This window comes from Arctopsyche grandis, chromosome 9 (genome assembly GCF_051622035.1).
Source record: "Arctopsyche grandis isolate Sample6627 chromosome 9, ASM5162203v2, whole genome shotgun sequence".
NCBI classification, from domain to species: Eukaryota; Metazoa; Arthropoda; class Insecta; order Trichoptera; family Hydropsychidae; genus Arctopsyche; species Arctopsyche grandis.
Window position 1 is genome coordinate 13,387,535 of NC_135363.1, and position 142,053 is coordinate 13,529,587.

Here is a 142,053-nt window from a genome sequence, read left to right on the forward strand (position 1 = left end):
CGTTATATGACACAGCGTCTAGAGAAAAAAATGGTAGGGAAACATCGAAACTAGTTCTATATGTCCACGAATTAAATCCTGCTCCGGCGATCAGAGCACGTCCTGTGTGTAAATCTATCACTGTGTTGTAATCAGGATTAGTACCAGGTACCATATTGAATATGATGTGATTTTCACCGTTCTCCCAACTGTAATAAAAATCAGTGATAATTATTGTGCAATAGATTTCAAATATGTAATATAAAAAATATATAATATAAAAATCTATTTTTATGACATTATAGTATGTATCTACCTATATATACTGACATTTTAAACAAATTGTGAAATTACGGGTGAAAGAGGAAAATAAGGCAAATAATAGAATACAAAAAAATATTTGGAATAGTGGATATTTATGTATTTTACTCACTGTGATAAGCTTTGTAGCGCTTGTTCCGTCAATTTGAGATTAATAGTTTCTTGATTGAGTGTGTCAATCCCAGGTACGAAGAGACAGGCCTCTGTAGGATCTGGCGTGTAGTACTCGCTTTGGATAATAGTTTTGAGTAACGTGTAGTATTGCAGGGAGAGAGGTGGTGCAGCTTCGTCGCCTTTTTCATTGGTGTATCGTTGCGGAGGGTAAACGTAGACAGAGAGACGATCTCGGCCACGACCTCCACACCGGTATACATTCAGACAGTCCCAGTGGGTACAATCTCCAACTCGAGCAGGTATTTGCTCATCGGCACTTGAAGCTTGCAGTTGGTGGTGTTTAGGCTCAAGTAGGTCGTGTGGTGCAAGAGGAGTGGGCGGGCTGGGAATGTGCCATCGCCAAGCCCAACTTCCCCAGGATCCCCACGCGTGGACGATGACGAGTAGGAGCCAAGAAGCCACCACCAAGAGTAGCAATGCGTAGAAGAAGGCGCGGAAGGAGCTTTTGAAGGGTCGCGTACCGTTCAGCTCCGGTAACATCCATCGCCACCGCATCGCAACGGGCACCACCGCGACCACAACACTCGCTATTGACAACTGACTGACAGCAGCCCTAATACGCGTAAATACGACCATTATTACAAATTCGCACATATGTTATCAAATTGCGTGAAAATAATCGCCGATTTTATCACTTTGAGTGGCCCATAAGACCGCCCACTCAATGTTCATTTCTCTCAACTCTTGGAACGTGAGGTATTGAAAACGATCACATCTGGCAGTTTGGAGTCCAGTAAATCAGTGCTTCCCAAATTGGGGGTCGCGACCCCCTGGGGGGCCGTAAGATTTCTCGCGGGGGCCGCGAAAATATTCCATAGAAAGTACAAATATTCATTTATGAATATTTTTCCACATTACATATTTAAGGAATGTATATATTTAAGGAAATATTTCCCTAACTTGAATGAGGATGAAAGGAACAATTGGATGTAACGCGACGTTCTCCCGAGTGTCCCTTCAGTTGGTAGCGGTAGTAATCTTTAGGGTGGCACCAGTGATTATACCGCGCCAACCCCATACTCCTCTCGAGCAGTATCGAAAGCGAGTCTCTCTACCACCAGCCGTTATCCGGGAAGGACCTCCCTATCCAGCATCTCCGCCGAGCGTCTTCAGAGACGCCTAGAGATCGCCATCTTGTGTCCACACGAGACAGTACGGAGTTTGTCTCCTGCCTCCCCCTCCCGCTGCTGTGACCCGACCAGCGGTATATATATATATATATATATATATATATATATATATATATATATATATATATATATATATATATATAACCTAAGGTTAGTCCACGTTTCCATATAACCCGACCCTTGGAAGAACGGAGTAAACGCCCTATGGACCTCCCACAGCGAGATTAGATAAGCGCGCGTAAATCCGTTCGTTACAAACACCATTTGCCAAGTCCTTAAAATATGATCATATTACGAGGACAGCCCAAGAAGAGTTGATCGATATCAGATCAGATAATTTGCTTGAAGTGGAATTTAATGAAAAAAGTATTTCAGAATTTTGGTTAAGGTGACAGCAAGAATATCCTGGTATTGAAAAAGAAGCCCTGGTAAATCTTATTCCTTTCGCGACTACGTACCTATGCGAAACAGCATTTTCGTCATTATTTATTTTAAAAAATAAGCAAAGGTCATGTCTTTCCATGGAGACTTTGAAAGATGATTTGCAAGTTAGCATTTCTGACATTGAACCCGATATCGATTTGTTGTGTAAAAATATGCGACCTCATCTATCGCATTAAATTGTTTCGTGTGTGTATAGTTTTTATTTAAAAAAATGTTTTTAAGCAAGTTCCTATAATTTTGTGCTGAATATAAATATGTGTATCATAATTGTCATAATTACTGCCAAATAAACCTTTTAACCAAAAAAATTTTTTTAGGGGCCGGGAATTAATTCTTTCAGATTTAGGGGGTCGTGACATGAAAGTAATTGGGAAGCACTGCAGTAAATCATCGCTGTACAGACTCCAGGGATGTTCAACTCGAGAGCACCCCCGAAGTCAGTTTTGTGAGATAGCTAGTGGTAAGCTTGGGGGGGGGGGGGGCTGGTTTCCTCAAGGTGCCTTCCTTCGTCGTCGGTGGTCTGGTCTCTGCTGATGTCGGCTCGGCTCGATGTTTATCTCGCTCTCTCTCGTACAGTGTGCGTAAGTGAGTGTAATACAGGACAAAGGCGGGAAATTGTATAATAATGAAAACAGGTTGTAATTCTGTTTGTATGGTGACTGTATTTTATATATATATACAGAGATCAAGCAGGGGGGACAGGGGGGGGGGAGTAAACAAAGTAACCACGCGTGCCTTTTGAGGTTAGCCACGCGTAGCTCAGTTGTCTGCCTTCTGTACGAAGACAGACCAAGCTTCCTCTGGTGCACACCGGACGGATACTGGAGCTGGTCTCCAAGTATCGTCACAACCCTCACCAGCCTTTAGCTGGTGATTTCGGTGGCGAGGTGGGCCCCGTAAACACCGGGGTGTTTACGCGCCAAACCGCTATCGACAACTGTCAGTTTGTGTGCCAACCGCTGTCTCAGGGTGGCCAGCACAAAAATATATCGGCCAAATCGTGGGTCGTAAGGCCACGAAAGCCGATCATCAGACATAGTCTGAACATACTCCCCCCGTTGGAATCCAGAGGATCGGATTCCAAAACAAATGAATTAATCAAGAGACTAATGAAGCATGACAAATGAGATAACAAAAGAACACAACAAAAAAGACATAAACAATACACAATCAGTAATCAAAACAAAGGTTCGTCCACCGTCAATTGTCCCGCTGTACATTAACAGCTGACTAAGCCCGCAAGAAACAACCAACAAGGTAAACAAACAAACAAACAACCAACACCAGTGCTAGGTAACAATATTGTTAAGCCGTTACATGTCCCATATGCATTGATAGCTCCATTACCAACACCAATCAACAAACAAGAGACAACAAAAAAACTAAATGGAAACACATTTAACTAAATCACAACACAAATTAAAGACGCCAACTTTAATGTGGGACGTTTTGAACGTTCGCCACACCGTTGCACAAATTCACTGAGTGCTGCTCGACTGGCAGTCGAGCTACTCGCCGGACTGCTCGCTTGGTGTTGCTGATGGAGGAGTAATAGGACCTACTCCTGTGCCCCTGTCTGCCAGGGGCCGCTGCTGCATGTGCTGGTGTGGTAGCACCCTCGCTCCGGGCTGATCGACCAGATCCTCCTGCTCTTGCGCAACTAGTGGTGCGCCAACTAGGAACTGGCCAGGAGTTATGGGAGCTGGGTTGGGAAGGTCGAAAGATGTGAGGGTTAAAGGGCGCGGGTACATTGCGCTTCGGCAAGCGGAATCTTCGTTCCGCGGAAATACGCGATTCGTCCAGGGGACGCGTAACTGTCTTGACTGGACGTCTCGCGCCAAAACAAGATAACGGATCACGACCCGTTGTGTGATGGCAATTCCGAGAATCGCTTGAAACTGTGGGCGCTTCTAGAGAGCCGCCCAATATCCAGCCGAAAGCTGTATTCATCATCGCGATGCGTCCTTCTCTGTCACCGCGTGACTTGGAGGGAACTAAAATGGTACGTTTTCCATTGCGTAATATCGTATGATAGGCGTCGCTGCCTATCACCATATCCACTGTACCGGGAATATCGAACGACGGATCGGCAAGTGGGAGATGAAGCGGCAAATGGCTCCGAATCTCGGACACGTTGCGCGATGGAAGTTGATTCGCGATCTCGGGCATGATTGCGCAGTCGAGATCAACACTGGAGCCCTGATTGGGGATGCGCGGTAGAATTCGAATTACCGCGCCACTAGTAATGGACGTCCTATTTGAACCTATTCCTACCAGGTTGACGTCCATCCTTTTCGACTTTAAGGCGAGTCGCCTTCTTAAGTCTTCAGAGATGAGGTTGAGTTCGGAGCCGTTATCTAACAATGCTCGAACCTTGTGCGAACGCCCATCTCCGCCGCGAACTTGTACTTCCACGGTGGATAACAGGGCAGTTCGGGCGTGAGAAGGCGATACGCGTCTCACCGAGTGTAAAACCAACGATGATTTTACGGGTTTGGCGTTCTCTGATTTCTTGGGGCTCCGACAATGTTTGGCCTTATTTGAAGGCGAAGTTTGGTATGGAGTTGAGTCATGCAACATGGTGTGGTGGGCATGACCGCATTTGAAGCATCTCTGCTTTGTTTGGCACGCGTGAACTATGTGCCCTGGTCTCAAGCAGTTGAGACATAGTCGACGTTTTATGGCGTTCGACCTACGCTCATCACCGCTCATTTGGCGGAATGATGGACAGGCTAGCAGAGAATGACTTCCGCTGCAACTGATGCAGGAGGGGCGTTCCCTCCTCACATGCAGAACTGCTGCCTTCGGATTCGTAATGGTTCTTGGTCGAGGATTCGACTCGCCTTTTAAGACGAAGTCGGCATTTGCCATCGATTGGCACTGAAGCGTCAGAAATTCGATGAGTTTGCGGAATGTACACTCCTCATGTTTTGGCGCTTGAAGCTCCCATTGTCGAACCGTGTGTCGATCGAGCTTCCTAGTGATGCACATGACCAAAATGTCGTCCCAAGTGTCGACCGGAACGAGTGCCTAAGTTGGCCAGTGCACGGACGTGCATATTAAAGTCGTCTATGCAACGATGCAAACTTGCGTAACTATTGGACGCAATTTGTTCCGCGTCCAATATTGCGCGAATGTGGGACTGAACAACAATTTTTTTATTGTTGTAGCGCTGCTCCAGAATGGACCAAGCGCGGGAGAAGGAATCATCAGCTAACTCTAAGCCACTGACTACGCGATTGTGTTCTCCTTTTAGGACTGCCAACAAGTATTGGAAACGGGCGGTTTGCGAATTCTCGCCGGCCATAGCGGCCAAGAAGCGTTGTGAAAAAAGGGGCCAATTTTGGACTTTGCCTTCGAAGGTGCATCGAAGGGCAATTTTATTGCCGAATTTGATTGCGATACAGCGGAAATCGTGACGGCAGCGCCACCTACCGGCGACGCGCTCAGTTGCAGCTCCCGCAACCTGAGCATTTCCATACATCGTTCGAGGGCGATTAAGTATTCCGTCTCGAACTCGTCAATGACGGACTCGGAGGCCCGAGCCTCCGCTTCGTCCAGCTCGTCAATCTGAGCTTGGACCGATTCGAAATCAGACAACAGAGGTTTAATTATCTCGAGTCTGATTTTGAGCATGGAAATACTCAGATCCCCCTCCAAATGGTTCGCATTTCTCGTTAACCGAATGCTTTTCCGCGTATTCCGAAGTGCTTCCATTTTGGACACGACAAAAATAAACAATGGACACGGGAAAAGAAACAAAATGGCGACCAAAAATCACAACAACAACAGAAAAATGCTAATTACGACCAACCTAGATTAGACGACGTTGGAAGACCAGCTCTGAAGAAATCCGGCTCTTTCGAAGGACCAAATGTACAGACTCCAGGGATGTTCAACTCGAGAGCACCCCCGAAGTCGGTTTTGTGAGATAGCTAGTGGTAAGCTTGGGGGGGGGGGCTGGTTTCCTCAAGGTGCCTTCCTTCGTCGTCGGTGGTCTGGTCTCTGCTGATGTCGGCTCGGCTCGATGTTTATCTCGCTCTCTCTCGTACAGTGTGCGTAAGTGAGTGTAATACAGGACAAAGGCGGGAAATTGTATAATAATGAAAACAGGTTGTAATTCTGTTTGTATGGTGACTGTATTTTATATATATATACAGAGATCAAGCAGGGGGGACAGGGGGGGGGGGAGTAAACAAAGTAACCACGCGTGCCTTTTGAGGTTAGCCACGCGTAGCTCAGTTGTCTGCCTTCTGTACGAAGACAGACCAAGCTTCCTCTGGTGCACACCGGACGGATACTGGAGCTGGTCTCCAAGTATCGTCACAACCCTCACCAGCCTTTAGCTGGTGATTTCGGTGGCGAGGTGGGCCCCGTAAACACCGGGGTGTTTACGCGCCAAACCGCTATCGACAACTGTCAGTTTGTGTGCCAACCGCTGTCTCAGGGTGGCCAGCACAAAAATATATCGGCCAAATCGTGGGTCGTAAGGCCACGAAAGCCGATCATCAGACATAGTCTGAACAATCGCAATAGGGTAAAATTTAAAATCTCAGGTGGGTGAAAGGCTTAATATACACTTGTGTAGGTAAATATAATTCCACAAAAACTTATTTACGACACGGAGGAAACTACATATTGGTGCCATTAAAAAGACCTAGTCTTTGCGACCTATTCTCCATTTACTTGATCTTAAAAAACAGTACAGAATTCGGTATGATGGGTGGTCATGTTTTGACTGTTTCCCGGCCTATATAAACTCGGTTGAGTTTTTAAGAGCATCTTTTATTTATGTTCAGTATACAAGTTTATTACAAATACAGTGTATTTGCGCCGAAGTGGGCTAATTGCCCACTTCAGCGGAAGGGCCGGCTGAACTGCCGTTTGAATCTGCTGCGTTGGTTATTATACTGGTTGAGTGATGTCATCATGCTTTCAGGAGTTCCTACGGGGCCGAGGCTATTCTTTGTCTCCGGGTGACGAGATCATGCTTCTGGAAGTTTCTACGGGCTCGCGATATTATAAATAAAGCAAGTCGAATTCAGTCGTTGCCCTTGTATGTATGAGCAAAGATAATTTCAAGTGAGTTCAGCTCTGCATGCTCGTACAGAAACTCGATGATGATATTGTTGAGATCATCGGTTAATGCTTATGGGGTTCCTATGGGTTTACGACCGTTACTATGGAGCGAGTTGATTGTGTCTTTGTTCTTGTGAAAGAAGATAATTTCAGGCGAGGTTGGCTTTACATGTTCGTACAAGAGCGCGATGATGCCATCGTTCGACTTGTCCTTTGTGTTGAAAAAAATGAGATCACTGAACCTGATTCTAGATCATAAAAGCTGTACTGCATTCCTGGATTGAAAATTTTTCTGATTTGAAAAACTTCCAATTATGATGTATCAAAAACGAAACAGCGTCGTTTCATGATATCCGTCAAATTTTATATACTATATACTTTTCATGTTGTACACACCATACAAATATGTATGGAGATTGAAGAGACTATTATGAATTTAAATGGACTTGAATTTGAAGGCAAAAATTTGCCTTTAAAATTATAGTTTTAATAGTTGTATTACCCGGCTTCGCTCGGTATTTGTAATATCAACCGCTTAAACATGACTAATTTAATAGTTAACATTTTATTTAAAAAATATATCGGCGCCTATGAATCGAAAAAAAAAAATCGAATCATACGAACGAACGAACAACCAAGGATACATACATACAAAGTCTCTTTCCAAATTATATATTAGATATTCAGCTTAAAGTAAATTTATACCATTACCGTATTCGATAAATTTTGATTGTGTGTTTCTATTGCCAATAAATATAAGGATAATATCTAAAAAGAGGAAAGTCTTAAGTATAATTAAAAGTTTTTATTTCTTTTAAACACAATCATAGGGACATTATTACTTCAATCAATAAACAACTCTGATAAATAGTTTTTAAGCACACTATATGTATATTTTAATATATATAATATATATACATACATTCGTACATAAAAAGGCAAATATTTTGAAATGCATTTCACTCACAGAAGCATGAGTAGTATAACTTACAGTTAAATTTTGAAATCGTCAATTCTACTTTCCTAGTTAAGACTAAAAGAATAAAAAAAGTCTTATTATCATCAGGTACAGTAAGTAAATTAAAGATTAAAAAATAGGAATAAACGAAAACAGCATGCAAAAATTAAAATGAACGATATGCTATGGCACAATAAAAAATTTACATAAGATTTAGCTGTTAAATATTTAAATTATTATCTATAGACTTTACCGTTAGGTCGATACGAAATTAATTTCATTTATTAATATTATCTATTACAAAATAAATGCATTTGGCGTCTTAAATAATACAAATTTGTACAATTTCTAGTATAAAAATTAGAATTTTTAAATGTAGAGATAAATACTTGATCAGAATTGATCTTGTGCGTTTGACACTATGTAAAACAAAGAAAAACTTAAGAAAACAAGCTCATAAGTTATCAAATAAAATGACTAAAGAGGAATATGTTTGGAAAAATTTTGCTCCAATTCTTAAAATATGTTTTATGAGAATTGAGATCAAAATAAAAAAATCACCACTATAAAAATTAATTCAATTTGTTGTACTATGTAGAAAATTACAATTGATTTCTACCATTACTCATACTTCATATTGATTAGTTCTACTTTATTTTCATCATAAATCAGTCGTATCATCGCAATATTATTTTTCATTTTTTTTGGATCATTTTTATTTTGATGGTGAAAAAGCTTTTATGGTAGAAAAGTTATATTTCATTGTAATTACAAAAAAGAAAATTGTGCAATAAATATCTAAAACTGTGAAACTCTCAATATAGAATATAGTATTTATTTTACGCATTTCAAAACACCATTTAATGAGATCAAAATTATTGCATATCAACACTTACCCAAAATGGCAACTTTCAAGATTCATTATCAATGATATCATATCATACATACCTAAAGAAAATTAATGCTGACGATATTTATTTTAATTTTTTTCTAAAATAAGCAGTGATTAATCGCACGCAATGTCGATAAATCGATAAATTTCAATTCAGCGACAAACATTCTGCTGATAATAATTTAAGGCTGAGTATAAAAGCACATCGAAGTTTCATAGCTCTTAACGATTACACTTACATAAACACGTCTGATATGTAAGCTTAAAATAAATAAAAAATTATCAATAAGTACAGCAAAATTTATCTAACACGTATTTATAATAAATGCAAATTATTACAGCCTAAATATACTATACTATTCACATAAAAAATGCAGTTTTCATATTACAAAGTATAAAAATTCGTTGTGATTTTGGTACTACGATATATTCTCTGAAACATCTTTATCAATCATCATTATGAAAAGCAACATTTATTTTTTTCACAAACCCCAAAACTAACAAGCTTGTATAATATTATGGGGAACCATTTGCTTCTAGTAAGTTATTTTACCCAACCAACGACGAATCTGTAAAATTCATAAAGAATTCAAATTGGTAATATAAAATGATAACATACAAATAATTCCACACTATATTCACTAACTTTTTATAACGTCTTCTGAATTTCGCCAATATATAAAAATTACAAACATGTCAAATATCATCTTATAACCTTATAATAATCTATTCAGTAGGCAAGCCCTCTTAATTACTATACATACATACAAAAGATGATTTTTCCTACTTAATATTAAACGATTGACATTTGATATACGTATGATATAATTAAGATATATGTAAAGATGTTCTAAAAAATTGACATATCTTAATAGGAAACTTCGCTAATAACTTAAACAAAATATAAAATTGAAATTTGTTTTGTATCAATATACAATTTATAACTAACGTCAATGACGATTTGGCAATAAAAAACTTTACACTCTTGTTTCAGCCTTTTGATCAGACTCTAAAATATCCGAATGTGATTCACTGATACAGCTATCACTTTCGCAATGTCTGATCGCACGATCATTGTGATGACGACTGCCATGTGCCGAATGAGAATACTTTTTGGAACGTCTGTCTTTGATGGTGATCTGTTTGTAAAGTTCGTCAATCTCGCTCACCAAAGACGTGGGACTGTCGTTATCAAAGTGATTCACGTCTGGACAGCTAACGGCCGGACTACGATAAAATCTGGTGTCATAATTGGATTTCTTCCACGCTGGATTATAGTTGACATATTGATTTTCATAACAATCGTCATCCTGTTGATTCTGAGACAATTCTCCATTGCTTAAATCAAGACCTATGTCGTTTACGCACAACTTAGACGGAGGTGCATACAGTCCATGACTTCTGATGCTGACTTCGGACATTTGATAATTGGGGAAATAAATATCACTCTCATTGTCAAACAGTTGTTCAGACCCACCCATATTATTGATTTCACAATCACTTTTATTCGATTGATGACAACTAGATTGACACTCGCCACTCTGTTTTGAACTTTTGAATTTTTTATTCGGCTTTTCTTTGAAGAACAAATGATCAGACTCGGATGCACCGATATTGTCATTAATATGTAATCTACTGTTGTTCACTTCAGTCTGACTTTTAGAATTGATGTCTTGCAAAGATCTATTTATACTTTTTCGATCATACTTTGAATTGTCACATTCTTGTTGCAATTTGGAACAGCTCGTATGTTGTTTAGAATTTTCGATACCCTTATTCGATTTGCTGAAATCGATGTATTTAGCAAAGCTTGGTGCATCGTCGGTGTCGCTAGCTATTTCGTGTGCAGAACACAAAGCACTATGCGTTTCCTGTAAAGAGGTTAATTCGGAGTGTGTGTTGAGAGTTTTATCTGAACCGAGTTGATTTAGAGGTGTTGCTACTTCCGACGTAGAACTATATTCCAAACTACACTGTTGAGAAACTGTTCTCATAGTAGGTAGATTTTCAACACTTCCTTTGCAGTTGAATTCTTCAGCCGAAATGCTTGAACCTATTTTATTGTCGTGCTCAGCATTTTCTTGACGAATTTTTAACTGGGCTGATGAGACTACTTGATGTTGAGGTACTTTAGTTTCGGGTATATTAGTGTAAATATTCACTATAACCGGATTTTGATTAGATACTTTCTTGTCATTGATCTTATCCCGTTTGTTTTGTTGCTTCAAAGGTTCTTTTTCAATAATATACCTTTTCAATTGAGGTTTGTCAGAATTATCTTCGTTGTCCGATAGAATGTTGGGGTTTGATTGATTTCTGGATTCTTTCAACCCGTTGTCTGATAATTGACCTTTTTCAACATGAATATTGGTGTTGTTTACTTTAGAACTGGATGTAAATATATTTGATACGCCATCCATATTTTCAATGGAGGGCAAAGGTACACTTGAAACTTGGGAATCTGTGTCAAAATTATGTCGTCTTGGAATATCCAAACAATTTCGACGAACATTCTTTCGTTGTTTCTTGAAAAATTTACGAGCAACATTGCTTTGATTCGGATTATAGAATATTTCAGCACAATTCGCACCTGACTCGGGAAAAGTGACGACAGAGTTGTTCGATCTGTATTGTTGTCGATGAAGAACGACCAAATTCATATTTGATACTTTATTCCCATTAGACAACGAATCAGGAAGAGTGTGACTGTTGAATTCAGCTGCTGCTTTGAGGATATTACTATTATTAGATTTACTATTGGTTCTGTTCGAATTTTGGCTACTGGATCTAGAACGAGTTTGCGCTGCCACTGCATTTGATATGGGAGCCAAAGCATGAGTACTAGCTACGTTTTGAGCATTCGCATCGAAAACGCTCCGCGTTCGACAACACTTCTTTCGTTTTTTCAAATAGCACTGCATCAACAGCCATTGGGATCTCACATCGCTTCTTGCTATACCATAAAAAAATAATATAAATATTCCCAAGATTATGGCAAAAACAGCATACAGAACACTGAATATATCCTCTTTATATGGTGTATAAAATGAAAATGGACAATAAACAGCAACGATTCCACAAAACCAAGTCAGCAAATAAATGAATAGCACAATAACAAGAGCTCTCAATTGCACAATTGGTGTATGTTCCGTATCTTCGACTTCACTTTCCACAGTGCTGTGTTCGCTTTGTCTATCGATCTGATTATTAACCAATAAACTAGGCTCCCACATTTCTAAATCGACATTTTCCGTAGCTTGAGTGCCCTCTGACAACTGTCCATTCACATTTCTTATGGTACATCTGATCAATAAAAACAAAATTGATATAAATAGTACAATGATAACCGCAGGTACAAACACTGCACTCAATGCTGGTGCATTGCTGAGAAAACAATGCGAATGTGATGCATAGTCTTTCATATTAACTGCGCCAGATATACCACATACGATTAAAGCTATTCCCCATCCGACTAAATATATTCCTAGAATTGGTTTCTGTATCGGGACTTCGGGTGGAAGTTCATCATCTGGAGATTGTAAAGGTTGGTTTTGACTTTTAGACAGATTTTTGTAAAGCTGACTGACGGTGACCGTAATCCAAAGCAAACATGACAGTGTCAAATAATGAATGAGAAGACCAATAGCTTGGCAAAGTTGAATGTCTTCAGTTTGGTAAATACCCAGAGTGTATAAGAAACACAACAGACTTAAAGCCAGCCAGGTATTAATTAAAGAATGCTTTGCTCTAGCAGTCATGTGAATTTCCGAATAGCATAATGTATATGTGAGAATTGATGCCAATAAACAAACTAACAAAATTGAGCTTCCTACGTAGACTGCTGGATGAGAAAATCGAAACCGAGCACCACCACTCCTGCAATAATTAAATTTAACAATGCATATAATATGTAATAAAAAAATACTTAAACTTTATAGGTTTTAATAAAATTAATATTTACCTTCCTTCATACATACTAGTTTCCACACTTTGCATCAATCCAACGTAGCCTAGTTTACGACACTGAATAACGACCGTATTTGTTACTGAATAACGAAGTATACTACAACCTGACAAAAAAATTATATTTAAAATTAAATCTAGTTTTTATAAAATATAATCATGTATTATACATGTACTAAATACCTTCTGATGAATCAGACCACATTTTCGTTTCTTCGTCCCAAAGAACTGCTCTGTCACCAACACCTAGTGAAATAGCCAAATCAGGCACGAAAATGTAAATAGGTTCCACAAGTGGATTTAACAGTGTAATATTAGCTGAAACAAAAAAAAATATTAATAAAAACCTATAATTAATGGGTATATTTTCCAGTTTTATAATCTCACCTAGTTTGATACCAACTATAGGAGTAGTTATAGCTAATTTACTGAATTTATTTTTAGGATTGCCTCCATATAAATCCCCATTTACTTCATTGACACCACTATTAGAAGTATTTTCTGTTTTAATAGCAGGTAATCTTGGGAAGAATGATGATTTTTCATACATCGTCACCACTAAGTTATATGAATGTTGACTTCCCGCACCATAGAAAGACTGTTCTATTCTATGTAATAATGTTTTAGGTATCTAAAAATAATAAAAAAATACGAAATAGATCAATTAAGTCAATAATAATGAATAGATTTTAAAATATATGGAAAACAAATGTACCTGAATACTAGCTTCTATAATTTTGTCTCTATCTGCCAATAATGGAATAGTTACATTACTCGTTGAACAAAGAAGCATTCTGTTAGGTTCATTTTCCGTTTGACTAGATAAGGCAGGCTTTGAATACCATGTACATGTCATTCCATTGAAGGTTTCTCGTTTTATAGAAAAACGTTCTATAGCTAGATTGTTCTGTAAAATATCAAACTTAAGCATGTCTTACGCTAGTATATTGATATATTGTATGGCAAATGCAGGGTTTACTTGCCTTTTGCCCTTCAATATTGGATATGTGCGGAGAAAGTTGTTCGACTATATTAGTGATAGAAGAACAAGAATTATACATGTTTTCAGCCGCCATCAAAATCGACTGAGGTAAGCTCATCATTATGTTGACTACATCTAAAAGAGTAGAACCTAAAAAAATCCAATTAATAGAAAAGAACTATAAAAAAATTCAAGTTCATTCAAATTTGCGATCCACTAACCCAATCCTTCCTCTATGTTAGCATATTGAAGATAATTACTAAGGGCACCAACAATAAAGTTAATATCATCCGGATCATCTAAAATACCCATTGGAGGAGTACTGTTCAATAATAAATTATATATGCTTTGACTTGCACTAAGCACATTTCCCTTGACTACGGCAAACTTTAGCAGAGCAAATTGTTCAAGCATCTAAAATAAATTCAAATTTGTTTATAACGATTTAATTTTATTTTTAATGTGTAGTTAAAACGGTTGATTGTTTACTTTCGTTCTTTGACTTGCATAAGAGCAAGCCGATGTATTCAATTGAGACCAATAACCATCTTCGGAACAGTTGTAGTATGCTAATGCTCCTTCTTTGTTATAGCAAGGCTGTGATACAAGATTACCCGAAATACTTCCAGGCCAAGTATATAATCCTTTATTATTAGATGTTACTGTAATTAATATTAAAAATTATATAAAAAAAAGAATATTATAAACTAAAAATATTATTACAAAAAAAATCAATATAAACCTGTCATCGGACAATATTTAGTAATATTCGATATGACTACAATGCTGATATTTTCAAACAATTTTGTAAAATTGTGTTCATAATATGTGCAGGTATATACGCCCGAATGATTGCCCAATAATTTTGCGATTGTCAAAATTGATTCAGCTAAACCTTCTTCTAATATGTTCACATCGGAAATACTGCAAAAGGGTAAAATTATTTTATTTTGTTCTTTTCGGATTATACTTTTCGACTATATAAAAAATAATGAATCAAACCTAATATAGGATATCTCGTCAATGTTATTCGGCAGTGACCAAGTTAAGTTATAAATTGTTTTAATCGTAGAAAAAGGTGCCTTACATTTTAATATTAAAGAATCGCCTTCAAACACCACCTAATTTACAAAACATATGAGTGAAACAATTTAATACGTAACAAAATATTCATTCGTGACATTTATATTTACATACCTGGCTGTTTTGAGGCTGCAGTATCAGAGCATTTGGTAAAACATTTATCGATTCACATTTAAAAGTATCAGTCTTTAGCTTTTTTATACTGTGCTCGTTCAAAGATTCGGGAAACACACACCTTGGATTTCCAATTAGTTTTAATTTCTTATTTTGAGACCAATTTACCATCCATAAAATGTCGCAATCACACTTCAGCAGGTTATTGGAAATATCTCTGCAATTTTAAGTTTTAATTATAATCCAACAATCAAATATCGCTATACATTTAGTATAATAAAAAAAATGCACCAACAATTGAGTTAAAGCTGGTAATCTATCGAACGTGTCGTTACTTATCGTGGATATTTTATTATGACTCAATATAAGACGGTAGAGGCTGTCAAGACCGGTGAATACATCTTTAAATATATGTTTTATTAAATTGTTGGACAGATCAAGCTTTTGCAAGGATTTCAACTCGGAAAAGGTATCCGGTTCAATCATTGATATATTGTTACGACTTAAATCCCTAAAAATAATATAAACACATTAGATTTTAATAAAACAACATATTACAAACAATCATCACCATTAAGAGGGCTGGACACCAGCGCCTTGTCCACACAAACGTATTACACTTCTCCCTTTCTCAATTATGGCAATAGAGAAATTATTTTTTAATATGCTATGGATATCCACCATTGGCATGCATCTGTGTTTTTATTTTTTTGATAAGTTATTTTTTATAGGAGCTAGGAGCCGCCAAACATCTATAAAATCGCATCTTTTTTACACCCACGAAAAGAGTCCAGCGTGCTTATTTAACGGTCGATTTAAAAAAAAATACGCACACAGTTGCATAGAAAATATCTTTCTCATACCGATGATGAAATCGTTTCATCGAACCAGTTTCGGAAGAGAAAATTGAAGAATACGAAAACTCGATTTTGTCGACTTAAAATACGTATTATCTGGTCGAAGCGCAACTGTCGCATTCACTCAATATATATATTGATGTATATTGTTGCATTCACTCAATATTTATATCGAAGAAAGGAACGGCAACAAAATTAAGGTTTCGGGTGGACAGCCCTCTTAAGTGTATTTTAAACATTTTCCTTTTATCTTATTGATCATATTATAGTTTTTATTCTGTAGAAATTCACAATCATTACGTTTTAAAAAGTTTTATCAAAATAGTCTACAAAACAGATTTTATACATTTTTTTAACAATTTATATCAAAATTGTATATAAACAGAATTGAGAATATATGACATGTGAAAATTCATATAAGCCTTCATTGCAAATGGCAAATAATACTCACAACTTTTGTAGAAATGGAAAACTCAGATTAGTCGATAAACTTGTTATAATATTTCCAGATAAATTTCTGTGAACAAAATTAAAATTATGGTTGTACAAAAACAAGTCAGCTTGGGGAAAATAATGAATGTAAACATTAGTTACAGATTGATGAGAAGAGGAACGAGTTGAGAAAAGTCAATCTCTTGCAGGCTGTTTATGGGCTCGTTTGGGGTCCCACACGTCGCCTTGAGGGATTCAGTCGAGTCCGTAGAGGGGACGCTGCGACAGACACATTTGTGCGGACACATCGAGTCCACGTTGAAGAGTGATGATGCTGCTGCTGCTGTCAAACACCACACCAGCAGCCACGGGCACGTCAGCTTCGGCATTGTCCGGCTTTTCTCTCTACGCTTCACCAGCGCAACATGTTTCGAACATCATAGCGACATCATGAAGTGGACAGCGTCGAGTGACAGCTTCTGGTGAGGGTCACTGCGCGAGAGTGTAGACGAGAACGTGTCATGTCCCGACTCTTCTCGACTCTTCTCGACTCTTCCCGACTCTTCCCGACCCCTCACTTCCCGCACTGTCCCGATCCGAAGAACGACTCCAAGAACCGCACCCGCGATCAATCGCACTGACAGCACACATAAATAACACACAGTGCCTACAACACACCACTCGCTAAAACGAAACCACTCGCTGCAGTTTCGCCAACATCTCACAACGCTCTTAGTTTTTCAATGCATAGGCACTCCGACTCGTAAATAGAGATGGGCAAAAATGGGAATTTTGAACGAACGGGAAAAAACCCGGGAAATTTGGGAAAAAACCGGAAACTTTGGAATAATTGGAGTTTTTTTTATATAAAACTGTATTTTTTTAATTGAGATTGACCAAAATAATACAACATATTTTAGAACATAGGTAATAATTAAAGAAAGATCACATTCATTTAAACATAAGAGTTTTTAAAAAATTATTTGAATGTCAAATATGTAGGCGGGGTACTGTGTGTTGACCGTATCCCAGCCTAACGAAACACTGTTGTGCTTGTTTTAATAAAGTTTTATTGTTTGTCTATGGTTGTACAAAGGTATTATATTTGGGCAAAAGTATGTCGTTCAGCGGTCTCTGGATATGGTAGAGTGTCGCTGGCTCGGCATTCAGCTATGTTCAGAAGGTCTCTGGATGCGGCAGTGTGTTGCTGGCTCGTCGTTCGGCTATGTTCGGAAGGTCTCTGGATACGGCAGTGTGTTGCTGGCTCGTTCGGCAGGTTGATCTTCCAAGTCCGCGTAGTGTAGTGGTGGCAGGTCAGGAGCTGGATGTCGACTGGTCTGCTGCTGTGTGTCGACGCTTGCTGCTGTGGGTCGACTGGCGTTGTTTGGGTTGTACCTCCTTTTATAGTGTGTTCCGACCAAGTCTTCATGGTCAGCTTTCGTGGTGTTACGACCAAAGGAGCCGTTTTGGAGGGAGATCGGCGCAGAGCGCGCGTCCACGCCTCCTATTCGTTTTCCGCTTCGGTCGAGTGAACATCTCTGTTCGCTACCGAGTTTGTTCCCACCACCGAGTCCCGATCAGCTCAGCCTGGATCGGCAGACGATACTGGAAGTACAGCTTCAGTATACGTCCGGTGAGAAGTGAGGAAATCCTGGTCTTTCTTCGTCGAAGTCAGATCACGTAGTCACGTGAGGAGTGAGGTTATCATAACCTCTCGAACACGTGCGCGCTAATTTCACGACGGTCTCCCTCCCCCCTGTCCCCTCTGCTTGATCTCTGTATATACATATATATATATAAAATACAGTCACCATACAAACAGAATTACAACCTGTTTTCATTATTACAATTCCCCCCTTTTTCCACATCACGCATCCCACGCACATTACGAAGGAGAAAGGGACATAGCAGAGCAGCCGACATCAGCAGAGACCAGACCACCGACGACGAAGGAAGGCACCTTGAGGAAACCAGCCCCGCCCACGCTTACCACGAGCTTCTACAAAACCGACTTCCGGGGTGCTCTCGAGTTGAACATCCCTGGAGTCTGTACATTTGGTCCTTCGAACCGGATGTCTTCAGAGCTGGTCTTCCAACGTCGTCGAATCCAGGTTGGTCGTAATTAGAATTTTTCTGTTGTTGTTGCTATTTTTTTTTGGTCGTCAACGTCCATTTTGTTTTTTCCCGCGTCCATTTTTTCCTTTGTTTGATTTCGTCGCATTTCAATAATGGCGTCTTTGAGTACGCTTAAAAATACGCGGAAAAGAATTCGCGCTCGGTTAACGAGAAACGCGAATCAATTGGGGGACGATCTGAGCATCTTCGAGCTCAGAATCAGGCTCGAAACAATCAGACCATTACTGTCTGAATTCGAAGCGATCCAAGCTCAGATAAACGAGCTGGACCAAGAAGAGGCGCAGGCCTCCGAATCCGTCGTGGACCTATTTGATAGGGAGCATATGGCCGCCTTCGTGCGATGCACCGAAGCAATCAATTTGCGTGAGCCGCAATTGAGCGCTTCACCGTTAGATGGCGCTAACCTCACAATGTCACCTGTACCGCAATCAAATTCGGCAATAAAATTGCCCCGTTTGGAGTTGCCCACCTTCGAAGGCAACGTCCAAAATTGGCCGCTTTTTTCACAACGCTTCTTGGCCGCTATGGCCGGCGAGAGTTCGCAAATCGCCCGGTTCCAATACTTACTAGGAAGCCTAAAAGGAGAGCCCCAACGTTTAGTTGACGGCTTGGAATTAGCTTCAGATTCATTTACGAGCGCGTGGTCCATTTTGGATCAACGCTATAACAACAAAAAAATTGTTGTTCAGTATCACCTTCAGGCATTGCTTGAAGCCGAGCCAGTCGTGAGCAACAATCACGTCAGTCTGCGTCGTCTCATAGATGATGCCAACATGCATGTACGTGCGCTCGTTAACTTGGGCGTCCGGGTCGAGACCTGGAACGAGATTCTGGTGATGTTTATCACCAGAAAACTCGACCGGAGTACACTTCTGCAATGGGAGCTTCAGACTCCCAAGTATGAAGACTGCACGTTTAGCAAAATAATGCATTTTCTAACGTGCCAGTGCCAATCGATGGCAAATGCCGACTTCGTCTTAAAAGGCGAGTCGAAGCCTCGACCAAGAACCATTACGAATCCGAAGGCAGCAGTTCTGCATGTGAGGAGGGAACGCCCCTCCTGCATCAGTTGCAGCGGAAGTCATTCTCTGCTAGCCTGTCCATCATTCCGCCAAATGAGCGGTGATGAGCGTAGGTCGAACGCCATAAAACGTCGACTATGTCTCAACTGCTTGAGGCCAGGGCACATAGTTCACGCGTGCCAAACAAAGCAGAGATGCTTCAAATGCGGTCATGCCCATCACACCATGTTACATGACTCAACTCCATACCAAACTTCGCCTTCAAATAAGGCCAAACATTATCGGAGCCCCAAGAAATCAGAGAACGCCAAACCCGTAAAATCATCGTTGGTTTTACACTCGGTGAGACGCGTATCGCCTTCTCACGCCCGAATTGTCCTGTTATCCACCGTGGAAGTACAAGTTCGCGGCGGAGATGGGCGTTCGCACAAGGTTCGAGCATTGTTAGATAACGGCTCTGAACTCAACCTCATCTCTGAAGACTTAAGAAGGCGACTCGCCTTAAAGTCGAAAAGGATGGACGTCAACCTGGTAGGAATAGGTTCAAATAGGACGTCCATTACTAGTGGCGCGGTAATTCGAATTCTACCGCGCATCCCCAATCAGGGCTCCAGTGTTGATCTCGATTGCGCAATCATGCCCGAGATCGCGAATCAACTTCCATCGCGCAACGTGTCCGAGATTCGGAGCCATTTGCCGCTTCATCTCCCCCTTGCCGATCCATCATTCGATATTCCCGGTACAGTGGATATGGTGATAGGCAGCGACGCCTATCATGCGATGTTACGCAATGGCAAACGTACCATTTTAGTTCCCTCCAAGTCACGCGGTGACAGAGGAGGACGCATCGCGATGATGAATACAGCTTTCGGCTGGATATTGGGCGGCTCTCTAGAAGCGCCCACAGTTTCAAGCGATTCTCGGAATTGCCATCACACAACGGGTCGTGATCCGTTATCTTGTTTTGGCGCGAGACGTCCAGTCAAGACAGTTACGCGTCCCCTGGACGAATCGCGTATTTCCGCGGTACGAAGATTCCGCTTGCCGAAGCGCAATGTACCCGCGCCCTTTAACCCTCACATCTTTCGACCTTCCCAACCCAGCTCCCATAACTCCTGGCCAGTTCCTAGTTGGCGCACCACTAGTTGCGCAACAGCAGGAGGATCTGGTCGATCAGCCCGGAGCGAGGGTGCTACCACACCAGCACATGCAGCAGCGGCCCCTGGCAGACAGGGGCACAGGAGTAGGTCCTACTACTCCTCCATCAGCAACACCAAGCGAGCAGTCCGGCGAGTAGCTCGACTGCCAGTCGAGCAGCACTCAGTGAATTTGTGCAACGGTGTGGCGAACGTTCATAACGTCCCACATTAAAGTTGGCGCGTTGTTTGTATCTGTGTTGTGGATTCAGTTTATGTGTTTTAACTTAAGTTTTTGAGTTGCTTTTCTTTTATGCTTCTCTTGTTGGTTTGATTGGTGCTTTGTAATAGAGCTATCAGGATAGATTGGGACATATAACGATTGAACAATATTGTTACCTAGCATTGGTGTTGGTTATTTGTTGGTGTTTTGGTTGTTTGTTTGTCTATTTTTTGTTTGTTTCTTGCCGGCTTAGTCAGCTGCTTATGTAGGATGGGAAATTGACGATGGACTAATGTTATTTTGTTTGCTGACTGGGTTATGTGTTGTGTTGTTTTTTATTTTGTTGTTATTTTTTTGCTTATTTGCTTGATTTTTGTGTATTTCATTAGTCGCTTGTGCACCATTAATTCTTGTTTGTTTTGGAATTCGATCCTCTGACTTCCAACGGGGGGAGTATGTTCCGACCAAGTCTTCATGGTCAGCTTTCGTGGTGTTACGACCAAAGGAGCCGTTTTGGAGGGAGATCGGCGCAGAGCGCGCGTCCACGCCTCCTATTCGTTTTCCGCTTCGGTCGAGTGAACATCTCTGTTCGCTACCGAGTTTGTTCCCACCACCGAGTCCCGATCAGCTCAGCCTGGATCGGCAGACGATACTGGAAGTACAGCTTCAGTATACGTCCGGTGAGAAGTGAGGAAATCCTGGTCTTTCTTCGTCGAAGTCAGATCACGTAGTCACGTGAGGAGTGAGGTTATCATAACCTCTCGAACACGTGCGCGCTAATTTCACGACGGTCTCCCTCCCCCCTGTCCCCTCTGCTTGATCTCTGTATATACATATATATATATATAAAATACAGTCACCATACAAACAGAATTACAACCTGTTTTCATTATTACAATTCCCCCCTTTTTCCACATCACGCATCCCACGCACATTACGAAGGAGAAAGGGACATAGCAGAGCAGCCGACATCAGCAGAGACCAGACCACCGACGACGAAGGAAGGCACCTTGAGGAAACCAGCCCCGCCCACGCTTACCACGAGCTTCTACAAAACCGACTTCCGGGGTGCTCTCGAGTTGAACATCCCTGGAGTCTGTACATAGTGTTTCTGGAATCACCTGACCCATGGTGGTGGTTGTTGATGCGTAAGCGAGGAATGTGCTTTTGTCGAGGGGTAGAATTTTCTGGAATGATTGGCGCCGTTCCGCTCGATGTAGTTTAATGGCTGCGGTGTGCTTCGACCGTTTTGGTTCCGCTCAACTGGTAGGGGCGTTCCGCTTGAGTTTAGTTTAATGGCTGCAGGTGTGCTTCGACTGGTTTTGTTCCGCTCGAGTGTGAGGGGTGGAACTTTCTCGAAGGTTTTGGCACCGTTCCGCTTGAGTTTAGTATAATGGCTGCAGGTGTGCTTCGACTGGTTTTGGGAATGTATTCTGCGTCGCAGTAAATGTTTTGATGAATGTAACGAGATTCCCACAAATATAATATTTATTCATACAATACATTTAATATAATACAAAATCCTCATTAACATTGAATATTTTATGCATTTATAACAACAACATCAATAGATAAAGGACAGTTTGATGCATATATTGCTTTAGCAAATGCTCTATCAAGTTGATGACATTCAGAACCAGTAATATTGTATAGAACAGTGGCGGCTCGTCTATATGGGCTGCGGGTTACAGCTATTTTTGCCGTCCATATTGGCTGCAGGGCTGCAGACCTCCCAGTATAGTACATATGCATGCTATTTTTGTCTGCATTTGATCACCGGTATGGTCAACGAGCTATTACATCCCGATTAATCTCTGCAGCCCCCCCTCTATGAATTCTCACGAGCCACCACTGGTATGGAACCAAAAATAGGTCAAGGTTCAAACCGTTAAAATGAAGTTTAGTTGTTGATGTCTCGATTTGTTTCGGTATGAAAACTCTTTTCTCAGTTTGTCATATCATTTCAAGGATTGTTACGTTGCATTTTACACGTGTTTAATAAACATAAATTAAAATGACTGAATATTGAATTTAGTATAATACTAGCTGTATAGCTGTTACCCGGCTTCGCTCGGTATTTGTAATATAAACCGCTTAAACATGACTAATCTAATAGTAAACATTTTATTAAATTTATTTGAATAGTATTATTTTATATAAATTTATTTGAATACTAATTTGTTTTTTTTATTAAATTGACTGTCACGAACAAACAAACATATATAGTAAGTCTCTTATAAAAAATTATATGTATACGAAATTATATGTTTATCAGAATCCGGCAACTGCGTCCCCTAGGGCTTCGCTCCCGGCGTCTGAGCTCCCTAGGGCTCCACTCCTAGTCTCGGTGCCTTTGGCCACCGGGGACTTCGAATCCTTTGAATCGAAAAAAAATCGATTAATTTATTCGATAACGTCACGGATTTACGACATACCCAGCGAACGTAGGTTACATACATACAAAGTTTCTTTCCAAATTATATATTAGATCAGCGTTTCCCAACTTTTTTTGACTCGCGTACCACTTGGTAGTACATAGCAGTAAATTGTACCACCATATAAAAATTATTGTATTTCATGAAATTTGTTTTTGCAAGTGTAATTAGTATATATAGTATTTGCATGGTAAGGAATGTGAAGACAGGTTACTCGCAATATGTAAATCTATTTTGGTAAGAAATTTTGTGGAAAAAAAGTTATTTGTGGAGTCACAATTATAATATGCTTAAAGTTTAATATATTTATCTACTATCTTGTCACACTTCTATTATTGATAATAAAATTACAATGTACATATAATATGTTTTCTTTTCATTAAATCTCGTTACAAAATAAATTTAATGAGATTTTTTTTTAATTTTTATTATGTTTGTTATATTAAATTTGGTTCAAATGATGCGAGATTTACCCTTAAGTTTGGAGCTGGATTCAATCAATTTCTATATTTGTCTTATTAAAATATATGAAGAGAAAGCTTTCTCAACCAGTTCAGTGCTAGTAAATGGCGACAGAAATTTAAGCGCTATATCATAAAGCTGTTCATATTCTAGCCAAAAATTAATAACCTTATTTATTTCGAATTCAGTTTTTAAATGCTATAATTTGAAAGTTCAATCAAGTTCTCCTTTTCCTTGGTAGCTGTCCGAAAATTTACATTATCAAAGGGTTTTGAAATCACATTGTTTGCTTCTTAAGGTTTGGGGAAGCACTGCATAAAAGACGATTTCAGCCCTATTAAATATTTAATAATTTTTTCACGTATATCCCGAGACATACGACTCATGTTTTCAGATAAGAAATTATGTAAAGTTTCAAATACTTCAGTTTGATCATTTTCGATACATAAATTCCAAAAATCTAATTTTCTAACCATATGTACTTTCAATTTTATCTGCAACATTAAAAATTATTATCGAACTGTTCTCAAGTGTCAAATTCAAGTTATTTATTTATTGGAGCGTGAACGCGGTAAATTTAAAAATGCATTCCAAAAACCATGCCGGATCTGAGGAAAACGTATCGATTGTCAGATTTTCGATCATCGACTGTACATATTGACGTCGACGATGACTAATTAAGATAATGCTTATGAATCACTAGTTTTTTTACCCGGCTTCACTCAATATTTTTAATATAAACAACTTAAACATGGCGAATCTAATAGTAAATGTTCATTTGTTTTTTTATTAAATTTATTTCAAGCGAAAAAAATATAACATTTAACCAATTGAATTGTCGTCATGGAAATTTTATTTTGTTTTCGATGTTCCCAAACAAAGATACAAACTTACAAAGTCTCTTTCGAAATTATATATTAGATATAAAAAATATTTCTATTTTTATGATTGTAAATCATTCATTCCTGCATGTCCGCCATTACTGATTTTTTTCGCGTACAACCAAGTGGTACGCGTACCTTAAGTTGGGAAACGCTGTATTAGATTATACATAGATAGAGTTGAAATCAGTATCAACAATTCTGCTTTTATTTTCAATAGTCGGTTGTTTTTTGTGCGGTTTTTCCACTGTCATTTTAATTATCTTATATTTTTGCGTTTAACCGCGAAAATACATTTTTGCGGTTATTAATCAGTTCTCATTAATCACTAACTTTAAATTATGGTTAATTCGGAAGTATTCCTTTTTATGACGATTATTTTAATATCGGATGAGTGGATGGTTGTTTTCATGCGGTTTTTCATTATTATTGTAAACATAATATTGTAAAAACATATTTTTCTGTGGTATAATGTCCAGTGGCGTAATTTGAATTGAATATTTTGAAAATATGTACATTTTTTCTCGTCCAAGGCACTATTACATGAAAGTTCATTCAATTTTCAAGATTTTGTATATTTTTTAACAAAAATTATATGAATTTTTAGATTAAATAACGGGTTACCGGAAACTTTTGATTTTTAATAACGGGTTTCCGGAAACCCATGGAGACCATTAGGGTGACACCACTGCTTATAGCCTTTGGAACTATCAGTTATCGCGAACTGACTGTTGATCTTGGCATACTGTTTAGTAGTTACTTCAAATTTTCGATTTATATTTTAGATATGTGCTGTAGGGCAACCAAAATGCTTGGATTTGTTTTGCGCAATGCTCACTACTTCCAAGATCCAAGTATTGTATAATGATGTTGCTTTATTGTTCGCTTGTCCGGAAGATATTAGAGTTTGGGTCTGTAATTTGGAGTCCCACTGAAATTAAATTCTCTGCCTTGATAGAAAGAGTTCAAAAAAAGTTTTTTAGGTGCCTTTATATGAGGAAATATAAATATTATCCCTATTTATTTCCCACTGCCTTTTTACAAGGTATGCTAGGCTTTGACTCACTATCTTCGAGAAGGATTATTGGCATTTCTAAATACATATTTCTTTGGAGTATTAAAGTATTGGCAATTTTTATTGTTCTTTTCTTTTTTTGTTAGACTGGTGTGACGCATTGGGGCAACCTGTCGGGTCACATTGGTCATAATATTGTTATTATTATTATAAAAAAAAAAATATATATATATATATATATATATATATATATATATATATATATATATATATATATATATATATATATATATATATATATATATATATATATATATATATATATATTATATATATATATATATATATATATATATATATATATATATATATATATATATATATATATATTTTATTTGATATTTTTACTTTATCTGTTATTATAAATGCTATTTTTTATGTATGTATGGATGTATTTATGTTTATGTTTAATTGTTATTTTGTTTTTTTTCTTTTTTGTGTTATATTTTTTGACCATTGTGGCGCTTTAGGAATTCCTGTTATGCCACAATGGTCTGTTTAAAATAAATAAATAAATATATATATGTTGGTCATAGTGTCGATTTAGGGTCTCCTGTCATGGTACTATGGCATTTATGAAAAATTTATTTTGTTTAAAATAAAGTTTATTTTGAATGTTTGGTTTCAGTAAATAATTAATATACGTTTCAATGCAACAACAGGATTGAGATATCCTTATCTATCGTGATAAAACCGCAGAATGAGAGTGCTTCAAATCATTCGCTGCTGTTCCGTCTAATTGGTAAGTATAACTTTATTGTGCTTATAGTTTTACCGTATTTACAATGTCTAATTTTCAATTTATATTTCAGGAGGAAACTAAGAGAAGAAGATGTTCGTATTGAAGCCGAAGTCCGATTTTGCTGCAAAACGGGTGGAGTATTTGTATGATGCCATGAAACGGGATAAGAAATGCGACGCCGGTTTTACTGTTCGAGGCCGAAAGTAGCTTAATTCAAATCCAAAAATCTTTAATATCCAAATGGTTTTGTCAGTTTAAATTATCATTTTTCATAATTGCAGCTTCCCCGCGCACTTGATCGTCCTAATGGCGTGCAGTGAATTCTTTGGGACAAACGAAGGTCGAGTGGAGGAGATATTTTCAGATTTTGAATTCGAAGTCATCGAAGCAATCCTGAAGTATTGTTACACTGGACAAATAAGTACGAGTTCATAAACATTTAAAATTATCAGTTATTTTCGTCTTCAAATGTTATAATGAAATATAATTTTAGGCATTGACGAAAATCAATTCGAAAAATTAATGGAGCTAGCCAACCGACTCGAAGTGAAAATTCCAAAACAATTTAAAACAGTCGATCTTTCAAACTGTCTGGAAGTTTTGAAATTATCGGGAGATTCCGAATTAATAAAAAAGGCAATGGATTTTACTCTGAAAAATTTCGAGACGGTGGGTGTTGATTATATAAAACATAGATAAAGTAAAAATATGTCACTTGAATATTTCTCAATTCCATTTTTGTTTTAGTTGCACACAACTCAAGATTTTCTCAATCTGCCAACCTCCAACGTGACCGAAATCTTGAAATCGGACGATTTGATAATGTCTTCCGAAGAAGACGTATTCAATGCTGTGAAATTGTGGGTAAATCATGACGATGCAAACCGTAAAATTGAATTGGCTCAATTGATGAGATCCGTGAGATTATCCTTGCTTTCGATGGAGGTATTTGAAATTAAATGAACATTTCAGTTTATTGAAAAAAAAATCATTCGAATAATGTGTTATATTTTAAGTTCCTCGTCGATGAAGTAATGACGTTCTGCAATGTGTGTGCAGAGTGTATGACTTCTATTAAACAAGCAATTAAAAACAAGAATAATAAATCTTCCATCCAAAAAGAGACCCATCGTGGAAATAAACAAAAAATGGCACTGGTAGGGGGGCTACAGTTAGATGTGAGTTTTATATCACAAGTATAATATTTTTTTGGATTGTAAGTTAATTATTTTATTGCATAACGTGTTTTCAGATGGCAAATACCATCGATATATTTGATGGACGAAAGAAAAGTTGGACTCTATCCGAAGACATAGGAATTAATAAAATATTGTTGGGGTCTGTCCTCGTGGGAAATTGGATCATAATCATCGGCGGACAGAATTCTTCACCTAAATCATTGACTTCGGTAACGTTTTCCGGTGTTGTGAAGTACCTACTTAGAGAAATCGGAATATAACAAATTTATTTGTTTTCAGGTGGAATATATTGATTTGGAAAACGGTCAGAAACATCCATTGAAGCCGTTAAATCAAGTTCGTCGTTATTTCTCAGCAGTGAAACTTTGTCGCGATTCCTCCACGGATGTCTACGCTATTGGTGGTTTTGGTGGTGAAAATTTATCTTCAGTGGAAAGGTGATTAAATTGGAATCATTTCAACAGATCGATTGAAAGACAAGTTAACGCTTATTGATTTCGATTAGGTGGAACAGCAAGACTGGGGATTGGGAGAACATCGCTCCATTGTTGCTGGCTGTTTATTGGCATAGTGCTTCTGTAATCGATGACAAAATATTTGTAACAGGCGGAATTTCATCTGAAAATGGAATACAAACGAATAAAGTGCAGATGTATTCATTGGAAACCAATGCTTGGACTTACCGTGCTCAGATGATTCAGAGTAGAGCGGATCATTCGGTGAATATCAATTAATTTTATTAACAACAATCGCAAATAATATAAAACTCTCCAAAATAAAATTAACTCAATTTTGATTTCACCATTTTAGAGCGTCGCATTTAAAGAGAAACTTTTTGTCGCTGGTGGATTAAAAGTGCCACTTAATACTTATTTAGACAGTGTCGAATATTACGATCCGTATGCAAATCTGTGGACAGCATTTACTAAACTACCAAAACCTGCAAAAGGAATCAGTCTCTGCTGTTTCCAAAATAAACTACTTAGCATGGGTGAGTTTTTTATAACTTAATTTGAAATTATATGCCTTAAATGTATAATTTATTTATGGTTTTGATTTTAAGGTGGATCTAATGAAAAAGGTTTTTTAAGTGATGTTTGGGAATACGACGACACAAACAAATCTTGGAAAGCTTCAACAAGTCTTAGCAGAGAAAGAGCTTATTTTATTGCACATGTCATTCCATATGATTCGATTATTTGACCGACTGCAGCTTTTTTTTGTAGAAAATAAATCTAGTCTAAAATAATCATTAAATGTATTTAAAGTGTACTTTTTGTCATATTTAAATTTTTAATGTATCTGCCTTGTATCTAAACGTTTAAATATAAATACATAATATGCAACAACTTCTCAAAATATATTTTATTTTTCTGTAAATATTAAATGTTTATTTTTCAATTAATTAGCTACTAAGCTATATCTTGCATAAATAATATTATCCATATAAGCTGATGAATAGAGTGGCCAATATATATTTCAAAAACCTATTTAAATCATAATTATAATTACACGAAATTAATGCAAAAAATGTATTCAATTCAGGAATTTTTATATTTCATTTCTTATAATTTTTTCTTGTTATAATATGATTTTAAATTCCTAAAATTAATTTAAAATGGACCACATCAATATGTTTCGATAATTACAAATAAAGAAAATAAAACATACTGGTTTGTAACAAATATTGTATATTTCTGAAGATTTTAGCACATTAAATTAAATTTGTTGGAAGTACATATGTACATATGTACTTCCAATGATTTTAAAATTGTACATAGTAACATAATTTTATATAATATCTAATGCAGGGCTTCCCAACTTTTTTGTACCCTAGAGCAACTTCTAAAATATCGGTAGGACGGCGAGCAATAGCTATTTTTTTTTAAAGCAAAATTATTGTTGGACACAGGTAATAAATAACACATAAAAAATAATATTAACATATATAAATTATTGTTTATATTATTATGTTAAATTAATATACGTCATGGTTGCATCATACAACATTTCTATCGTTGACCAAAGCGCCCAAAATGCTAAAGTTTTAAACCGATCGAAAGAATGTAGGAATATTATCTGAACCGTTAGCGAAGTGAAACATATAACTGCCTTGTAATAAAAGGTAAACGCTACATATATAAAAATTATAATATCAATCTCAAAGTCAGTGTGATCTTTGGTATTGCATTTCATTGACAAATGCCTCATAAATAGGAGAGTATGCTGATATTCCTATTAGTAAACAATCATAAAGATGCTCATCAGTGAGTCGGGACAGAGCCGCCGAGAGAAATCTCAGGCCCTGAGATTTGACAAACTAAAAAAAAAGATCTTATAGATACATTTTAAATATTTAAATATGTACAAATATGTATATCAGAACTATTAGAAAAATACCTATAGAAACCGTTATAATTGAAAGTGGCATAATTCCAGATTTAGTCAGCAGCATAGCTCTGTCGTTAAGCTTCTGCCTAACACCTGAAGGCGCCGGGTTCGATCCCATGAGCTGACCTCGATTGAAAATAATTTTTCCTGAGTATAATGGTACAAATATCCAAGTCTGTAGTGCTGCTGGTCAGACTTGGATATTTGTGACTCCAGGTCGATCGTTTCCTATCAGAGTTTGCCAATTTTTCTGATTTCATTGTTGAAACGGTTCCCGATTAAATTGGTTAAAAACCTTCCTACCTACTATGTCACCACTATTTGAGTATGATCTAATATATAATTTCGAAAGAGACTTTGTATGTATGTATCTTTGGTTGGGAACTGTTGGAAAAGTTTCTATGACGACGATCCGATTATTTTTTCGATTCAAATAAATTGAATAAAAAAACAAATGAATATTTAGTATTAGATTCGCCATATTTAAACTGTTTATATTACAAACACTGAGCGAAGCCGGGTAAAACAACTAGGTAATCTATATATATATAAAATTGAATGTCTGTTTGTCTGTCTATCTGTCCGTCTCATATAGGCTTCTAAACCACTCGACCGATTACGATGGAACTTTCAGGATTTGTTGTTTGCATGTCCAGGAAAAATGTATATACTTTTTATTATATAGTTTTTTTTAATTAAAAAGATTAAGGTCAATAACTGGCGTGTTTAGAGCAATACCCCATTTTTATGACAGATATCGCTTGTCAAGTGACAAGTGTGAAGCGAGAGCGTCGTTTGTCGTTTGTCGCTTGCCGCGTGTTTGTCAGTTGAACAAGGCAGAATCATGTCGGGAGGATCGGCCCGTGTGGCGGTCTCTCAGATCCTCAGAAACAAAGATGACACTTCAGAAGACCCACAAGATGAGGAACCTAAGAAAAAGTCCCGCGAAGACTGGCGCAAAGCTAAAGAATTGGAAGAGGCCCGTAAAGCTGGTACAGCGCCTGCGGCCGTCGACGAAGAAGGTTTGTATTTACCTCATTTTTAACATTTTCAACTAATTTATAAACGTTATTATTTCAGTAGTGTGCATTGCTATTTACATTTTTAGGAAAGGATATAAATCCACATATTCCACAGTATATATCGTCGGCACCATGGTACTATGGTACAAATGGACCCACACTCAAACATCAAAGACCCCAAGAGGAACATGAAAAGCATTTTTCTCACTTGGATGAATATTACAGGAAAGGCGTTGACACTGTAAATACATTTATAATATTTCAATACAATTTTTTAAATTATTCTAAATAACGATAGAATAGTAATGTTTTTGCATTTTGTTTTAGTCATCAGTAGCTAATAAATTCCGTAAAGGAGCCTGCGAAAACTGTGGCGCCTTAACACACAAGAAAAAAGATTGTTTGGAAAGACCGAGAAAAGTATTTGTTTCGAAGATTTTTTAACAGAAATTTAAATCATGTAAACTTTTCCTAATCTTCGTTTTTATTATGAATTTAGATTGGTGCTAAGTATACAAACATTAAAATTGCCGCCGATGAATTCATTCAACCAAAATTAACATTGGGTTTTGATGGTAAACGAGACAGATGGAATGGTTATGACCCTTCAGAGCATAAGGCCATAATCGAAGAATACCAAAAGATAGAAGAAGCAAAACGTGAAATGAGAGCCACAAAACTCGAAGAGGGTGAGCTTTTGTTTTTAGTCGGAACACCTTTTTTGAAACCACACTGCACATTCAACATTCTTTACATATTTTAGATCCGTCAGCTGTAGATGATAAAAATGAAGAAGACGACGATGAAGAGGATGAAGATAAATATGTAGATGGAGTAGATATGCCTGGAACAAAGGTAGATATAAATCTGTGATATCTATTCCAATGAGTAGCCAATTTTTCTCTACAAGTTTTGAAATAAATTAAATATTCTATAGGTCGACTCGAAGCAACGTATTACAGTAAGAAATTTGCGAATAAGAGAAGACACAGCCAAATATCTGAGGAATCTTGATCCAAACTCAGCTTATTATGATCCTAAAACTCGATCAATGAGGGATAACCCAAATCCCAAAGATGTAGAGTAAGTTTTTCAAAAATCTTGCACTTCATGCATATTTAAAAGCATCAATAATTAAATTCATATTTGTATTTATTTTCTGACATGATTTAAGAATCAAATTATATTTTATTTATTCATTTTTAGGAACGATTATACGGGTGAAAATTTTGTCCGCTTCTCTGGTGATACTCAAAAACATGCAGTGGCACAACTCTTTGCTTGGGAGGCTCACGAAAAAGGCGTAGATGTACATCTATTAGCTGAACCAACAAAACTCGAAATATTACAAAAAGAATATGACAAGAAAAAAGAACAATTCAAGAGTCAGGTAAGATTAATATAATCACGTAATTATCATGTTTATTTATTTTAATAATGCATATTTATTCCACAATTAAATTATATTCAATAGGTTAAACAATCTGTTCTTGAAAAATATGGCGGAGAAGAACATTTACAAGCTCCTCCAAAAGCACTTCTTTTAGCTCAAACTGAAGCTTTCTCACAGTACAACAGGGATGGTACACTAATTCAAGGACAAGAAAAACAAGTCGCTAGGTAAAATAATGGCTCCTTTTTTGCTACATACAATCTACATATATATGTACATCTGTACATCTCTAAAAAAAATTAAAATGTTTTGTTTTATATTTTAGGAGTAAATATGAGGAGGATGTACTAATTAACAACCATACATCAGTTTGGGGCTCTTTTTGGAAAGCTGGAAAATGGGGCTATAAATGTTGTTATTCATATATAAAAGTAAGGAACAACTTCTTATTAATTTGATTTTTTTAATTGTTTTCTCTTGTGCCTACTGCTATTCTTCAATTTTATATAGATGTCCTATTGTGTTGGAGAAGCCGGAAAATCTGTTGTTCTGGAAGCTGATCATGCCAGCAGTCAAACTGCTACAAAACTACCTTCTAGAATTGTTCAACCTGAGGAGACCAAAGTCGTAAAGAGTGAATCAAATACCGATGACTCTTCCTCTTCATCGTCTGATTCTGAGAAGAATTCTAAAACTAAAACAGAAAAAACTAGTAATAAAAAGAAACAAAAGAAAAAGGACAGAAAAAAACACCGAAAGGATAAGCAAAAGTCATCAGTTGATAATGTGGATAAATTAACATTGGTAAGTTGTTCAAATAGTTATGTACAAAATATAATTATTTTTTTTGTATTAAAAATTCTGACATCATTACAGGCTTTGAAGGCCGAAGAAAAGGCTCAAAAGAAAGCTGAACGTTTATTGGAATCGGATGAACGCAAACGTCCATACAACAGTATGACAGAAGTGGCCAAGCCTACTGATGAAGAAATGGAAGCGTTCTTCATGAAACGTCGGCGAGACGATGATCCCATGAATCAATTTATATTGTAATTATTCCTAAGCCATTATAAATGTATTTTCTTGTAATGTATAATAAATTCATTATTAATTAAATTAAATTTATTATATGAAAAATTCAGCATCCATCAACCGAAAGTGGAAGCTTACTCTTATACCCTTTTTTCGACATTTTAAATAAGTGTGCTCTTCATAAGAAAATTCCAGTATAATCCTTGTACCAATTTCGTGAAAATAAATAAAATACCAATGAATTTAATAAACTGGAAGTGGGATTTTTCCTCTTAGAAAAGTCGTAAATGTTGTGATAACACCATTTTTCTCTACACTACTGATCGCATCAAACAGAATTTTTTTGAAAAATTGTAAATTAAATTAATGATAAACTAAATATTTCTCATTCCAAAGCTCAATATTTGATGAATGGTAATGGTGGTAGCGCGTACAATTACGGCGGGGACAAGTGTGTTGGCAGCAGTGTGCAACTAGTGACGGGCGAGGGTCGAGGGTCGAGGGTCGAGGAGTGAAGAGCGGCGACCGACGACCGACAATCAGGGGTGGTCCACGATGTCTGCGGGGAAAATGTCCGCGGGAGCCGCAGACCCTTCGGTGTGGGCGCGCGCCCTCACCTCGCGCTCCAACTGGCCAGACAAGGTGATTGACCTGTCAACACTCGCCACTCACCACACGTGCTTCGCCTTTTTATTCTCCACTTCAATTCAACTTTAAACCTATCCATTCATAATTATAACTAAAACATGATGTGGAATTGAGTTTTCCACCAAACGTATGCGAAATTAAAACAGAAAAAAATTCGATTCATTTCTAATTCAATACCTGTTTGTTTTGATAATTTTCGCCGATTATAAAAATATACATTCAATATATATCTCGAGTTTTCGTATATTATATGGAGCCCATTGCTTAACCATTTGCATGCTGACCAACGCCGATCGGCGTTTTGCCAACAAGTCCATGGGCCTGAAAAACGCTGATAGGCGTTGTATTTCGAGCATGTAAAAAGTAAACAAGAATACTACCTTTCCAGGTAGCATTGAACATGGGTCGTGTAATCCGTGTCATGCATTTGTCATCGTTTATAAAGATTCGCTTACACCGAAATTTCAGAATTTATAACCATAACAAAATTACCCGATGGAAATGTTGGCGAAATTTTCAGCGTGGTGGACTTTCAACAGATAAGAAGGGTTAAACAGTGCAAACGAGGCTCCTCAAATATTCTTATATGACAGCTTATATAGTTGCTATTTTTACTTGGAACTCTTATAAAGGGCAAACATTTCTACAGACTGCTTATTGATTGAGTAAACAATCCTCAATTTCTTACAGAATTCAGTATTAACTCTTATAATCCCAGGGCCCGATTTATCAGCTCATGTTTTTGAATACATTTTGACGCTATATTTTTGTTATTTACTATCTTGTCTATTTACTGTCTTAACTACATATTGAGCATCTTGAGTTATCGGTTTTCAAGTATTTTATTGTATGTCCGAATTTGATGCGCTGCGCCATAAAATAAGGGACTGGCACGCTAGTGGCTTGCAGGATTAACAACATTTATTTTTAGAACTTTTGAACTTCGTATTTACAAATAATATTCAGTATTATTTAAAAAGTCGTTCAACATTTAAACTGAAAAATTACTATTTTTATAACAATTTTTTTTTTTTTATTTGATTTATGTACAACCTTAATATAAATATTACTTATTACACTATACATCATGAAGATGACATCACAAAAAAATAAACACCGTGAATTGAATATTAGCTGAGATAATAAAATTAGGACTACCCCTTTTTTCGAAAAAATGCCTTGATATTCTTCGCATGTACCTCTCAAAATAGCTTAGGATTCAAATGGTTGATTTATTAGGTACTGCAGTTTGTTCTCTCCTCCTGTGGCACATACCAACATGGTGGTTTCATCGTGCGTGACTTAAGTTTCAAGCTGTTCAACCAAATTACTATTAACACTTTTGGTTAATCTGAGATATGCTGAACTGTTGGAAACATTATTAAAATGCAAATCGTAGTTATTACTGCAACTTATCTTCGGAGTTGTGAACTTAAAAACTAAATACATACAAGTATTCAAATAGCTCCGACGTCAAACAAACAATTTCTACATTCCATCAAATTGTGTATATTATAGGTAATGTTTGATCTTCCACACAAATGTATTCAATTAAATATTTTGAACCGTCATTCCAAAATCTGTAGAATGTAAGACTAGTATTCTCTCACTTAATCGAGTGTACATATTAGTTCCCAAAGTAATTCCAAGACCCCTGATTTATACATATATACATTGCTCATAATTTTGTTGTCATTTTGCAGGAAGAATTCTTGGACGTTATATATTGGGGCAGACAAGCTATAGGAATAATTCTAGGATTCACATGGGGTATCATCCCTTTGAGAGGGTTCATAGGTCTTCTATTGTGAGTGAAAATCTTTATAAGTCTATTGTATCTAACATAAAAGAAGATAATTTTATTGCATTTTGTATTGCTTCAGATTCATATTGCTAAACGCAGGAAGCATTTATTTATATGTGTCGAGTTTTCAACGTGTAGATGAAGAGGAATATGGAGGCGTGTGGGAATTGACAAAAGAAGGTTTTATGACTTCTTTCGCTGGTTTTCTTGTAAGTTTTCTCTCATCACCTGTAAAATTACGCCTTTTGTATTTTCTTATGTTAAAATTTTGTTTAAAATGTTTCAGGTTACTTGGATCATTATGTATACAGGATTACATTATGACTCTTTATGAAATACAAAATAAAGATACTTATACATCAATTCGTACTGTATATGTCGCCCCTGAGCCATTTGCTCAAATTTCCATTTTTTACCATTCTCCTTCCCCACCCCCCCACACCCACACCCTTCATTATTAAATGTAAATAAACATGAATTTATGAATAAGTGGAATGTTCTTTGTACTAATGTGTATCGATTGTTATTATTTAGTGTATATGAATATGTTAACTGTTGGAATTTATTTATTTCCTTATAATGCATAAATTTTTCATAATTAAACATTATTTATTTCCCAAGTAACATTCCTAAATTTTGTTTTATTTTAACTCAATAATATAGCATAATTTTAACCACTTAAAGTGGTTTGTGATATAATCCACCCCCTCTTATAAGTTATATAGGTAGAGAAAGAATAAGATATATAAAAAAGTATAAATAACAAGCAATTGATGAATCAAAAAAATATATCCTGAAATAGAGATATAGTTGAGTTGAATGAACAAAATGCGTCAGGATGTAAAGAAGGTCTTTCTGCCCTGATTTACTCAAAATATCAAATCTTAAAAAAAAGTTGACTTCGATTTACAATATGAATTCATAAATAATAGCTCTGAAAAAACATATTTGACTAGTGTGTGAAACGAGGACCATTATACACAGGTTATGAGAACGGATTTAAAAAAAAAAACAGTTTCTTTCAATTATTGTATTTCAATATCAATCTCTCCAAGTAACAAGAACTTCATCTGTTCGATATCTTTGAGTGCATGTTGCATCATCCCATTTCATGGTAGTTCCGCTTTTGAAAGCCTCAGCCCCAGCATGAGCGATCATTAGACCGTTGTCAATGCAAAATCTCTCATCAGTTGCGAATAGTGTAGCATTTCTTTCTTTACACATGATGCCCATCATTTCTTGAAGACGCTCGTTGCAACCCACTCCACCCACTATCAGAACCTTTCAAAGACAAAATAATATTTTTGATAAGATATATTGCCAGAAAATATTGATAGTTTGTTTGTAGTAAGATTACCTCATCTGAACCACAGTGAGACATGGCTCTTTCGGTGGTTTCCACAAGCATAGCAAATACTGTTTCTTGGAGGGAAAAACATAAATCTTCTGCAGTCCATTTTTTACCAATATCAGCCGCTTTATCTTCGATAAATGATAATATGCCAGAAAAGCTGACATCCATACCTTAAATGAAAGTTATTCGCTCATTGAAAAATTTCATAGATTGATTATATTGTGTATAATTTTTGCGGTATACCTTTTACGACATATGGCAAAGGAACAAACTGTTTTCCTTTCTTTGCACATTGCTCAATATTGTATCCTGGACTAGGGTCATTGGATAGTTTCAAAATTCTAGCAAACCTAAAAATGAAGCATTTAAAATGTACTCAGTTATCTATGTATAACTTAGAAACGGATAAAATTTATTGATTATTTAATCACCTATCTAAACAATTACCAACAGCAATGTCTATCGTCTCGCCAAATATTCTATATCGTTTCTTAGAATATGCTATAACTTGTGTATTTCCTCCACTTACATATAGCACTGTTGGATTTTGCGCCTTTGTGATCAATCTACCCATTTCAATATCTGTATTATCGAGTTAAGATTTCGCATTCAACATGAATTTTATTACAATTAAAAACCCTTAAATTAACATATCATTTTTTTTTAAATTTCGCTATTTACAATCTGTTTATTTAAAACATTAAGTAAATTTTTATTTTTCGGTTTAATTTGGATCAATTACCTAGTGGCAATGTCCACTTTAGGTTTTCTAGTTTTTTTTTTTACTAATTGAATATTTTTGGTATATTTGATGGTCTGAGTCTTTTTAGCCTGGAGTCATCGATCTGCTCGCCTAGTAGGTCGATCGCCAGCCTATTCGGGTGTTTAATTAGCCTTTCCATGTACTGTGAGGTTCTTTTGGCGATTCCTGCCTTAACAGTTTCCATTTTTATTAGGTCTTTTTTTTATTTCTTCGTTTGGAACGAACCATGGGGCGTTTACCAGCAATCTTAGAACTCTGGACTGGAATCGTTCTAGGATGTCTTACATTCTATAAATTCAGTTTTGATACAATACTTTTGGATTGTCTTTTAGCATTATATCAAATCCATCTCTATATAAAGGACGGATTTGATAGAAGGTGGAACGGTGTTCCGGTACTATAATTTAAATATAATCTTTACCAATAAAAAACCTAACACAAAGTGAGTTCCAGCACATTTTTTTTTCAAAAAAAAGCCTTGGATATAATTAATACAATACCATGATTGATACATCCGTTTTCACTTACATGTTTTACTAATATAGTAGAAAAAAAAGTAAACTTAATTAAAGGATACGTCCTATACAATGATTAACGCCAATAATGGGTTTATTCCATAGCTGTGCTACCGTCCTGGCAACAATAGCAACCGAAACAAGAGGAGCGCCCATTCCTGGACCTTTCGTGTAACATACAACATCTATATCCTTAATTTGTAAACCGGACTCGGTCAACGCCTCCTTCAAAACTTTTATAACATTTTTCCTGTGATGTTGTGCTGTTTCTCGTGGAAGAAATCCTAACATATATGTATTAAATAGATTACAGAAGGAACGATAATAATATATATATTATAAAAATATTTGAAAAAACCTTCTCCTGGTGGAGTGACATAGGTACGACGACAGTTTGCCAACACTTTATCATCACGAATTATACCAATACCAAGCTTGTTGGCGCTTCCTTCAAATCCAATCGCGACGACCATTTTTTTTATATTGGCTTATTTAATATATAACAAATAGTAATCAATTTAAAAAGGAACTTATAGTTGAATAGAAAAAATGCATACGTATTTTACAATCGTACCCTTCAAAAATAACACCGACTAGGTTATATTTACAAAGCATGTGTCATGGCTGCACAGCCAGATTTCAAATTTAATTTTCAAACCCTGTTATATTACCGAGTACTTTTTACGTCGTCGATGATAATAGCTATGTCCACAAAAAATTATTGCGGACTGGTTAAAAGTAAGGATTTAATAAAAAGGCTACATGGTGCACGGTTAGGCGATTATTCCGCACAAACCGATTTCACGCACATCATTTAGATCTCGATCACGGAACGTCTGGCACCATAGAAATAGAATGCATAGAATGCTCATTGGCTACGTCCACACTACCGATATCTACACCCGATACACCCAATATTTAGGAATTTTTCCATAACCAGTTCCTAAATAGCAACCACAAGTTGCAATATGGGAACTGGATATGGAAAAAATCCTAAATATCGGGTTTAGATATCGGTAGTGTGGACGTAGCCATTGTTAACAAAAGTACCGTCTAAAAGCGAGCCATCGAAGAGAGAGACGGAAAGTCAGAAAAGAGACAAGAGAGAGAGAGAGAAAGACCAAATTTAGCAAACAATGAACAAACTCTGCCGCGCAGAGTTTTCACAGCACCATTTTTGGAGGCTGAGAGCGATTCTATACATTCTACTTCTATTTCTGGCACCCAAAAATTCCACACATCGAGTTTTACCCCCGCCGACTATCATACTAACGAAAATTCTAGTTCCAAATATTCCGTATTCGCGATTTTCATGGCAACGATTATCGTGTGCGCTATTACAATGTGCGAAATAATCCGTTTACCATAGTGCACATGCACACTCAGACCGAATCCACATATTTTTTTGCCGCGACTCGAAACTCGGCCAAAATAAAGAGGAGGCATAATATTGTCGGTAAACGGACTACTAGTCATATGTGAACTAGTCACAGGACAACCGGTCACTCTTGATCGGTCACAAGTGATCATCCGTCATACTAAAACTGGTCACACTCTAAAAGTGGTCATGAGAAAACTGGTCACACCCGAAAATTAGTCACAAAAGTTTAGACCAGTATTAGTGTGACGGGTGATCGCGTGTGACCGATCTAGAGCGACCGGTTGTCCTGTGACCGGTTCACACTTGACTAGTAATCACCGAATCAATATTGTCGTATTGAATTGTGTTGATTGATATAAAAGTTGTTATGGCCGAATGTGTGTGGAGTTAGCTGCGCGCGCCATCGTCGTTGGTTGACAGAAAATTCTCGAATCGTGTCGAGGGTGAAGTGAGGTAGCTGAGGGATGAGTTCTGGTACTAATAAACCGACACCACCTTCCACAACACCCAATGTCGATACAGAAGTAATCGTACCACTTTTTTTATTACTTTACTCTCATTTTCTATATACCGACAATACCTTATGTTATCTTTACAGCCCGTTTTTCTTGTAACAAATTCACCACAATAATCTTCTTTAATCTTTTACGTATCGAATTCATTGGGTGTTCTTTTATATGTGAAAAGTGGACAAGTGACTTGAGTGACTGGTTAAATGCATAAAGGTCTGTTCATACCTATCCTGCAGGTGTCCTGCAAGTGCGGATAGTATTCTTTGGTACATTATGTATATGGACGTATTCGTACTCCATTCGCGCATGCACATTTACGCATTCATGCGCGTCCATATAGAATGTACTAAAGAATACTGTCCGTACTTGCAGGATTCGGGTCGTGCTGGATAGGTATGAAAAGACCTTTATACGTACATAATGCGATTTATCATATCCTTTCTAAAGGTTTTATATCCCTTTCACTTCCTTCTATTAAACAAATGTATAATTGCAACAGCTATTACGCTTCTTTTTTTTAGTACAAAATTTCGAGCACTTTTTTATTAATTATTAAATTAAATTAAATACAGGGCTGCAGAGTCGGATCAACATTTACTGGCTCCAACTCTGACTTTATTTTATGATTCAGTCCAATTTGAACGATTTTTGGTTTTGGCCGTCTTGACAACGCTTAAAATTATTAATTGTAAAAATAATAGCAATTTTCAAAATATAAAAAGTAATTAAAAAAATCATTAAAGATTTACATGTAAACCCAATTTACTGAATTATTGATATAGAAATGTTTATTAGTACATTCATAGTGAGTACATCACGGCATCGAAAGGTCGAAAGATCAAAAAAGCAAATATCGCAAAGCAAAGATTGAAAATACAAAGATCTTAAGTCCAAAGATCAAAAAGAATGTATGCATGGTAAACGGTACTATGTATATATAATATGGGTGATGAGCCAGAATGTTAAATTACAGAAAACACAAATATCGGACGGCAAAGATCGAAAATCGAAAGATCTTAAGTCGAAAGATCAAAAAAAAATGGTGCATGGTAAACGGTACATACTCACTTAATTTGCGCAAGCAGGGTACAACAGGAACAAGAGGAACAGGCTTTTCCTCCCGTATTCTGCGCGCGCACAATAATACGGGAGGAAAAGCCTGTTCCTGTTGTATCCTGCTCGCGCAAATTAAGTGAGTATGTACCGTTTACCATGCACCCTTTTTTTTTGATCTTTCGACTTGAGATCTTTCGATTTTCGATCTTTGCCTTCCGATATTTGCGTTTTCCGGCGTTTCACATTCGGGACCGTGAGGTAGACCCATATAATATATATCAGTGGCATGCGGTGAAAAGACCTCTCTTTTTGTCGTACAGCCTTGCTTAATGTGCGTGGGCAGGATACGGGAGGAAAATCCTGTTCCTCTTGTATCCTGCTCGCGCAAATTAAGTGAGGCTGTACAACTGTTTTACCGCACGCCACTGATATATATGTACTACCCGCTTTTCATATGTATTCATGGTAACGAACATTTTCGACTTTTCAATGCGGTGACGGTCACCGATTCATAGTGTATGTATATGAATTTCATATACGAATAAATCAATGCGAAAAATGAAAATTAAAAGAAGTATGAGACAGAGGAAACAATCGGTTTTGGCCTCCAAACATCAAAATACCTGCAATTCAACGATTTTATTTATAATGTAATTTAAAATCATGATTTTTATAAAGAAATTATTAAATTTAAATTCATTTGTGGATTTACTTCAATAAAATTTTTAACACATACTGCTAATTATTATAAAAGAGTTGGAGTAGGTTGTTTTTTTACTCCACTTGAAATGCTCCAGCCTACATAAAATACATATATGGTTATTATGTTTTAATCAACATCGGTGACACTTTTTTATATAAGCTAAATTACTGAATTTTTCGACTAAGAAATACGTGTACATATTAATACTTAAGTTTATATGCTCATCTGTTGTTCAGTTCATTAAAAATGTATTTTTTTATTATAGGTTTTGGATGCACGAACATCCACTATAAATGATCAAGTATTAAACCACATAAAGTTTGAACACAAAATCGAGCAGTCCTTAAAACAGTCTCAAAAAGAAACTCACCAAAAAAGAATGCAATCATTGCGAAAAGAATTGGATTATTTAAATAGCACAGCGTGGCAATTTGAGAATAACGGATCTTTTTAGTTTTATATTTGTTTGAATTTTCAAAACAAAATGGCTTTAACTTTTATTAGCGAATTGGCTGGGTTCGTATGGTTCAAACTTACTTATAAAGAGCCACTAAAAACAGACGACGAAATCTTAGATGAATACATTAGTGCTCATGAAAAAGAAAAGAATTGTATGAGTACCATTGATCCAGATTCCACACTTTTAAAAACCAATTGCATAAAATGCACAGGTAAAAATACTTTTATTTATTATCTAAACTGTTATATCGTATATTTTTATAAACATGAACGTTTATGTTTATCCATTTTGAAAATCTACAGTTTTCAATATTGAGAACCACCAAATTTGGTATGGTATGGTGTGTCTCAGATCATACTTTTTGTCAAATAAAAACAACCCATTCAATGTTCACCCACCTGAGCAAAGCTGAAAAGTTCGACTCCGTGTATATACATATATGTAAATGACTAACCGGCGTTGCTCGGGTGGGTGAAAGCTAATCCTTCCACGATCTTCATTTATGCTATTTAATTTAGAAAATGTAATTCATAACAGTTACATTTCGCACGTGTTTATGTCATCCGATGGATGATGAATTATTTTATTTAGTTACTAGAAAAATTTATAAAATACTATATATTTAAAAAATCTAAATTGATTAATTTATATATTTGATGTATATATTTGATTGATAGTAAATATTAAATTTAATTTCAGGCAAAATTACTAGATTAACTGATAGCAGTGGCATCATTGATGGCAGGTTGAAGTTCTCTTTGGAAAATTCTAACCATCTCCAATTGAAAGTAAATGACGTGGTTAATTATTTAATATTTCAATTAAATGAAGATGAGCCACCAAAAGTGTCTAGAATCCTCTCAGTATTAGAAACATTTTGGGACTCTAGTGAAAATGGAAATAAAGAATTTTTACCTCATGGATCCGAACAAGAATACTTTGATATTGTGGATAGAGTTCTGGTTGGTAAAGTCATTAAACGAGAAGGAAGGAATGTTACAATAGAGCCGAACAATGTAAAATTTAATTTGGATCATGTCGTTTCAAATTTTCTTCCCATGGTCGGAGATTGGGTTGAAATATGCGGAAAAGTCCAACAAGAAAAAAATGTTTTATTCGGAAATGACATTGGTGAAGTAAGTTGTACATATGCAAAATACAATACAATTAATCAAATTCATTACAATCAAATCTTTATTTATTTTTTATGAGTTATGTAGTTTCTTGATTTCTCTTTAAGATTCTTGAGGTTACTACTCTCGCCTGTCTCCGAAGTGAAATTGTTGAAGGTAAAATTACCAAACTGGAAAAGGATAATGGATGGGGTATTGTTGATAATCGTATCTTGTTTAATATTTTATCATGTAATGCGAGCTATAATTTAAAAATCGGTGATGAGGTAATTCTTACAAATAAATTTTAGTATATATACATAAAGGATCTATGAATTTAAAAAAAAATTTTTCAATAGGTAATTGTTGACGCTATAGAAAGCGACCAAGGAAAATTATCTTGGCGGGCACTATCAATTGTCGTTAAAACTTCCTATCGAAAGAATACTAGAAAAATTACAACACCAGTTGTATATAACGAAAACAAGAATGGAATAATTATATCAACTAAACTTGACTTTGGCGATATGAAAATTGGCGATGAAAATAAAATAGACGTAGAAATTTCTAACACTAAAGATTCCACTCAATTTATGTATGGCATACAACATAAATCGGATAAAAATAGTTCACAAATTGAAATTTTACATGATTGTAATAGTTACATTATCATTCCACCCAAAGGCCAAATACGAATAGAATTCAAATGTGTTGCTAGGTTTTTGGGTGTTTCTAAAGAGTTAATTGTATTTAAATGTCAAGGCTTTGATTTAACTCGCCAATTTAACATGAAAGTTATCGATCCTAGATGGGCAAAAAATGCACAGACAGCCAATTCTTTAAAATACGAATCTAAGTTGGATATAATTATAGATAATATGAGGTATAAGAAAAAAACGAATTTCATTCCGGGAGTTCGACCTTGCAAGCCTCCACCGTTCATTAAAGTTCGAACACCAATCTACAGCATACCGATTAAACTTTGGGAGGCGTATTTAGAATATTCAGGCTGTTCACAACAAGACGCCAAACATCTTATAGAATTTGAAAATAAACTATCGCTGCCACCTTTTATAAGCATAAACAACTACAATTTGAAATTTCATACGTTATTGTTTATTGATGAAATACAATATACCATTCGGTATAAAATGTACAATTCTGACAACGTTTTCATGACTACAGTCGGTGAATTTTTTCGTTTGTATATTGAAAATCTTCATGAAAAAAGACCATGCTTACTTGTTGGAGACAGTGTGAGAGTAAAAAACCCGTGGAATATAAATATGTATGATTACGAAGGTTTTATTCACAAAATACAAAGCGATTGTATACTTATTAAATTTTCAGCTGATTTTCATAAGAAGTACAATGGTGAAGATGTGTGTATAGAATTCTTTTTCTCGAGATCTGCTTTTCAAAAGTGTCATTTTGCAATTGATTTAGCGGCCACCCATTTGGGACCACAAATTTTATTTCCAGATAAAATGATTATCAATCAAAATCAGTTAGAAATTGAAGAATCGAATAATGAAACAAATGAATCAAAAGGAAATGAAAAAAAGTCTGATATGGTGAAAGTTAGTTCAGATTTAAATGCAAACAGTGCGTTAAAGATGAGAAAAATCATTTGGTTTAACAAATCACTGAACGAAGTGCAAAAAAATGCTGTCCGGAATATTCTTTGTGGTATAACTAGACCATTGCCATACGTAATTTTTGGTCCTCCTGGTACTGGAAAAACAATGACCTTGATTGAAGTCATTTTACAAATAGTAACTCTGCTACCGAATTCTAGGCTATTGATAGCAACTCCATCGAATAGTGCTGCAAATTCATTATGTGAAAGATTGATCAAGTGTGGTAAATTTCATCCAGGATTTTTGATTAGATTGGTTTCCATGTCGCATATAGCTGGTGGTGGTTTGCCAGACCATCTGAAACCTTTCTGTGCAACCCTGAATGTAAGCTTGGAGAATTCAAATCAATCGAAATTTCGCACCTCTGATGGCATTCGTTTTGAATGTAGCAAATCGTTTATCGGCCGGCACCGTATAACCATAGGAACTTGTGTATGTCTCGGTTCATTAGTCAAAATGGGTTTTCCTGCAGGACATTTTACACATATTTTGGTGGACGAAGCAGGACAAGCTACCGAACCAGAAATCATGATACCATTGGCATTCATCAATAAAAATAGTGGACAAATCATTTTAGCGGGAGACCCTATGCAATTGGGACCAGTGGTTATCTCAGATGCTGCTAAGAAATTGGGCTTGAATCTATCTTTCCTGGAACGTCTACTTGCTTGTTTTCCATATAAAAAAGATTACATCGGCCATGGACGTGAAAACGGAGGATATGATCCACGGCTTGTTACAAAACTAAAATATAATTATCGTTCATTACCAAATATAATACAGTTCAGTAACAAATACTTTTATGACTCGGGTATAGTCTCCACGCTTCATATGAACGACAAAATAAAATCACAAATCAATAATCTTGCTAGTGTTTTCGATATGGATGAAAGTAAATATCCTGGAATTTTCTTTCATGGTGTCAGAGGCAACACTTACAGAGGCTATGAAGATCCCTCTTGGTTCAACCCAGAAGAAGCTTCTATGGTTATGTTGTATCTGTGTAAACTATATAAACATAAAGTTGCTTCTGATGACATTGGAATAGTCACACCGTACACTCAGCAGGTATAATATGACGAGTCTCGACATTTAGTTTTCGACCCTTTTCGTGTTCCATCTTTGAAATGTATTTTTTTTATTTTCAGGTAAAGCACATAAGAGCTTTGGTGAACGATATGGGAATCGCTGTCCCTAAAGTCGGCACCGTTGAAGAATTTCAGGGTCAAGAAAGAAAAGTTATTATTTTATCCACAGTAAGATCCAATGAAGATTGCCAACAACATGATATTGAAAAATTAGTAGGTTTCATTGGGCATCCTAAAAGAATGAATGTAGCCTTTACCAGAGCCCAATTTCTTTTGATTATTATAGGCAACCCTCATGTATTGGTTTTAGATTCGTTATGGTCTAATGCTATTCAATATATCATATCACTCAACGGTTATTTGGGGTCTGATATCCCAGCTGAAATGTTGAATTATTGAAACCTTTGAATTTTTTGTTTTTACCAAATAAACATTAAACAACCTAGTATGTAATATGTACTAACATATTGAATTTATATGAACATGTAGTTCGTTTATAGTTTTAAGTACTTTTTAGATTTAATAAGTATTTTTGATGTAACGTTAAGCAAAATATGTGCATAGTGACTCAATTTTATTATTTGTGCACTACTTTTTGAAACACTGGACTAGTGCTGTGATGTTATTAACAAATAAAAAAAAATATTTTTCGGAACTGTAATACACATGAAGTTGAAGCAATTGAATTGAATCACTACATAAAATATTTTCTATAGACTGCATCGTTTCTAATTAATGATCTGTACTTATACTCGAGTCGCATATGGAAAATGCTAGAATCATTTGGGGAATTATTTTTGTTTCTTTGTTTTTAATCGAACAACTGAGTAATGATAAGGACTATGCAAGGTATGAAATAAAATATTTTTAAATAAGTGCCCAAAATTTATTTATATAAATAAAAATACACATACACAGCTGAATTTATATTGTATTTCTTAATTTAAAATTCTTGAGCTCCCCATCGTATCTAAAAAGAAATGAATTCGGCATTAGATATAATTGTATAATCTTATTATCTATGTAAGACAAAATAAAGTACATCTTGGGTCTTCGCTTTATGTTTTCTTTCAACCAGTGAAGTAAGAGCTTCCGATCGGACAGATAAAGAGTTGATTTTTTCGATGAGTTGTTGATATGGAGACATTGGTTGGGTACCCATTACCACATGGCCCAATTTCGAATCTATTTTGGCATCCAAACGAGCGTTTCTTATCAAATTCACGATCCAGCGTTCAGCATCTTCCGGGTCCATGTTCAACTTCTCAGCCAACATTCTACACAATAAAATCAACACATTTATTGATTATTCATTCACTAGAATAATAATTTGTGTTCGTAAATGAAGAACATTGATATACTCACCCTATACTGATACACTGGTGAATTCTGCAAAACGTTTCGAAAATCATAAGACGAGCATTTTCAACAAATTCATCTATACAGGCAATCAAGAAGAAATCGCTCAATAGAACAGTCTGACACTCGTGCAATTTTTGTCGGGCACCATCAAAATCGAAATTCACATACAAGTGTTCGATAAACTCCGTAATAGGATCCCTGAAAAAAAAAAAATATTAAAAATTAATTTTACATGAATTTCAAACCTAATTTTATAATACGATTTTTTTTTTAAATCTAACCTGTACGTATAAGATTCTTGCTGAATAACCTTTACTAATTCCTTCAGTGCGTTTCTTCTGGAACGATTTATAATGACTGCGGTAGCAAGATAGCGAAGAATGTGAGGACACATAGTCTGGATCGCATTCAAGTATCTATTTGTTAAAATAAAATAAGCAGTGAAAGTCAAAAACATAAAACTCGCCAAGATCCTAATATTCAGATGAAAAATTAAATTACAGTGGTTTGTGAAGGAATACATCAATGATAAGATCTCTTCCTTTGATGTGATTGAAGTACACAAATAGACTCCAATGCACGAGCCACGTTCTCTGTTGCAAAACTTGCACATTATTGGAGAATTGATTGTTATCGATGAACTCCCGCAATTTGTTCAGATCCTCCAAAGCTCCATCCCAATTCTGAACCAGAATTTCAGACGCCAATTTACCCCACAAAACAGGCAAATAGTTCTGAAATATTTAAAATAACAATTTTAGATTTAAAACAAACGAATACAGTTGGCAAAACAAAATATGTAGACCAAAGACAGTGTTGCCAACTGTCATTCAGTGCGTTCTGAAAGCCAGTGAGTAAAAATGCTCTCCAGGTTGATTATAAACAAAATTGAGGAAGGAGAGGAGACTGTCTCCATGGAAATTCTATTTCAACGCAATGCTAAAGACCAAGGCGTACACACAAGTAAAAACGGAACTGAAGAGATAGACAACGTCATATATCGAACCCCATGTAAAACAGGTTATCTCAAGCCAAATAAAAAAGACATCAGCAAGTTACTGATCGACACTACAACGGATGCGGATGCTTTGATTTTAAACATAAATCAGTGCATTACAACCATGGAAACAATCATAGTAGACGATTCATCGCACATTATATTGACAGAAATGGAGGACAATCAACAAGGAGTATGTGACGCTTTTATGCAATCTGCATACAATATGGGTGTGTTTTCATCGATTAAGCAAAATTTTACTTTATATACATACATATATTACGGTCCAAGTGTTCACTCAAGTTCGTTCGTGAACATATAATACTAGTTTCATACACGAACTATTGGTTTGAGGTTAAGTGCTAACAGTCAAAAGCTATCTTCAAATAGACTCAACAGGTGTCGCATGAAACTTTTAGCTGTTAAGAGGGCTGAACACCAGCACCTTGTCCATACAAACGTATTACACTTCTCCCTTCCTCAATTATGGCACTAGAGAAATTATTTTTTAATATTCTATGGATATCCTCCATTGGGATGCCATCTATCGTTTTATTTTTTTGATTAGTTATTTTTTATAGGAGCTAGGAGACATCTATAAAATCGCCTCTTTTTTACACCCACGAAGAGTCCAGCGTGCTTATTTAACGGTCGATTTTAAAAAAAATACGCGCACAGTTGCATAGAAAATATATTTCTCATACCGATGATGAAATCTTTTTAAAAACTGGTCCAGTTTCGGAGGAGAAAATTGGAGAATACGAAACCTCGATTTTGTCGATTTAAAATACGTATTATCTGGTCGAAGCGCAACTGTCGCATTCACTCGATATATATATCGAAGAAAGGAACGGCAACAAAATTAAGGTTTTGGGTGTACAGCCCTCTTAACTAAAACTTTTAACCTTTAAGATGTCAAAACGCCAGTATTTAAAAAAGGAAAACCACATTACAACGTAGCCAGAACTCCCGTTTCCGCTTTTATCAAAAATATTGCAACCCAGGGTAAGCATACACATATATACAGAGGATGGGACAACCGATTGAGAATACTAAAAACATATGCCTAATTGTTTGTGCATGAATAGTTCGTTTGTCAATTTGTTATTTTGTATACACTATTACTGATCAGATCGGTTTGTGTATAAACAAATTAGTATGATATATACACTTGGACTGCAACATATATATTTTGAAGATTCAGTTTTCAAACAGCTATTTACCTCCGAATAAAAGTCTGCTTATTTCTCGACTATTCTACTAATACTTCATACATTCTTTTTCAAATGAAAAAAATATAATTTCATGTTTCAGATACATTTAAGGGAAAACCTAAGGGCATTGATCAACTATGCAGCATTTTGAGAGAAAATATAGAGTCTAATCAAATGTGTTCGCAAGAAGAAAATAAAATATGGACAAACACAAAACCGAATGCAGAATCGGATGACATGTATAACTTTTGGAATTATTACTTGAAAAAAATAAACAACTTGAACAAAAATATCAAAATAAACCGGAAAAATTTGGACATGCTGTTGTACAATGAAGAGTATTATAAATTGTTTAAATTTCGAAACACAAACGTGGTCAATAATATGGCAAATGGAGACAAAAAAATGAAGAAACTTAAGAATACAAATTATGTGTGCGAATTTTGTCCAACTACTTTGACGAGTCTTAAAAAATTATTAAAACATCAAAAGATTCACAAACATGAAGATGGATATAAATGCATCTATTGTAATATAACATTTGATTTATTTAAGAAAGCTTTCATGCATTGGTCCAATGAGTGTCCTGGAATACAAAAAGTATTGATTGCATCCCAAGATTTTTTCACTTGCAAAAATTGTCATTACATAGGAGTAAACGCTCACATGTAAAAATATTCTGCACATTATAATACATTGCATATATATACAAATATATATATATATATATATATATATATATATATATATATATATATATATATATATATATATATATATATATATATTTCAAATAACCCGTTAGTAATTATTTTTTACATTTAAACATTTTAGAATGCCAAACTGTAACACACAAACTGATGACGTAGAAGTTAGTAAAAATGAAAGTTCCAAAGCAATAAAACAAGTATTCATTGCACTTATGTGCAAAAATTGCGGCTATGTGTCAACCCATGATCAAAATACGATACTGAAAAACTTGAGTGAAAGCCCAATACTTTGTCATATTTGTGGAAAGGTTATTTGACATTTAATTAAATTAAGATACTTAATTTAGTTTGAAAAATAATTCACTTCTTTCATCAGGTCAACGACAAGCTAATAGATTGCAATCATGATGAACACTGAAGTAAGACCTAACAACAGATGTAGGTGGATAAGTAAAATTTTATTTCATTCTATGTATCTATTAATTTTTTTTTACTTGTTTTGTTCTCAAAAATTGTTGTTGAAGAAATGGACTAAACCATAAATATATACTTATTTGTTGAATGTAAAAAAATGACTTTCAATTATAAAAAAGCATTATCAATAGAAACATTACCTTATCAGATGGAGGCATAACCAGTTGACAAAAATACAGGTAACTGGCAGATTCACAGTAATTTCCACATTCGTAACGATATTTAGCCAATCTGTACATGCTGTCGATCATCTCAATTTTAAACTGAAAAGAATCACGTACATCATATTGAGACAAGCAGTATTTTTGCAAGGAATAAGTGAACTACATATGTATTTATATCTGAAGTATTTAAATATTAAAATGCTGATTCAATACCTCAAATTCTTTGTTCGTGGTTAAATAGTTTATGAGCATTTTTGAGTCACGCATGGTTTCCATCGTTTTCATGACATCATCGTGCTGCATCAATTTCAGCACGGGCTCAACCGCATCTTGCAATTCTTGCAACTGAGACAGTACAAGGTTTCTTCGATTCTTGATCGCCTATAAATAAATATACAAAAAAATGAAAGTCAATTAAAACAAAACTAAGTTGAAGAATCATTTTCAAAACTTAACAACTATTTTCGAATTATTGATAGAAGTAACATAACATACCTCTGGCACTTCATCATCTGGGTACAACATCTTTCTAATGTCAATGACATAATCAATCATGTTGGTTTTGCTTAGGATATCCAATTTGGCTTGTAATAACTCATGCTGATCATAGATCTGTTGAAAAAAAAAGTAAAACAAATTATGAACAGCTACAAAACATTTTAATTGTGCGATCTTACATATTGTATACTGAAATTTCGTTTCAGAGATTAAAAAAATAGGGTTTATATTCTGATTAACACAGTGTAATTGATTATGGACTCACACTACTGTGAAATGAAATACAACCACACTATATTTTGACTATACATTTGCTTTGTGTGCATTTAAGAGAGTGGATTGAATCTTTCAAGTTAAGAGTATTGATTATTGGTTTTTCGTAAATCTGAAATATACGCCAGTGCTGGTCACCAAACCAAAACAGCTAGACCACAATTTAAAACAGAAAAGAACTCTCCTACTTAAATCCAAACTGACTCATTGAATTTTGAATTTAACGATATCCAATTAAACTGAGCAACAAAAAATTACAGTATAATTATGATAAAACATCGTGATATGGCTCATCAACACATGGAAAGTCATTTTGCAGAGTTTATGTGATGGTATATAATACGAAATCGAGATCCAATTGAAGAAATTCTCTCTGCAATAAGACAATACTGGCTTCCACCAGATCATATGTATGTGAAACTAATAGACATATGTACATAGGGTTGTTACCCCTATGGCTTTGACCCAGAGTCTCTGGGTTTCAGCTAGTTGTATCCGGGGTTCGGGTTTGAGTGTTATCTCTCCGGGTGTGTAGTAAATCTCTCACGAAATTACAAAAATAAATAATATTAGATATTCATAACTTGTATGCAAAGCGTATAAGAAGAACTAAAGAGGTCTATGGCGCATTTCTTGAGTACGAAAATGTGTTACTGAAATGAAGAAGGTATACATAAAGGCTATTGATTACTTGGTAGAATTTTATTTTTTTGAAAACAGCCTATTCAAATATTTTTCAGTAATGAATCTTAAGAACGAAAATTTGAAATAGCAAGATATTTTATATGCTGCAAAATTAGTTGCTGATAAATTGTTTTATGATATCTGCCTTCCTATAAATATCATTCCTTTCATCAAATCGCTTGAATTGCCCGTCGATAAAAAAAAATTCCTGTAATGTTTTCACCGTACATAATAATTATATTTTATAATTTCGAAGTGATTTTATTATTAAAAATAATTTATATGAATATAAAATAAAATATAAATAATTTTTTTTTATTATAATCTCCGGATGAGAAGTGGGTCTGAAGTAGCAACTCTCTATTTACATAGGTATGTATAATAAAATTATTTGGGAAATGCGATTAACGTTCGATGTGGCGTTAATCACTGGTTGCGTACTGTCACTTTGCTAAAACTCTTAACGACCCCTAGAGGCAATTCATGTAACGAAGCGTGTTTCATGTGTACTCGATGCTTTTTTAAGTACCTTTTAACCCTTTGCCTGCGGCAATAAATATAGCGAACAAGCCCTGTACGCGGCCACCTTTTTCGCGAATTTGGCAATCGAGTTTTCGACCTTAAATACAGATTTTAATATTTACTCAAGTAACCAGATATGTTAATTAACACATAAAGTATTATTTTAATAAACAATAAAATACATAAAACATCTCGTAGTTTTGGATCAATTTTCAAATAATCATTCTTCATAATTGTATGAAGACGTGACGTCACATAGACGAGGTTTCAGTATGGTTCCACAAACAACTAATTTTTGACTGGTATATATTCATTTTAAGCAAATTGAATAGATGGCATTCAACTCAGTAATATATTCAACCAATTTTGAACCTTAAAACAGTTGAAATAGGCGCATATAAGCGTCAAATCCCGTGCAAAGTTCAGAAATTTTATGGAAGACAGCCGCGCTACAGACTTGTCGCCCAAAGCTTCCATAGAAGACGGCCGCGGGCAAACGGTTAAACTGCTTTGAACGAAAGTATTAGAAAAGTGAACAGGCACTCATTTAGTTGCAATTTAATAGAAACGTGTGACGTGTCGCCATAAGGGCCAACTAACCACAAGTTGAAAATCGTCAATTTTTCTACGGGTGAAACTATTAAAATATAAATAATAATTCATAATAAAATGAAAATGAATGTTTGAAAACGCATGATTTAATAAATGGTATAAATATCAAGAAATAATCAATCAATATGGGTAGGGACGCCATTACCACTGCTATGACATTTTGGGGTGTCATACCGGATGGGAGTATGAATGAATCGATTGTAAGATTTGTAGAATGAGAATGTTGAATGAACGCACGTAATGGGCGTTACGTTAACGTTACCTCCTTGGCGGCGAGGAACTCCAACAGAGGGAAGACGAGATGGCGGTCGAGGTATTGGCCCGTTCGGCTCGTCAGGTCGAACTTGGACACCGACATGGTGTCTGCACCAGCACCAGCACCAGCAACTGCACCAGCTGCACCACCGACCACCGGGTCACGATCCAGACCGCAAGCGCCGCACCTAACCTGCTCACGACACGCGTCCACTACGGACTTTTCGCCCAAACGACCGCTACTACGTCCATTACTGATTTTCATGCACAATTTCGACTAAACGAGAGATGCCAAAACTGCGGTTCGGTGATCATTGGTCACAAAAGTCACTAAAATCTCTATAACGGAACATCTGGCATTCGAAAAGTTCATCATACTAACGAAAACTCGAGTGCCAAATATTCCGTATTCGCGGTTTTCATAGCAAAAATTGTCTTTGTGTCCACCGCAATGTGACTAATAATCCAATTACCGAAAACTGCATTAGTTAGGCCTGAAACAATTTTCTGCCGAGAAATTTCACCACGAATCACAATAATTTAATTTTAATAAAAAAGCAAAAGGCACAAAAGTACAAATGAAAACATGTGTGAGCTATAGTTAAAACCGCACGTCTTTCCCAATGGTACATTATTATTATTAAAACCGTTCTAAAGGTCAATAAAGTCGATCTATAAAACCCCTGGTACTGAAAAAAATTTTGGGCCCTATGACAAACTAAAAACATTCTTGATATATTTTTAATATGTGAATAATCTATAAGAACTGTAAGAAAAATACCTATATGTTAGTTGTTATTTTTTTTAAATAATTGAATAAGAAAGTATGATATAACGGCAATTGGTATATTAGTCACATTACGGTCACCCAAAAGACAATTTTCGCCATGAAAATCGGGAATATGGAATATTTGGCACTCGAGTTCTCGTTAGTATGATAGTTATCGTTAGTATGATGGACTTTTCGGCTGCCAGATGTTCCGTTATAGAGATTTTAGTAACTTTTTAGCGCTTTGTGACCAATAATCACCGAACCGATATAACAGGTACGATTTCACATGAACACAAAGAATGCGCAGATCAAAAAATAATAAACATTTATCATTAAATAAATGTATGTATTTTTATTAAGAATAATATAAAATATCAATATTGATCAGTCCCGACTCGGGGCCCTTGGGCAGTCTAGGCCCTGGAATTTTACCCCAACCCCCCCCCCCCTCCCCTCCCTTCAACCAATACAGTCTGAAGACCCTTTCTTTGTAAAACGAGGCAGTCTAGCTAAATTACACCAGATTAACCGCACATCACTGCTTTATTTTTAAATAACCACATACTACATATAATAATGACAATTTCCGTGTCCCAGCACATAAGAAACATATTTGTGTTAGAAAGAAGTTCATTTATTATTCAGTATACAAGTATGTATTACCTTATGTACGGTGAAGGAGCCAGTTTCTCGACTTCGGAGGAGTGGACTTGCTGAACTCCTGAGGCTCATTGGGGTCTGGCTTCTTCTTCTTCTTCTTTGTGGCTGCGTTTTAACGATAGTTTATAGGGAGTGCCACTCCCTTAACCTATCCATCGAACGTGTTGTATGGGATCGGACTCTCGGTGATGTTTGTGGTGCGGGCTGGCGGCTGCTCGCTTGTGGGGTGTTTGTCGATCTGGAACACTAAGCAAAATTAGTGCATCATCTGTGGGATACTGTCGGGGTTAGTGTGTTAGTGGGTGGTTAACGGGTATGGACCGTTTGGAGGTGGTTGAGTCTGGTTAATTAAATTGGGTGCTATTTTAGCCTATACCTGTAGGCGGGGTACAATGTGTTGACCGTATCCCGGCCTAACGAAACACTGTTGTGCTAGTTTTATAAAGTTTTATTGTTTGCCTATGGTTGTACAAAGGTATGGTATTTGTGGGCAAAAATATGTCGTTCAGCGGTCTCTGGATATGGTAGTGTAGGAATCTCGTCGTCGTCATCGTCATCGAAACCTTCGAGAATATTCCGCAACAACAAAATACATCGAGCGGAACAGCGCCAAGCATTCCAGAAAATACTACGCCTCGACAAAAGTGCATTCCTCTTGTACGCATCAACAACTAAATGCTCGCACGCATCAATAACCACTTCCATCAAGCGTTCCAGAAAATTCTACGCCTCGACAAAAGTGCATTCCTTTTTACGCATCAACAAACCACCACCATCGGTCAGGCGATTCCAGAAACACTATAAAAGGAGGTACAACCCAAACAACGCCAGTCGACCCACAGCAGCAAGCGTCGACACACAGCAGCAGACCAGTCAACATACAGCTCCTGACCAGCCACCACTACACTACGCGGACTTGGAAGATCAACCAGCCGGACGAGCCAGCAACACACTGCCGTATCCAGAGACCTTCCGAACATAGCCGAACAACGAGCCAGCAACACACTGCCGCATCCAGAGACCTTCTGAACATAGCTGAATGCCGAGCCAGCGACACTCTACCATATCCAGAGACCGCTGAACGACATACTTTTACCAACAATTAACCATACTTGTGTATACGTGTTACTACCAAATAAATACCACATTCAACATATAGTTGTATTAATACCGAACACAGACAAATCTGTCTACAATACATGGCGGACTGGTGGTGAAGAAGACCTTCACAATAAGACTAGTTCCCATACCTGGTGACCCCCGACTAAGAGCCACGCAGCCTTCAAAGCAGTCAACAAAGCAGCCCACAGCGCAGTCAACTTCCAACCTCACCATACCTGGTGACCCCCGACTAAGAGCCACGCAGCCTTCAAAGCAGTCAACAAAGCAGCCCACAGCGCAGTCAACTTCCAACCTCACCATACCTGGTGACCCCCGACTAAGAGCCACGCAGCCTTCAAAGCAGTCAACAAAGCAGCCCACAGCGCAGTCAACTTCCAACCTCACCATACCTGGTGACCCCCGACTAAGAGCCACGCAGCCTTCAAAGCAGTCAACAAAGCAGCCCACAGCGCAGTCAACTTCCAACCTCACCATAACTGGTGACCCCCGACTAAGAACCACGCAGCCTTCATAGCAGCCCACATCGCAGCCTACATAGCAGCCCACATCGCAGCCTACATAGCAGCCCACATCGCAGCCTACATAGCAGCCCACATCGCAGCCTACATAGCAGCCCACATCGCAGCCTTCATAGCAGCCCACATCGCAGCCTACATAGCAGCCCACATCGCAGCCTACATAGCAGCCCACATCGCAGCCTACATAGCAGCCTACATCGCAGCCTACATAGCAGCCCACATCGCAGCCCACATCGCAGCCTACATAGCAACCGCAGACTTCACGCAACCGCAGCCTTCAACGCAGTCTACAACGCAACCCTCAACGCAGACTTCTTCACGCAAGATCCGCTGTCGAGACAACTAACTCCAGCACAACCAACGAAGACCAGCACTCAACGCACTTCGTCAACCAACGTTCTTCACGCAAGACCCGCTGTCGAGACAACTAACTCCAGCACAACCAACGAAGACCAGCACTCAACGCACTTCGTCAACCAACGTTCTTCACGCAAGATCCGCTGTCGAGACAAATAACTCCAGCACAACCAACGAAGACCAGCACTCAACGCACTTCGTCAACCAACGTTCTTCACGCAAGATCCGCTGTCGAGACAACTAACTCCAGCACAACCAACGAAGACCAGCACTCAACGCACTTCGTCAACCAACGTTCTTCACGCAAGATCCGCTGTCGAGACAAATAACTCCAGCACAACCAACGAAGACCAGCACTCAACGCACTTCGTCAACCAACGTTCTTCACGCAAGATCCGCTGTCGAGACAACTAACTCCAGCACAACCAACGAAGACCAGCACTCAACGCACTTCGTCAACCAACGTTCTTCACGCAAGATCCGCTGTCGAGACAACTAACTCCAGCACAACCAACGAAGACCAGCACTCAACGCACTTCGTCAACCAACGTTCTTCACGCAAGATCCGCTGTCGAGACAACTAACTCCAGCACAACCAACGAAGACCAGCACTCAACGCACTTCGTCAACCAACGTTCTTCACGCAAGATCCGCTGTCGAGACAACTAACTCCAGCACAACCAACGAAGACCAGCACTCAACGCACTTCGTCAACCAACGTTCTTCACGCAAGACCCGCTGCCGAGACAACTAACTCCAGCACAACCAACGAAGACCAGCACTCAACGCACTTCGTCAACCAACGTTCTTCACGCAAGATCCGCTGTCGAGACAACTAACTCCAGCACAACCAACGAAGACCAGCACTCAACGCACTTCGTCAAACAACGTTCTTCACGCAAGACCCGCTGCCGAGACAACTAACTCCAGCACAACCAACGAAGACCAGCACTCAACGCACTTCGTCAACCAACGTTCTTCACGCAAGACCCGCTGCCGAGACAACTAACTCCAGCACAACCAGCAAAACAGTCACGCGAATGACTCCACGCAGAACACAACAGCCTGCACAACAGCACCATCCAAGCCATCACAAACCTTCACTACCAACGCAGCTCGCCCAAAATAAGCAACCTGGTAGAGAACAAGACTTGGACCGGCATGCAACACAAGACCCGCTGTTGAGACAACTTTCTCCAGCACAACCGGACAAACAACGACGCCATCGAGTCAATAGACTTCAACACATCAAGATTCCCACAAAATCACACACATCGCTAACACTCACCGGAGAGCCATGTAGGAATCTCGTCGTCGTCATCGTCATCGAAACCTTCGAGAATATTCCGCAACAACAAAATACATCGAGCGGAACAGCGCCAAGCATTCCAGAAAATACTACGCCTCGACAAAAGTGCATTCCTCTTGTACGCATCAACAACTAAATGCTCGCACGCATCAATAACCACTTCCATCAAGCGTTCCAGAAAATTCTACGCCTCGACAAAAGTGCATTCCTTTTTACGCATCAACAAACCACCACCATCGGTCAGGCGATTCCAGAAACACTATAAAAGGAGGTACAACCCAAACAACGCCAGTCGACCCACAGCAGCAAGCGTCGACACACAGCAGCAGACCAGTCAACATACAGCTCCTGACCAGCCACCACTACACTACGCGGACTTGGAAGATCAACCAGCCGGACGAGCCAGCAACACACTGCCGTATCCAGAGACCTTCCGAACATAGCCGAACAACGAGCCAGCAACACACTGCCGCATCCAGAGACCTTCTGAACATAGCTGAATGCCGAGCCAGCGACACTCTACCATATCCAGAGACCGCTGAACGACATACTTTTACCAACAATTAACCATACTTGTGTATACGTGTTACTACCAAATAAATACCACATTCAACATATAGTTGTATTAATACCGAACACAGACGAATCTGTCTACAATACATGGCGGACTGGTGGTGAAGAAGACCTTCACAATAAGACTAGTTCCCATAGTAGAGTGTCGCTGGCTCGGCATTCAGCTATGTTCAGAAGGTCTCTGGATGCGGCAGTGTGTTGCTGGCTCGTTGTTCGGCTATGTTCGGAAGGTCTCTGGATACGGCAGTGTGTTGCTGGCTCGTCCGGCTGGTTGATCTTCCAAGTCCGCGTAGTGTAGTGGTGGCTGGTCAGGAGCTGTATGTCGACGCTTGCTGCTGTGGGTCGACTGGCGTTGTTTGGGTTGTACCTCCTTTTATAGTGTTTCTGGAATCGCCTGACCGATGGTGGTGGTTTGTTGATGCGTAAGAAAGGAATGCACTTTTGTCGAGGCGTAGAATTTTCTGGAACGATTGATGGAAGTGGTTGTTGATGCGTACGAGCATTTAGTTGTTGATGCGTACGAAAGGAATTTGCTTTCGTCGAGGCGTAGTATTTTCTGGAATGCTTGATGAAAGTGGTCGTACGAGCTTTTAGTTGTTGATGCGTACAAGAGGAATTTGCTTTCGTCGAGGCGTAGTATTTTCTGGAATGCTTGATGCTGTTCCGCTCGATGTATTTTGTTGTTGCGGAATATTCTCGAAGGTTTCGATGACGATGACGACGACGAGATTCCTACATGGCTCTCCGGTGAGTGTTAGCGATGTGTGTGATTTTGTGGGAATCTTGATGTGTTGGAGTCTATTGACTCGATGGCGTCGTTGTTTGTCCGGTTGTGCTGGAGAAAGTTGTCTCGACAGCGGGTCTTGTGTTGCATGCCGGTCCAAGTCTTGTTCTCTACCAGGTTGCTTATTTTGGGCGAGCTGCGTTGGCAGTGAAGGTTTGTGATGGCTTGGATGGTGCTGTTGTGCAGGCTGCTGTGTTCTGCGTGGAGTCATTCGCGTGACTGTTTTGCTGGTTGTGCTGGAGTTAGTTGTCTCGGCAGCGGGTCTTGCGTGAAGAACGTTGGTTGACGAAGTGCGTTGAGTGCTGGTCTTCGTTGGTTGTGCTGGAGTTAGTTGTCTCGACAGCGGATCTTGCGTGAAGAACGTTGGTTGACGAAGTGCGTTGAGTGCTGGTCTTCGTTGGTTGTGCTGGAGTTAGTTGTCTCGACAGCGGATCTTGCGTGAAGAACGTTGGTTGACGAAGTGCCTTGAGTGCTGGTCTTCGTTGGTTGTGCTGGAGTTAGTTGTCTCGACAGCGGATCTTGCGTGAAGAACGTTGGTTGACGAAGTGCGTTGAGTGCTGGTCTTCGTTGGTTGTGCTGGAGTTAGTTGTCTCGACAGCGGATCTTGCGTGAAGAACGTTGGTTGACGAAGTGCCTTGAGTGCTGGTCTTCGTTGGTTGTGCTGGAGTTAGTTGTCTCGACAGCGGATCTTGCGTGAAGAACGTTGGTTGACGAAGTGCGTTGAGTGCTGGTCTTCGTTGGTTGTGCTGGAGTTAGTTGTCTCGGCAGCGGGTCTTGCGTGAAGAACGTTGGTTGACGAAGTGCGTTGAGTGCTGGTCTTCGTTGGTTGTGCTGGAGTTAGTTGTCTCGACAGCGGGATTTGTGTGGAGACTGTTGGTTAGCGAAGTGCGTTGAGTGCTGGTCTTCGTTGGTTGTGCTGGAGTCGGTTGTCTCGACAGCGGGTCTCGTTTTGCGTACCAGTCCGAGTTGTTCTTTTCTACCATGTTGCTTATTCTGTCTAGGCTACGTTGATAGTCAAGGTTGGTGGTCTGGACGGTGTTGTTGTGCAGGCGTTTTGCTGGTTGTGCTGGAGTTAGTTGTCTCGACAGCGGCTGTGTTGTGTTGGAGCTAGTTGGCTCAGTGGCAATTTGTTTCGCCGGTTGTGCTGGAGTGGGTTGACTCAACAGCGGGTTGTGTTGGTAGCTGGTCCATATGTACTTTCACACCATGTTACTGTTTCGGTCGTTACAATGGTAGTGAAGGTTTGTGTCGGTCTGGACGGTGCTGTTGTGCAGGTTGCGGCGTCCTGCATGGGCTCATCGAGGTGATGACTCATCGAAGGTGTGATGAGCGGTGCTGGCGGATCAACAGTAGTGGATCCATTTGGTTGTTGTCTCCGGGTTGCGTCTCGTTGTGGCGAAAGCTGCGGAGTTCTTTGACATGGTCACTAGTTGTAGGAACATGTAGCGGACTGCGTTTGAAGTCTGCGTTGTGGGTTGCGTTGTAGACTGCGTTGAAGGCTGCGGTTGCGTGAAGTCTGCGGTTGCATGAAGCTTGCGGTTGCGTGAAGCTTGTGGTTGCTCGAAGCTTGCGGTTGCGTGAAGGCTTCTGGCTGTTGCCTTGTCGTGGCGTTTGTTGGCTGCTTTGTAGGCTGCGCTGTGGGCTGCTATGTAGGCTGCGCTGTGGGCTGCTATGTAGGCTGCGATGTGGGCTGCTATGTAGGCTGCGATGTGGGCTGCTATGTAGGCTGCGCTGTGGGCTGCTATGTAGGCTGCGCTGTGGGCTGCTATGTTGACTGCGCTGTTGACTGCTGTCGTGGCGGCTGTTGGTTGTTGTGGAGGCTGCACTGTGGGCTGCCGTGTTGACTGCGCTGTTGACTGCTATGAAGGCTGCGTAGTTCTAAGATGGGGTCACCAATGTAGGCGGGGTAGGTAAGTGTTGTCAGCGCTGTTGAATGATCAGAAGGTTGCGTAGATCACGTCGGGGTAGTACCAATGTAGGCGGGGTACATGTGTGTTGACCGCGCTGTTGAATGATCAGAAGGTTGCGTAGATCACGTCGGGGTCACCAATGTAGGCGGGGTACAATGTGTTGACCGTATCCCGGCCTAACGAAACACTGTTGTGCTAGTTTTATAAAGTTTTATTGTTTGCCTATGGTTGTACAAAGGTATGGTATTTGTGGGCAAAAGTATGTCGTTCAGCGGTCTCTGGATATGGTAGAGTGTCGCTGGCTCGGCATTCAGCTATGTTCAGGTTTCTGGATGCGGCAGTGTGTTGCTGGCTCGTTGTTCGGCTATGTTCGGAAGGTCTCTGGATACGGCAGTATGTTGCTGGCTCGTCCGGCTGGTTGATCTTCCAAGTCCGCGTAGTGTAGTGGTGGCTGGTCAGGAGCTGTATGTCGACGCTTGCTGCTGTGGGTCGACTGGCGTTGTTTGGGTTGTACCTCCTTTTATAGTGTTTCTGGAATCGCCTGACCGATGGTGGTGGTTTGTTGATGCGTAAGAAAGGAATGCACTTTTGTCGAGGCGTAGAATTTTCTGGAACGATTGATGGAAGTGGTTGTTGATGCGTACGAGCATTTAGTTGTTGATGCGTACGAAAGGAATTTGCTTTCGTCGAGGCGTAGTATTTTCTGGAATGCTTGATGAAAGTGGTCGTACGAGCTTTTAGTTGTTGATGCGTACAAGAGGAATTTGCTTTCGTCGAGGCGTAGTATTTTCTGGAATGCTTGATGCTGTTCCGCTCGATGTATTTTGTTGTTGCGGAATATTCTCGAAGGTTTCGATGACGATGACGACGACGAGATTCCTACATACCCATATTCAGAATGTCGATGGGTCTTTGATTGGACGTGAGTTTGGTCACACTGAGGGAATTGATCAGGGGATTGTCTATTTTGCCGAGAGACTTGAAGTAGTTCACGGCAAGTTTGTGTGGGGTCTGGGGCTGTTGCGCTGGTTTATATACTTAAGTTCGATACGCCGCTGTGTGTCGGTGTCATTGCATGGAGGCCGCGTGATGCAGCTGTGCGATGGGATTAGTTTTAGGGTTCGTTCGCTCGATGGTATTCTTGTACGTTCGCGCTTTCCGGATCGTTTGACGAGTGTCTAGAGGCTGTTGTCCGGGGGTCATAATCTATGCAGCCGTGCAATTAATGTTTTCTTCTAGGTGCAGGCGCATGTGTCTAGCGATCATTGTCTGGAGGTCATTTTATGTACAACTGTATGATGATATTATTTTCCCCTGGGTGCAGGGTTGTTTGGCTAGAAGTCAATCATCTGAGTGTGAAGCTAGTACAATGCAGATGCAATATGGGTCTACGTGACGAAACAGAATGTTAAACGACAGAAAACGCAAATATCGGAAGGCAAAGATCGAAAATCGAAAGATCTTAAGTCGAAAGATCAAAAAAAAATGGTGCATGGTAAACGGTACACACTCACGGATATACTCACTTAATTTGCGCAAGCAGGATACAACAGGAACAAGAGGAACATGCTTTTCCTCCCGTATTCTGCGCGCGCACATTAATACGAGAGGAAAAGTGATTTTCGATCTTTGCCTTCCGATATTTGCGTTTTCTGGCAAAAATTCCCGGGTATTTGTTTTTACATTCAACACCGTGTATCATATTTAATTACTGCTTTAACACAAGTCTACGAAACCGATGCGGTGCAAACGATCGACAAGCGCCAGACAGACTGAACCACAGATTAACGACACGTATACCTTATGCGTGCGCACTGCTCGCACTTACACTAAGCGAAATCTACCCGAAGTCCCGACATACCTACCCTGTATACGTTCTGTGCTTCTGATACTTTAGTTCCGAATTTTGCCTTATTAAACTCGCCAGAAAGATCCAACTCAATTTTAATAATTGCATCTGTGCACATCGAAAGGTTACTCGTCATCTGATGTGCAATCTATCATTCGTGAAGTCGAGAATTGCGTTTAAAGCAGCCATCCAGTTAATCTGTTGTTCAGTCTGTCTGGCGCTTGTCGATCGTTTGCACCAAACCCCTACGAAACGCATTCGAATGAAAAATTGCAGTTTGTTTACAAATATTTGGGAATATGTACATCAACGCAGCCCTGTTACAAATAGTCTCCCACCTATGCCTTATCATCAGATTTAGGCAGCCAGAATGCTTTAACCCAACAATAAATGGTTCACTATTGTCAAACTTCTTTTTTTGCTTTCTTGCTTTGTAGGACAATAGTGAATCATTTTTTGTGGGTTAAAGCATCCTGGCCGTCTAAATCTGCTCATCATCAGCTGGCATTTAAGTCCCAATTGACTTCAACAGCTGACTTCCGAATACGTTTCGAGCCGATAATATAATAATGTTGCCAGCTATAATAATAGTATTGTACACTCAGTGAAAAGATTAAACGTAAACCAGGGCGTATTTCAGACGAGTATTGTACAGTATATTGTAAAGTGTACATATAGCATGCAATTGGAATAGTATAGTACGTATATCATAGAATAAAAGAAGGCTAATGGAGAAGTGAGAAGTGTGAACGTGAAGAGAGTGCAAGTGGCGCTGGTGTCTTATCAGCCGCTATCGATTGTGCGTCATTTGGGGCCGGTGACGTTTCTCTCCAAGTGACAGAAGTTGTTTCTGTCTCCAAGTCTCTCTGTCTCAGATTACCGACCACTCGTCCGAACGTTGACAGCTCCTCGCCCAACGCTCTTCACTCTTCACTATCGACATGGGTGACGGCAAGGAAGGGGAGCGCGAGCCGCTGCTGCATCAGACTCCTGAACCAGCCGGTATTCCTCAACTCCTCACTCTCACTCTCACTCTTACTCTTACCTTCACTACGACTAATTATCCTTGATATATATATATATATATATTCCCACACAATGTCTCTACGATCGTCGTTCGTTTATCGCTGTTGTTTTGTTTCACCACCTTTGCCCCTTTGTTTAGCTGCGTCCTGTATTTGACGTATACCAAGATATTCTGCACCGAATTCCTGGATTTAACAAGTTACAAAAGACAATTTGTAGGGTTAAAAATTCATCTTGTATTAGAAATATATAAGTACATATAATCTCAACTATCCAGATTGCACAAGACATATAATATATAAAACAGCTGATTGTACAAAACAAGCTAATTTGTTGTTTCGTGTCCTATGTTGGCGCATTAAAGCATGAAATGAAAAATTCGAAGCTTGCATTTTCGTATATTTTATACAAAAGCAAAAAAATGCTAAAAATTATTTTTTTTCCTACTTGATTTACTAGTTTTTTCGTTATCTGGATCGTCTCAATTCCTATTTAATTACAGAAAACTGATGTTTTACGAAGCATGTATGTATGTATGTATGTTTCATCATATAATGTAATGACAATGTTGACAATTAAGAATGTTGAGTGAAGCTTTTAAAAAAGGAATGATAAATATTGATGTTATCACTGTTACAGTTTACGATTTTTTTCGTTCAATTTAACAGAACTAATATTGTAATTATTTACATATAGATATGTATGTTTTGAGTACACACAGTAATATGATCCCTCGGTAACAAAAGACCAACAAATATGTAATTAGAATAGCATACATATCAATTAAATTTTTTTAACAAGATGTTAAATCTTATATACATAATTATCAATATGTAATATCTATATACATACATACATAGTCGTTAATAGTATAAATTCTAGTAAAGTTATTACTTATATCTATATTTATAAATATTTATTTATAAGCTATCTCAAATTATCTTAATTGTTTATTGTTAAATATTCTTTGTGTACACATCTTAAAACGTCTTGCAATTGAGACTTTCAATCAACGTGGAACGGCAAATATTCTGTATCACATTACAATGATACACTCACTACCAATTGATTACTGTGTACGTTTCGTTCGTTCATGAATATACTTGCTTGTTCATGTACGAATCAATCTGGCCAGATATATTGTACACAAAGAACTAGTTTGTTCATGCATAAACTATTTAAGTATTTTCAATCGTTTGCTCCATCTTCAATCCTGTATTCTATGTTTGTATGCGTAGCCTGGGTTTAAATGTTTTAAAACTCAGCGAAAACAGGAATTATAGAAACGTTGTAATGCCGTTTCAATACAATTTCTTATTTAAAATACTTTGCAATTTGATATCTCAAAAATAAAAGTTTCATGCGATACCTGTTGAGAGTCTATTTTACTGTTAAACTAAAACCGATAGTTTATATATGAACAAACTAGTATGTTCTTGGACGAACCGGAGTAAATACTTGTAACTTATACACAAACAGTATACTAAATATTTTCTGTAACAAATTAAAGTAATCCTTGATTAATAATTTAACGCTTTCGGCTAGGAGAACAAGCATTCAGCACGGTTTCGCCAATCGGACCTGATGAATTCCCGCCACCATATCAGCAAGCCGTCACCGGAGGTGTACCAATGGTGACATGCAGAGTGTGCCAAGCGATGATTGATATATCTGGAAAGCGAGATCAGCATGTGGTCAAATGTGTACAATGCAATGAAGCTACGGTTAGATAGTTTGCTCATATTTTTGCAATATATGTTTTGAAATCTTCACGTGAAATATTTGTTTATGTATTATGATCATATTACAGCCTATACGTAACGCTCCTCCGGGGAAAAAATATGTTAGATGTCCATGCAATTGTCTTCTCATTTGCAAAAGCTCTTCTCAGCGTATCGCCTGTCCAAGGCCAAATTGCAAAAGAATAATCAATTTGGCTCCGTCTCCGGTTACACCGCCGGTACCTCCGATGCCTGGTATGCGTCGTGTTTGTTGCGCTCATTGCTCAGAAACATTCTTAGTAAGTTGTAAACCTTTTAATTTTTTTAATATTAATTTTACATATCAGTATTAATCATTTAATTTAAACAATATATATATTTTCAGTTTAACACATTAAATAATGCGTTGGCACGATGCCCTCATTGTCGAAAAGTTTCGTCAGTTGGGCCTACGTTTTCACAACATCGTGCAATCTTATTCTTCGTGTTGGGATTTATCATTCTTTTAATAGGAATTGGTGTGACTGTCGGTACATATACATTGGTAAGAGGCTATGGTGGAATCTACGTGGCTTACGTTGGTGCATTCCTGTTAGCTTTATTATTGTTTGCTAGAGGAATTTTCTACTTGACCGTAAAAGTAAGTTCTCCGATGTAGATGGGCTAATGTTACTTCATAGTAATAACTATATTATTCATATACATATAATACATTTATAAATATATATATATTCAGAAAAATGTTTTTATATTGTTAAAATGATGAAATGAAGGTAAACCGTACTGGCTTTTTATTAATCACGATTTTCATGAAATCTTTAAACAACGTGGTTAATGGAAAAAACAGTTCACTATAAAATATGTTTCTTATATATCGTTTTACATATTTTTATAGTGGAATGTAAATAAAATTGTATGTATTTCTATTTTTTCTGGTTTTAATTAGACTGTTTTTTTAAATTTATAGTATGTGTGATATTTCTTTTGATTGATTATGAAAGGGTGAAAGGGCGATGAGGTCTGTAAAATACTCATTCTTTTACTTACATAATACTAGCCACCTTAAATATAGCTTATTAAATTTACAAATACATTGTGTCAGTCGAAAAAGGATAATACTGAATGGTAACTAAATTTTTGATACATATACATACCTATTGCTGCATTCTGGTGCCCTCCTTTGAAACCCAATGATAACTAAATTTAAATGAATGTACATATATATAATATTTAAGATTTTAATTGTATCGTGTTTTAGTTGAGTTTATGAGTCAAAAAATGCTTTATTTGTAAACTTCATAAATATCGATTTATTCGAATGTCATGCTATTGATTTTTTTCCAATATTTTTACTAATACATATATCAATCAATATTATGATATTTGAAATGTAAATATATTACTTTATCAATTTATTCTGTTACTATGCATCTACATATACTAATGACAAATACACATTCTGTATAAATTTTTGTACTTTTTAAATATATTTTAAATGGACACTCGTGCCTCATAAATTTATTTCTGAAAAATTATCCTAAATTTGATGGATAAATCATAGTGCCATCATTCATACCTATATTTATCTTAAATCAAACTATTGAATTCAGTTTACGTTTTGTTACGTGGTAATGAAATTCCACATGATTGGTTATGAGAGGAATGAGTGTATGTATTCAAAGCTGCCGATTCATTATAAATGTACTGGATATACATACTTTAAGTTTATATTATATTTTTATGAATCTCCCATTTTAGTCTATAATTGATATCATTTTAGCTTATCAGTTTTGAGCTACCTTAGAAATTGGCAAATACAATAAGTCACAGTCTAATATGCATTCACAGTTTCTTTGATTAAATTTATTTTATTTTGTTTTTATTAAATTGTCAAATTAACCTTTTGATGTTATCGAACATATATATAATGAAAAGTGTTTGAATTTTTTTTTCATTTCGTAGAATTAAACCAGACTTGTTTATGAAATGGTATTTTTTAACCGATGTCAGTGGAATTTTATATCAAGTAGCATGTTTTGGTAAGTTCTTCAGACCAGAATAAAGCGTTTTATACTATTTAATAGATATCTACATTAATCGCTTCCATAGAGTACATACATACATATGTTATGTTCAAAAGCATGTACTTGCATTCAGTGAAAATTTCATGTAGAATCAGCTGATCACATGGTCTTCGCATTCTGCACGCAAACACAAATAAATCTGAACGATTGAAATATGAATTTCTGCAGACCACACCGGATTTATATGTGTAAATATGTGTTATATATGTATGTATGTATTCACAAAAACATTTACTAAGCAACTTATTCCATAGCATAATCAGAATGATAAAAGATAAAATAAAAATTCAAATAAATTTAGGTTTTTGAAGTATTTATTAAAAAATGCTTTAAAAAAACTTTTCCTTGTTGTTTTGGGTGTTGAGTTTTTGGCTATTAAATTTCTTATATAGAAATATATGTATAACCAAATACTTAAATTAAATTTATACTTATGATCAACAAATAAAAGTAAAGAAAAAAACGTGTACGTACCTTACAGCATCAAAGAAACTTGGGATCTCATGATTAGTATTTGCAGAACATTACAGGAAATAAATAATAATTTTTAGTAATAGTATATTGCAAAATTTTTACTTGTATTATTATTGATATTTATAATAGAAATGTTGCTAATCAATTATTCAAAATGTTTTTATATGTTTGTACTATTTAAGTATTAAATAAACAAGTATTCATATTAAAATACCAGTTTTACTCATGAAACATATCAAATTATGTCTCGATGCCAGTAATTTATTTTTATTCAGTACTTTTTAATTGTGAGTTAATGAAATAGGCTTGTTTTAATAAAAGGAGCATATTTTTAGTGGGTATATTTTTACTCCCAACATGATCATATTATTAATACTAATCAGTTAATATCACATACATATATACATACTGTTGATAACTATTGTAGTAAAAACTTATCAATTGAATATATTTTTAAATTTTCCAAAATGTTTTAAATTATTTCGTATATGCAAAAAAATAACCAAATCTATTTAAACTTTGAAAGCCAAACTTAAATTCTATGAAATAAAAGGCACCTGACAATAATTTTATAACTCTCACCTTTGGTCAACCACGAAATATGTATCTATGTAGATATAAGCTATAAAAAAGAACATATAAAGAATATATTTTTTAATAATTAAAAAAAAAACTAAATTTATTATAGAAATTTATTTTAACCATTATCTAAAGCGTAAATGATTAATACAATATAATAGAAAGACAAAGCAATTATTTTAGAGTTTCCAATTGAGAAGTGAGCAGATGAATGTGATATTTTCGTTGATTGTTTTTTACAAGCTTTTTATTAGTTTTTTTACTTTATCTTTTTTTATATATATGTATATATATATATATATATATATATATATATAAACATTGATTTGTATCCCTCAGAGTTTTCCAACAGAATTAATACTGAGATTAACATTACTATGAATATACGATATTTTACTCTGTTAATTATTATTTTTATACTAAATATCTTTATGTTGCTATATAATACCCATAAATTCATATCAATGATTTATATAAATAGGATTGTATCAAGAATATAAAAAAATAGAGCCTTTAAAATTTGATTTTGCTTTTATTATTATTATGATGTTGTGTTTTGTAGATTTATTTTCCATTCTTGCTAGCCCACTCCAACCAACTTCCAGCGTAATACTTGCAACTATAATTTTATATTTTATATAATCTACGCAAAGTAATTTATTTCATTTAATATTCCTTGAATACTTACTTTTTATACCCTTCTTTTTCTAAATCATTCATAATGATTTCTGCACGTCTTCCTGATCGACATGTAATGACAATATATGTGTCATTTTTTGGCTTCTCAACATTATATTTTGCCAGAAAATCTTTCTCTGCAGCATTGAGTTCCTTTAATACTTGATTCACTAAAATATAAAACTGATAAAAAAAAAGTCGCACCTAATATGTAATTACTCATTAAATCATATGAGAATAATTTTATTAGTGTCATATTTATTTAATAGTTTTGGACCATTGTGGCATTACAGGAAGAACCTAATGCGCCACAATGGCCTACATTTGAAAAATATATAAAAACATGATATAAAAACAAGTAAACTGTAAATAAAGGAAAAAAGCAAAAGCAGAAAACATGGTAAAATAAAATTACAAAAAAAGTAACAAAAGGAAAATAATACATCATTCAGAGAGAAAAAAAAAAATAACAAAAGTGTAAAAATTAAAAATAAAATCCATAAATCCCATTCTTTGTTTACACTGATCAAAATTAAAATAGTATATAAAAATGTACAAAAGAGAAAGAAAAAATAAAATAAAATAAAACAAAATATGAATAAAAAATAAAATCACAGCGAGGCCCAAATGGAAGAGAGTAGATTAAGATTCCACTCATTCATCACATTCAAATTAAGAAAGTAATGATGAGCGCAGGTTACCAGATAAATATGTTAAGATAATATCCGACAATCTACGCTCCCCAAGGTGGAAAATATCACATTCAGGGACAGCAGCAACGATTTCATTGAGAAGTCGAATAGCTCTTGGAATAGGAGCCATTCGAAAAAGAACTGTGCGAGCAGCAGGTACAACCATTAAATGATGATGTCTACCACGCACATAATTATTAGGGACATAAAGTCCCAACTGTTCCAGCAACAACGGGCATGACGTATTACCACGCAATAGCTGGAGAACGAAACGAATTAACGAGAAGTTTCTCCGAAGTTCAAGGGAATTATACCCAAGCATGCCCAAAAGGAAAGGAGTAGGATAGAGATATGGGTAGTACCCATACTCTTTCTTATAAAGAAAACGAAGAAATGCTTTTTGCACTTTTTCTATAATAAGAGAGTAGTTTGCTTCGTGCGGATTCCACACAATTGCATTATACTCTAGCTTACTTCTAACAAGCGAGTTGAAAAGCAAGCGAGAAGACAAGGGGTTGGAGAATAATCTAGCATATCTCAAGACAAATCCAAGTCGACGAAAGGAAACGTCAGCGATTGTCTTGATGTGGTTGTGAAAGGTGAATTGAGGATCAAAAGTGATACCCAAGTCGACCATTGATTCCACGCGCTTCAACAATACGGATCCAATGGAATATCCGTGACAATAGAGCGAATTCGCACGTCCATAACTCATAATAGCACATTTACTAGTATTCAGTTCAAGCCCTAAACTGGAACTGAACTCTAAAACAGCGTTAATATCAGCTTGAAGGAGAGAGGCTTGCCTCTCATCCTTAACAGCAAAGAATAGTTTAACGTCGTCAGCAAACAAGAGACATGAAGCATTGCGTAGTACTTTTGGGAGTAAATAATTTCATATTTTTCAAATAAAAATATATATACGAGAAAAGTAAAGACTTACTGGGAATATTTAAACTTTTGGGAATCAATCCAGTTTCTTCAATCTCATTTACTTCTCTAACATCGATCAATATTGCCCCTCCATTTTGTGAAATATCCAAAACCTCTTCATAAGATACAGTGCGACTCATATTTAACAGTTAATCTGACACACATAAATATAACAGTATTATAAAAAGTTTCACAAAATGTATACTACAGAATCTATTTCATAATAATAGTTTAAACGAAATTTGAATGCAAAGCACAGGTAAAAGTTAGCAAAGCAAAACCGATCGGAAGAATGTAGGAATATTGCCTGAACCATTAGCGAAGTGAAACATATGTTTATGTAAAAGTCTTGTAAAAAATTGCTGCTGGTTTTGGACAAAATTTGACCTAAAATATGTTTTGATATCTACATATGTATGTAGTACTATCTATTATCGCAGTCACGCCAGTTCAGTTTGTTTGTTATGGTTAAATATAACTGGTTAATCTTTATTGTCTAACTATCTAATCGTTTTTAATCTGATATAAAAAATCATTTAAAAAAATAACTTTTTACAGTACATTAAACAAAAATCAATCAAAAAGTTTTACATTTTAAATTGTATTTATTGTTTTCCTTTAATAAACGCCTACATAAATTAAAAATAAGAAATATAATCTGAAGAGAGTTGAATATCCAACAAGAAAACAATTTTTTCCCGTGAATTAAATTAATATCAACTCACTAATCAAATCACTAATGTGTTTATATCAGAAGCGCTATTGCGTCTTACCTGTATATCCACTAGATTGGCTTTGCATGAAATATGTACACTCAAATCTCTTACAAACATGGTTGCTCAAATCAGTGCTTTCCAAATTTAGTGCCTATTTTACTGTCATTTGTAAAATAATAAAAATAATACATTATTCATTAAAAATATTGACATGCAGAAATAACGTCAACGACAAGAAACCAAGAATCATAATAAGCAAATTTTTTAGTATATTAAAACAAAAACTGGTTATTCATTATAATTTTAGTAACCGTGGTGCTTACAAATTATTATTTTATACGTTTTATTATTAGAAAGACAACAAGGAAAATATAGCGATTTACTAAATTAAATATGTTATTCTAAATTGTGAAAGATGACTTGCAATTGTGATATATAAACGTGTATTTCGTAGACATGTTATCAATGCAATATTGATGATGTATTTTTAAAGACATTTTAACTGCCCAATCAAAAATATTGATCATTGGGGATTAGGTATAATCACTGAGCCATTTACGATGTATAATTTATTTGTATATTGATTTTACAGCGTGCGCAATTTGGCTTCGATGTTTATGACTAAGCGATTTTCAACTACGTAATAGAAACGAAATTCGTTTAATTTTAAATATATCTAAATACTTTTTACAAGGCTATTCTTATTCTTTTAGAATTATTTAAACAAAAATCTAGCACGTACACATTCCCCAACATAGTAAAATGGTTGTAATAAACAACACTGAAAGAGATTAGGGGTCCCAAATATTCATAAAATCAATTATATATTTGAATATCGAATATGAAATTAGTAAAATATTCGAATACATTAAATATACTTTCTTGAAAAATAATTCCACATTCTGATCGCTTAGGCATGGATGAAAAATTGCTCTTATTTTGTTTTTTAAATAAATAATTTTGGAATATTACTACATATTTTATAAAACAATGAAATTCACTTGACAATACTTTGTTATGTCTTGATTTTCAACAAATAATTGTAAAAGTAGATCACTTAATGTAATATAATAAATCCACGTTCTCAATTTATAATTAGTAGTGATATATTCATTAATTTTTCTATTGGTGTTTTATATTGTTTATATGTAGATAGGTAGGTAGTTTTAACATTTTTTTTTCATATTAAACAATTAAATATATTTTAAAGGTATTTGAAAAAAATTTGAACGCATGCGGATCGAACACAAGACCGACACATTTCTTTTAATTTTTTTTTTATTTAATAACTTAATACGCCAACAAACATGCGATGATATTTCAGTTAGGTGATTACATCCCAAATGTAAATCGCTACCAGGATAACCGCCGCTACGAAAATCGCTCGAGCGGATCTCTTGTCGCACGAAAATTCGTCATTCAAAATTCACAGGAAAATTACCGTACATAAAACTGCCCAAATCTCGTGAAAAAAAACATTTGTATGACAATTTTCCTGTGCAAAAGGAAACCGCGCGAGCGATTTTCGTAGCGCCGGTTATCCTGGTATCGATTCACATTTGGAATGTAACCCGTTCATCGATATCTCGGTTCGGTGATTACTAGTCAAATGTGAACCCTAAAAGTGGTCACGAGAAATCTGGTCACACCCTAAAATCGGTCAACCAGTTTTCTCGTGACCAATTTTAGTGTAACGGGTGATCACGTGTGACCGATCTAGAGCGACTGGTTGTCCTGTGACTGGTTCACATATTTTTTTTTTTGATTTTTTAATGCTTTTTATTATTACGAAATTATGTTCACAATACATCTTATATCTATTTTAATAGCTACTGATCTACTGATCATTTTCTATTTTACAATTTTAGTTTAATTTGGTTAGTAATCACAGTATTATATTATTCTAATGTTAATCTAAAGCATAATAGGAAAAAGAGCTCAAAAACCTATTTACAATCCTTATAAATGTTCATAATACATCTAATACATAATATTAATTAAAGACTCTCTAAAGTCGATGACCTAAAGCAGATTGTGTTTAGGTAATCTGTGTTTATACCTGAAGGGTATAGACATTTTGTTGTAATCACCGAGACTCTTCACAAGTGTGTTAGTATGGTTATTAGTGATTCTTTCATAGAATCTACTGGTTAGTTTGTTAGTAATGTCAGTAACAAACGGAATATTATATATAGCATGCAGTTTTTTCAGGTTAGTATATATGGGTGTATTATAAATTATTTTAAGGGATTTATTTTGTATTACTTGGAGCTTGGAAAGGTTAGTATTCGAGGCGTTGTTCCATACAGGTGAAGCATAGGTTAATAATGGTAATATGAGCGCGCGATATAATTTTATTTTATTTAGCGTTGATAAAGAACTATGGCGATTAAATATTGGATATATTGAGGATATACCCCCCATCGCCTTGCATTTCGCTGCCTCAATGTGAGGTGCCCATCTCATTCTTTTATCAAACGTTACTCCTAAATATTTTATTACTGACTGCCATTTCAGACTTTCTCCAGAGGGGATTTTCAGATCTGAACTTGGCTTATGTTTTCTAACACTAAAGAATGTTCACATATGACTAGTAGTCCGTTTACCGATATTTCATATAATACAACGCTAGTAGAATTATAATATTGTACGTAATGTATTGAAATAACTTAATAAAATTTGCTCGGTGTGAATAATCCAATACAATGATTACAATATTCAACAATCGTCTACCTTATCCAAACTATTTCGATAGAAGTCGAGAAATAAACGCACAATTTTATTGTGCAATAAAGAGGTTAAGCCGGTGACAGCAGACGTGCTGTTTGAGTATCGCTGGATATAATAATGTTCACAACAAGGTTCGCTGCCTTCGCATCGCCTCGTCTCTTCCGGCTACCTTGTCGATTCATACAATTCGGTAAGCATAAATTGCATACAACAATCATAGGTATAAAATACTTAATTAGGTAACTGCTGATTCAGATTTTACTTGACATTTCATGATAACCAAATTTGACCCATCTTGACATACGCATGTATGTACATACGATATGATATAATAATTGTTTGGAACTAGTGCTGCCATCTTTCTTTAGGCATGCATAAATAATAATTAAATGTTTAGCTGGACTCGCTAACTATTTTCATCTGCGTGTGTTCATTACAAACCTCCTTTATGGTTCACTTACGATTACAAAAAAAAGGTTGATAATAGTATTTGAACCATTTTTTGTGGGCAAAATAAACTTGTTCATGGATCTCTGGACATGAGACTATTGCCTTGGATAGCCTGAAACATAGCTGCTATGTACTTCCTTAATGGTTCTTGATCTGAGCTAGAGTTCGGAGAATGAAAACTGTCAATACATTCAAACATCGCCCTCTTGTAAAGTAAGCTAAGCGTTCCTTGTTTGCACCCCTGCCAACCTCTTTTTAGCCCTACCTCTTCTCTTTATTGCGATTTCTTGATCATTCAGGCTACCAATCGGATCAGCCACACTTCTTTAGTTATCTTCTAATGCTGAATCCGTATTCGGACGTAGGCAACTACCATGGGCAGACATCGTTTATGGCACGTGCGAATTCCGCCCTATAATGGGCAAGCGGAAACAATTTTTCGAATCCGAGTCTCATCCATGACCTGATATTCCGTAGCCAAGAGAGCTTCTTTCTCCCAAGCCACCGTTCACCTTCTATTTTCCTCTATGAGTTTGTAGAAGGTTCTAGTAATGACAATAATGGCACCCCTAGCCACTCTTGAGTTTGAATTTTTTTGCATTGTGTCGTTGATATTTCTACGAAATTCAGGTAAACAAACATATCCCCAGGAGGACTAGTGGTTTCGGTAAATTCATTTAAAATTTGTAGAATTATGTAGCTATATGTATTTTTCATTTTTGTCAACCCCTGGATGGTGAAACCTGGTACGCTCAACACCCCTCGCACCTGTCTTGTGACGCCACTGATGATGACATAGTATATTTTTCGTATTTGACTTTCTTCATATCGTCATCTATGTATTTATATTGCTATAATGAAGCGTCAATAAATTGAGCATGTAATTTTGGTTTAAAAAAATGCACGATTGAACGGTCTCTTCTCAAGTTATACCATTGAATATGTTTCTTGCTAGTTAAATCTTTTAATTTTAAACAATCCAATGTTTCTGAATTTGCAGAAAAAACACCTCAAACTGTAACTACTCAGCAATCTACAACAAACTTTCCTAAAAGAAATTTTTCCAGCAAGATGGCAGAAGATAAAGTGGTTTTGTATGACGACGTTCTTACCTACAAGGATAGAAAAGATGTGTTGTTGATTGATGTAAGAGATCCTCATGAACTCCAGGAAACCGGTCAAATTCCCGCAAGCATCAACATTCCATGTCAGTATGTTTTTGAGTTATCTTATATAAATACAAACGGAACCAAATTGAACACCAACAATTCTATTTACAGTGGCTGATCTCAGTAACGTTTTACAAAATACTAGTGCGGCTGACTTTCAGTCTAAATATGGGAGAGAATTACCTGACAAAAATGCAAATCTAGTGTTTTCGTGTAAAATGGGTGGAAGGGCCAACAAAGGAATGGAAGCAGCTCTGAAACTTGGCTTTACAAAGTGAGTAAAAACTAATAAATAAAAGTTTTATTACTTTTAACATACCTGAAAAATAATTTATAATGTGATAATTGATAAATGATAAGCAGAATGCAGAATGCAGAGATAACTTTTTATTATTATTTTTACAGTGCTAAATTTTATAAGGGTAGCTGGCTGGAATGGTCAACGAAACAACAATCTTAAATCCTTTGGAAATTTATCAATATTTGTGAGATTATGCTATTAAAATAAAATGTATCTTCTTAATAGAGTTTTTTATTAACCTTTAAATTAAACAAATTTAATTTATTTTATTATGACAATGATATAATTAAAAAAAAAAAATTAAAATGAGGCTGTTTAATTAAAAATTTGATAAATTTAATCATCAAATTATGTCAGTATTTATGATTCTTCTAATAATAAAACATCGTTGAACAAATTTATATGCTAAAATAATTACTATACTATTAACTCTAAAAAATTTCATAATATTTTTGATCTATTTATTTAACAAAAACAAAGTTTATTTAAGAAAATTCTTATTGTACTAATTATTATTTCCCTTATCTTTATCAGCCAGTTTTGCTGAAACCATTTCTCGAAACTGGGAAAGAATCATATTTTCTCTCTTGGTTCTTTCTTCTTTACTGAACATGGCAAGAGCTCTTTTTTCATCTGCAGAGTAGATTTGATTTTCCTTACGTATACGTACAGCTTCCATTCGCCGATGCCTGTAAGCATAAATAATTTAATTTTAAATCCGATATAAAAGTAAATTGAGGGATTAATTAATTAATTATTAAGTTACCTGCTTCCACTCATGACATATCCAACTGATTCATATTGTGCAATTTCATCACTCGTTAGTCCAATTTCACCTCTTCTAGGTATTCTTTTACCTTCTGCAACATAGGCGGCCATCGCAGCACCTTCTCCCGGAAGTAAAGCATGTCCAAAGTCTTGGTGGTTAAGTGAAACTTGTGCCTTCTGCACAGGACCGATTTCTCCGCCAATTTCATCATCTCCATCAATCATACTTTCAACCGATTCTTCTAAAATAAAAATTTATATTGAAAAACATGTAAATCATTCACTTGTTGAAAAAACCATTCACATTATAATAGTAGCATTTAACTGTGGAAATAATATTATAAATAGTATTGAATAAAAACTACTTACTTCCCTTTTCTATCCAAACTTCACTATCCGAAGAATCAGAAGAATCATTTGATTTTTTTGTCTTATCTTTTTTCCTCGCTTTTTTAGCCTTTTTTAATTTTTTCTTTAATTTCTTTAACTTCTTTTTAACGTCCTTAGAAACCTTTTTATTTTTCTTTGAATCTTTTTCGGAGCCTTCATCATCAGATCTGTATGACGAAAATTTATTATTGGTAAGATATATAAATTATAATTTGTATGTTATAGTATGAAATTGAATTCAAATTAAAATAAATAAGGTATGAAATAGTATTCGCAGGCACATTCACATTCATATAAATTTTATGTAACTTTGCTAATCTATTACTGATTTCGAATCGATTTTTTTTTGACACGTTGAATTAAAGTATTTTATATATGTATGTATTGAATACTTTTCCTTAATTAGAAATTATTTCTTTAATCGACACTTAACCTCAATTATCAATTCCTCTCGAAAACCATCTGCTATATATAAAATAATGATTATATTTAATAAAAATTGAACGAAAATCATACTCAATTCTAGGAGGTGAATGTCCCCATAGTGATTGAATTCCAATACTGCCTATTTGTTCTCGTTTTTCTCGTCGGGCATCATAAAATTCTTCTTCTTGAGATTTAAAATGCCTAGAAGTATTGTTTCTATTTTCATTGAATCCTAAAATGTAAAAAATGCTCATTAATTAATTTGTTTCTAAATTCACAAGACTTAGAAACTAAAAAAATATTATGTAATATAACCTCCACCTCCATTTCTATTGTCATACTGGTATTCTCTTTGAGATCGCCCATCTTTTGAATTAATTTCATGAAATTTATCATTTGGCCATCTATCTTGATCTTGTTTTTGAGTAGAAAAACTTTTTGGTTCTGTTTTCTCGTTATGATTTTCATTTTTCAATGTATGTTTATGCGTTGAATTTGACCTTCTGCGATGTCGAGTATTTGATCTAGATCGCCGCCGTGACTTTGAGATTGATCTCGACTTCCTCCGATTTCTTAAATTTGAAGACCTCGGTGATCTCGAAACGGATCGTTTACGAGATTTCGAGGTTGATTTTGATCTTCTGCGATTTCTCGGTTTTAAAGACCTCGGGGAATTTGAACGTTTTCTAGAAAATCGTCGATCATTGATTGGCAATTTTGACCGATAATCTGGTGACTCTAATCTCCTTTTTGGAGATTGTGAATGTCTAGATTTTCTAGGCCTGGGTGATTTGGAACGAGTTCGAGACAATTTTGAGTGATCTTTCGAATCATATTTAGGCGAATGTGATCTGCGCTTCGTTGATCTTTTGATGGATCTCGAACGACTCCTGGAGTTTTCTCTTTTAATATTCACTGATGGGCGCTTATATTTTGAACTTTTCTCCCGAGAGGGCGATTTTGATGAATCACTGTGTCTCTTTGATTCATTTTTGGATTTATAATCCCTTGAAATAAAAGAAAATAATTTTATGAAGTAAAGAATACCAATCTTAATAACAAATAATATCAGGGGATATTATTTTTTTGAATGTAAGATAAAATTTAGTTGTAAATAAAATAATAAAAATAACCGTCACACCTGGCATCTCTCATACTCGAAAACCAATCAAGATCATGAAGCCTCAAGCCTCACCCAGCTGTCAAAATACGCACCGCGTGAAACTTAAATCATACAAAGTGCAGCCAGATCTTGTGTCGATTCAAAAAGCCAAAGTTAGTCACTATATATAGAAAATATATATTCTTTCCAGGGTTAATTCGCTTAACTGATTTTTAAATTAATTTATTTAAGACAATGATTTAATTTAAATAGATCAACTAAAACAAATTCAACAATAAAAAATTTCAAATACATTATATTTAATGTAAAATTTTTGCATGTGAGTGAATTATTTGCAAATAACTTGTACATATATAGATCACTGGTGTCAATTTAATTAGAGATACAAGGTCAGGGAAATTGTGGGTTTTTTTTTCGATAATAAACCAGAAATTTAGAATGGGAACAAATTCTGACTATACTACAACATGGTCGAACCTGAATTGCTATCCTGCGATCTGGACTCGATTCGCCCATGTTGGTAGATCTCACTTTACTTCCTTCCACCCGTCATATTGGCAGCGTTAACACTAGCGGTGGATACCGCGGTATTTGACGGCGTGGAAACATACAGCGTGTTCCAATTTTTCACCAATCCGCGAGCCGCACGACGGCCTTGTAACCTTGTAGACACATATTTCGTCGCTTGCAGACAATTGAGTCAGTTAGAAGCCAAAAGATCAGAAGAGTGGTGAAGACCAGTAGTATTCTCGATTAGTGCCTACTGATAAACTGATGATGACTGGGAGTCAACAATGCTTAACTAATGCTGCATTTAGACGAGGCCAATTGTTAAGACATTCCATCAGATCCACAAAGAAAAAATCCAAGCCTTGGTGTAATTACGAACCCATTACATTTTTTTCATTACACATACGTAAGAAAATTTTGTTTATGTTTTTAATTAGTGCAAGCTGTTTTGTTTTCCGGGTTTTTTAATTATTAGTTTTTGGCATAAAAGTTAGTCATAATTAAAATATTATAAAATATAACTCGGGCCCGTTTAGGGGCCGGATTCTAATTATTAGCATCAGCTGGTACCCCCCTCTTATTAGGCCTGCATTCCACTAAGTCAAGCCAATATTGGCCTCGTGTAAATGCAGCATAAGACATTTCATTGTCTATAAATTCCTATTTACACAAGGCTAATTATACCTTGGCTTAATAGAGTATCTAAATAATAAATTAGCCTCGTGCAAATGCAGCAGAACGCCTCCAAACAAACGGCTGAAACTGATTGAATCCACCCTCGGCAAAAGTAAAAAAACTTAACTATTTGTCATTCCTGGAAAAAAAGAAAAAAAATTGTTTTGTTTAAAACGAGGCCAACAGAATGTATTGTATAAAACGGTGTAGCGTCAAAGAAGCACAAGACAAAATTTTCTAGACAAAGTTTGCTAGTGCTTGCAATGATTGAAATTCCCGCATATAATATTTATATTTCTATGCTTCGCGCTGTTTCGACACTGTCCCGTTTTGTTACTGAGCCCTATAAAATGGCTCGGTGATTACTCGGTAAATATCTGGCACCCGAAAACTTCATCAATCGCGAAATATTGTACTAACAAGAACTCGAGTGCCAGATGTTCCGTGATCGAGATTTTAGGACCTCAGCACACTTGCCGGATCGTCCGGTAGCAATTCCGGACGATCGCGGCCGCATTGAGGGGCGAAACTGCAATCTGCCTCGATCGTAACAATTTTTAAAATTTCGTCCCATGCTCGTCTCTTTGCCGTCCTATCACTGTAGCTTTTGTCTTTCAAGTCCCAAAGGCATACTCTACTTTGGACTTTGTAGGCGGGGTACAATGTGTTGACCGTATCCCGGCCTAACGAAACACTGTTGTGCTAGTTTTATAAAGTTTTATTGTTTGCCTATGGTTGTACAAAGGTATGGTATTTGTGGGCAAAAGTATGTCGTTCAGCGGTCTCTGGATATGGTAGAGTGTCGCTGGCTCGGCATTCAGCTATGTTCAGAAGGTCTCTGGATGCGGCAGTGTGTTGCTGGCTCGTTGTTCGGCTATGTTCGGAAGGTCTCTGGATACGGCAGTGTGTTGCTGGCTCGTCCGGCTGGTTGATCTTCCAAGTCCGCGTAGTGTAGTGGTGGCTGGTCAGGAGCTGTATGTTGACTGGTCTGCTGCTGTGTGTCGACGCTTGCTGCTGTGGGTCGACTGGCGTTGTTTGGGTTGTACCTCCTTTTATAGTGTTTCTGGAATCGCCTGACCGATGGTGGTGGTTTGTTGATGCGTAAGAAAGGAATGCACTTTTGTCGAGGCGTAGAATTTTCTGGAACGCTTGATGGAAGTGGTTATTGATGCGTACGAGCATTTAGTTGTTGATGCGTACGAGGGGAATTTGCTTTCGTCGAGGCGTAGTATTTTCTGGAATGCTTGATGGAAGTGGTCGTACGAGCATTTAGTTGTTGATGCGTACAAGAGGAATTTGCTTTCGTCGAGGCGTAGTATTTTCTGGAATGCTTGATGGAAGTGGTCGTACGAGCATTTAGTTGTTGATGCGTACAAGAGGAATTTGCTTTCGTCGAGGCGTAGTATTTTCTGGAATGCTTGATGGAAGTGGTTGTACGAGCATTTAGTTGTTGCGGAATATTCTCGAAGGATTTTGATGACGATGACGACGACGAGATTCCTACAACTTCAAAAATGAATCGACCGGTGTCGAAAATCGTGTAGTACTACTCAAGCTATACACGAATGCGCGCGCCGGCGACCGACTGACAACCGCATGCGGAATTAAATCATCCGCAGAGGCCTGCGGTTGGCACGACGGACTTACGGGCGGTCCGCATAGTGTGGCGGCTATCGCTCATTTGTATGAAAACGGACTTATTACTGGCGTACGCAACGGGAGAACCGCACCGGGCGGTCAGGTAAGTGTGCTGAGGAACTTAGTGACTTGCGCGAGATCGCTGTTTGCGGAAAATCCATTTACCTGTAAAATAGCGTTGTCGCTGTGCCTGGCGAAAATGAATCAGCGAACAGCGACGTCGTGCGGTGTGTGTGTGTGTGTGTGTGTGATGATCGACGGGTGTCGGTGTTGGTGTTGGTGTTGGTGAGAGCGAGAGCGCACCAATCGACGATCCGAGATCCGCACTCTCAGGAATGCGGTGAGCGGCGACTCCCCTTTCGAGTTTCGAGTTTCGAGTTTCGCCCCAATTGACTCGCGACAGATTCCCCCGTTGTTCTCGTCCTCGTCCTTTGCCTTCTTCGACAGCCCCGTCCTTCCGAGCCTCGATGACTGCTGGAGTCAAGGACGCCCACTCGTTTGTCGCATTCCAGATTGATCGCGAATCTAATTCTCGGTGAGACATTCAGACATTCCTTCCTGGTCAATAGTCGATGCGATTCGCACACTGCGCTCTATTTTTTTTTCTATATTCATCTCGATTTATATCCGATCACGGATAATAAACAAAATGTCACTTTCTCTTCCGAATTTATATTTATATGTAATCCTATTCAAATGAATTGTCAAGAAATACAACACATGTATATATTCTTGTTTAGAGCCGTGGATAAAAATACATTCACAATCACGTTACAAAACTGATGGATCGTAGTAATGGATTTTGTTTTGCATAATGTACTAGATATGGGTTTTTTTAAGTGACAACTTATGTGTCGTGTTTATATGTACATATGTACAATATTAAAGCAAACATATGTTTGTATCAACAATATGTCATTGTTTACTGTTGTAGTTTATGACTTTTCTTTTATAACACACAGGCTAGTTATATTAAGACAAATTACATTCTCATTTTAAACTAATTTTTTTAATAATTGATGAAAATAAATGTACATGTGATTAATATCTCGTTCGGCTATTTATACTCTCGTTTGCATTGCTTATTTTTGTATGTGAATTTGTCAGGGTTGTTAAGTTGTTTAAACAAACACGACTCAGACTAAAAATTCAGAATAATTTTTTTTCCCATTAAGTTTATATATAAATTTAATATAATAATATAAATTTTTATGGACTTTTGATATTATTTATTTAGTTATATGTATATGAATACATTACATATAACTAGGACTATGGAGTCGGAATCAACCAATGGAGGAAACATCGGTTTTTGGCTAAAACACATCAAAATATGTACAATTGAACGATTTTATTTATAATGTAATTTAAATTCATGGTTTTTATAAAGAAATTATCCTTTTTATTATTTTTTTTAATTAATAGTATTACGGTATGTGTCAACTAGAGCCTCTAATTTTATGGAAACAATTGGATTAATAAATTAAAATTGAATAATTTCCATATAAAAACCATGAATTTAAATTTCATTATAAATAAAATCGTTGAATTGTACATATTATGATGTGTTTTAACCAAAAACCAATGTTTCCTCCGTCTCATACTTTTTTTTATTAAATTGATTTGTTTGTGTATGAAATTCATACGCACATACTATGAATGTACTTACTTTTTATTTCTACCTATTTAATTACTAATAATTCGCTAAATTGGGTTAAATGTCAATTTTCGGTGATTTTAATTTCTTTAATTTTTTTATATTTGGTGAATTTTAATCAGACTTCATAGCCCTGCATATATATTACTGAAAAAATGTATGCATTAGTCGAATATTAGGCCTCTTTTTAATTTTAATTAACATGAGAAAAAGACAAAGATAGATACATTGTATCTCATATATGCATACATTGGGTATTGTTGAGTCACTCCTATTTAGTCATTCAATATTCTTATACCTATACACATTATTAAATAAACAAATAAATACAACTTAAACGCGAAATTGAAGTCAGAGTCGTTCGAATTCTTAACGACTCCAGCTAAAAAATCACCACTCCACGACTCTAACTCTGCAGCCCTAAAATTTATATTTGAAAACATTTTGAATATAGTTTTCCTTAATAAAAATGCCGACGGAAGTTTTCAAATGAGAGAGTGAAACGTCTATTTTATTTTCGGTTGACCTTCCTTTGCATTGAAAAAACATGTCGTTAAATAATATTGCTTACATTTTTTTTTTATAAAACACCTTTATATAGTGACTTTGATTATCCAACCTATGTAAATAGAACTGATGAGTTAAATAATACAAAGATACAAATACAAATCTGTAGTAATTGGCTCCTTTCATTGTTCAATATACATACATGTGTGAATCAGTGTCAATTAGAAAGCCTTGACTCCTCCGCTATGTATGACTCATTTTCTTAAATGTGCCACTTTCATCCTCATTCTACATATATTCCGATTTCATTTTAATTCCATAAATTTCGTTTCTGTTCTAAACTCCAAATAATTGAAACTACTATTATTTATTTTCCTGTATATGTTTGACAGAGATGAGTTCTCTCCGCAATACAGGACGATTTTTGCAATACACCAACAATGTCCAAATGGCCAGGAAACAGTCAGGTTGTTGATAAAATTCTGCATATTCCAGTAAATATATATATATTGTTAACTTTTTCTTACTTTGATAATTTCTTGTTTTAATTTAGCTCCAGGAAACTTTCCTCAAAGTTTATCTGGAAGTGAGACCGATGTTTCGACGTCAAATGAGAATTTGTCAAACGAAGAAAGATATGTCATAAAGCACACGACTAGAGTAGAACCGCAAGGTCAAGAAAATTTACAAGATAATTCTAATCGAAATTCTTTAAAGGTAATTGCATCACAAAATTGGAATATTGAAATTTTTAAATGTATCCTGTATTAACTAGAGTTAATTTACAAAAAAATCTATTTTAGGAATCTCTACAGGGTAGTAGCAACCGAAGTTCTTTAAAAGAATCGATTGGAGGCGGACCAAATAGTAATCGTAGCTCGTTAGATGTATCATCATCGTCTTATAATACTCTAATCATTCATAATGCTGGCCAAGATGACCCGTGGACTGGAAGGTAATAGATTAAACAGTATAATACACATTTTTCATTTTGAATATTTTATCAAAGTAATTTTCGCTTTTTTTAGATTATCCGGAATTAGAGATCATCCTTCTAATGTCTCAAATCATAGTTCTAGCCAGTCACCTAGCTATCATTCAATGATTGGTCAAACAGAATGTAAAAAATCGAGTGGAATTCCACTCGCAATGAACACATCTCATAAAGACCGGAATTCCTTGCCCAGAAACAGTGGAAACTTTATGGATGTTATGTCAAACCAAAGAGTATACAATTCTTCATCAGAACATGGTGTTCAAGTAAATAATAATAATATTTTGATAATGTACATATTTATTTAGTTGTGATAATTATTATTAAATATGTATTATTTATTATAGGAAATAACAGAAATACCAGATGACTATCTTAATCAATCATCAGTTTTAAAACATCTCGCAAAAGAAGTTGCGCAAAGTCCTACATCTAGATCGCCGAGCGCACCTCCTGCAACTCCGCCAACACCATCTGGAGACAGAGCCTCGCCTGCTGCTGTATCAGCTTCTCCTCGACAAACTGCCACACAGGGTGCCATTTCAAAAGGATTAACTGGTGTAAAAGCGAGAGGTCGACTCAGCAAAGACAAATTGAGCCTATCTTATTCCCAACCCGATTTATCAAGGTATATTGAATTTATAAAAATTCTTCAAAATATAATATGTAATTTTATTGATATAGTATGTATTTTTTCCACATAGTGTTGGAGTAAGACCTCTTCCCGGTGGCAGTGAATCTAGCTGGTTAGAAGCATCTGAATTAGATGAGATTGGATGCTACACAGATATGTTGGATATGTTAGTTCAAGAAAACGCCCAATTGAAAAATCAATTAGATGATGCTTGGCAAAAAATCGCTAAATCTCATAAGGTAATTCGTTTTCTACATCATGTTGACAATGAAAAGTTCAAATTAATTGCTTCAATACAAATTTTCAATTTATAGTTGGAGGAGGAAGTATCAAAAGTCCATAGAGCTCACGAAGAATTGGTTGGGTCGTGTGAAAGACGTGAACGCTTAGAGAGAGCAGCCCGTGGACGTCTTCAATCGGATTGCCGCCGACTGCATGATGTCAATATACGGCTGCGTGATCAGGTTAAAGCTTCGTTGCATAGTTATTTTATTGCAATTACGAATTACGAATTAATAATCTATAACATAAGAATAAAAATAAATAAATAAAATTTAAATCAGGTTTATGATAATATGTTTTATTTATTTGTATTTTGAATATATTGTTTTGATATTTAAAATTACTCAATAGATTGAGCTTCTTTCTGGCCAAGTTATGAGACCGTTGGAACCAATGTCAACTGCTACTGAAACATTACGAAAAGAGCTACAGAATAGGGAAATGCTAATAGCACAGTTAATTTCTCAGAGTATGTATATAATATATCTATTATACATTATTACTACGTAAACTTGGAAAATAATTTTACAAAGTAAATAGAGATATATTTTTATGCATTTATACACTTTTTTTTTAGATAAGGAATTAGCATGTACGAAAGAGCGCCATGAAATAGAAATAGCAGCACAGAGAGCAACGTTACAAGAACAGCGTACTCACATTGATATTTTAGATACTGCTCTTACTAATGCCCAAAGTAATGTTGTGAGGCTTGAAGAAGAGGTAATGATCATCAAGGTTATTTTTAAACAGTTTTAAGTTACTAGAAGTTACTAATTCATCGGATAGACTGTTCCCTATTTTAACAACTATTTGAAAAGAAGGATTCTCTAATTATTTTTGATCAAAATAATTAGTGTTATTGTTAAACGTAAGGTTTAACGTAGGGCAATTGTAATGGTTATTTATAATTTTATAGACTTCAATCAGATCACCTCTCGATCTTCTCGTCTCCAAAGTGGACAGTTTAATTATTTTCAAGTTTGCAAGGCATTTTTATAATTTTGTTGGACCTTTTCTAAACGTACATCTTTTTTTTAAATTACGGTTCCAAATGGAATAAGCAAATTTTAGTTTTGGTTATAGGTTTTATGTCATAATTATAAAAATTTAAGTTTCATTATAAAATGTCATATCTATGTATCGATTGTAGTGTCGTCACGCTCAAGGGTATATTGAGCGTGTTGCACAACTTCAACGAGCGTTAGCATCCCTGCAGCAAGCATCGGATAGAAGAGAATTGACCGAAAGAAAATTAAGATCACAATTGGAAAAAGAATTACAAAATCAAAGGTACAACTATATACAAGAAGTTTTGTTGAAAATAAGAATGACAAAGTAATATAAATGTTGAATTTCTTAGGTCACGTGATGGTAGTCTAGGACCTGGGTCAGGTGGAAGCAGTGGTGGAGCAAACGAAGGCGAATTGCGTAGAAAATTGCGCGAGCGGGAAGAACGCGTGCTTGCATTGGAGGGAGAGTGTGCTAAATGGGAACAAAGATACCTCGAAGAATCGGCTCTGCGACAAGCTGCAATTGATGCTGCGAGCATACCAAAGTAATTTAAAATTTTATGTACATATATTATTATTATTTTAGTCAAAACGTGTGATAAATGTCTGTATATGTATATTTAGAGATGCAAAAATAGCAGCACTTGAGAAAACTTCCCAAGAGACAGAAAGGTTAATGGCCGAAGCAAGAAATGAAAAAATTCGTCATATGGATGAGTTACACGACGCTCAAAAGAAGTGCGCAGATTTAGAAGGACGGTTAGTTGACACGACTCTAGTAAAATATCAATTCCTGTTTTGGTGAAAATTTCAATCTTTTTTTTTTTGTATAGGTTGAAAGAATTGGAATCGAAAGTAGCTGAACGAGATGCTATGATAAAAGTTCTTCAAAAACATACACAAAGTCAAGCAGGTACTATTTCATATGCAAGTGATGCGAGTGACTCGCATTACAACACACACACTCACTCTCATACTCATTCACTGAGAAATAATTCCAGCAGAGAGGAATTGGGTAATTAAATTTTTGATTCGCCTCGTTTGAATTGAATTGCCTTTTAATTACATAAATGTAGCCTAACTCTAGCTTGGTTTTCTCATTTGAAGTGTATTTTCCGTTTAATTTACTATTTTACTATTCAACACTTTTTTAATTTAAATAGTAGGCTTTGGTGCTTCTTCGTCAGCAGCATCGTTTTCAAGCCAAGATACTGTGCCGATGTATCATCATTCTGTTTTGACTCATTTACCTTCAACTCACAGCAGTAATTCACACGCTGGAATGATCCCAAAATACGGTTCTACCGCTAATTCTCTAAATAAACCTTCAGGAAACGCAGCAGGTAAAATAATATTCGTATTACATTATACAAATACATATGTATATAATGGGTGCCCACTTAATTTCTCAATGAGGTGAGCATTCATTTTTTGAATGTCAATTGACTTATATTAGGTCGTCCCGGAATTAATATCGTTTTTCATAGTAAAATTCAAACTTAATTTTTTTAATTATTTATAATTTATCATGATATATATCATCAAGAGTCAACATTGGATTTGCGATAATTCATCAAGAGTCAAAATTGGATTTGCTTCGATATCCACCTTTAGAGGTGCTTAATCCTCTTGAATCCGTCCACTTCGAGGCTCGTCATCCAAGCTAAGATTGCCCAATTGAAATTTCTTAAACCAACGTTAGCACTTCCTTACATCCAGTATATCGCTGTATATGTTGCAAATGAATTTTGAAGCCTCTACGGCACTTTTTTTCGCGTGAAACAACAATAACATACTACTCCTTAAATGAACTTCTGATTGATACGTCTCTATCATTTTTTGTGGATGGGGTACAAAAGTTTATTTTGTTCAAAAGGAATGCAACGAATCCAGGAGAAGAAAAAAAACAGAAGACACGTCTTCACTTGTCAACGAACCGAAAGAGATTGAGTCAAAATTGCATATTACAAAAACGACATTAATTCCGGGAATACCTAATATATTTATGTGTTTATTAAGTTTTTTGTTTGTTATGATTGTGAGAAGATGGGATGTGACGGAGAGTTTTTTTTTTTTTCTAGATCCAACTAGTTTTGAAGGCAAAAAGCGTACACTCGATGATCAGTTGGCTAAGCTTGACAGTCAACTGCTGTCTAAGGTTGGTGTCAGTGTGGTCCCGCATGGTTTATCCTCGAGCGGTGTTATGACGCATGGCATTTCGGGTGCTAGTGTTGTCTCCCTCAACAGTGCCGTTCCTTCAACCACCAGTTCTGCAATTGGTTCACATGCATTATCTAACCCTGGAGGCGTTTCCGCTCACAACATGAATTCGCAGTCGATAGCAATGCGTAACCGTGCACGCATGGCTAGTTTGTCTGCAGGCTTAGATCGCTTAGCTAACACTTGTCCTACTTCCTCCTCCGAGAGTGAAACTTTTTATTAACAAAGTATTTAATATTGTTTTGTTTTTAAGTACTCAAAACACTAATGGTTTTTATTAATATTTATTTTATTTAATTTTAATGTTTATCGGATATATTCAATGTACTGGATTTCTGAAGGTATTTAGGAAGTTAACTCATTTAATGTGTCGATAATTGCAATACATTATCCGTTATTTATTAATTTATTTATTTGCATCAGGCATGCAATGAAATCTCAAAAGTATTGCCAAAATAAAAATCTGACTTGAGAATTTTCATTATGTGTATGTAACTATGTACGCAATCAATTTACAACATTTTGAATGCGTATTTTAGACACATTTTAAGTTATTATGTATATATGTATGTATGTATTAATACAATTGAAATTTTATATTTTTCAAGTAATACGCACAAAGTCGCGAACGCCTTAAAATACTGGTCAGATCTGATTTTTTTTTTTATCTGTATTAAAGAATTTTATAAATAGTTCCTCAGTTTTGTGCCTTAAATATTTTAAATGTATGTTTAAAAAAAATGGAAATTCATTTTAATAACTTTACATAGTTAATTATTTACTGTTTGATATTTATAGGTGTATGTAAAATTTATACTCACGATGCTGATTTTAATATGTTAGTCATACTTATTCTGAAATTGACTCACATCACACCCATTTTTAATGAAAATATTTTAAATTGTGGGAAGATTTTGCAATTGTATGACATTGTGATTAAACAATATATTGTTTTATGTTATTTCGAACTTTAAACTTTAACAAACTTAAATTTATCATTCCATTTTTCTAACTTTAATTTTTGTGTTATTGTAGTATGCATTACTTTTTTTTTACTTACATATTTAAAAAAAACATACATAAATTTTTTTTATTATATAATGAACAAATTAATAAATATTAATAACAACCCATCAATATTTGGATAAATTTGTCAATGAGAATTAAATTAAGTAGATTTTAATGTGATTTGAAAATGAAATTTTACTGCCATCTTTATTTATTTAGCAGCGCATACCAAACTAGAAGTGTTAAGTTGAGTATTTATATATAATTATATGTGTGAAGAGTGTATGTATGGATGTTGCTTATATTAAGGTATTTTATTTATAAAAGATCTACACATTTTAGGGCTGGACCCATGCATATATTTTTTTATTCTAAATGGTATTTAATTAAATTTTTTCCATAGTTAAAAAAATACGATGCACACATGTTTGTTATAGCACACAACTATAACAAATATTGGGTTAATGCAATATCCTCCTAACATGTATTAACATTGAAGTGATAAATATAACTTTTTGAAGAATGTGTTGCACAACTGCATTGTTTTTATATTAGATTATAAAATAGAACAAGTCAAGTAGTACAAACTGGTTGAATTTTAAAATGATGACGAGGAAGTTTGAATGTGCCTACATAAACATGAATAAAATGCATACATAGGTATGTGTGCTATGAATTTAATCATTCCTGTGCCTTTTATACAAATTTTTGTTTGTATCATGGAATTTTTATATTAATAGATATTGTGTTATTTTTGATACTACTAATTTTTTTGATTAAGTATTTGTATACATACAATATTACTTGAAAAATTCCTAAAGTGTGCTTATATTAGCAATGCTGATAACCAAATATTTTTCAATACTTTCCTATTTCTGATATATGGAGATCTGCTTTATTTTTTATATGTATTGTGCTTTTAATATATTAAATAAATAATGGCCGAAGATATACTTCTTATTATTTCCCCATTTCTAAGGGGTAGAGGGATGATGGTTCCAGTTTTGCTATCATCTGATATTGATATGCTGCATAAACTCTCGAGAAAAAAGTTCGATTTGTTTGATTTGAAAGGTGAAAATCCCACCAAATATACAAGAACATATGTATACATCCACACCTTTTAATCAATTAAATGTGAATAATAGAGATTGACTAGAATTAATATACTAATTTTTGTTTATCTACAGTTTTTGTGTGTTGGTCTTTTACTAAATAAATTAATATTAATCTTTTATAAATCTATTGATCAGTAATTCCTCTTAAATTATACATTTTATGTTGTTTTTATTTTCAAGACAACAAACGAACCTATGCGTATGTATGTAGTTAAATTAGTTTTTCCAAAAAAAGGAATTTATTTAAAAAAAAATGCGTTTTTAAGTAAATTTTGAAAAAACAATGGTACATATTATGAATAGTCTTGATCCATATAAAGAAAAAATCATCTTGGTGAGAATATTGCACATGAATACATAAATGATTCCATTTTCAGTAGCAACTACACACATGTATATCAATGAGATATACCCATTGGTCATTGTACTTATATCGCAATAATCTGTGTTTTCCCTGTTTTAGCGTGGATTGTGTTGCTTTCCCGCATTCTCTGGAGCAAGTACTGGACCCCGAAAAGGCAAACTGCCTAAACCTTTAGCCGGTCCATCTGGTACTGGCGCTCTATTTGAACCTGGTTTTCTTGGCAATCTTGTCGTTCGACCACCTCACGATCAAGGACGTCCAGAAGAGATAATGTTGCTCGAAAAACAAGGTCTTAGCTCTCAGCAACAGAGAATGCAAGATGCTGCCGAAAGTGAAGCAAGACGTTCTGGTTCATTACCACCATCCAGCCTACCACGTCCACCCAGGAAACCTTCCATAAGACGATTCGGAGAATACGGTCGTCTTAGTGACACAGAAGTGAAGAAGAATAACGTCGATGATAATGTAGAAATGTCAACAGTGAATCGCAACGGTTCTTCAAGGCCCCTTCTTCCGCCTAGACGTTTAGGGGACTATGGACGATTGAATGACGACTCTACCAGTCAAAGATCTTTGCGCAAACCATCCGTCAGATCTGGCACACCATCAGTGCCTGGATCTTCTTCTCCATCCACTTCTAATTCGAGAGAATCGCTAATGAAAGGCATGGAAATGAGGAACAACTCATCTCTGAGTGACACCATCATGAAGAATATGTCTATGCCTGGCAATTCTTCAAGGGAGTCTTTGGTAAAAGGGCCACGTGATTCGGGGGGTTCCACCACTATGAGTGACAATTCTGCCAGTTCACTCCCACCCCCGTCCAAATTACAGGCTATGTACGCATCCTCGAGAGTTCGCCGTGGTAATTCACTGAGCAGAGAATCGAAGAGCAACGACCGAACCGTCAATAAATACAGAATTCAATTCTAAAGTAGGCCAGTTGTCTAAAGAAGAATCGAAATTTTGCAACAGTTTCTTTTGATATATACCGTCCATTTTTATCTGCAATCAAATTAGTTTAGTATTTTATTCAGTATTAAAAAGTAAACACCACGTTTGATGTGTTAAATTTTAAATGTGTCATATTTATATAAAATATGAAAAAAACCATGTTTGTTTGCTGATACCACATTTTTACCAAAGTATGTATGTGCCAAATATTAGAAAAATGTCACAAGTATGTAAGTATTATAAAAATCATGACAGGTATATTTGTTTGTGCTTAAAATTGTATATCATTATTATGTGTATTCTTAAAATAACAATTGAATTAAATATTTTATAAGTCATATAGAAAATAAATAAATTTACATCATAATTATTTTGAAACGTCTATTTCCTAAATTTTCATATTATGTCACTTATAAAAATCATAGGTATGTACTACCAGTTATCTCAAATATAAGTTAATATAATAATTAGATCCTACATATATGTATGTACATACATAATTGAATTAAAATCCAGTATGTCTGATCAAATGGTGAATTACAAAATCTTCATTAAATTATTCAGTGTTTTAAATGGGTTTAGATTAACCTTAACCTTTTCCATGTCAGGTAAGTAACTGCTGAACTTGGCACTTGACAGCTTTTTATGTAAGCACAATCCGGTCACGAATACTTACACCTAATCAATAAGAGAATATTATTCGAATATTTGAAATTATCAACTATGGAGGACAAATTTTAAAAGATTTAACCATGATTAACAATTCAATAGTTTGAAATGATTTTAGTTGGCAAAAAAAGATGAAGTTTAGGCAATTTCAGTCCTCAGTAAAATGATATATTTTTACCTGCGCCTCATTGTGCTATATATTCACATGCTCTCAGTAATATTTCTTTTAAATTTTAACATCTGATCTTACCATATAAACTGTGGTTGGGGGACACCTTGGCACACTTTCTCCGACTCGAGCCTTCTCAGTATTTTCTTGTCGCGAATCACAACTATGTAAGGTGGGAGATAATCGAACCCTTAAAATACCTGTAAAGCATTTTATTTAGTATTGTTTATCAATAAACAATGATTAATATGATAATTTGCAGTTAAAAAAATTATCCCTAATATTATTATCATTGAATTATTTTTCAAAATGCGCTATATTTCTTTCATAATATATGTAGACTATTGTAATCATCGAAATTAGCGATTTGTAATATTGGAAACGCTTAATTCAAAGAAAATTTTAGTTATAGACAGTGCGATTTTGTGGTGGAATGTACAGGCAGTGTTTCAGTACCTATTTTCAATCCAAAAGAAAATTTTCATTTATAATTAATGAATTAACTACCATAAGCAAAAACAATTAATCTCATACAGGGTGTTGGTTTGATGTTGTAATCGAAAGCTTACACATAGTGTTGTAAAATTTTCGATAATAGTCTTTTGGAGAATATTCTCCAAACCGAGAATTTTCGAGAATATTCTTTTTTAGAGCATCTTGAGGGCTTTTATACTATTCCGTTGCAATTTAAAAAAAAATGGATAAATTCATGTGAACGGTACAATGAAGGAAGACACGAATAAAATAATTAACTAATGCAAAAAACTAATTAATAATAATTTTTAACATTTTTCATTTCATATATACAGAGAGAGGGTAAGCAAATGTGACTTTTGAGCAGTTGGCGAAACACAACAGAAATTTTACGCCTATTATGTAGTTTGTGTTAAAAGATTCTACGATTTCGGAGAAAAACTCAAAGCTTTATGTATAGATCTGGAAGCAAAAAAAAATAGCAACTAACATTTTAGTATTAATGGTAGCTCGCATTGTTTATTTACCAATTTTTATCGTTTCTAAACTTAATAAATTTACGATTTCATATTATGTTTTGATTTTGATTTTTAAATGCTTTTTATTATTACGAAATTATGTTCACAATACATCTTATATCTATTTTAATAGCTACTGATCTACTGATCATTTTCTATTTTACAATTTTAATTTAATTTGGTTAGTAATCACAGTATTATATTATTCTAATGTTAATCTAAAGCATAATAGGAAAAAGAGCTCAAAAACCTATTTACAATCCTTATAAATGTTCATAATACATCTAATACATAATATTAATTAAAGACTATCTAAAGTCGATGACCTAAAGCAGATTGTGTTTAGGTAATCTGTTCATATTATGTAATGACTTTTAAAAGTACGCACTGGTGTGAAATAACAATTAAAATACCCAAACTCATACAAAATTTGTGTTAAAAAAAAAATATGTGTAATTTATTGCTTCCAGAGTTAATAAGCAGTTAATTTCGCGGAAAACGTTCATGATGGTAGTGCGCGTATGTTCAAATGACGAAATGACACATGCAGTATCGTCAGAACGAAAAAATGTCATTCAAAATGATCTCAGACATTCTAGAAAGTCCTATTACTCCCATTAGGTCCAGAAAATATCCTAGAATCATCTAAAAATCTAATAAACTATCTAGAGATGTTTTATAACCAAGAAAAAAGAAAATTCTCGGCGAATAATCTTTTGGAGAATATTCTCGTTCTCCGAGAATATTCTCGACTTACAACACTACTTACACATGTATTTATACCAAAAACATGTATTTATATCAAAAATATGTTATATGTAGATATGTATATGCGTATGTTTTATAAAAAAACCTTTGAAAAGTCTAAAATTCCAATAATTCATTTATATGATTATACGAATGGAAGTCATAAGTAGAGGCCGGAATCTGAAGGGGCCGGAAACGTGCCGCCTATTGTTCAATTGTTGTAAATGATTTGTAAAAACGGTTCGGCAAACCTTTAACAATGCATTTACAATATTTGAACAATAAACAGCCCCTTCAGATTCCGGGCTCTAGTCATAAGTGTGACCTCCCATTGATACGCAATATGTAAATTTTTTGCTGAATTCCATTTTATTCGAACCTGTTGCGCAACAAGACCTTGACGTGTAACTTGAACTTCATTTGTAAGGATTAGCAATGTTGAAATATCGAAACGCATTGTGCAAGCAGTCGCACGAATGATTAGCAATCGAGGTCAGTTACCTCACCCAGATCGGCAATCTATGTATGTAATACAAAACGTACGTAACACACAATAAATAGCATGTTTGCATTCGGAAATTTTTCAAAAATAATTAATTAAAAGTCATTGCAAAATCAATAATATGTAAAATGTTTAGTAGACTACTTTGTGTATTTAAATAGAATATTTTTGTATAGTGTAGTCGACACAATTATACTATTACACATATTTGTGTAAAAAATACATATACATACATATTTATACAAACTCATGTGTCGTTGTATAATAGTGATGAATGTGCAATGCTTTAAAAAACTATCACTAAAAAACTAAACTATTTTTAAATATTTCCGGAAATACCAATATTTTACCTTCAAAAAGAAAAGTCTTACAGGGAGGAAATGAAGCAGTCCCAGTAATATTTGGCTTTAGAGTTAAGAATTAAAACTTGGATATCAACAGATTTAAATTGAATATTGATTGTAAAACATCAAAGTTTTATTTATGAACCGCATTTCAATTGCATATTACATATTATTGAATATTGCACATTACATATTATTTCACATTAGATTTCAAATATAGGTCAACGCAAGCGATGCGATGCTTGTACATGCATATATGTATTGTATCTTGTACACTATGACAAGGTGAAATTGCATTTAAACTCGTTTGTAAACTTAAATCTCAATCAGCGATCTTTAGTAATATATCCCTGTATTCTTTCGCTGCACATCCAAGTCGAGTCACGTTGATGCAGATGCACACAGAATGCCGGAAGTGCAAGCTGTACCGTATGCACGTCCCCATAGAGACGGAACCGAGCCGATATTGATTATGTGACAACTTGTCGCGAGACATTGCACTGTCACATTGTTCTTTGTGCTTTCTTGAATCGTTTCACACCGTTCACGCAAACATCACTGGAAAACTTGTCTACGAAGTCACTTTATAAAATACAATTTTAGATACTTCTGAAATACGTTAAGTGTCTAGTAAAAATTTTAAAATTCATTTATGTTTAAAACGCTTTTACTTTATTGCAGTACATATATGCCACAATGGTCTGTTTAAAAATAAATAAATATAAAATTTATTTACAGGTGGGTAAATAAATTTACATTTTCATTTTTTTATTTATTTACATTTTCTTTTTTTTTTATTTATTTACATTTTCACCGAACAGGTTTGTACATATACATATGTATATGTACATATATTAAGGCTATTGAAATTTTTCTTTTTATGTCAAATTAAAAATATGTCACAAATCGGATGACAATGAAGATAATGGTGTATGTAATTGGTAAATCATTTATAATCTTAGTGTGAAGTACTCAAATAGTATAATAGTATAATAGTATAATATCATGTACTTTATCTACATACATATGTATGAATGTATGTACATATGTATAAACAGTTATTTATAACATAAAATATCCAATAAATCAAATTTGAACACTATGTAAATAATTAAAATTGCAGTTACAATAACATTCATAATATATTTATGTACATTAGTATGTATGTAGAAGCATAATTAAGCCATATCATGCTATCATTATGGAAGCAATCAGTGGCCTGGTGCGTGGTGGTGTCACTTAATATTTTTTATTAATTATCAATTTTTGTTCATTATTATGACTTACGAGAGAAAAGTGCCAAAAGAGAAGCTATGTAAGTTCAAACGTTTTTTTCTGGATTGCGTCTCCGTCTGACTGAATCTTTCTTACCTTACCTCAGGAATTCAAACAAAAGCCAATTATGGCTCATATTTGATGCTATGTATAGCTGTACCGGAAGGATTTCGCGGTAGCTGTATATATACAGAAATTGTTTATAAGAGGCTTGTAGCCGCTCGAGGACCGTCATACAACGAATATGTCGAATTATGTCGTTCTTCAATTTGAAAAATTTGGTGCCACCCCGAAAGTGGTGTCACCGGTGTAGACCGCACTCCCCGTACGAGCCTAGCGACGCTACTGGGAAGCAATGTTATTATAGGTATGTATATGTACATACATATGTAGGACTGGAAGAAATGTAATTTATGAAATATAAAATTTTTGGTGTATATGTAAGTAAGTATATACATATTATATATTTTATATATTCATTATATATGTACATACTTACTAAGTATGTATATAATGTCAATTTATTTTAATTTTGTAATAATTATGTAAGCCAGTTATTGATTAAAAAGCGATCAATTAAAATTAAGCTTTTAAAATATATTTTATTATAAGAAAAACCAGACATGTTATAAAGATAGCAAAGTTAATTCAATGAGATTCAAAATTAATATCTTTTGAATGTTAAACAAATTTACTATCTATAATATGTATTAAATATTTTGATATCTTAAATCTAGTTACTGCATTTGAAGAATGAAGATTAATTTATAATACGATGCATATCTTATTAGATTCCATTTAGAAAATGCAACTTACTGTGAACATCTTTATAATCTCGAATTTGTCAAATTTATTAGCATTGTGATGCATGCAATTTAAACGAATTTGTTCATCAAATTTAATTACACCAAATTTATGAAATTTTCACGTCGCATGTGCAATAAATTGCTATGTACATATATACATATATGTATGTAGAATTTGTATATGAAAGACTGAATATTGTTATTCTAGACGAGCGAGCGGTCATTCCCCGTTTTCAACAACAAAGTTCACATTTTTTCCACTCTTTGGCTGAGATCCCATCTAATTGCGTTTACTTATTGTTTTTTTTTTCACTTTCTATTAATAAAAATCGCATACAAACAATATGCTTACGAAATATTGCTCTTGCTTTAAAATTCAATTGATTTCATCGGAAATAAGATTGTACCTTTCCAACAACAGTCTGCATACATATGTACATACATATGTATTTATGTACATATGTAGTTTGAACTGAGATTTATTATAGAAGCATTCAAGTAGGAGTTGCAGCAAGAAATCGCCTCGTCTTATAAAATATTCAAGTGCCTTTCAGAGACAAGAGAACTATGCATATCCGTTCGTAAAGTCAAAATCTCCGAAACATAATACATACATATGTAGGTACATACATATATATTTTAAATATTTACATTTATAAATTTTATTTTTACTGTTTACGAGTTTATATTACATTAAATATTAAAAAAAAGGTTAAATTGAATTCATAAATTCTTAAGCTTGGTTGCGGCAATTTCTCAATGACCGGTTCTGATTAAGGTCAAACCTTGCTTAAAATAAGAATGTGTATGTATGTATAATATGCGTATGTACTCATGGCTCATGGGCGCACATAGGATTTTTTTGAGGGCGGTCCAACTGAGATATATTGAATGTTTCGGTGATTATTCCGCACAAAGCGTACTCGCACACATCACAAAAATCTCGATCACGGAATATCTGGCTCCCGAAAATTCCACGCGAACTGTCAAAATAACGAGAATTCGAGTGCCAGTTTCGTGGCAACGTTTTCGTGGCAACGATTGTCGTGTGCACGATCGCAATGTGCAAAATAGTCCTTTGTCCATTTTGATTTTATTGAAGTTTATGGTGAAAGAGTCAGTAACAATTGTTGTAAATTAAGAGGTTTATTTACAGAGAATTGTACACAAAAAAAATCATACAAAGAAATAGAATGCGAGCTCTGATTTAGCCAAAAACTTTTACTGAAATTATAAATTGGGGGATCTTTTTACTGTTACTGTTTTATTATTGGTATATTATGTTGAATATGGTAAACGAGCTACATCCCAAATGTGACTGCCCAAATATAAATGAGAAGACTGCCCAAATATTGCTCAACAAATGCTTTTTTATACGAGATTTGGGCAGTTTTGCGCAATATTTTGCCAGTTTTCTATACTGTAATTTTCTTGTGCGACGAATTTTCGTGCAACAGGAGCTCGCGCGAGCGATTTTCGTAGCGGTGGTTATCCTGGTAGCGATTCACATTTGGGATGTAAACACCGAACCGTTGAATATATGTATGTATAAATTCGTTAGTGAATTATCTTCAAACAGTACCTACATTCCCTACAGTACCCAGTACATTCTTAATTATTTGTGCAGAAAAATATTAAAAAACGTTAATTAATTTTACGCTTGTGTTTTACTGGTAAGTATTTTAGTCTATTTTTGTCAGTATTTAAACATGAAAGGTCAGTATTTATATTAAACGGCCAGTATCCATCGTTCAGTATAAAAGTGGTCAGAATAAATAATAAAAGGTTAGTATTTAAACATAAATGATCAGTATTAATGTTAAATGGTAAGTTTTATTTTGATTGGTATCAACACAAAGTTGGTACGATCTTGATAGTCAATTGTATCTAACAGGCATTGCTATTTGTTCTGGCGAATGTAGTACGTTAGTTTTCCAATTTCTTTTATACTGTCTATTTTTTATTTATACTGAAATAAGAAATTTAATAATATAATACTAACCATTTTGATAATAAAATTCTGGTCGAAAACTGATTAGATTACTTACCATCTAATATGTAAATACTAGCCATCGAATATGTTGTCTAATTTTAATTTTGTGAGACAACGGATTTCTTTCATTCTTTTATTTTATTCTTAAGTTGAGAGTGAGCCATACTTTTTAAGGAGAGCCTTTGGGATTTTGACCACAAAACTACTCTCGAAATTCACGACTATGGTTGTAGCCTTCGACCGAAAACGTTGATAACAATTTGTACAGCATATTTTTCTAGCTAAATATACATATCCACCAAGGGAAAACTCGAAACTAATAATAAACAGAAGTGGAAAAGTTGTCAAAACACAAACACCCATAAAATAATTTGAAAGTGTGTGGAGGTTATGAGAGCAGTGATAAGGGTAGAAGGGGTGCGCTTTGTTCTTGAGCGGGCTCCGCCCAAACTCCCATCCGCCCATCCGCCCTCCGCCCATCCGCCCATCCGCCCATCCGCCCATTCGCCCTGCACCGACCGACCATCCGCACTTTGCTTTTTATCAGACGAGAAAGCGCCAAAGCGGTCGCTGCACAACGCACTCGGCGACCGGCAATCGGCATTCGGCAACTCTCGCCATCGCTCGGCTCGACTCGGCCACAATCGGCTACATTCGTCTCCCTACCACCCCGCCATCCGCCTCCCACCACCTCTCCGAGCCCACCTCTTTCTCTAGTGCGCCGCGCCGGCCGCTCCACACTTCAGTCGCCACTGCGCTTTTGGTGCGTGCGCTTCCGTCGCGTTTTCTCGTCTCGCTCGACTCGTAATACAGCTCGTCGCGCCACCCCACCACTACCACCCCAACCCCAATCCACCCCCCAGTATACCTCCGCCCCTTCGACCACTTCCGGTTGCAGCCAAGTTCCGGCGTTTGTCGTAAGTTGAGCCAAAGCTCGCCAACGTAGTCGCTCGCGAGCTCGAGTCCCGTTACTCGAGCCGTTCGCCATCCGCCATCCACCATCCACCATCCACCATCCACCATCCACCATCCGTCGACACATTTACGTACGTACGACTCGGCGATCTCTTGCACAACTCGGCCCAAACTCGAACTCGTTCGAAAGACGCCACTTCCGGTGGATTTCCTCCGAGAGTTGCCAACCTGTTGCTCGACTGTGCGAATTTCGAGTGCGTTCCGCCCTCCCGCCCTCTCGCCCGCCTACTCGTCACCCAAATTTACGTCTGCGTGTATGGAAATTTGCGCGAAAAAGTTTGGTGACCGATCTCGCCCGATTCCCGGTTTGGTTGCGCGCGATACTGTTCTGGTGTAGTTGTGTGTGTTTATGTGACTTTATGTATGCTCGTGTGTTTGTGGGTGTGTGTGTATGTGTGCGCGACAAGTGGTTAGAAACGAGACCAAGGGCGGCGCGTGACGGCGACGCATCATTTTCTCGATTATATTTCTCTCGCGTATTTATCGCTTATTGGAAGTTGCATTTATCGTCTGGAATTTTATTTTACAGTTATGGAATATTTCGCTTCGCACTTACTTAAATTTTTTTTGGTTTGCGCAATCGGGTTTCTGTATCGCGCGTCGGAATAGCCTTCGAGCGTGTGGCTCAATCTCAGTCGATCGGCGTTTGTCAATTTTTTGACCGAGTGTGTGTGTGTTGTTCGCTAGCATTTATCCAGTTTCAATTCTTTACGTTACAAAAGTGAAGTTAAATCGGATAATAAAAAAAGTGTGTGATCTCATTATATAATTGGTAAGAAACAGTTTTTTTCCTCATATAAATATATCGGTAGTGCCATGACATGTCACCCCATAGAAGGTTTTAGGCGTCATAGTGTTGTAAGATTGCGGTATGGCTATCGCCATACTGAATTAGTTTCCGCCACAGCCGTGTTTGGTGTGCATTGTGCAATTTTAACGATGCACTTCCCCATCTAGCGAGTTATATGAAAAAATGTTTATCAGACATACATATGTACTTCGAACACCAAACACGAGTGTGGCGGAAACTAATTCAGTATGGCGATAGCCATACCGTAAACTTACAACACTATGACGCATAAAGCCATTTCTATTATTATTGCATTTGTGTGGGTCACCCTAAATCGACACATACAAATTAAAAACCGCAAGTATATGCATGCCTCCAACAATTAGCCGAACAAATTCAGAATTGCCGAATTTTGCTAAATAGTAGGGATGCTGATTTTTATAGAAACTGTAACAACAATTGCGTTAGATCAATTGGCAAACTCTAACAGGGGACGGTCAATTTGGATCAATAACCATCTAAATCTTCCAGGCGTACTCGTGATTATCGCGACAATCCAATAAATTTTTCAATTACGGCCGAGATTTGGCAAACAAAAAAAAACTGAACTGGCAAACAATCGTTTAATCAATGTGGCTTGTATTTAAACACTTTGAAACGTGTCAACATTAGTTGCCGCATTGTTTTTGACAAAAATCTGTTGACTGTTTGTTGCATACATAACAATTTTTCAGTTTTTCAGTAAACAGTGTTTTCGATTTAATAAAATGAGTAAATATTATAAATATTTGGCACACTTGTCTTGTTTCTTTAAAATATACATACATATGTAGTTCCGCATGACAGAACCAACCCCGTCCACCACCGGAATATTTATTGTTTTGCAATTTTGGCAATACACTCCCACAATAGTTTACCTTTCGAATGTACGAAAAGGTTTCACTAGGTTTGCGAATCTTAAATTGACCTTTTATGTTGGTTTCTTTTCATGAGCAAAATAACGCCTGAATACTGAATAATAGTATTTTTTTCAATATGAACGCTTTATCTACAATATTTTATCAGTATAGAAGTGTATTCGATTTAGCTATAAGTATCGAGTGTCGTCATTATTATTTTGACAACAGTATAAATAAATGCTTTTGTAAGTAACTTGTTTATATGAATTTTAAATGAATCAAAGTTTATTGAATTGAATCTTTGATGTTTATTTTCATAATCGGCTAAATTTCATCCAAAAACATGAAATTCTCGAACATTCGATGGTTCTATAATTAGTTTACGCGGAACAAATTTTCCGTTATTTGTTGGAAATAAATATTGTCTTGTTTCTTATATGTACTTACCATTAATCATCGTTAATTTTGTGCATCTAAGAATGTCAAACATCAAGTCATGAACTTTACCATCGAACTGCGTATTAGGGGTCACTTTCTGAAAAAAAAAAAAAAAAAAAAGCTTTTGAGAAACTACGTCATAACTACTTGGATCAAATTCAAATCGAACATGTATGGAATATCATATTTCACAGAGGTATTTGAATTGTTCTCGTAATGTACGCCTCGATGACAATGTATGTTTTTTCCCTTTCTTGCCTCGTGGTGGCCATTGTGCTCTGTGCAGTGTATTCGATTGTATTACATATATTATAGGATTTAGATATAAGTATGAACATGGATGATGGCTGCGTTTGGTGACCTAGGCCGGTGACCTTACAGGCGTCTAGACATGGCCTAGGCACGCCTATCACTTGCACTGTTCAAGCAATGATGCAATGCGATTTTCGATCCGAAAATTGGCGCGATATACAAATCGGAATAAACGCGGTTTTAGCGATCTGTCGACTGGGTTAATTCGGTTGTTGCGTGTGATGAAGGTCGCACTTCAACACACTTATGTTGTTGCTCGTGAAAGATAACCTCCCAGATGATGATTTCCATTGATCGGTACAAATCGCAGATCGTATGAGATGGCTTGACCTTGAGTATCAGGCTTTTGAGGCATCACATGATCGGCCTTAAATAATTATTAGTGCTAAGCTAGCATAGTGCGTGCTTTACATATGTACATTGATAATGAGGTCGAAAATTAAATCTAATGGTTATACTATGAAAATATTGGTTCAATGAAACTGTTGATAGGCAACGAAGATAAATCCATGACAGCATTTGCATATCAAGGATGGTTAGGGTCTTACGGAATGCGAGAATTTTCCGGTTTCTCGATATATTCTATTATATAAAAGGGCTGAAGTGAGGAGTGGGTTAGGTTATTTCTAGAATTATGATATGCCAGTGAACTTATTGATAATGAATCACGAGCGGGGCCTTTTTTTCCAGGAATATACTTACAGACAGTAAATCAATAACTTTTATTTTTTGTTATTCAAAATATTTCTTTCTAGAATTTATTTTGGAAGTAAGCCTAGCTTCTTCATTTTCGAAAGAGCGAAGAACTATCATAATCAATAGATAATAGAAGAACTATCATAATCAATGCTACCTCAATTATAGACCGGACTCTGAAAGTGGCATTTTGGATTTAAAATCGGCGTTCACTCAAATTCACTCCATCCTGATTTCATACGTCTCTTTTATTTAATCTTCTTTACTACCGGACATGTTGACCATGTGATTTGATCATAGCTAGAATTATTAGAGTATGTATGTATTTGTTGTGTTGGTTCATTCTGCAAGCCAGACCGATAAATGTCTATGGTTATTATTTCACTAGAATTTTAGATGTCTGTGATTTTAGATATCTGTGTTTTCTGATATCCCATTCTGTTTTTTCTATCGTTGCGGTATATACAATCTACACTATACAGATGGGAACTCCACCCATTCCAACCAGTGATGAATCGATCTTCCCTCCCCCATTGAAAAGATGTTTTTTTTTTTATGAGTGTTTGAGTTCACATGTTGCTAAATGTATAGCGGAGTTGAGCACATGTTACATATGCATAAGTAGCACTATATTTCGAACGTACCCAGATGTTTTGTCATTATTTTTGTACCTACTCGTCCAATGTCCGTTTAGCGTCTTATTAACGTCCAGATAAATAAAATCAACACTAGGTAATTGTGTTTCGTCGTGACGAAAAATTTAATTCCGACCAATCGGAAGAGGTGCGATGACACACAAAGATGGCGTCGCGTTCTCTCGCTAATGCGAGTTGTTTGTTTGGCAAATACGTGTGTATCATTCGTTGATCGCCTATTTTCGTGTACAATGACCGCAAAACGTTAATCTTATCTTTTGGTGTAATTTGGCATACTGTATATACGTGTGTGTACATATATATTATGTTTAAAAGCTCATTACTACTAAAGGTCGTGGATTAACCACCTAATTATCAAATTATTGAGAAAATACTGCTTGCTATTTGATCGTTGAATTTGCATTATAAGTAATAGTTGCAAGTTTTTAAATGTAATAAAACCTACCATTTGTATTCCAGTTCGGCTATAAGCACTTATTTTTTAATTTAATTTTCATGTGTGTCAGTGCTTGCTTGCTTGTACGTGTGCATGTGGAATTCGTGCAAGATACCAAAGGCCATAAAAGGAAAGTGGATTGTGTTGCCATCATAAAGTTTTTACTCTCGTCGTCATTTCATTACCTGTCTTTTTTTGCAATTTGACCGTTTTACTCTGTGCAAGTGCTTCGGTTCTGTAAATGATTCCAAATTGATCGATCGCCTATATTAATATTAAATTACATTTTTTTCGTATTTATTATTGAACTAAATTTAATTAATATACTTGGGAGTAGTTAATTAAATATTATGCGTTCCATTTTATGACTCATTTCTTGTTTAAACGACTTGAAAACTTTTTGTTAGTATTTTTCGATGTTGAAAATATGTTGTGAGAATATTTGATTACTGAAGATAACATCGTACTTGACCCTGAATGCGCCCGTGTCAAAAACTGTTGAATTTCTATATCGCATATCTACTATTTTTCGATGTTGAAAATATGTTGTGAGAATATTTGATTACTGAAGATAACATCGTACTTGACCCTGAATGCGCCCGTGTCAAAAACTGTTGAATTTCTATATCGCATATCTACTTAAATCCTAGTATTATATTTATCAGTCAAAAAAAAATCTTCCAAGACTATCAACCGCGTAAAATTATATCTATGAAGTATATAAGTTTTTGTTTATAACTATTAATGAATAATTTTAGACCTAGCTAGTTACGTTAGATACACGGGCAGTATTTTTGTACACTTTTTGAGTGACAGTATCGAAAGTGATGCTTTGACAGTCGTCACTGCTATATTTTTAATGGGAAGTTGGTGTACCTACTGGGGCCTATCACACTATCAATACTATCACGCGATCTACGCCTGTTGCGATCCGGTTTGACAGTGTAATAGGTATATACTGTGATAATCAGTAATCGTGAAATCCGCGATACTAGAATCACGATCCGTATTGATAGTATAATACCCCCCCCCCCCCCCCCACTGCTGTCACTAACATGTAAATTTGCAACTTGGAAAGTATGTGCGTATCGAAAGTAACTAGTGTCAACATTTTCAACACAGTTTTATTGTTAACATCTTTGTTTTTGCACATTGTATTGTTGAAGGAAACCTTCAGCATGTGGACACGCAAATTTTAACAAGTTTATTTTAACCCTTTGAGTGCTGACGTCTTTTTTGTCGAAAGCCCGCCACGCTGAAAATTTCCCAAAATTTCCAACTAGAATTATTTAGATATCCAATTGAAAGCGGGTATAAAAATTGTAGCTAAACCAAACAAACGAGGATTTCTAGTTTTGTAAAGGTGTGTTTAGACTCTTTAATACATCTAGCAACAATATAAAATAAACAAAATAAGTCTATTAATGAATGTATTTTTCTAGTTACATCTTGTTGTTAAAATGTAATGCTCACAATCTAAATTTCAAGCTACAATCTAAAATACTCAGCAGTAGGGTAATTCTGCTATGCTTATAAATTCAGAAATTCCGGTATAAGCGAGTCTTTATAAACGCTGACAAATGTATGACACGGATTACCCGACCCATGTTCAATGCATTGTTTGCAATGCTACCTTTCTTGTTTACTTCTTACATTCAAAGTTTACAACGCCTATCGGCGTTTTGCAGGCCTATGGACTTGTCAGCAAAACGCCGATCGGCGTTGGTCAACATTCAAAGGGTTAACCAACATGGAGTGAAGATGTTCACAAACGCTTTATGTTTTAAATATGCACCTACATATGAGATCTTATTTTATAAATTTCAATTGTTTAATATATTTTTATATGGGAAATTCTATTTAAATTTAAGTACACTCGTTAAAAAAGTAACAAAAGAATTGTGATTTAATTTGTATTCATTTTTTTTATAATAGTTTCTTACTTGTGAAATAACCGTTTCGATCGAAGTCGTATCGTTATCGGCCGATGGTTTTTCTTTATCATTATATCTATGTATAATATTTGCATTATGTATTATTTGTCAATTTTACTATCGCTGAATAAATTACACAAACCTCAGCGCGAACGATAAGAAAACTACATTTTTTCGTTCCAGAAGTGACACAGTAGAGTGGATGAGCCACTGCATCGTCTCCGCCAGTCACGTTGCAGTCACGCCACAATCATCTTTCGAGACGGCGCTCTAAGGGCGACAATCGCCTGTCGGAATCCGGCGAATTGCGGTACGTACATATTGTAAACGGACGCGAAGTCTCCACGGCGTGCATTTTATCTACGGCATGCAATGGAAGCTTCGATTTATGCGCTACGTATTTATTTTGGGATCGGATCGTTCTGGGTAACGTCACTGTGACGTGGCCGTCAGTACGCGGCCGACGTACGCTCGCGGTGGTCGTCTCGGGTCCGGCTCTGCGGTTCGACACGTTTTATTTTGGCGATAACAGCTATTTGTGCGACCTTCTTCTCCGCATTGTTTTCGCCGAATGGGTTGTGCAATCGTTTTTGTTTTGTTCGCGGCGTGATAACTTTACAAAGTGAGTTTCAGTGGATAACTTTTGCGTAGGCGACACGCCTAGTTACAGTCTGTAATTACTTTGTAACGTACCACACAGGCCGAACAGGGCCGATTCGAATCATCGACATCATTGGATGCATTTAAATCACAACGGTTTTTGTCTAGAACCCCTCTTTTTGTTTTTGAGTGATAAATTGAACCTTATTTTGCGATACAGACTCCTGTTCGTCGTTGAATGGATTTCTTTTGTGTAAGTATGGTTTTTATTAGACACAGACTGTGATTCATAAAAAAACGTATAGATTTAAATTGGGGATTGGATAATGGTTTATGTTTGCATCGAGTGTGATTCCCAAATGAAGATTTTATTGGTGAGAACGAGCACGGTGTCGTTATCTATTTATTGGTATGACATGACAGTGACATTTGAGTGAGGGTCAACAATCTTACAATGTCAAATGCGAAATCTCCGGTCCCCCGAGTTATTTTTTGGCATTAGCCATCATCGACGCTCGAGTCGCTCGTTCTTCGCCCTCGTCATCTTCTCCTCCAATTTCACAATCATTATTAACACCTTCGCCTCTGCAATCATGTGATATAATAATATATTTTTGTTTCCGTTTAAATTTGTGATCGAAGCAATTTGTTCCGCGTTCGAATTCATACTAAACGACTGTCGCGACGTTAAGTACCTAGTACTTGTTTTATCGGGTGTAATTCTTATGATTTTGATAGTGTACGCTTTTTATTATCACACTACCTCCTATTTGTGTTATGGTTGTGTGTGTATGAGTACTTTGATAAAACTATGCGATTATGCTTTCGCTCTGTGTATTTGAAGTATTTTTTTTTATTCTTGTTATCCTTGAAGCATAAATATGTGTAATTTTGATTGTTTAGTATAAGATAGGCAAAATTGGTGGGCAACTTTTGTTTTTAAACATTTGCCAATCAAAAAATTTACATTAGGAAACATCAATTTGTTTATTAGAAATAAAAATGCTTGTGCAATATCGTTTCCGTCAACTGCTAGGTTTTTATAGGCATTTGAATTGTTTTGTAATGAATTGTGTGTTTTTAGAATGGTCAGCCTTTTTGCCCACTGACTCCCACTTTTATAAATGACCCAATTTTCCCGGGGACTGTTTCTTTGTCAGGCTTTTCTGAGGGCAACGCTGGGTTGCTTTTTTTTTATCGCGTTTCTTGAACTTTGCGTGTCGGTTTGTCCTTTTTTACAAGTTTTTTTTTTTTTGTTTCCTCTCTTGTGATGTTTCCGTACGGCGATAACCGACCGACACAGGACAACGACTTTGGCCACGAGAGCAACACTCGACTGCTATTTTGAACTGGCGAATTTGCGCGTCGAAAAACGCACTTGTAGGTGAGAATACAACAGCTGCCGACGAAAATAGACGTAGCCAATGTAGAGAGAGAGAAGGCTGTCTACCTATCTGACGGCGTACCAAACAGAAACAAGTGTGACAATGTGGTCAACTTGAGAGCGGTTAACTTTATTTCATACAAAGTTGCGTGCCCAAGTTTTATTTTGAAGATTTCATTCAAAGCAAATTTGTATTTTTCAAATAAATATTACAATATTATAAAGTGACGCTTGAAAGGTTTTTATAATTTTATATAAATAGATAGTTATATATAAAAACTTCGGAAGGTCGATTTTATAGCCGTCACTCGTGTCTTACCTGCAAGGGGCGACAAAATGATCAAGGCCACTCACGGGTTTCATAGGTGAGTAGATCTTTGTTTACTCGTGTCACTCTAATTTTACGAATTTCAAAATACTTTGGTTATTTTCTTTTTAGTACAAAAACTTTTTCTAAATTTACATAAATTATACCTCTTCAATGAATATCCATATTTATAGGAATCAGTTTAAAAAAAACGTTTAAAATGTTCCGTCAACAGTTAAGTCGGATATGTAATATGTAGAACGTATTGTATAGCTTCAAATTAAAAAGAAAATATCTAGCTCTGAATAAGTTTATGATATGTATTTTGATTTGGTAGTAGTGAACCGAGCTTCGAGTCAAGGCCTTTTTCGTTCCCTTCTCGCAGCAAATTTATTGTCTGACCGTTTTCCAGGTACTGACACTTGTGTATCCATACGTTTCTGGGAATTTCTTTGTCGGATCTTCTCTCATGTGTAATAAAATAAATAATGAAAATGTTCCGAGTTCCAGAGAACGTTGTTTTCACGTTTATTGAATTATTTTGATGAAAATAAATAAGTGTATTATTTATTTTCCGCGTAAACAACGGTGCTGAAGATGTTTGCAGTAATGTTCGCACACGTTTCAAGTTCAAACGTACGTACATATAATAGCGATCGTGACAGGAAGTTGGTAAATTATTTCCACTTCGTCTATTTGTAATACGTCCTTGATTTCCTAGCTCTAATTCAGTTTTCGGCGTATAAAGAAAATGCACCTTTCATGTCGTTGCATTTTTGAGAACGGGTTCTTCCTTCCACTTTCTCATTCGGCGTACGTACAGTGAACGGAGCAGGTTTGGCGCTGTATGCAGTTTATGTAATTTTATATTTTTGTAGATGTAGTTAGTTGATTATCTTGCACAACCTTGCTTCGAACGATATCTAATGTGATGTAATTCTCTTTAATTGCTTGCGCGATATCAAGTTCAACGCAATCTCGTAGGCTCCAATTTTTACCGTCGGTGTTTGTGACTCCCAATCTGCCCAGTTCGGGAATAAAAGCTCAAAATATAGTTGAACAAATAAACAAAACAAAAAAAACCGAACAGGAATGAAAAGCGTGTCGGTAGTCGGCCGAGAAAATTTCTTCGCCGTCGATTAAAGAAGAGAAAGTTAAACGAGCAATCTTTTATATGAAATGCACGTATGTACTTGTGGGTTTTATAAAAATGTACTTTTTACAATAATTACGTTTCAAAATTTAGCGTGATTTTATTTTTTCATGTTTGGAGGGTCTTAAATATAATATGAGGATTTCTTTTGGTAATCGTTATTCTTTATCTGTTTATTCGTGCCGAGTGACTAATGACTTTCTTTAAAATAAACTCTAGGCGTTTGGTGCGAATGAGATAAGATTTGACTTGTATAACTTATCTTGTTTTGGTATGGTTACAAAAAAAAAACATGAAACGCCTAAGAATGTAGTAAGTATGTAACTCGAAATGAAAAAAAAAATCACTTATCGTCACATATGGCTTCCATCCACACGTTCTCACCTCCCCCATTCACATGCATACACTTGAAAGCAGATAATTTCTGATATGATAATAAAATAAAATAATCTTCGACGTTATTTGGTATAAACATGACGTGCGGTGCATAATTTGGATTAACATGTATCAATTACATTCTCGTTTTTATTGGGCGTCTCGAAAGGGATGATTCTTTGACTTGTCGACGAAGCTGACTGGCGGTCGAATACCCCATAACCAAGTAAAAAAAGTAACCTGCCCACTCGAGTTTATAGCCCTACCGGTTGTTTTATTTACAGGTGGCGAACCGCGAACCGTGGCCCTTCTCCACAATGAATTCGATATGTATGTACATATGTGCATACTACTCTTCACTAAACGGGCATACAAATGTGTATAATATAATAAATACATAATGTGTATATTTGTATACATAGGAGTGTGTCTTAAAAATTATAAAGGTATCCCATTTATCGAGCTAAATCAAACATTTTTTACGAGGTTTTTTTCATTGTTAAATTCGGAGGGTTCGTTGTTTTATTTGTGACGATTTTGTAGAATCAATTCATCTTAAAATTTCAAGGTAAGCCGATGACTCCTTACATACATATTAGCTCGCGCTCGTAGGTTGTACTAATGCTCAGGATACAATTTCGACTGTGGAAATTAATTTCAATTACAATTTAAGAGTTGTTGAACTCCAACGTGTGAAATTGTTCCGTATGGCAACCGTAGCGAGAATACCGTTGTATGCAGATACGTTTCAAATTTAATAAAAAGTGCGATCACGAACAGTCTGTTTGATCTTCTAATAAAATGATCGATATAAATAAAATTGATCGAACGTGTTTGATATAGTCTTTTTTTCTGTATGCTTTTAAGCCCGATTTAACTAATTATAATTAACCTTCGATGTATCGTGCATTTTTTTTTTTTTTGGGTACACCAAGACCCTCGTCTTATCATAGAAATAATTCACGGCACACATGCATAAGAAACAAGTGGACTTTTTGTTTTTGCAAATGGTTTCTGCTACCAAGTTACAAGTTACATACTTGAGTTGACTGTGATACACCCTTTTATGTACAGTGGAAATGAATGCTTAATAACATGTTTTTGTTGTTGCCATTTTTGGCAACAAATTGACAATAAACCCTCTTGAAATTTTCGCTGGCTTAAGTTTCTAAAACACTTAACTGTATTATCGCACATGAAAATATACATGTACTTGCTACTTATACTTATATATATGGACACAAATATGTACACATATCCTGTTGATACGCGTTTTATGTTTAACTTAGTCTAATTCGATGAGTCCCTTTTATGCGCACGTGTGTATCATTTAAAATGAAATAACTACATAATAACTAACACAGCTTCAAACTGTCAAAATATAAATAGACGTAGTTTTGACAATCAATCTTTTATGTTTTTTTATTACATATAAATGGGTAAACCGACTATTTCGCACATGGCAATCACTCACACGTCAATCGTCACGGAAATTGCGAATACAGGATGTCTAGCACTCGAATTCCCGTTAGTGTGATAATTCGCGTGTGTTACTTTCGGTGAGTGGAATTTTTGAATTCCAGATTTTCCGTGATCCAGAATTTGGTGACGTGTGCCAGATCGCCATGTGTGAAATAGTCATCGAACCACATACGTTAGTGGTGGCCACGCGGACTGTTTTTGGGCGTAGCTCATTTTTTTAGTAATATCCTATTGGCCTATTTTTTTCTACAGATTCAGTTGACGAGTTTCATTATAAAATATAATATGTATTTTAATAAAATAAACCACAATAAAATAAATGAACAAGTATGTACTATGTATTGTGTTAAAATAAATCAATAACAACGTAATTATTTTTGATACGATCCTTCATTTCTCCATTGAGAATATTATTTTCAAATGAAATGAACACCGTGATGGCAGCTAAACAATGTCTTGCTTAGAGAAAAAAGTATTTAATTACCAGTAATTGCATACAAAAATAGTCTCAATGAACGGGCATAGCATGTACTAATGTACCATAAGTATTCATTGCAGTTATTTATTTTCAAAAGATGCGGGAACAATCTCAGTTTCTTGACTGGTATTCGTCCTTTATTAGTTGAAAAAAGGTTCACGCCCAAAGAGAGCCCGCGTGGCCACCACTGATAAACATGTGTGAAAAACAGACTTATGAACAATAGTGGACAATATTTTGTTAATTTCAATAAAGCATGCAATTTAAAAAAAAATCATAAAATTGCGGAAGTCAAAATGTTTATATGGCTTGGATCCTTTGTTACAGCGCTGCGTCTGAATATTAAATATCTAGCGGCGTGTTTTTCTTGTACTACCAGTAATTATATTTTGCGTGATTCGTCAACGTGTTTACATTGTTGTTGATGCTATCGGTAATGTACGATATCAATAATGTATTGAATAAAATATAAAGTTTTGATTAAATTTGTCATGCGCCTTGTATATTATTAAAATTTCTCGTCGGTGAATTCATCTTTCAGACTGGGGTCGTGTAACGCCATTATTCACGTGTATTTTTCCTATTAAAGCCGCTCTCTACCCCCTGCTCTACCGCTCAGACCGGCTACAGCAGTTATTGATTTACGCGGTCAGGTGCAACTGTAGTCGCGAACCCATGAAATCGTGCACAGTTGCTAACTACACACACGTACGTACAATGTAGTTACATCATAGGTTTTCGATCGGAAAATTTACGCCCTTCTTGTTGCAATTTCACGACAGATCATGTGTAGTTTGTCCGTTTCCAATGTATTGAGTATCCGCTCAAACGGTTATTTTGCCTCCATTCGGATCGGCTGCACTCTAAACTCACCTATAAATAGAGATCTGGTTTGAGCGACGTTAGGCAAAACAAGAGGAGAGCCCGACTAGCGGCTGTTCTCGCAATCAAAACGGTGTGTTTGTTTGCGAATCGGTCAGCATTGTTGCGATTCTTCATCGTCCGCTTCGACGGATTCCATCGGCGCGTTTAGTGACGATCGCGGCTCGCGGATACGTGGGTTTTTACTTCACGTTTGAGCTCTCGAGACGTATCTCTCTCTCTCCTTTTTTACATTTTATTTTATTTTTTGTTGAGGATTTTTAGCCTAGCGGTCGGTCATCAACCCGCTGCCGGGGGGATCAGCTCTGCACCGTGCCGGGGAGACAGGGCTTCTCTCGCAGAGGGCTCCTCGCCATTGTGTGCGTGTACGTGTGTATAAGCAGTTATCGCCCTAACGCTGGAGATAAAATTCTTCGGATGTTGTTATATGGGGCGTATTGGTATTTAAAAACCCTCTGCTTCATCGTCATCTGACGAGTTCCAGAACTATTTTTTTTTTTACCATTAACTATCTTTCCGATTGTGTGTGTGCGTGTGTGTGTGTGTGTGTGTGTGTGTGTGTGTGTGTGTGTGTGTGTGTGTGTGTGTGTGTGTGTGTGTGTGTGTGTGTGTGTGTGTGTGTGTGTGTGTGTGTGTGTGTGTGTGTGTGTGTGTGTGTGTGTGTGTGTGTGTGTGTGTGTGTGCGTGCGGGGCTACATTTCGTATCCAATAACGTGACCGTAGAACGTTATCTCTTTCCATAAATAAACATAATACTAAAATACAATAATACAATCATCAGTTTTTTGTAACTATGAAATCACTGAGTTCAAATTCACTCATATATATCTTATTTCAATTGCACATGTGAGAGGGAGTAAATGCATGGATGTAGACGTTTGTTTTGGTTATATAGTACGGTTACGTCGGGCATGCTCCATCCCTTTTAGCGCGTTGATCCCACTTCTGACACTATTGTTTAGGGGTCGGGGTTCAGAGATGAGCCAAAGCGCAATATACTGGTCGCATCCTTGGAAATTAATATACGTGGTATACATCTATATATATATATATATATATATATATATATATATATATATATATATATATATATATATATATATATATATATATATATATATATATATAAAAATCAATGTTTCTCTATATGTCACGTATGCGTTCCTATACCATTCAACCGATTGCGATGAAACTTACATGAGTTATTGTGTGCATGCCCGCGATGGTTTCTGTAAAAATAAAATCGCCCAGAAATGGGAACGGGAAAACAGGAATGAGTGGCATTGCAACGCAATAATTTCAAATGTTTTCGCGTCGCCACCTGCGTCGTTAGGGTAAAATAAACAAACAATTTAATAATTATCATTACTGTAATTTAATTTGATTATTAAGTATTAATTTTAAACTGAAACATTCACTTATCGCAACACACCGAGAAACGGGAACGAAAACAGGAACGGAAACGGGAACGGGAACGGGAATTGAATGCGTTATTGTGGCATTGCAACGCATGCCGGGTTCAGCTAGTATGTATGTAATATTATGTATGTACATACATATTTCAAAGCTAAGTAGGTACATACATATATTGTAACTATGTAAGCATTGGAATTTTTTGTAGGAACATTGTTGAATAATTTAGTTCGCTTCACGTTTTATTATATAGGTATTACATATGTACATTTTTAGCATGTTACCGTTGCTAGAGCAACCGAGACTAGATTTTTCCTTGGTGCGGTAGGAGTAACGATCGACCGTAACACCCCAGTTTTGACAATATTTTTTGCAAAGTAAAATCGGCGAATCATTGGTCATGTGAAGTTTATAATTATGAATAAAATATGTATTTTTATGTATGAAAGTCATTTTGGTCAACTCAAAGGGTATCGTATTAATCACTGGCGAGGGGGCTAAACCCAGGTCGTTTCGACCGCCGAATAAACTCCTATTTATTACGCAGGCCCGGCACTACTCGGAGATCTAGATTACTTTCGACCCACTCCTATTCCTCCCAATTTTTTAGCCATCCCGCTGTAGTCCCTCATTCGCGTGCAGGTCGGTCAGTCGGGTACACAATTGAAGCGATTTGACCGTGTGCGTGAAATTTTAACTTTGATTACTTTTCGTGATTGCATCTTTTTATGTTAGAAAATACTCGAAGTTGAGCCAACTAAAGGTTGGGTTATTTCACGGGGTCACAATAATAGTGATATCATTAATATATCAAGTGATTTGAATTACTCGAACGTAATTTCTTCTTCAATGTATTTTTATTTTTCATTGTTTTAATTTTTAAATTCTTCATCCTTATGTAGATAATAAAAATGACCACTGACACGAAAGCCATGTGAAACGTAAAGGAGGTATGTAATAAAAAGGGTCGGGGTTTCGACGTTTCAACTAATCTTCTCCATATGCGCTTCTTTTTTTTGGCTGTGCAGCCTTTCATAGCACTATTTCTTTTCATGCAAACCCATTTTATAATTTGAATTATCGATTTTTGCGGAATACACATTTGTAATTAAATTGATTTTATGTGATTTTCATGTTGTATTGTTGACTTTTATTATATTCTGCAAATTAAATCTGCATTTACTACCTTGTTTCGTTCACCTTGGTGAACGAAACAAGGTAGTAAATGCAGATTTAATTTGCAGAATATAATAAAAGTACTCACCCGATGTACGCGGGTTAGTACATCGGCGTTATTTAACAATGTTGAATTTGTAACTATGTATGTATTTAATTTGACGAACGTACATGTGTATTTGATGTGTGCAATTAATTTTCGCGAATTAGTAGTCTATACGTATTTTTTATTATTGCCGTGGTGTGTCATCATTGTGATTCACGTTTGAATTTTCCGGTTAAACTTGAACCGTTAGTATATAGGTATGTGCGTAATGTAAATTTGACCACTTGAAAAATACGAATTTGACAATGATTCTTAGTGGATATGCTGGAACACATGTGTGTCTGCTATTAATACATTTATCATTAAGGGAAGTGGTTAGTGTTTTCAATTAATATGATATTACAATACGCGTATGGACAAATAAACCCATCAAGAGTTTAATGGTTAATTGATATTGCACACTATCTAATTGTAAGTAAATGGTTTTGATCGAAACTAAATGTAATTTTGATAGCAGGTAGCGCCATTCATCAAATCGGCCATTGTTGTCAGCACGTTAGGGTAAAACAGGTCATTGCCATACATTTTAGCGAATTTATTCAAAACGTTGCTAACCACAGTGTTGTATTGTATCGATTCGCGTCTCCGATTTTCAGTCTGCTTTTGCACGCGAACTCTTGTTCTTACGTGTCCATGTAACTAAAGAAAATGTCGTTCAAACTGTTGTCGATTGACTTTGAATTCGACGGTTTCTCACGTTTTTTTTATTGACATTTCTCGTTTGTTAATTATACGCGGTGTGATTAAATTTACGTATGTACATATTTTCTTACGGTGGTTGGGCAGATGAAAAAGTCAAGGCGCCAATTTGCACATGTCGAAGGCTGAAGTGTGAAATGAATTAAGGTCGTCTCGAAATGAACTGAAAACAATTCGTCTTCAAGGTGGTGGGGGCTGCTCGTCATAAACGCATTCGGTATGATTTTAAAAGCTTTTATTTAGTTTGACATGTGCTATTCATTTAGGTGTGCATTCGATGCATATTGTTGTAAAATTTTTGAGGGGGCATTTGAGTTTTTTATTATAAAATTTGGATATTAGCATATTTAATGATTGGTGTACCACGATTTCTGTTATTTTTTTCGTCGCGCCGGAAAGAAAAAGATAACATCGACCTGAAATAACCTTTAGAATGCGGTCTTACAAGAATATTCTTATAGATTAGATTGTCGAAAAGGCGTTTATCGCATTGGTGTGTAGACATCCTTGAATATGTTTTAAAACCAGTTGTTGTTGGGATTGAAACGTTTTTCGCGGGTTACAACAAAACATCTACTCATTATTATTGTATAGACGTGTCGGACATTATTATTGTATTAAGAATCGGTGGACTTTTACACACACACAATAAATAAATTGTGGGATACATTCATTGAGCTATAAAAATATGCATACATACATATATGTGCGTTTGATGGCGTTTAATAGATATGTATAGTAAAAAAAAAAATACAAACGCTTTTCTGTAAGTCATAGATTTTGTTTGTCGATTTACTGAAAAACAATACGTATTCTCTGTATTGTACGTTCGTTCGTATAGTGAAATCGTGGAGCAAAAAACTCGAGAGGGCTTTGCCCTCTTTCAACCGCTTTGTCGATTAATGACAGCCAGTGATTTTGATCATTGCTTTCGCAGTCGTACTTTGACTTTTGCAATTTGTACGCCAATAATAATTACTTCGTGTAATCTTCTTTGAGATTTTCACTTATATGCTTGTGTTCTTTTTATCTTTTCAATTTACTGTGCAACGAATACAACGAATCATACGGATGTTAGCTTTTTTTTATTTTTCGTGTTTCTTTTAATGTAATCGCCGATGGTCCACTTAAATGCAAATTCTCGTTCGGACATTCCCCTTGTATGCGACTTGACTGTGATTCATTTTGTTATGTGGTAGGATCTTACAACCTATGTATATACTTATGTATAATACCCTTTAACCTTAAGTTTGAACATCTGTTTCATTTTTAACTACTTATGATGGTATCTCTTAAAGCTATCCCTCATTAATTATGAGACTTTCAATATATCTATTGCTTCCATCCTGTACAATCAACTATTCTGTTCAACTCTATCTACTTAACTTCTTATCTTTTATAATTTATGCGAGTTTCTAACACGATTGCTATATAAGACGACACAGTTAATGACCTGTTGAAATACAAAGTATTACTTTTAATAATCTTTATTGCTATAGCTGCATTTTGTCCCACGATACGTGTAAACCCTAAAATATTATTATCTCTATTTATCTCTATGATAAATTGTGTTTCTACTCAAAAATGTCTCGATACTCTCAAAGGATACATAAATCAAATATTAAAACTGTCTTACACATGGATGTTGCTCTGTATCTTAATCACTTTGTTATTTACCAAAATTCTGTGATTGGTTAAAACTTATCATTCTTTTGTGTATAAATGCTCATGTTAGATCTATTGAACCTCACTTGCGATTAAACTGCCTTACTAGTAACTTGTGATTACTACATACATAGTTACTTGTGATTAAACTGCCTTACTAGTAACTTGTGGTAGGACATCGAGACTAGTAACTTGTAATACAAACTTGTATATTAGTCTTGTTTATATTTACTGCTAATTAAAGAATATAATCATTTGACAAAATCTGTGACTATAATATTCTACACCATCTCCTACTTGTCCCCGTAACAACTTTAACACTTGATTAGTCCATACTTTTTTTTCATTAATGAGTTTTTTTTCTTCGACACTATGGAAATTTTAAGAAATTGGTGAATCTAATTCAGATTTACTTGCATTTGTTTTTATTTGGCGTATGAACTGTAAAATAGTTACAAAACACAACGATCCATTTAAAATTTGAATTTGAAATTGTGGATAGTAAAATATGTACTATCTACTCTTAAAATATTTCTAAGAATTTGCAGAGATATCTATCTCTCCCCTCGGAAGTTTCTTGTAAGTGACAGATGAACGTGTTTGGTTGGAGCACACTTGTCGTGCGTGTTGCCACATACAGGGTATATACATATGTATACATATTGCCCCTCTACCTGATGCTACAGCTGGCAACACCGCTCGTCCGCTTTCTTCTTATCGCTCTTCGTTTTTTTTATGTTATACATATATCTTTTTCGTCATCTCGATTTTAAATTATTTTTATATCACGTTAATTTAATGTTTGTTGTTTATCGATGCACTTGAATTTTATCAAATGTTTTTTTTTTAAAGGTTGTTGTTAGTTTTACTTCGTCAATTAGTTTACAAGATGTTTCTTAGTTATTGAAATAATGAATTTCTTACGAGCAACGAGCTGGAGGAAGGTCGTGGATCGGCGTTATTTGCAGACGATTATTTTTAGGGATGTTCAAAAAAATGCAAACGTTTCAACGACGTGTGCCAAACGGTCGAATAGACAGTCGCTAAATACGATGACCCTTTCCAGATTGGCAACTCTACAATTGCGGTCTTATTAGCTTTTTTTGTTCATACAAGAGCGAAATCCGCCGTAAAAGATAATATGAAATTATTCACGCGAGGATTTATTTTGAATTTTTTTTATCGGTTTACATTCTTTTTGTAGGGCATTATTGCTAAGAAATTAAAATAATTTTACAATAAAACGGAGTCGAATGTGTGAAGTTTAATTTAAATTTTTTTATTGTTATTTTTATTGGAGTGTCTTTGGTCTAAATCGCATTTTATGCGTCACGTTCGTAAATTTACAATGCACCGGTTGCTAGAATCTTTCGCAGTTGTCTCGCTTGCACCCGTTGGGGCGGACGGGGGTGTGCGAGCGAGACGGCGCGCTATATCACCTTTTGGCCTCCTCACATTGCGCAACTGTCGCTCTCTCGTTCTGGCGATTAAATCTTCGGCCGCATGCGCGACAAGGACGCACTCAATACAGTTAAACAATTAAAGAACACGTCACGCTTTACAAACTTCCATAAAGTTGGCGCACGTACAGTAAGCTAACTCTACATTATTTACAACGAGATGTATATAATAAGTATTTATTATTTTGTAATATATGTACATGTTCTGACTAAGTTGCGCACACATACTTGAAGTTTTCGCAACACGTAGCTTTTTTTGCAATATTTACAAGTGAACAAGGGAGGCTAATGAATTTAAAGAATGGTGTGGTAGATTGATTAGATTTGCAAGTGGGTTGAAAATGGCTTTCATCCAACATTTATCAGTTACTAGTTAATGAATTCGTAAGTTGGATATTCAATTACATATTTATTTCATTTCCTAAGTAAATCTATTTAAAAATATACATATGTATGTAATTTTTTGACCTTCTTTCGCTTAATGTATGCTAGTAAGAACACCTACATTTAGTATGACTAGGGATGATTAATGAATTGTATTGAAGCAAGTTTAAGGAAAATAGCTGCGATTTGTTTAACGAACGTTTCGTAGGTTAAATTGGTGTTGATAGTGCTGTATTCATATTATTATGATTATTTGGGTGAATTTTTATTTTGTTAAACATTTGTAAAAATATATTTTACAAATGTTTAACAAAATACAAATGTTTAACATACGCGTTATGATAGTTAGAAAGGTGATATCTACATATATTTATGTAAGCTAGACGTGGCGCCCTTTCTGGGGTTTTGATGCGTATTTTTTTTGTTTGGATGGTTAATGTTTTTAATGTTTCAAGTGCAGGTTGGGGTCTTTCGTTCTGACACGCGTGGTTCCAAATTATTGCACGTAACAAATGAGGAAAGGATCGACCTTCTCCCTTGTGAATAATGTTTGGGTCTCTACTTATTACGGAAAACACGGAGAGCTATTGTTTGAATGTGATCCAGTTTTATACTTACGTGTTGTATGATAGCATCAGCTGATTCATTATCTCACTTTTACCCTCCTCCATTCATTTATTTTCCGTAGTTTATAAATATTATGTAGGTGCTGTATGTGTTAAAGAACCAATCTATTGCACTGTAGTTTTAATCATTATTGTAAGGGTGCATATTCGTCGGCTTAGCTTGACGTATGTATGTACATACATAGTATTATATTATATGTATATGGATAATTTCTATTAATATTATTTATTTATGGTTTGCTTTTTCTTTCCTTTCAAACGTTATTTTCTTTTCAGTGTCATAAATAATAAAATTGCGTAAGGATGTTTCGTTATTGTTTCCTATACAAACGTTTCAGAACCTTCTGCGTGCCAGGAATACAAAAGAATCCTTATAGAATTTGGTTTGAGCAGTAACAATGCAATTACGATGCTCGTAATGTTTTCTTTTCTATTGATGATCTGTATGCCACTGCTGGTGTTCAAAATTGGCATTGTGTCTCTCCTACAATTCCTACCTGCTTTTATATCCTTTTTTTTGCAGGTTGACTTTGTCACAAAAGAGCGTGGATGTACATACATACATACATATGTATATGGATTTACTTGTCGTTTTTTTCCTTACGTGATTAATTATTAGAAAAGAAAATTATGTAAATTGAATTTTTTTTAAACAAATTTTTGATTATTTTGATTATAAGTAATGTGTATGTATACAATCTCGGTATTGGAAATTTGTAGCATTTAGTCACATTGCTTTTGCACACCTATGTATATACATATATACCTACTACATTATTAGTGGAAAAATAACAATATCTCTTTATTTTTTTAGGTCACGCTACTCAGCATAAGAAGTTGAAGTCTCGTCAATTCAAATGTTTGTGGTTTTGAGGAAAACTTTTTTGGAAACGTGAGTGAAACTATCACAACTCGCTAACTGTGCATTATTGTTGTAGAACGTTTGTAAGAATATTTAAGGATATCGCGATTTAAATAGAAATTTTAACTTTTATTGTTGTGAATTTTGTATAAAACTGTGATTTACAATTTGTGGATGTTTTATACAAATCGGAAGAAAGCTTCTAGTGATTATTGATTTACTAAATTGTGGTGAATTTCGACTGTGCTAGTTAGTTGATAAAACAAAGTTTGCAGTGTCTTGCATATTGTCGTGATGGATTAACGTATTTTCAGGTAAGCAAACAATTTTCAATGCTATATATTTTCTTTCATACTCTGTAAATTACCCTTCTATAGTGAGATTATACTATGTATTATTGATATGTATGTGCATTTCTTACTAGAGCCGATTTAAGTTGCAGTTTTAGCTTTCCGTATTCCACATGCATATACATACATACATACATATTTGTATATACAATCATTATCATTTGCAGCCTTTCACCGTCCACTACTGGATGAAGACCCGTCCAACACGTTTCCATTCTTTGCGACACCCATCCATCTATGTAATTCCACATGTTTTTCTTATTGTGTCCACCCATCAGTGAGATGAAGTCATTCTTTTAAACTATCTTGGGTAACATTCGATTTCCTCTCTTGTCCACCTGTCGTCCATTATTCTAGTTATATAACTATTTCGATCTCTTCATCTGCTTTACTATGTCATCCACTCTCATTATACCTATCACCCATATACATGACATAATTCACTTTCTGTCCATTCTAGCTATAGCAAACATACGTACAACGCTCCATATTTTATTGAGTGCGTTGGACTGTTTGTAATATTTTAGTATTCGGGGTCGAAGTTCCGCATCCATATATCAAAATTATACTATGCAGATGCAGACAGCGCTTTGCTTATGACATTATATTTCTACCATATTTCTAAGTTAGTGGAGATTTAAGAATGTTTATCATTTTAAAAATTTTCATTTTAGAAGTGTCACTGACGTGAAAAATAAACTAAAAATGTCAATAGAATCATAAACCGTGAATAATTTGGTGTTTCCGATATATTGTACATTTTTTATTTTTGTCATTGAATTGTGAAATCTTTTCATCGCACTAAACGGTATTTTTTCATGTTAAGCGTTTTCGTGTTAATTGATTGTCACTGTATAGATTTTATATGTTATTAATTATTTACATAAATACATATCAGTGACGTGGCATGAAAATGCCCGTTTTTTATCGCACAGCCTCACTTATGTGTGCGCGAGTATTATACAACAGGACTAGATGACGTAATATCGTGTCCCCTTCTATCCTGTTTGCGCACACGTAAGTGAGGCTGTGCGTCAAAAATAGGGAGATATCTACGATACGCCACTGGTACATACATATTCATTAACTCCCCATTGCACTTATTTACGAATGTGTGTAACTCAAAAAGTACGCAAAACATTCGACTCCGATCCGAGACCGAATGTTCAGATCGGAGTTCAACGCCGAGTCGCGTTGCTTCGAGGCGAGACTGAAACTTTTGGTGCATCAAATTTTTTTGAGACTTCCGAATCCTTCCCTCTGCCCTTTAGGGAAACTTTCGAGTTTTTCCAAGGGATCCGGGTCACAGCACCAGGCTTGGTCAGTTCTGCGAATTCGATCCGAAGAAAGTTGAGCGGTGTGTTGGCGTGAAAGTGGGTTAGTTAGCCGGCCGAGTGGGCCAGCTAGGTCAGGTTTACGCCGCGCAAGCAAAAGTTTCGACAACTCCCCCCCACCCACCCACCCCCCCCACTTACTGCCACTTTAGACACTTTTTTAAGGTACTTTAGCGGTGTTGTCCATTGCGTCATTCTGCTGTGACGCTCTTTGTCGGTTGTTTGGAAATCTCGCATGCCGCCTGTTTCGCCATGAGCACGACCTTCGATTTTCGCACTGCTTTGCGATAGTTGGCGTTACTGTCCCTCGGCAGCTACCCACTGATTTTGCAAATTGCCCGATAAATAATAATTCGGCCTGCTCGAATTTCCCTTTTGCTCGTTGCAAGGAATACGTATTTTTCCTAATCTGCTGGAGAGTATGATTGTTGGACCGAAGTGATGTAGCCATTCAGGTTAGGGAGGGCTTTGAGAATGAAATATAATCGCATTTTCTTTATTATTAGGGAATTGATACGCACATGAATCATTATCATTGTGAATGAAAAAAAAAACACATTTTGTTTTCAGATTTTTGTCTTTTTAAAACACATTCTTATTTCATATGACTAATTTTAATGTTAAATTAATTGCGACAAAACCTATTTATTGACTGAATCATGCCGTAATTGTTTTTTCTCAATTTTATACGATAAAAATAAAATATCACTGCCGTAATATATTATCTGCATGAAAAAAAAAACAACATTAGTTTTAAGATACCATACATCTTTCAGAAGGTTGAAGCAATAAATACAGGTATGTATGTTGGAATAATAAAATATTAATCGATCTTTTCTTATAACGCCTACTTCGCTGCCCACTGATTGATTTAATATTATACATACATTTATTTGAAGGAAGACATGTACTTATTTTACAATAGGTAGACTTATTTAAGCATTTCCCAATGTTGAAAAAAGTTTGTCAAAATAGACAATTCAATAGACTGGTACGTGTACGTTGTCAATGCGTAAAAAAGCTTGTATATATATTTTTTTTAACTTTGACATGTTTATATACACAGGAAAGACCCGGGAAAACTGTCGGAAATATCGTCGTAACTGACAACAGATCCTCGAAACGGGTTAATAATAATCGCGCGCTGCCATTTTCTACATAGATGCTGTGGGTGGGAAGAGGTAGGTAGAAGTAGAGATGAACGGAATTTATATGCGATGGAAATTAGGTCGGCACGCCCAGAGTGTGCCACGACAATGGAGATTACATAAATTACTCCCGAGGAAATCGCCAAATTGGGTCAATTTAAGCGACGTAAAAAGCCTCAAAGATCTCAAAAGCTCAGACGGGACGGGATTAAAGAAAAATGAGATGCGTATTGTTATATAAATACATACATACTTTGTGTAGACGTCGATTCCTAGTGGATATCCGAATCTATATGCTTTTTTCTATCAAATATTGATCGAGTCGGAATAGCTTTCGTTTCATGACAGATCTATTTGCACATCCTCTCGATGCATTGATGAAAATAAAATTAAGATATTTGTTTTATCTACATATAAATATATATAATATCTACCTATGTATGTATATATATATATGTTTGTATGACCGTATATATGTGTGACCGGAATTGATCACTTTGCGGAGCAATATAAGGCTCATTAATTGAATTACTCATAGAATAATAAATAACATATTGAAGCTTTTTTTTCATTCGAAACAAACAAGCAATCAATTCGTCGTAGCAGTCTAATATATGTGTGGCAACAAATCATTCAAAGCAGGTAGTTATGCATTTAAATATTATAATCATTATAGTGAGAAGTGAGAGCTCATAATGTATTACATTTAAATTTCGTATATGAATCCACTTGGAATCAAGTTAACATTTTTATATTTCGCACTAAATCCGCTAATGTGTTATGTATGCATGAAGCCATGTCAGAACTAATACAATAATAGTCTGTACTAGCTTGTAGTGTACAATATGACTGCAGTCCCTAATTGCTTCGTAATCTATATTACTATTCAACTTGGAAGGCGTATACGAATGTTAGCCACTGTAATAGTGTCGTTGCGCTCTGTAATACACTTATATGTAAGTCATTTTTTTCTTCCATTAGTCCAAAATAAACATGAACGTGTCGTAAACGAGCGGTGCTGTATAGTGTATAAGTATGAACAAGTATGAAGTATGAAGTATAAGTATAAATATGAAGTATGAACAGAACTAGTCTTTTCCTTGCAGTGCTGTGCCGATCTGTTGTCGCGCAGTGCAAGATAACATAAACGGACTTTAATACGTATAATATATGTAAGATAGAACTTGATCAAATAAATGTGTATTGTTAATGCATATTAAAATTTTTATCGTGTTGTAAAGTTTCTCATGGTTTTTCATGGGGTCATAATTTAATCGCTTGGCGCGATAAAACAAAAGATTTACAAGTGGATTTAATACCTATGCGATTTTTCAAGGCAAACTGCGAACGTATACACACGTTCGTCTCTTCCAAGTCCATTATTCTTCCTGCACACGTTTCGTTCACTATCTGACTGCCATTCCGGTTCAAGACAACCAAATGGGTGCAGCGATTGTGAGTGGATTATTCCTTTTATTATTTTTTATACTCACTAGGGTATCAATTGATTGCGTTCTTTTTTTACCAGTTATGGTTGTGTTATATTTCACTTAAATAGTAGTTATTTTTGAGTATTGATACTTCGGACAGGGATTTCGTACCAGTAAGTAGTTCGTGTTTAGGGTTAATCGCTTGTTGCCAAACAACGCAGGGCCTCCAAGCCAAAGCATAAACACGCGCGCCAGATAAAAACGAAATGCTAACTAACTGTTCCATAGGTACCGAAATAGACGGAACTAGTGAGGGAAGCATCTCATTTGAATGACTATTTTCTCGTGCGATCTGGCCGAGAGCGGGCGTGCTTCATTTCCGTTCGAATCGTATGTGTATGTACTCGTATCGTTCAGTTTTCGAACTAAATCGGTTACTTGATTGCATAGTATATAGTACTTACTGTATTTGTGGTCAAACGTACTCGAACAGCCTACATCGATCAGTGCAAAAGTCAACATGTCAAGGGATATCGCGGTGTACTGACAAATTCTCATGCAGTCTCGAAATTTTCGGAGTTTTTCTTGTACGACTCGTATGAATTTTTAAATGAGCTACTTTAAAAGTTCTTATATATGTAAATACCAGTGGCGTGTCGTGGAAATCTCCCTGTTTTTATCGCATAGCCTCACTATGTGTGCGCGAGTATGATACAAGGGGACTATGTAACGTCATAACGAGTCCCCTTGTATCCTGCTCGCGCACACGTAAGAAAGGCTGTGCAACAAATACAGGAAGATATCCTAGGCACGCCACTGATAGACACATGACTAAATATAACGCTTTAGTATTTTGAGCGGTAAATGTCGGAAGGAAAGAGGCAAACAAATGCTGCGCCCGGGCACTTATTACTCTATTCTAAAATTTGTAACTAAATTATTTTTCTAGATATGAATATTGTGTGAGTATCAGGATAGCAAAAAAAAAAGAGTATTTCCTCAACCGTGAAATATTTAGCATAATGTTTTCCTCGTAGTTTCGGTTCTTATTGGGTTAATGTCGATAAGTAAATATAAACATACCAAGTTTTAGGCAAATATGAATATTAATTCGTGTTGTTTTTGCGTGATCCTGGCTTCACATCCAGTTCATCGCCGAACGTTAAGTTTCATCGATTTTATTATGTGGGTATCGCCTCGTTCATTATTTAATTATAATTTAATTGGATGATTAATACAATACAAGGTTAAATAGCATACTTCCAGTCTTGCATACTGATTTTTCAAGTCGTTGCGTAGGCATGTAGACATTCTTAAGTGCTCTAAAATATTATATGCCAGCTGAACCCGGCATGCGTTGCAATGCCACAATAACGCATGCAGTTCCCGTTTTCGTTTTTGTTCCCGTTCCCGTTACTATTTGCCGGAAAATCAAAAAAAAAGCAAACATATTTGAAATAATTCAATTGTTTGTTTATTTTACCCAACAACGCAGGTCGCGACGCGAAAACATTTGAAATTATTGCGTTGCAAAGACACTCATTCCCGTTTTTCCCGATTCCGTTCCCGTGCTTGGGTGATTTTTTTCACAGTAATCTTTCCGGACATGCATACGACAAATCCTGAAAATTTCATCGTTAAATGGTTTAAGAGCCTATAAGACAGACTGACATTCAATTTTATATACATATATATATATAGATGATATGATAAACTTCCTAGATTGAAGACGTTTTTTTCGATGAGTGATTGCTGAAATTATTAGCGAATTTCTCAAGGTATCGACATCCTTGTACTTGTCTTCTTTTCGTTGGAGAAGTCGTGATATGCCACAGTGCAGACGACTCATTTAGATAGATTTTTTTCTCCATCAACCAGCACCTGTGCTCAACCGCACTGTCTTTGGCCTCGAATCATTCGTAGCCAACCGGTGAACCGATTCGCCTTCGATTATCTATATTTGTTTTTTTTATGTAATTATGCAATTTTTTGTCCATTTTTTCTTCAACGTCCTAAAAAATGCAAATAAAAGGTGTTTTTTGAACGTGATTAACGCGGACAATGTAGTCATTTTCATGTTGGTGTAATTATTAGCTATTCTTTCATGTGTCGTTCATCCGTGTTTGTCACTTTTTATTTATCAAGATGATCGATGATGGCACGATTAGAAAATCGCAAGCATTTTTAAGAAATTCATTTGTATAATCGATCGAGATAATGTTGCTTTCGATTGTTTTGCAGTTGTATAAATACTGTAACATAGAGATTAAGTGATCGGTGCTCGTCGACCACCGGTTTACTAGCGCTGATCACCTGATCTGGCGTTCCCGCTAAAAAAGTCTCACCGTATGAATAAACAGCGACCAATAAGGTCTCTGTGCTGAGAGTACACGTTGTGTAAAAAAATTTCGGCGGATTTGGTCCTTGATTCATTCGGAGCTGGCTCGTTGACGGATCAGGAACGATAAATTACCTACCACTATTCGCTGCGTTTTTCACTCCGATCTAGAAAACCCCTCTACACGTCCACGCTAAAATAGTTTGATTCGTATTTACTTATAGTAGTAAAAGTGTATACTATGATATGGGATGTGATCAAATTGATCTTATATTATTATTTTAAAAGTAGCGGTGCAAGTTTCGTTTGTTAAATTTTTCTCCGTTCCAAATAGTCAGCAAACGTTTTGGCACCGTTATCGGGAAGTAAAAATAACCGGCACTAAATAACTATGAGGTCGCATATAAATAGTTTGAAAATCAAATTACGTGTATGCAAACTGCGACCCATCGCATCGTAACACTAGTGAATTTCCTAATTTTATTTTCAGCTCTCGCCTGTGTTTCCAAAACGCTCGCTAAACAATACACAGCAAAAGTTTACACAGTGTAATGCTATCTGCATAAGTAGTTTCGTACCGAGAGATGTGTAGGCGGAAGTCAACTATTCAATTAGTGGTCGGTAAGTAAGTAAATTTGACATCAAACGTTGGAAGATTCGTGTATTTTATTTGCTAATGGAGTTTATCGGTCCGGCTAGGCGAAACTAACATTATTTAGTAAAATTTGTTGGCGTACTTGCTCGACTTACACACACAGCCCATCAAAAATTCAAGACTATTCTAACAAAGTTCTCCGGGAATCGTATTGACTCTTCCCTTTTTCCCTTTTATGTGTTCAAATTATAAATCAGCCCACGGGCGCTTTTTATTTTTTTGCTAAGCATACCTGAGCTGGTTTTAAAAACGTATTTTTATTACAATGTTTGCGGTCTATTCATTTTTGTTATTGATATATTCGTTACGATCCGACGATGAAGGTCAATCAATGCAGATCAAAGGCTATCTCGGGTCAAAGACGTGTATTGTCATTCAATCGGTAAAATTCGATGCAGATTACCGATCACTCGCTTTCTTGAACGTTTGTTATGAATGCTTTGTTATTTAATAGGCAGTTACGAATGTTAATAGAATGTTTCACCTATCGAAAATTAGTCCCGTGACGTAAAAACGCGGACGATCAATGAAAAGCTTTGGATTTCATCCAGGGTTTCTCGCAATGTTGTACACCGATGCGAAATCAAACGGATTTGTTGCCAAAATATTACATTTTGTATTGATTTATGAATTTAAACAAGGCTTCGTCGTTTGTATCGTTAGAGTTGTGCCGGCCGGGCACATTTTTGACGATGATTATTATCATTTTTACTGAAACGTACCGTTATCTGAGAACGAACAATAATCATTGACATATTGTGTGTTGTGCCAAGTCCGCAATACGCTTTGTAGTATTTTACAATTATAGTGACTTTCCGTGTGTTTCATTAAAACGAGATATTTTATTACACGAGTTCATCTGCTCATGACTTACGACACATTGTATTTTAAGTAATTTCAATTACATTTGAGAATCGCACATTTTCCTTCGTTTATTTACACAGTTGTCTGTCTACGCTTTTCATCGACGGTAAAATTAGACATCGTGCATTTCAATATACATACATTTTCTTCAAAAATAGATAAATCGTATTTATTTATTGTATTTCAATACTATTATTGCTTTGTTTTATCATTGTATTTGTTTTATATGTAAGACTATATGAGGGGTTGTTATTATGTGACTTTTTAACCCACACAAGGAAGGCTCATGGTTTAAAGGTCCGCGAATATACTTCTAGGGTAAAAAATAGACTTTAATAAAAAAACAAGAGATTTATATGTTCACCATTTTGAACTATTTTTTATATCCAAGTATGTATTTGTAATGAATGTTTTTATTGTGTTTTGTAGTTTCTTTACTCGCTCCAAAAGGGTCAGTATCCTGAAAAATAGTCGAATTTGATTTATTTGAGTGATATCATTACACCATATATATGGCTTCTATGCATGTGTGTTTGTTTGAAAAATGGATTGTATAAACATATTGGTGCAGCATAGAAATAAATGCACTTGAAGCGTTACAGGTCAATGACAGATAGTTACATAGGAGTTTATCTTCGAAACGGCACATTAAGTTCAAATGGAAGTTCTGTATTGAGTTTATATGTAGGTAGGAATCGTATTGGGCTTTTTCTTTTATAAGTTTGAATTACATTGACTCGTGATAGACACATGATTTATACGGTGTACGGATTTATACGGAATCGTTCATATACATAATGTGTGTGCATAAGGATATGAATGACCTCGCGCTGCAATAATCAATTTTTAGCAACGACGCGCATCACTGCGCAATAAATGCACAAAGAAAAGCCATTCACCTTTGTGCATAAAATGATTATCAGTTTTTGCGTATGTTTGTTTGCGTTCATGATGCTCCGAGTTACCGTAATATATATATATATATATATATATATATATATATATATATATATATATATATATATATATATATATATATATATATATATATATATATTTATTAAGTGAGGGATTTATGTGTGTATAATAATATAATTAAACCGACTAAATCCCGTATTTTTTTAATTATATTGTAGTGCAGTGATAGAAATGAATTGCATCATCAGTTAGATTTTAAATATGTTGATATATATATTTGTATATATAATATAAACAATACTTTACAATACAATACTAATAATTCCAACCTACCCTTCAAGTGCGATATATCTAGGCTAGAAATTAAAAAAAAATAGTTCGATATATTTTAATAAGGTATGCGCATCGCGAAATATTTTAATGCTATTCGCGCTGGTTAGGCACATTGTCGAAATTTATTTAGAATTCGCGGTCAAAATCCTGCATCAAGGGTAAACGAAACATCATTTTCAAAAATATACTGTGAATACTAACTAATACTCGCTAACGTGATTCATCAATATGAAATTAGTTCTGTAAATTTTGCTGTAAAATTATGAAATTAGTTCTGAAAAATTTTTGTTTTAAAATATCTAATGTGAAAATATACATACATATGTATGCATGTAAATACTTACATACATATGTGCGCACATATATTTTTTTTAAATAATATTGTATCTTTTTTAAATGTTATCGTATGTAAAATATAATTGACATTGGATATAATAATTGTTTTTTATAATATTAATAACTATAAATATATTTTTTTGTTTGAAACAACTAAAATATGTAGCTTCACGAATATAAAAAGGAGAGTAAGCTACATGACACATAATTTTTTCGTCGATCTGTCAATTATCCCCTATAAACACGATATCCATTCATGAATATGTCATTTCTTACCATTTAAACCAGCGGTTTCCAAACTGGGAGGCGCGGACTATTGCCAGGGGAGGCGCCAAAACATTTTAATAAAAAAATAATTTTCATACCATAATATCTACAAATAAATAAAACTACATATCGTAGCTTAACAGCAAAAATTCAATGCATGAATGTTTATTTTTATTTTTCTTTCATTTTTATATATACATTTAATTCCTATAAAAAATTATCCGGAGAAGAAGATTTTAAAAATTGCGCCTTTGCAAACGCTCTGTTTTAGCTAAAGATGCCCATTTAATTGCATATGTTCGATATGTCGTGGATAATAATATATTAGAAGATATATTATTTTGCAAACACATTCTTGGGAAGACCACATCCATTGAAATTTTTAATATAATAGACAGTTTTGTTGAAGAAAACGACATAAAGTGAAATAATTGCGTTGTGAACGACAAAATAATAATTGGACTGTGTACCGACGGAGCTCACTCAATGTCCGGACACAAAGCAGGTCTTAAAGCATTGATCAAAAAGAAAGCACCACATGCTATCTGGACACACTGTATGATTCTCAGAGCAGCTCTATTGTCAAAAAATATGAGCGAGGAACTGAACAGCATTTTTACAAAAGTTATAAAAATTATAAACTACATTAAAAATAGTCCTTTGAGAGCAAAGCTGTGTGCTGATATGGAAGCCAATTATACCTCACTTTTGTATTATTGTGAAGTTCGCTGGCTATCTCGTGCAAAAATGATTCTAAAGGGTGTTTGAACTCAAAGAAGAAATAGCAACCTTTCTCGAAGAAAACCATCATGAAGAGGCACATTTGTGGACGAGCGATAATTTTATTGTTAAACTTGCCTATTTGGTTGACATTTTTGGAAAATTGAGCGGTTTAAATAATTCAATGCAGGGATCACAAATATACCCACTTGTTCAAAAAGACAAAGAAAAGCTTTCATTAAAAAATTAAAGTTATGGAAATCAAATTTACAAAAGAATGGGTTGGATAGGTTTTCACTTTCCAAAGATTTCTGGGCCACAGACAATATTGAAGCAAGTAAAAATATTTTTATCGACCACTTGGATGTTTTAGTGCTGCATTTTTCCAATTATTTCAAAGACCTTGATTTCTCAAAGTTTTTGTGGATACAGAATCCATTTAACTACAATGAAGAAGACGAATTCGAGCTGACAACCATCGAAAAATAAAAATTGATAGAATTATCATGCGATAGCTCACTAAAACAAAAGTTTCAAAATGAAACCATAATTAAATTTTGGATGAATCTTAGTGGAGAGTATGAATCTTTGTATTGCAAAGAAATGCAAGTGCTGCTACCGTTAGTAACGTCTTATTTATGCGAAACGGGCTTTTCGGCACTAGCTGCAATGAAAACCAAATATCGGGCCAGGTTAATAGTCGAAAAGGAGTTACGAGTGGCACTCTGCATATTGCCCCCAAGATTTGATAAACTGTGCCAATAAACAACAACATCCTTCGCATTCAATTTTGATGTCTTAGATGTAGTTTAATTAGTAATTTAATATAAAAATAAATATATGTACGTGTTCGTATAAATTTATGTTATAACAAAACCTTTTTATTATTCTGTCTATTGTAGAGTTCAGTATTTTATTTTTAAATAAAGGTTTATTATTTAAAACGTGTCTATATTATTATATCTATTAAAAAATAAAAGGTAGGGAGGCGCGGAAAAAAAATTTTTTTTTTAGGGAGGCGTAGTAGCATAAAGTTTGGAAACCGCTGATTTAAACTGATGATTCGAAATGTTATTTCGATTTTCATACACTTCGATATTTGAACGTACGATTTACATACATCAATGAGTACAGCATTAAATTAGCTTGATAGCTAAAATATATATAAATAAATAAATAAATAGCTTTATCATGTAAACAGGCCTAGTAAGTGTCAAATGGACCAACGGACGAAAGTTTTTATATATGTATACTAATATAAATATACAAAACGAAAGTTTTGTATATTTTGTTGTAAATAAATATGAATTATTTTTTTAAATGACCTACATAGTTAAATTTACATAGAAGTCATAGGAATTTTTATTCTTTTTACAAGCTTTTTTCCAGTTAATATTTATGGACCTATTTTGAAACGATTAGATCGGCGATGGTGCTGTCGATTGATTTATTAATGTTTCACTGTGGCTCTGCAGACTCTCTAGTCAGATTCAGGTCACCAAGAAAAATGTTCGGAATCGCTGATGACATCGCAGTTCTTGTTGGAAATTTTGTAACTATTTTTATCCAACGAAAACTGTTTGTTGACAATAAATTTAAACATATACCTACATAGTTTTTACTTAATATCTTCGATATTCAAAATTTTAGGTATAATATAATATTATGGAAATATTTATAGTTTATTTGAATAACATATACATATGTAAATATAAATGCGTACTTATAATATTTAAATTCTGCGTACTCAACTTTATGGTTTAATTTCTGTGAAATTCAAGCAACTTCACATTTTCTTTCATTTAAAATAATATTATAGCCTTGATCTAATTTTGATACCGGGCTAAGACTTGCATCTTTTGATATTCGGGTAAAAAAGTTTAAAGAAGATATAAACATTTTAATTTAATGGCAAATACGTACATATCTCCATACTTTCATATATGTATGTAGTATGTACGTAGTTCAATTATTTATGAATTTCATTCATAAGAATGACTTCATTGGTTATATGTACTTTTTACTAACCTCTTCTTAGTTCAGAATCAATTTTTTTCGTGATACACCACATAAGAATTTTTATCTCGAATTTTTATATGTACTATTTAAATTTACGAAATTTCATTCTTAACGATTCGAAATATTGTCTTCATGAACATACGGATAAAATAGTAACGTTTTACTACACAGAATTCCCAATATGTACACATTATGCTATAGATTTAAATAATTTCCATTTACATACATATATAAATTCTCAGTTCGCACGCGAATAACCTTGGCCTCGGTTCGCTAGATTTTCGTTCGGACAGTTGACCGACCTTATTATCTTTATCGAAGTGTATCTGATTTATATTTGCATTTATTATATTATCATCAACTTCGTCATAGGGATTTTATTTATCCTTTCGGATCGTAAAATTAATTGCACAACCTGCAAAGTGGGAAACCCCGTGGAAAATGGTAGCGCTTGCAACTTTTACATTTTATTGGCAACGTTGCAATACAAATAAACACGTTCTTCAATGTTACGATTGCATCGATATTTTTATATGAGGCAGATAGATAGTTTTGCGTACATCATCGAATTTCGCACGAGATAAGGCAATTTTTCCGTCTTTTTCCATGTTTTTAAAGGTGGCGATCGATCGATCGAAACTGCAACTCGCTCGGATGCAGCGTCGCAATTTCCTTCCTTTGTGAGCTTTTCCAGCTGAACTCTGGTGCAACATGGCTAATAAACGTTGCACATGAAATAAATCGAATGAATACACTGTCTCGTTTGTCTTTGGTTTTATTTTTAGTCTGGGATAGAAAATTAAACGAATAGCACTGGACACAGTTTCGGTATGATTTTTTGTACAGTGTGTGCAGTGTGCGGAAACGATTTTTGCGAAGGTCAAGTTTAATACGTGTTCGCTATAATATTATAATAAAAATAATATATACCTTGTTGCGTTTTCATTCGATTCATTACTAATGCGTCGCGTGAAACTAAAATTTAAAAAAATAATAAAGCAGGAGCTCTTAACTATTGTAGATTTCGGTAACAGTTTTCATAAAATTTTATGAAAATAATCTATTACTCTTTAAACCTAAAATTATATATTTTATTACTATCTGTAACCAGGACTGTGGAAGATTTATTTTTTTAATTTAAAATGTATGTCAATATTAAATCATTACCGAAAGTGTTTGTGACGAGAGTGATTCACCAAAATCTACATAAATATAGAGGTGCGGGTTTTCTTTTTTCTTCTTCTCATGTTTACGTTAAATAAGGAGAGGTTCGATATTTGATAAATCAGTTACGCCAAATGCGTAAATTTATAGATAGATAGTTTCATGTACATAGGTATTTAAATTTATAGATAGTTTCATGTACATATGTAGGTATTCATAAAAAAATACGAAATATTCATAGAAGTTTAATAAAGAGTTAATGATTTGTATCATCTCACTATATACATACATTTGCCGTAATCAGTACCTAGTTGACACGATACGAGTAACCCAGACCGAGTAGCTCGGACGAGTCAATTTGAGCGCAGTCCCAGTCGCAGTCGCAGTGCAGACAGAGTGGTGCGTGGCATGTATTTTTTTAAAATAGTTTTTGCGCGTGTTAAAACGCTAGCACGCCTGATCTACATATGCCAGGTCAAAACTGACCCCTGGAGTGTTTTCGGTGATATATTTTCCTTGTAAACTTTTTTTATTTAACTTGAAATAAATTGACATATGTAGGTTTGACAGTGATCGATAACCACGATCCCCATATTCGAAGAAATGTAGGAAAAACTTGAAATAAAAAGATCGTAAGAATTAACAATGATATAAGATTCGCCCATTAACAGCTGGAATCTTCCTAGGCACGCCGTGCCGAACGATTATGTGTGTCTGCGCCTTTCTTCGGGTTAGATGTCAGCGTCCAAAAATGGTCGGATCACCTGTTGCCACGTTACGGGTAACGTCCGAGCTACTCGGTCTGAGTTACTATTATCGTGTCAACCAGGTAGCACTGGATATTTAGATTTCCATTGTATTTATTATCTGGAAAAGGCCTTACAGATACATAGATATATGGTTACAATATAGGAACAAAAAATCCAATTAGTTTGGATTGTATGTAGTTTTACGATATTTTCGACTGAGTTTTGTTTTGTCATAACTTGAGATGTGTACCTATATATGCTACGGACATTTTGGTTGGGATTTTGTGAACTGAAAAAGGCTAACAACCGCTGATTTTAAAGGTTAATGCGCTTTTCCGCACAGCTTACACTACAATTTGAATTATGCATATATACAGTGAAACTGTCCCCCGGAGAACAATTTTTACAATGTTACTAGGGTGCAATGGTATATTGCCAAGGGGAGGATTTAATAAGGGCGGCGAACGAAAACGAAGGGGTTGCTTTCGTGTTTGTAATAGTTAATTAATGCAATACAATGCGAATCGCGTGAGCGCGTCAATATTTTTTGTTTTTCGCGGTTTACACTAAAATTTAATAACGATCTTTCGTTTTGTTTCGACGTAGACATTTTTCTACTTGCTTTACTCTGCTTAGTCATAGAGGAATGTTTTTTTTTAATATATTTAATAATTATAAATTATAAATATTACACAGTTAGCGTAGTATGTATTCAATTTATGAATTGCAGTGTGTGATTGCACATTATATGTACTACAGGTAACCAGTGTAAATTTTCATCATGAACTTTTGATATTGAATGTTCAATCATTGCAAAGATCCATAACGTAAAATGATTATATCAACTTGGCATCCAAAAACTTGATCAACAAAGCTGAAAAAAAATATCGATTCCATCTGCGTTTTCGAATAATACTTCAATCGATTAATTGATATTTGAGATGGTTTCATTTGTAATGGCAAATATTTCTATTACTTCTACACAGTGGTATAGAATTAAATAAAAAAAGAACCAGGTCAGTGTTTAATTATTACGAACTCCCCCCCCCCACCTTTTTCTTTACTAAAAAAAAAATTGTATCCTAATATTGGTAGTTCAAATATTTATAAAAAAAATCAAATAATTATTAACAAATATTCTTACTTGTTGAAATTATGATGTATTTTTTTATATTTTATAAAAACTTCCATAATGCATCCTCTTCAAAATCTTTGATTTTGCAAAACCCGTGTTTGTGTGTCAACACCAACATTTGCTTTTAGCAATGCTAAAACCATGTATGTACATACATACATATGTATGTATGTAAACATATGTCAAAAAACTATCAAATTTTAACGTGTGAATTTAGAGATGACTATTCATTTAAGCTGAGTTCCATCATTGTATCTATCCTCAAGTGCGTATGGTCAATAGTTTAAAGAATGTTTCTCTCGACGTTTTGGGTGGTTTTAGATAAAAAAGCCAATAAATTTCATTAAACGTCTTTTAAGTTTTGAATGTGCTCAGATTACTATTCGATTGTGGTCATCGAGTGTTAGAACGAGAGTTTGCTCACAATATTTGGAATACAACATTTTATATGAAATTGTAGTCAAAATATTTTATAATTGTACTCGAAAAACAATGTTTATATCAATTTAAGTGCTAGGGCGGCGACCTGGGTCAAAAATAAGTACCAGGGCGGTGACTTGGCCCGACCTGGCCTGACTACACCACTGCTTCTACATATGTAGAAGACTACGTAGACATCAATACTTTATAACAACCCCTCTAAGCTACCAAATTTCATTTGCAACGCTTGAAAATCAACATGCATGACATTAGACGGTGAAGCGACGCGGCACGAAAGATAACAACGATAACAACATCCAGTTATCGATGACAGTTCGTTGTTTTCTGTTCGCCGAATTAGGTATGTCGTTAGAGTGGAGGTTGAATTAAAATTCAATAACTCGATCACAAACCACACAACTACTTGAATCGGCGATGTGTGTACTTCTCACCGTTTATACAACTCTTGTTGCTCGGAGGTCAATAACGTCTGAACACAGCCAGCCTTTACGAGCGGCGAAAGCCTGTTGACCTTCACGAATTTCCATCACACCATCCGCCATGAGTGCCATTGCCATTTAATAAAATGAATTCACAATATAACAGATTCGCATCGTCAGACGCTCTCAATCTGCACATTTTGATAAGAGCCGATCGGAGGAGAGCAAAAAAAATGGTGCTTTATTTACGGCTTTTCTCTGTCTCTCGGGCGTAGGGGATGTTTAATCCGATTACACTACACAACACAGTTTATCTCCGGTCCATTATTCTTCTTTTATGCTTTTCTCTTCTCGAGTTTCTTTCACGTGTTACGTTGTCCGTACACTGTAATAAAACGCAAACATTAATGCGTACTTATCAAATCAACGTTGCTATTTTCCGTTGCTTCATTATTTATACCTATATGGGAAAATACGCAGATCGCAACAGTGCGAGCAAAATGATGCATCGCGGAATATTTCATTCAAAAAAGCCTCAACTTTAATTGAGACATGGAAGATTCCGAATACACGGATTAGACTATATACTAGACTTTTAAGTTAATATACATATATGTATATATTACTATATGTAATAAACTAAGGCAAACTCATCCATTATATATTTTATATTTATTGATTACCAGAAAGAAAACAACCTTTATAACTTGACGTTAGCCTAATTTTTATTTATTTTATTTGTTTCTTTGGAAAATTTAAAATTAATAGAAAATTTTCAGTACTCTCAAATGGGTACAAATTCAATTTTCATATAATTAGAAAAATAAAAACTTATTGTCACCCAGCATTTATCCGCTTTTCTCACCACTACTAAGGCGCAGAAACATTTGAATGGCACCCCAGCTGTGAATGGACGTGTCTTATGTTATTTTACTAGACTTTTCTATTTTTCACTTCGCTAACCATTCAGTATCTATTCCCACAGTCTTCCGATCGTTTTGAAACCTTGCCATTTTGCGCAGTTTGGTCAACGATAGAAATTTAAATCGATTCTGATAGTTCGATCGCGAAAAATAATCGTAATAGACACGTTTAAAAATGCAAACATTTTGGACATCTTGAAGTTTAGCGGTCAGTAACCTTATATGTTTCCGCCACCCTCTCGTTTTGTCAGATTTTAATTGTTTAAACGCCTATAACTTTATCTTTTTCTCACTATGTTTTATAAAATTTGCATTATAGGCTATCATCTCATATTTATTTTTACTTCACTAATAGGTTATATATATAATGAATGTTAAAATGTTTATATAATAATTCGATATTAGTCTTATGGCCAAACGCCGAGACTTCGTTGTTGACATGCATGTCTCGCAGTCGGAGTTTGCTTACAACTCTCTGATTTTGGCTGTTCTTCGAAGACACCGATCTGCGATATTTCACGAGATTTATATTTTTATATACAAAACATAGAAAAGCCTAGTTTTTAAAAGCTTTTTTTTTAATGTAACAGACATCATCTTTTGCCGTGTTCATTTCGGAGTGCTGCGCGACGCCTTTAGTAGTTTCCTTTGCTCCAGTCTGTAGGGTTCAGACACTCCAGTATGTAAGGTGCAGACAGTGGTACGCATCATGTATTTTTTTAAGATGTTTTTGCACGTGTAAAAAAACTATCAATGTGGCCGTCACCGCATCGAAAGTC

At 35.5% G+C, this 142,053-nt stretch overlaps 16 protein-coding genes across 26 annotated transcripts in view; 10 read left to right on the forward strand and 6 right to left on the reverse strand.

Annotated features, from left to right (window-relative positions):
- sotv (exostosin glycosyltransferase sotv) overlaps positions 1-1,026 on the reverse strand; it is a 4,967-nt gene extending 3,941 nt beyond the window's left edge. Inside the window, exons 1-2 of the mRNA XM_077437416.1 lie at positions 413-1,026; positions 1-188 (exon numbers count right to left, since the gene is read on the reverse strand). The exon at positions 1-188 is cut by the window's left edge and continues 578 nt beyond it. Of these exons, the coding sequence (XP_077293542.1) occupies positions 1-188; positions 413-969 (745 nt within the window). The 5' untranslated portion in view covers positions 970-1,026. The remainder of the gene's footprint in view (positions 189-412) is intronic.
- A 7,724-nt stretch (positions 1,027-8,750) lies between these two features.
- On the reverse strand, positions 8,751-17,066 carry Remo (Remoulade). Its single transcript, XM_077438670.1, has 14 exons — positions 16,571-17,066; positions 16,428-16,493; positions 15,415-15,630; positions 15,120-15,336; positions 14,925-15,043; positions 14,665-14,846; positions 14,412-14,584; positions 14,144-14,336; positions 13,924-14,072; positions 13,656-13,847; positions 13,328-13,571; positions 13,124-13,258; positions 12,939-13,047; positions 8,751-12,853 (listed from the first exon to the last, which is right to left on the reverse strand). Exons 1-14 carry the CDS (start codon positions 16,795-16,797, stop codon positions 9,955-9,957), a joined length of 5,121 nt encoding a protein of 1,706 aa, XP_077294796.1. The 5' UTR covers positions 16,798-17,066; the 3' UTR covers positions 8,751-9,954.
- A 2,271-nt stretch (positions 17,067-19,337) lies between these two features.
- LOC143917210 (uncharacterized) lies at positions 19,338-59,806 on the forward strand. Its single transcript, XM_077438689.1, has 3 exons — positions 19,338-20,809; positions 56,324-56,500; positions 59,172-59,806. Exons 1-3 carry the CDS (start codon positions 19,381-19,383, stop codon positions 59,537-59,539), a joined length of 1,974 nt encoding a protein of 657 aa, XP_077294815.1. The 5' UTR covers positions 19,338-19,380; the 3' UTR covers positions 59,540-59,806.
- Positions 26,407-29,074, forward strand: LOC143917215 (kelch-like protein 25). Its single transcript, XM_077438698.1, has 11 exons — positions 26,407-26,520; positions 26,591-26,723; positions 26,802-26,941; positions 27,014-27,189; positions 27,268-27,465; positions 27,537-27,698; positions 27,773-27,928; positions 27,999-28,156; positions 28,225-28,438; positions 28,530-28,710; positions 28,783-29,074. The coding sequence occupies exons 2-11, from the start codon at positions 26,611-26,613 to the stop codon at positions 28,920-28,922; spliced, it is 1,638 nt and encodes a 545-aa protein (XP_077294824.1). The 5' UTR covers positions 26,407-26,520; positions 26,591-26,610; the 3' UTR covers positions 28,923-29,074.
- Positions 30,839-33,638, forward strand: Slu7 (Pre-mRNA-splicing factor Slu7). Its single transcript, XM_077437788.1, has 11 exons — positions 30,839-31,132; positions 31,219-31,373; positions 31,460-31,552; positions 31,632-31,821; positions 31,896-31,987; positions 32,070-32,215; positions 32,339-32,522; positions 32,607-32,752; positions 32,851-32,956; positions 33,036-33,329; positions 33,402-33,638. The coding sequence occupies exons 1-11, from the start codon at positions 30,955-30,957 to the stop codon at positions 33,576-33,578; spliced, it is 1,761 nt and encodes a 586-aa protein (XP_077293914.1). The 5' UTR covers positions 30,839-30,954; the 3' UTR covers positions 33,579-33,638.
- Positions 33,990-37,010, forward strand: LOC143916429 (GEL complex subunit OPTI). The gene is made up of 4 exons (XM_077437534.1): positions 33,990-34,199; positions 35,909-36,012; positions 36,089-36,218; positions 36,296-37,010. The coding sequence occupies exons 1-4, from the start codon at positions 34,113-34,115 to the stop codon at positions 36,341-36,343; spliced, it is 369 nt and encodes a 122-aa protein (XP_077293660.1). The 5' UTR covers positions 33,990-34,112; the 3' UTR covers positions 36,344-37,010.
- Tcs3 (Probable tRNA N6-adenosine threonylcarbamoyltransferase Tcs3) lies at positions 37,028-39,464 on the reverse strand. The gene is made up of 7 exons (XM_077437535.1): positions 39,216-39,464; positions 39,000-39,128; positions 38,704-38,925; positions 37,795-37,945; positions 37,607-37,713; positions 37,367-37,533; positions 37,028-37,290 (listed from the first exon to the last, which is right to left on the reverse strand). Exons 2-7 carry the CDS (start codon positions 39,112-39,114, stop codon positions 37,051-37,053), a joined length of 1,002 nt encoding a protein of 333 aa, XP_077293661.1. The 5' UTR covers positions 39,115-39,128; positions 39,216-39,464; the 3' UTR covers positions 37,028-37,050.
- armi (probable RNA helicase armitage) lies at positions 40,251-47,648 on the forward strand. Of its 3 annotated transcripts, none has more exons than XM_077438200.1 (6): positions 40,251-40,496; positions 42,559-42,964; positions 43,453-43,889; positions 43,994-44,152; positions 44,225-46,573; positions 46,654-47,648. In XM_077438200.1, the coding sequence occupies exons 2-6, from the start codon at positions 42,778-42,780 to the stop codon at positions 46,990-46,992; spliced, it is 3,471 nt and encodes a 1,156-aa protein (XP_077294326.1). In that variant the 5' UTR covers positions 40,251-40,496; positions 42,559-42,777; the 3' UTR covers positions 46,993-47,648. The 3 variants fall into 3 exon arrangements, with proteins under 3 accessions (XP_077294326.1, XP_077294325.1, XP_077294327.1); XM_077438199.1 differs by having other exon boundaries at positions 40,256-40,546; XM_077438201.1 differs by having other exon boundaries at positions 40,256-40,475.
- Positions 47,462-54,784, reverse strand: eIF3e (eukaryotic translation initiation factor 3 subunit e). Its single transcript, XM_077438202.1, has 9 exons — positions 54,366-54,784; positions 52,010-52,126; positions 51,728-51,895; positions 51,491-51,613; positions 48,457-48,689; positions 48,237-48,371; positions 47,959-48,153; positions 47,636-47,870; positions 47,462-47,563 (listed from the first exon to the last, which is right to left on the reverse strand). Exons 1-9 carry the CDS (start codon positions 54,621-54,623, stop codon positions 47,537-47,539), a joined length of 1,491 nt encoding a protein of 496 aa, XP_077294328.1. The 5' UTR covers positions 54,624-54,784; the 3' UTR covers positions 47,462-47,536.
- Positions 48,669-51,441, forward strand: LOC143916918 (uncharacterized). The gene is made up of 4 exons (XM_077438203.1): positions 48,669-49,182; positions 50,267-50,834; positions 51,001-51,184; positions 51,253-51,441. The coding sequence occupies exons 1-4, from the start codon at positions 48,816-48,818 to the stop codon at positions 51,292-51,294; spliced, it is 1,161 nt and encodes a 386-aa protein (XP_077294329.1). The 5' UTR covers positions 48,669-48,815; the 3' UTR covers positions 51,295-51,441.
- Positions 59,807-64,831: 5,025 nt separating the features above from the next.
- Positions 64,832-69,724, forward strand: LOC143916401 (type 1 phosphatidylinositol 4,5-bisphosphate 4-phosphatase). The gene is made up of 4 exons (XM_077437495.1): positions 64,832-65,214; positions 66,784-66,962; positions 67,049-67,258; positions 67,345-69,724. Exons 1-4 carry the CDS (start codon positions 65,154-65,156, stop codon positions 67,615-67,617), a joined length of 723 nt encoding a protein of 240 aa, XP_077293621.1. The 5' UTR covers positions 64,832-65,153; the 3' UTR covers positions 67,618-69,724.
- Positions 69,725-69,851: 127 nt separating this feature from the next.
- LOC143916403 (rhodanese domain-containing protein CG4456-like) lies at positions 69,852-73,738 on the reverse strand. 2 transcript variants are annotated; one of them, XM_077437501.1, is made up of 5 exons: positions 73,540-73,738; positions 73,173-73,274; positions 72,410-72,553; positions 70,785-70,944; positions 69,852-70,715 (listed from the first exon to the last, which is right to left on the reverse strand). In XM_077437501.1, exons 3-5 carry the CDS (start codon positions 72,537-72,539, stop codon positions 70,661-70,663), a joined length of 345 nt encoding a protein of 114 aa, XP_077293627.1. In that variant the 5' UTR covers positions 72,540-72,553; positions 73,173-73,274; positions 73,540-73,738; the 3' UTR covers positions 69,852-70,660. The 2 variants fall into 2 exon arrangements, with proteins under 2 accessions (XP_077293627.1, XP_077293626.1); XM_077437500.1 differs by having other exon boundaries at positions 73,173-73,738.
- Positions 72,818-78,242, forward strand: LOC143916402 (rhodanese domain-containing protein CG4456-like). 3 transcript variants are annotated; one of them, XM_077437499.1, is made up of 6 exons: positions 72,820-72,866; positions 75,633-75,762; positions 75,871-76,035; positions 77,296-77,502; positions 77,576-77,738; positions 77,870-78,242. In XM_077437499.1, the coding sequence occupies exons 3-6, from the start codon at positions 75,963-75,965 to the stop codon at positions 77,922-77,924; spliced, it is 498 nt and encodes a 165-aa protein (XP_077293625.1). In that variant the 5' UTR covers positions 72,820-72,866; positions 75,633-75,762; positions 75,871-75,962; the 3' UTR covers positions 77,925-78,242. The 3 variants fall into 3 exon arrangements, with proteins under 3 accessions (XP_077293622.1, XP_077293625.1, XP_077293623.1); XM_077437496.1 differs by lacking the exon at positions 75,633-75,762 and having other exon boundaries at positions 72,818-72,866; XM_077437497.1 differs by having other exon boundaries at positions 75,633-76,035.
- LOC143916400 (uncharacterized) lies at positions 77,831-80,592 on the reverse strand. 2 transcript variants are annotated; one of them, XM_077437493.1, is made up of 6 exons: positions 80,491-80,592; positions 79,665-80,356; positions 79,440-79,581; positions 78,903-79,090; positions 78,532-78,775; positions 77,831-78,454 (listed from the first exon to the last, which is right to left on the reverse strand). In XM_077437493.1, the coding sequence occupies exons 1-6, from the start codon at positions 80,502-80,504 to the stop codon at positions 78,271-78,273; spliced, it is 1,464 nt and encodes a 487-aa protein (XP_077293619.1). In that variant the 5' UTR covers positions 80,505-80,592; the 3' UTR covers positions 77,831-78,270. The 2 variants fall into 2 exon arrangements, with proteins under 2 accessions (XP_077293619.1, XP_077293620.1); XM_077437494.1 differs by having other exon boundaries at positions 77,832-78,454; positions 79,671-80,356.
- Positions 80,593-83,508: 2,916 nt separating this feature from the next.
- On the forward strand, positions 83,509-94,599 carry LOC143917206 (uncharacterized). 5 transcript variants are annotated; one of them, XM_077438680.1, is made up of 17 exons: positions 83,509-83,830; positions 85,852-85,926; positions 86,013-86,176; positions 86,263-86,414; positions 86,488-86,719; positions 86,801-87,081; positions 87,158-87,326; positions 87,402-87,551; positions 87,721-87,838; positions 87,947-88,092; positions 88,523-88,662; positions 88,733-88,927; positions 89,007-89,141; positions 89,216-89,397; positions 89,546-89,725; positions 90,464-90,540; positions 93,192-94,599. In XM_077438680.1, exons 2-17 carry the CDS (start codon positions 85,854-85,856, stop codon positions 94,023-94,025), a joined length of 3,228 nt encoding a protein of 1,075 aa, XP_077294806.1. In that variant the 5' UTR covers positions 83,509-83,830; positions 85,852-85,853; the 3' UTR covers positions 94,026-94,599. The 5 variants fall into 5 exon arrangements, with proteins under 5 accessions (XP_077294806.1, XP_077294807.1, XP_077294808.1 ...); XM_077438681.1 differs by having other exon boundaries at positions 89,549-89,725; XM_077438682.1 differs by having other exon boundaries at positions 89,216-89,295.
- Positions 94,600-102,287: 7,688 nt separating this feature from the next.
- LOC143917200 (uncharacterized) overlaps positions 102,288-142,053 on the forward strand; it is a 90,805-nt gene continuing 51,039 nt past the window's right edge. Inside the window, exons 1-4 of the mRNA XM_077438669.1 lie at positions 102,288-102,460; positions 103,048-103,290; positions 108,863-108,989; positions 123,684-124,045. The gene's annotated coding sequence lies outside the window, so the exon portion shown is untranslated. The remainder of the gene's footprint in view (positions 102,461-103,047; positions 103,291-108,862; positions 108,990-123,683; positions 124,046-142,053) is intronic.

What these genes read in the sequence shown, in the direction of transcription:
- armi (XM_077438200.1), top strand. Translation starts at nt 42,778, where the DNA reads ATGGCTTTAACTTTTATTAGCGAATTGGCTGGGTTCGTATGGTTCAAA. An exon ending in TCGGAAATGACATTGGTGAA is followed by an intron (nt 43,890 to 43,993) that starts GTAAGTTGTACA and finishes TTTCTCTTTAAG; the next exon opens with ATTCTTGAGGTTACTACTCT. An exon ending in TCACACCGTACACTCAGCAG is followed by an intron (nt 46,574 to 46,653) that starts GTATAATATGAC and finishes TTTTATTTTCAG; the next exon opens with GTAAAGCACATAAGAGCTTT.
- Remo (XM_077438670.1), bottom strand. Translation starts at nt 16,797, where the DNA reads ATGCCGAAGCTGACGTGCCCGTGGCTGCTGGTGTGGTGTTTGACAGCA. An exon ending in GACGAGATATCCTATATTAG is followed by an intron (nt 14,847 to 14,924) that starts GTTTGATTCATT and finishes ACCCTTTTGCAG; the next exon opens with TATTTCCGATGTGAACATAT. An exon ending in GTGGTCTGATTCATCAGAAG is followed by an intron (nt 13,048 to 13,123) that starts GTATTTAGTACA and finishes TTTTTTTGTCAG; the next exon opens with GTTGTAGTATACTTCGTTAT.
- Slu7 (XM_077437788.1), top strand. Translation starts at nt 30,955, where the DNA reads ATGTCGGGAGGATCGGCCCGTGTGGCGGTCTCTCAGATCCTCAGAAAC. An exon ending in GTTGTTATTCATATATAAAA is followed by an intron (nt 32,957 to 33,035) that starts GTAAGGAACAAC and finishes AATTTTATATAG; the next exon opens with ATGTCCTATTGTGTTGGAGA. An exon ending in ATGTGGATAAATTAACATTG is followed by an intron (nt 33,330 to 33,401) that starts GTAAGTTGTTCA and finishes ACATCATTACAG; the next exon opens with GCTTTGAAGGCCGAAGAAAA.
- LOC143916403 (XM_077437501.1), bottom strand. Translation starts at nt 72,539, where the DNA reads ATGAGTCGCACTGTATCTTATGAAGAGGTTTTGGATATTTCACAAAAT. An exon ending in CAAAAGTTTAAATATTCCCA is followed by an intron (nt 70,945 to 72,409) that starts GTAAGTCTTTAC and finishes TTTATATTTTAG; the next exon opens with TGAATCAAGTATTAAAGGAA. An exon ending in GAAAAAGAAGGGTATAAAAA is followed by an intron (nt 70,716 to 70,784) that starts GTAAGTATTCAA and finishes ATAAAATTATAG; the next exon opens with TTGCAAGTATTACGCTGGAA.
- LOC143916400 (XM_077437493.1), bottom strand. An exon ending in CATTCACCTCCTAGAATTGA is followed by an intron (nt 79,091 to 79,439) that starts GTATGATTTTCG and finishes TTCGTCATACAG; the next exon opens with ATCTGATGATGAAGGCTCCG. An exon ending in TATGTCATGAGTGGAAGCAG is followed by an intron (nt 78,455 to 78,531) that starts GTAACTTAATAA and finishes TTATGCTTACAG; the next exon opens with GCATCGGCGAATGGAAGCTG.
- LOC143917206 (XM_077438680.1), top strand. Translation starts at nt 85,854, where the DNA reads ATGAGTTCTCTCCGCAATACAGGACGATTTTTGCAATACACCAACAAT. An exon ending in TCCCAACCCGATTTATCAAG is followed by an intron (nt 87,082 to 87,157) that starts GTATATTGAATT and finishes TTTTCCACATAG; the next exon opens with TGTTGGAGTAAGACCTCTTC. An exon ending in AGCACAGTTAATTTCTCAGA is followed by an intron (nt 87,839 to 87,946) that starts GTATGTATATAA and finishes CTTTTTTTTTAG; the next exon opens with ATAAGGAATTAGCATGTACG.
- LOC143916402 (XM_077437496.1), top strand. Translation starts at nt 75,963, where the DNA reads ATGTTCACAACAAGGTTCGCTGCCTTCGCATCGCCTCGTCTCTTCCGG. An exon ending in TTGTCGATTCATACAATTCG is followed by an intron (nt 76,036 to 77,295) that starts GTAAGCATAAAT and finishes CTGAATTTGCAG; the next exon opens with AAAAAACACCTCAAACTGTA. An exon ending in CGCAAGCATCAACATTCCAT is followed by an intron (nt 77,503 to 77,575) that starts GTCAGTATGTTT and finishes TTCTATTTACAG; the next exon opens with TGGCTGATCTCAGTAACGTT.
- LOC143916401 (XM_077437495.1), top strand. Translation starts at nt 65,154, where the DNA reads ATGGGTGACGGCAAGGAAGGGGAGCGCGAGCCGCTGCTGCATCAGACT. An exon ending in TACAATGCAATGAAGCTACG is followed by an intron (nt 66,963 to 67,048) that starts GTTAGATAGTTT and finishes ATCATATTACAG; the next exon opens with CCTATACGTAACGCTCCTCC. An exon ending in ATTGCTCAGAAACATTCTTA is followed by an intron (nt 67,259 to 67,344) that starts GTAAGTTGTAAA and finishes ATATATTTTCAG; the next exon opens with TTTAACACATTAAATAATGC.
- Tcs3 (XM_077437535.1), bottom strand. Translation starts at nt 39,114, where the DNA reads ATGGTCGTCGCGATTGGATTTGAAGGAAGCGCCAACAAGCTTGGTATT. An exon ending in TGTCACTCCACCAGGAGAAG is followed by an intron (nt 38,926 to 38,999) that starts GTTTTTTCAAAT and finishes CATATATGTTAG; the next exon opens with GATTTCTTCCACGAGAAACA. An exon ending in TTTGCCATATGTCGTAAAAG is followed by an intron (nt 37,534 to 37,606) that starts GTATACCGCAAA and finishes CTTTCATTTAAG; the next exon opens with GTATGGATGTCAGCTTTTCT.
- eIF3e (XM_077438202.1), bottom strand. Translation starts at nt 54,623, where the DNA reads ATGAAAATCAGTAATGGACGTAGTAGCGGTCGTTTGGGCGAAAAGTCC. An exon ending in CCACGAACAAAGAATTTGAG is followed by an intron (nt 51,614 to 51,727) that starts GTATTGAATCAG and finishes GATTCTTTTCAG; the next exon opens with TTTAAAATTGAGATGATCGA. An exon ending in CAAGAATCTTATACGTACAG is followed by an intron (nt 48,154 to 48,236) that starts GTTAGATTTAAA and finishes TTTTTTTTTCAG; the next exon opens with GGATCCTATTACGGAGTTTA.
- LOC143917215 (XM_077438698.1), top strand. Translation starts at nt 26,611, where the DNA reads ATGTTCGTATTGAAGCCGAAGTCCGATTTTGCTGCAAAACGGGTGGAG. An exon ending in CACCTAAATCATTGACTTCG is followed by an intron (nt 27,929 to 27,998) that starts GTAACGTTTTCC and finishes ATTTGTTTTCAG; the next exon opens with GTGGAATATATTGATTTGGA. An exon ending in AAATAAACTACTTAGCATGG is followed by an intron (nt 28,711 to 28,782) that starts GTGAGTTTTTTA and finishes TTTGATTTTAAG; the next exon opens with GTGGATCTAATGAAAAAGGT.
- LOC143916918 (XM_077438203.1), top strand. Translation starts at nt 48,816, where the DNA reads ATGCTCTCCAGGTTGATTATAAACAAAATTGAGGAAGGAGAGGAGACT. An exon ending in GCAATCTGCATACAATATGG is followed by an intron (nt 49,183 to 50,266) that starts GTGTGTTTTCAT and finishes TTCATGTTTCAG; the next exon opens with ATACATTTAAGGGAAAACCT. An exon ending in ATAGGAGTAAACGCTCACAT is followed by an intron (nt 50,835 to 51,000) that starts GTAAAAATATTC and finishes TAAACATTTTAG; the next exon opens with AATGCCAAACTGTAACACAC.
- LOC143917210 (XM_077438689.1), top strand. Translation starts at nt 19,381, where the DNA reads ATGTTTATCACCAGAAAACTCGACCGGAGTACACTTCTGCAATGGGAG. An exon ending in TGGCAGACAGGGGCACAGGA is followed by an intron (nt 20,810 to 56,323) that starts GTAGGTCCTACT and finishes ATGGTAGTGTAG; the next exon opens with GAATCTCGTCGTCGTCATCG. An exon ending in AATAACCACTTCCATCAAGC is followed by an intron (nt 56,501 to 59,171) that starts GTTCCAGAAAAT and finishes AACAGCGCCAAG; the next exon opens with CATTCCAGAAAATACTACGC.
- LOC143916429 (XM_077437534.1), top strand. Translation starts at nt 34,113, where the DNA reads ATGTCTGCGGGGAAAATGTCCGCGGGAGCCGCAGACCCTTCGGTGTGG. An exon ending in GCTCCAACTGGCCAGACAAG is followed by an intron (nt 34,200 to 35,908) that starts GTGATTGACCTG and finishes GTCATTTTGCAG; the next exon opens with GAAGAATTCTTGGACGTTAT. An exon ending in CTTCTTTCGCTGGTTTTCTT is followed by an intron (nt 36,219 to 36,295) that starts GTAAGTTTTCTC and finishes AAAATGTTTCAG; the next exon opens with GTTACTTGGATCATTATGTA.